Below are 144,179 nucleotides of genomic sequence, written 5' to 3'. Positions count from 1 at the left end.
TTTGACGATCCGTTCTTGCCACCGCCGTATTACCGAAACACCTTGCGATTACCGTAATGTACATAGAATTAGTGGGGACTAGTGCACGCATTGGCCACCAATGTCACATCGGCATTGCTTTCCTGTGTTTGCAGATGATGTTTTAAGCTCTATAAATGCTCTGACGACGGTGCATAGATGTTGGTTCTGCCCAACTTTTTTAACTACATGCACAATAAAGTTATTCATGACTCCAGCTTCACTCGGGAGAAAAAAAGTTTTGTTTACAGCTATGTGAATTGTTCTCAATTCACTGCTGTATCTTTGTCCACCCCATTACCACGTGTAGTAAGTTTGTTTAGATCTGGTTGAAATGAAAAAAAAGATAGGCGCAAATTGCATGCTTGTGTATGCACGTGATGTGCAGGCGAGTCTTGGGTTCATCCTCCCCTTTGTTTCGTGCTTTTAAATCGAGCATGAATAGTGAACGGTTAGTTGGATGGATGACTTTGTAGCTACCTACGGGGACCAAAATCGTAGCCGAACATGGGTAAGCGTTTGGAACAGGGTTTTCAGTAGTAAATGTCCGGGGGTCGGAACAATACACACATTTCTTATGCGAGACCTCCTAAACTCTTCATCTGATGGGGCAGTATTCAGGGTGAGTGTTGTGGTTACTATGCATGTCGTGTCTTTACCTGTGGCGGTTTAATCAGGTTCATAGTGGTGTTAGCTAGTACTCTTTTTCCCCGTTCCTGTGGGTCTCCGGTACACAGAACCAACCATTGTGCCACTGGGTTTATGGGCGGGGCTTTAAGTGGGCCAGGTATCACCGGGTCTGAGCACCTGAAGTTTTTTCAAGGGAGGCCTTGAAAGGGTTCTCTATCGGGCTTTGTTTTGTGCCCTGTCACAGGCGGTACGTTTTTTCCCCGCACAGCAGTCACAGTAGGCACATCGATGTGCGTGTGCTCACACTGCTCACTTTTCACTAGTGGAGAAGTTATGGCATGACTTCATGCCAGGTGAGTGGTGTAGGGGAAAGGAAATCCTTTCAACAGTCATTTTCTCTGTGGATTTACCTTCTCTTTTTGGAACTCAGGAGCCGCAACATTGTTGTGGTGTCACCAGAATTGTAAGTGGAAGATTTCTCAATATTATATACAAGCCATAGTCATTGCTTATTTATTATATGCAACTAACAACCATTGACAAAGCGAATAGTCTTGGCATTTTAAGGCGTAGTGTTGCTTGTATCCTATATCTGAATGCCATGGCAGAAACAGAAAAATGCAAGTCGTGCGGCACACTATGCTACGCACAGATTTATAACTTACGTGTTTTAAGACACGCCCTTAATAACATTGGCCACACTCCTTTGAGAGACCCCATAGTTTTTTCATCCCACTTTAAGCCCTGGTTATGGGACTTGTATTCCTCCCAGCAGTCTTCAGGGTACGAAGGTTTCATTAAACGGGTAAATAACAAGGCTTTGCTGCATAGGTTGACTTCTGTTAATATGCTATTTTTAACCATTGGAAAAGTGAAATATACATAGTGCATTAATTTTGTGAAGAACCTTGGATATCATTGCTTCATAGCGCACCCAAGCCACAGTTTGTGTTTCCCATTTGCGGGGAAGTAGTGGGTGCACCTGGCTTGAGTTACCAAGCCACACTTTGATTCCCATCTGTGGGGGAGTTGTGCTCTCGTCAGCTTTTAGTCACCAGACCACCTTTCGGCTGGGATGTACTCTGAGGGGCATATTCTCAAGGATTTATCGCCAAGTTAAAGGCACTTTATCGCAGCAAAAGTGGTGATAAAATTATCGCCCCATTCACAAGCTGGTGATAACAGCCCATATCACCAGTTTACCTGTGATAGCAGCTGCAAAATACATCGCCCCAGATGACCCCTGCAACCATCGCTAATGAAATGCAGAGTGTGCCTTCCTGTGCCACAATCTGCGACAATACAACACTGCAACATTCTCACGACCAGCCAGATTGGCGATGAGAACCCAAAACTGGTGATAAGGCATGTTAGCAACAGGAAATTAACACCTGCTTTGACCTGGTGTAAAGTCAGCCTGCACCAGCCAGAAAAGGGAGCCCAGCCCAGAGCCACACCTGAAGACACACAGAAGCCATTGGAGCTACTGATCATGCAGCTCGGAACCCCAACAGGGCCACAACACCCACCCCCAGTGCTCACCATCCATCCCCCCCAGACCACCGCTGCACCCCCCGGACTACCACAGAGGCAGTGCAGCCACAGACAGCGGACCTTTAGAAAACGCACCAGCCTCACAGACTTAACACCAGAGTATGTCATTGCCCACTACAGGCTCAAAAGGACAACCATCCTCCGCATCGTGAACATCATTGCCCAAAGGCTGATGGTACCAACACAGTGGACAACCAACATCCCACCTAAGACAATGCTTCCGGCTGTGCTGCACCTGTTGGGCTCTGGTACCTAGTCTCACAGTCAGCCCTATCAAAATTCCTCAAACCTGTCCTGGATGCCATCATCACCTTGGTAGCCCAGTACCTATACTTCAACCCACACTGCGCAGGAACAGCTGGAGACCAAGCAAGGCTTCAACGCCATAGCTGGCTTTCCTCACGTATTGGGGGCAATTGACTGCACACATGTCCTACTTGTGCCCCCTGCCGACACTGCACACAATTACCGCAACAGAATGTGCAGGCAATAGTGGACCACCGGGGACTCTTCACCAACGTTGTCGCAAACTACCCAGGCAGTATGCATGATTACTACATCTTCCAACAGCCCATCATCAACCAGCGCCTCCAGGCTGGCACCTACGGAAATGCACTGCTCGTTGGTAAGTACCAAATGAACACACCACACACCTCAAATCCACAATCATGCAATTCACAACTCTGGGAATGCACATGTCACAAAGTCACATACAACATGCCCACCTACCAGACCTAACAGCACAACTTACTGTGGGAACCCGGGGCGTGGCTACGGTGCGTAGTGGAATGGCTGCCTGCTGAGGGAGCTCCGCGCGCCGGAACCTACACTGGGCTAATACCATCCTTTTCGGACCCCACTGCAAGCCTGAAGACCCCCTGGAACCGTGCATAAGTACCTGTGGGTCATGTTGACGGAGTGGCGAATCCTCTACCTCGAGCGCTGCTACAGATTTGAGCAGGACGGCGGCAACAGGTTGGAAGACTATGGCGCCGATATAGAAAGTGGCTAGGGAGACCTGCGTCGGAGGTGGCGGAGGCGCGCCTACTGCAAGGGGTCGAGGTGCTATGGACTGTGGCTGCTGTGCACTCCTGGTTGACACTGGCAGCGTGTGCAGGTTGGAAGTAGTGCAGACTGGTAGTTGCGGTGGGCCCTCGAACGACGGACGGCCTTTGTGGATCTGGACAGCGCTCCGCCCTACAGACGTCGGCCGGCTGGGACTAACAACAGCGAGCTGCCTGGTGACGGCCCGTTCTGACCTCCTATGTGGAACTGCCCTGCGGGCAAAACGGCTGATAGGGGACGGACGGTGGCGAGAGGGAGACGAGCAGAGCCGACCTGGTGAGGTGAGTGGAGCGCGGTGGCGAACTGGGTCTGGCTGACTGGGCGGCGCTGCTCTTGCAGGGTGCAGAGACCCAGTGTGTGGTGGTGCCCTGTGGGGGGTGGGCTGTAGGGTCGCCAGAGGCTGCGGATTGCGCTACGCTCCTTGATCCTTTAGCGGGCTACTGGGCTTTCCCCTTGACACCTGGGAGGCGCAGTCCGTTGATTGTCTCGGTCCCTCCCTTGTTCAAATATAGGGCAAGGAGGATTGGGAGATTGCCGCGGAGGTGCGTCAAGCCTGTCCTATATACTGGCGGCTGGTCTTCTCACAGGCACACTTTATGACATGGGCCCCGCTGGGTGGAGAAATGACGTGGCAGCCAGGAGTAGTGGTTTGTGCTCTGGAGGAGGTTACTAGGCAGTGCACCTGAGAGAAGGAGACATCTACGAGTTGGGAGCAGAGGTGGTGCACGAGCGCTGATGACTGGCACAACAGAGGAGCTTTTTTCTGTGGGATAAACAAAACTGCGCTACGCAATTGGTGTTGGTGACTGCACAAATATCTTGGTCCGCCTGGGGACGGAATATTTCAGTATGGGCAAGTCAGAGCCTAAGCAGGCCAAACTTCAATTTGAAAATAAGAGGGCAACTCATGCCACTGACGGTATGGGAGAACAGAGTGATGTGCGCAGTGCTTCCGGACTCGCAGAGGGCGCGGACGATGACACCAGGTCCATCTTGCTAGAGCTATGTCCGGGGATGAAGACAATAGACTGCAAGATAGATGCCTTGGCCACAGGACTTGATATGGTCAAAAAGAAAGTCGACACGCACGAGCGCAGATTGGATGTCTTGGAAAATCGTGTATCTGATGAACATGACGCGCAAGCTGAAGTGCGCACGCAACTCCTTCAGATGGAAAAGGTACTAGAGGTAACAAGGTCAAAGAACAAAGATTTAGAAGCACGCTCGAGGCGCAATAATGTTCGCATTATTGGTCTATCGGACACTACGCCCATATCCAAGATGGAGCCCTTCATAGATGGAATGCTACGCAACCTTTTTGGACCCGCCCTCTCCGCTATGATGATTGTGGAACGAGCACACCGTTCACTGGGGCCGAGGCCTAAGCCAGAGCACCGCCGCGTCCGATAAATTGCGCGACTCCTCAAATATGCGTACAGAGATGTCCTCTTGTGAGAGGCTCGAGCCAAAGATCCGGTGGTTTACAAAGGGGATAAACTCTCATTTTTCCCGGACTATACGCCTGCAGTACAATCGGCGAGGCGGGAATTTGTGCCAGTGAAGAAGTTGTTGCGAGAAGCGTCAGTGCCGTATGCCATGCTGTACCCGGCAAAGTTAAAGACCACCCATGAGGAGCAATCACATTTTTTTACTGACGCAAAGTCTGCCCTGAAATTCACCAAACACATTTGTAAGATGGTACCTCAACAGAAACTGGTGGAAGATCCGAGGATGGATTTGGGGTTAGACAATGCAGATTAATGATGGGCAAGCTGATACATGATTGTAATACATTGCGATGGGACTACATTATGGCTCTAGATCTTGAATACTGCGCAACGAGATAGGCAAACTGCTCGGAGTGGCGTTGGGGTGGAGGATGAACCTGTTCGAAATTGTGCACTATTGGTTCTGAACGGGGCTAATGAGTAATACATTGTGATGCGAATTGCAGGGGAAATGCAAGGGGGGCTGAAAACAAACAGGGGGGAAATTCCGGCAACCGTACTGCGGTGCGAGTACACGCTGCCGAGCCTAGTTCCCAAGAGGGTGTTCCTCACATGGTGAGATGGGCAGTTGGGTATGTTGTATTGAGGGCGGGGGGGGGACTGGTCTCGACCTGATTGGGAGGTTGGAGTGGGAGGTGGGAGGAGGGAAGGGTGTCAGAAAGGGATGTTTTCACTTATTTTGTTTTCTGTTCGGTTTATTATATTTAGTGTGTCAACATGTTCCATATCAGACAGGACTAAACTGTATTGTAATGACATAACTGATGCCCCTCTGAGACTAGACAGAGTGCTAAGGATTGTAGGAGTGGTAGTAAGTAATGGTAGATAAATGCAAGATGTTAACCTGGAATGTTCAAGGCCTCAATTCCCCCCAAAAAATGCGGCAGGTGTTGGCATATTTAAACCGACATGAGATACAAGTGGCTCTGCTACAGGAAACACACTTGACTAAACACACTGAGCACAATGTAGCGAGCAGATGGGCAGGTTTTCAACTGGCCGCCTCATATTCTTCCTATGCGAGAGGGGTGTTGATACTAGTTAAGAAGGGGGTTGAGTCCCAATCAGTGCACACATACACGGATGAGAATGGGAGATATGCGATGGTGTGTGGGAAATTGTATAATGCTCTGGTCACCATTGTTAACATGTATGGCCTGATTGCGGACGATCCAACTTGTGTAGATCGTATAGGTGGGAAATTGAGGGAGTGGCCTGCGGCTCCTGTAATTTGGGGTGGAGACCTTAATACATATTTGGATGTGACACTAGATAAGTCTATTCCCATGACTCACCGTACCCCTAAAGTTGCCAAAAGTGTTTTGCGGACCATGGAGGAATTTGGTTTTATGATGTCTGGAGAGTGCGACACCCACAGGTGTGAGAGGGTACGTATGCGACACCACTGCACGGAAGCTGGTCACGACTGGATTATTGGTTGCTTGGAGGCGAGATGATGGAGTGGGTGGTAGATGTCACAACTCTGGCAAGAACATTATCGGATCATAACGTGGTGCGATTAGATATTGTGTCCCCAAATGCCGTGAGACGTCCCTTTACGTGGAGATTGCGATCTGAGGCGCTTCTTGATCCCATATATGATACGACGGTACATGAGGCTATAATACGATACTTTGCATTAAACAAAGGCACGGTAGATGAGGCTTCCACATTGTGGGAAGCGTTTAAGGTTACTATTAGAAGAGTATGTATTGGAACGGCAGCAGGTATATTGAAAGACATCAGAACTCAACTTCAAAACATAGAAAACACGCTTCGTGATTTGGAAAGAGAATATGCGATTAGGCCGGAGGCAGAAACGCTAGCTCGTATACAAGAACTAATCAGGGAATATGATGAGCTGGCTGACACGGCATTAAAAATTAGGGAGCGGATTGACCAACCTCAGGTAGATAGAATAGTGGATGACAAAGGAGGTGAGCACCATGCCCCTGAGGATATAGCAAGACAGTTTTGTGTTTTTATAAGGATTTATATAGAACTCGCGGTACTGCATCGGAACTAGAATTTGAGGAATACCTAGAGGATATAGCTTGTGCTTGGCTCTCAGATGTGCTGAGACAGTACCTCTGTTTACCTGTAGATGAACAAGATATCAAGTTGGCAACTGCGGCAATGTCTAATGCTAAGGCACCTGGCCCTGATGGGCTTACAGTACAGTTTTATAAGAAATATGCCGATCTTCTTGCACTCACCTACTGGAAATGTATGCGGAAGCGTATGACGCAGGGATGCTGCCTCCATCATTAAGAGAAGCATTGATTATTACTTTGCTTAAAAAAGACAAATCACCAGACAGATGTGACTCGTATCGCCAACTAACGCTAATTAATATAGACGCCAAGATCTTGGCGAAAATATTGGCAACTAGATTGCAGCCATTATTACAGGGCCTGTTGCTACCGGATCAATCGGGGTTCATCCCTGAGAGGTCTACCTCTCATAACCTCCGCACAATTTTCTCCATGTTTCATATATTCGAGCCAAGTCTAGAGGCAGCGGCAGTACTATCGGATGCTGCTAAAGCATTTGATTCGGTGGAATGGCACTATTAGGTTCGGGTCCTGACACGCATGGGCTTTCCACCCCTGTTTATACAATGGATAACAGTACTCTATACAGCACCAACGGCGAGAATTCGTGTAGGGGGTCTAACGTCTGAGGCACTGCGCATTGAGAGGGGCACTCGGCAGGGATGCCCTTTATCGCCACTGTTGTTTGCGATGGTCTTGGAACCTCTGGCCTGCGTCATCCGTAAACGACACAGGGAGGCTGCCCTTCATTCTAACTATAGGCGGTAGCGATATCATTATATGCGGATGATATGGTGCTTTTCGTTCGTGAGCCGAATAGGTACTTGGCTCAGTTACGTCAAGAATATGTTTGTTTTGGTTATTTGTCAGGCCTTCACATAAACTGGGACAAGTCGTACATAATTCCATTAACGACGGCTACTGCTCAACCCTGTCTGGAGTTTCTGTTGATGTGGACAACGGACCCAGTTAAATACTTGGGTGTATGGGTACACCGTGATCCAACTGTGGTAATCAGGGAGAATTACGGGAGGGCATATTCGAAACTGGAAAATTTGGTTGACATATGGATTTCATTGCCACTTTCACTGGCGGACTGCATCGCTCTCATCAAGATGGTAGCTTTACCTAGATTCCTTAATTTTTTTATGAATATACCGATAGTGCTTACGAGGGAGTTTTTTAAGCGCCTTCGTAGTCAATTGGTTTGATTGGTGTGGGGAGGCAAAACAGCTTGGATACAATGGTCGATCCTGACTAAAGGATATTAGAAAGGAGGATTTGCGGCTCCAGACTTTTATGTGTACTACCTAAGTGCGCAGGCGCAGTATTTATATTATTGGTACAGACCGCATGCGTTCACTCCACACGTTGCAGGGAATCAGGAGATGCGGCTCCAATCCCACTTCATAGTGGGATTACTCACCACTCTCGCGGAACTCCAAGGTCAGAAATAAATGCAGTTGATACCACTGTCTCCGCTTGGCAGAAAATTGGGAAGTTAGCTCAGAAATTACCAATATACGTGCCAAGCATGTATCTAGACCATCATGTCGCAATGTCAGTCACACGGGAGGGCCCCTCCATGAGACTGTTGCGAGAGGCTGGTCTTTCACATCTGCAAGATGTTTATCCCAATGGTTCATTTATCACACAAGAGGCCTTGCAATATGTTAGCAACCAATCGCTTCTCTTCCGATTCGCTTTACACAGATTACAACACGCGGCCAAGATACACTACACTACGTATCCGCAGGAACCTCCAACACTGTTATCCCTGCAGTTCGTATTCACTACTCCTACTAATAAAAGATTGATATCAAAACTCTATAAGTTGATTAAGGATGAAACTGCGGCGGTAGTAGACAAGAGTTGGGATAGATGGAATGAATGCTTGCAAGGTCTCATCTCAGAAGAGAATTGGACATATATTTGTGGCTTGACGGGGAAACTTAGTATGAGTGGCAATCTTCGGATTATACATTTTAAATATGTACACCAGGTGTACTATACTCCAGCACGTTTGTATAGATACGGATTGCGTGAGACTGCATGTTGCGAGAGATGTGGGCACGCAGATGCAGACTTCATGCATCTTGCGTGGAATTGTCAGAAAGTGGCTGAATTCTGGGACGCAGTGGTGCGTAGTCTGAAAGAGATGGTAACTGTGGACTTCCATGCACTCCACTTATATATCTACTCTGCTGTGTACCCCATATTAAAGGGGTGAATGGTACTTTTGTACGACTAGCATTGCTATTGGCAGCACGGAGAGTGGCAATTACATGGGGTGGTAGACATCGGCCTGCATTTAAAGCATGGATAACAGACATGGTATATTGCAGAGACAATCTTAATACATATGCAGAGGAACTGCCGGTAACTTCAAGGCCAAGAGACACCTTGGAGCCGTTACGATTATATCTACTTCATAACTCTGGAGCAAATTAGATTACAAGGGAAGTTCAGAGGGGCAGGTCGAATAACAGGAGTTGCTGATGGGAACATTTAGATATGGTTACTCAACCTAATGCTGCACAGAGATTACAACATGTGTTCTTCGATGTTATTTGTTTTGTTTTTTCCTGTTTTTTTGGGGGGGACTTTGGTTGCCCTATTATTATTTCAAGACTATTATGTGATGTGCTAGCTTATTGGTACATGATGAAGAACATTCTGAAAATTGGTTACCTAGGTATAGGTTTAAGAATATGCAGTATATGATATTATTATGGATGTCATATGTATACTTTCTATTTCTTTTATTTTTTTATTCATCCTGTATTTTGGTTAGTTTTATTATGCATGGTATTTTTGTTGCATTTAGAACCTAATTAAAAAAAAAAACTTACTGTGGGAACCTGGGCCAGCCATGTACACAAGCCATGGCACCTCAGCCACACATTAGCAGAATCTGGGGAGAGGTGGGAACCAGGCATGTGCAAAGGAGACCAATGACTGAGAATGTACACAATGCCAAGAGTGGCGTGGATGTGCTGGACAGACAGCAGTATGCAGACCACACACATATCCATGTCGACAGACACCACTGGTGTATGAAGTGCAGTGGATAGTGGACGCAACCAGATCACTCCAGCCAGTGGGAGAGACCATGGAAATGTAGTTTTTTACGTTCCCCCTGTAAGTGTGTGCATAGTGGGCTGGCCCGGCGTATGCCAGGCTAGCGTAGAGGTGTGAATAAAAAGCACATAGCTCTGGGTGTGGTCCTCTTTCAGAATGGCCAACGTCCCTGCCAGGGCGGCGTCTCTCACCCCGCCACGAGGCTGACGCGGTGAGCGGTGGTGTCTGCGATCCTGTGCGCCTGCTGCACCCCAGGCCGCTTGTCTCCGAAGCCGTCTTGCCTCCCCCTGCACATCCAGGCATCACTGCTCACCTGATAACACCGGTGTGTGTCACAAAGGGCCCATCACGCACCTCAGCAAGCTCCAATCCCCAGGCCCACGACCTTGGCAGCCTCCCCAGACCATCACGGCCTCTGCGACACAGGCCTGCAGTACTCCTTTCTCGTTGACATACTCCACCGGCTGACACAGCGGACTAGCAGGTCACACATTTGTAACTGAGTCTTGATTACACAATGGCAGAGTCCATATTTATGGCAGATTTGATGTCACTATACTCCCTTCGACGTGGTGTCACCAACTCTGTGCACAGCATTCCAACCACACTTTTGTGTGGGCCCTTGCTGACTTCGGTCTACACTGCGTTCCTGCAGGCCACATACCAATCCAATGCAGTCCATATCGGGCAGGACACGGCATCGTCGCAGGCTGCAAACCCGCTCAGCTTTGGTGCCACTACCTCAGTCAGCCACAAATCTTCTCCACATGCCATTCCAACGTCGTGTGTTAGAGATCCAGGAGGAGATGGCTGGACAGCGGTTGACGCGTGTTGACCGCAGCCTCTGGCAACTCTACGGTCAACTAGGTCACACATTTGGAACGGAGTCTTGATTAGTTCTTGATTAGTTCATGGCAGTGTTCATGTCACAGTATGCAAGGAGCGGAGTAAGAGGAAAACGCGCTTCAGTCCGAGGAGAAAAGGCTCTCCGTTACGGAGGTGATGGGATACTACCAACAACTGCACTGGTGCCACTAACTCTGTGCATCGCAGGCCTGTGACACATGGCTGTGGGCGACTGCTGACCACTGCCTCCAGCACACAGTGCGGTGGAGTAGGTCACGCAATTGTAACTGAGTCTTGCTCTCTCCATGGCAGAGTTGATGTCCTTCTACAGGCCCCACCGCAGACTGCATCCCCTTTCAGCTCTGGTGCCCTGAAAGTCATGGGCACTCTCTGGTTGAACTTTGGTGGCGCCTGAGTCCCTGGGCTGGGGTTGTTTTCATCATCATGTAGCTGATACTGACATGGTGATAAAGAGGAGTCTGTAGCATTCAACTCTGCCATATGCCCGTTTCTGCTTGCTTCTGCCCTCTGCATCATGCCCTGGATGGACACCTTCCACTGTCCCCCACAACCCTCTGTGACATTTACCTTGGACATCAACGAGGACCCGCTCAGCTCGCGTGGCCCTACCTCAGTGCAGCGCAATTCACCGTCCAATGGTGGTGGACCTGTGCCGGCCGCAGTGCATCCGGGGTCACTAACTCTGTGCAGCTCAAGTCATGGACCGTTGCTGTTTGAACCTTTTACTGCTGATTGTCTGATCACTGTTGTGGTTGTTGCCAGCACCAACAAACACCTGAGGGGTGGCTTACACTGCTTAACACCCATCCAGCAAAGGCGTCTCTTGTAGCCAGTTCCACAAACTCACTCAGTGTGTCCGTGTGGTCATTATATATGCATACGGGCCCCGGGCCATACCACATGACAAATTTGCTGTCAACAGCGGACGCAACCATGTCACCGTAGGCAGTGGGGTAGACCTGGGACATGTAGCAGTTCTGTACCTCCCTGTGTAAGAAGAAAGGCCAGCAAGGGATTTTATTCAGAACCTATTTGTCAGCGTTATTAGGACCTGTTGTAAAAATCAGGGTTCCTAGAATTGTTCTCAATCAATCGCTGTAATAAATCAATAACTTCAGTCAAACAAATTATATTAGAACAATAAATACAGTGTTACCACACTAACACAGTAAATAAATACAAAAAAACAGGATTTTATATTGTCTGAAGATTATTATTTGTTTTCAAGACAAGAGAAAATTTATAAAAAAGAAGAAAACATTTTCATAAAAAAGGGTACATAAACAGATATCGGTTAGATAATCAAGGTATAGGTTCTCATCCTTTGGTATATCTAAACAAAAAGAGTCCAGACTGCTAATACAAAATAACACAATGATTTCAACTAAAATCAGCAGAAAATCAAAGATGGTACAATGGATCACGTGCAGAGTTGGACAAAGTAGTCGACGTTTTGGTCTTTTCGGGAATTTATCATAAGACCATCATCAGGACAAAAGAGATTCTACATACAGTAGATGACCCTCTGTAAAAAGAACAACATTGTGTTACCATATATTTGAACCTGGTTAAGAAACTATACAAAGTTAAAATTCAAACAGTCAATCTATTTTCTGCTTGGATCGAATTAGAGTTTGTTTAAAAAGTCGGTGTGGCGACTGAAAAACAATTTATTTATCTTTATTTAATCACGAAAAAGTGTCATTGAATTAGGAAAAATCAAAACTCACTTTTACTTAAGTAGAGGTAGGTCCTCTCTTTATTCAAATGAAACACAGCAATTCCAGTAAATTTTGGTGTTGAACGGCAAAAGTAATTAATCATTTTATGCCAAAGTTACTGTAAAAAGAGAGGGACCAGTAAGGTATCCGTCCATTATGATCCTCAAAAAGAGTCGGGAAAGGGGAGTTTATTTATTTACCTCGTGTCTTTAGCTGAGGTGATTTCGAGTATTCAAAAATATCCACAAGATAGTTGATCAATAACAGGACGACCGTCAGATTCTGGTCAAGTAAAGAAATAAACATTAAGCTTACAATGTATTGTGCTTTTTCACATTGTAGCTTCTTATGATTAAAACGTATTAAATGGAGTTGTTTAATCGCATATAAAACGATTTATATATACATTTTTGACAAGATAATTTTCAAGCATGAGCGTCTGTGGGTTTATTTTCAATAGTTTGTTTAGATGTGCTAATGAGGCTAAGTTATTATAACCGGTTGCCTCTACAGCTAAACAACATAAACGCTAGTTAGTATTGCAATTCATGCATCGGTTTCTAAGCAGATATAACATGCCACTGTTTGTTGTTTGTTAAGGGGCGTGTTTGTTACCACCTCCCCGAAGCGAAGATTAAGATTGCTTAAGTTGTAGAGCCCGATAATTATTCACGATATTTACAATTTGTGGGCACCATTTTAACCTAGTCAGTAAAATGCATGATAGTATAGGCGTGTTAAAGATAGCAACAATAGCCCGTTAACGTACTATCGTGGCATTAGTTCAATATATATCTTTTTATCCCAGACATTTGGGCTTCAATGAAAAGCAGCCTCGGACGGGCAGGTAAGACCCAAAAAGTCCTAGGGCGAGCGTAACAGTTTTTATTAGTAGGTTACTTACTTAGCGGCAGTGAAAGAGGAAAACATCCGTCAAAGATGCGTCGGACCACAAACAAATTGGGTTTAGGGCTTGCAACAATGTTGCCATAATGAGGCTCGTTTTTTAAGGCGTCAGTGCACACCAAATTACTGTGCATTCTCACGAGATTACGTAATGACGCAGGTTACCATCGAGTTAAAGGGAAATGAAGCGGCCATCTTAGCCTGTGTAGATAGTATCGCATCTTTATATAAGGTAACACAGTAAAAAATTGAATTTCAGCAATAGTAAAGGATCGAAAAGACCTACTGATTTAGTTTGGAAATGTTACTAAACCAGTTGTGTTTCAATTTGAGAAAATCTGTCGCATATGAAAGCGCTCACAGTCTAAATATTTCCTATACATAGGCGAGTCATAATTTACATAAGATCTTCTGGTCGGGCATAGTTTGTTCAAACATTATTATACCTGATATGTAATATCTGTTTCGATGTGTATATACATTTGGCGATTTCAAATATATTCACATTATGACTACATTAGGAATTAGCAAACGATCAGCAGAGGTATTTGAAAAACAGAATAAATCAATGACAATCTAAACAGCTTTCAGGTCAAACATGCTAAGGTGTGCCATTCTGTACATGAGTTCATTCCACATTTGACACTGTTTGCAGTTTCAATCCAGCGATTTTCTTTGATAGTCAGAATATTATCACAATTTTTCTGTCTGATGGATGATTTGGCTACATCAATAACCCACCTTATCATTTCTTTTTCAGAGTGTTTAGCAAAAGAGTAGTGTTCTACTAGTGGGGCATTCTCAACTGTTCGACGAATGCGAGATTGATGTTGGAGGATTCTTTGCTTTATCATCTGGGTAGTTTTGCCGATGTAAAGCTGTCCACATGGACACTGAATGCAGTAAATTACATTGCTGGTTCTGCAGTTGGAAAAATGCCTAATGGTGAATTTTCGACCATTAATTTCAAAGGTTTTAATGTTCATGGTAGTATTACAGGCCATGCAATGGTTACATTTGTAATGGCCTTGTATTGGGGACAGCTGTTTCATGTTATCCACAGTATTTAAGTCATGACAGTCATAGGCATGTACCAGGCGGTCCCTCAAATTAGGACCACGTTTGAAAGCGAACATTGGTTTCTCTCTTAGTTCGGGTAATTCTTTTAACAGAGGCCAGTTTTTCCTTATGATTTTTTTCACTTGTTGGCTAAATGTGCCAAATGTCGTAACACATACTAGTGGTGCCTGGTTGTTTTTAGGTTTACTGAAAAACCAAATATGAGGAGGGTCAAAGGGGAAATAATTTAACGACCTGTCAACTCATGCCCCTAAAGTTAAGATCAATACACAAAAAGAGAAGACCAGGTCTGTGGTGGTGTGTTGCCCTGAGTGGTGAACGAGGATCGCAGGTACATGTGTGGAGGGGTGTGTTGAGTCACACTGGGCTGAAAATTCCCATCAGACCACCCATGTGGCGGAATATCATCATATGGGGATAAGCGGTCGCTCCGAGCACCGCCCATATCTTAACGTGACGGTGCGGCAGTGGAGAGCGGTACGCTGAGCCACAGTCATGCTCAAGGAGAGGGAATAGTAAAGTGAGTGCAGTGCTCTAGGAAAAGTGCTTACTAAAATTGACTACCCAAGCTAAGGGGAGTACCTGTAAAGGTTAGCGTGGGTGTCAAGGTTAAAAACACGCCTAGTAGTAGATGAATGAGACTACATTATGGCGCTGTGCAGAATGGTCAACTAGTTTCAGCTTGACGGAGTATTGCTCCAGCTTTCATCAGGACCTAATAGGGAATAAGCTACTGCAACAGAGTATGTGAAGTGTAGAAATACACAAGAAATTATAGAAAAAATGGAAAAAATACATGCAGTTTACTGAAGGAAGTCATGTATCTCCCCACAACTTGGAACCTCTATGTCCACAGGAGACAGAAAGGAAATCTTCTTCCTGTCAGAAAAGTACAAAATATACCATGTCACCCATTACACACATGAAACCAACTAACCCTACAAACACCATCAAAACAAAACACACCTGCGGAAACAATTTGCGTTCCGCATAATACTCAAGCATACTAGTTTCATCACACGGAGGCATTTCCTCTTAGTGATACTCACCCAGCTTTGTGTGGGTGCCGTCACCCACACAAAGCTGGGTGAGTAGAAATGCCTCCGTGTGATGAAGCTAGTATGCTTGAGTATTATGCGGATATGACACATAGAGATTTCAATACACTTCACTATGAATTCACTTGGGACAGTGTGTGGTCTTTCACGACTGTCTAAGAGATCTTTAATGAGCAAAAGAACTTCATCTTGGGGGATATTAGTATATAGACTGGTAATGTCCATAGTTACTAAATATTCCTGCTCTGGATTGTATTCATGATTTTCTAGTTTAGTTATTACGGAGGTAGTATCCCTGATGTATGTATCTGCCTCAATTACAAACGGTCTTATAAAAAATTCAGAGTATTGTGCGAGAGGCTTCAAAATTGAATTGCAGCCAGCAACAATCGGTCTCCCCGGTGGTTCAGTGGCATGTTTATGCATTTTTGGGAGGATATATATGGCTGGCACAGTTGGAGATTTATTTATGAGGAAAGCAGCCTCTTTGGTGCTCAGCCAGCCTCCTTCACGTCCTTGATCACTTAGGGTCTTTATTTCCTTTTCTAGTTTTGGGGTGGGATCTGATCTTAGTAGTTTATAGTTATCTGTAACAGATAGTTGTTTCAACATTTCTTGTCTATAGGCTTCGCGGTCCCAAAGTACTAGACCACCACCCTTATCGGCAGGTTTAATTACCGTATCTTTCCATGATTCCAGGTTTTTTATTGCAAGGTGTTCTTCTTTGTTAAGATTATTTCTACAGAAAATCTGTTGTTTAAACAGTGTTTCAGTTTCAATAAGAACTGCATTTTCAAAGGTTAGGATATTTTTTTGTGGAAAGAAGGTTGAGGGTGGATGGAGACCAGTTAAATTTCTTTCTTGTGTGTCAACTTTAGAGGCAAAGAAATTTTTAAGCCTTATTGATCTGAAAAATTTGTATAGTTCACATTTAGTTTGGAATTGGTTATTTCTATAAGTTGGAACAAAAGATAGACCAGAAGTTAAAACAGAAATTTCTGCTTGGGTCAAACTATGCTTTGATAAGTTGAAAATTGGAATGGTAGACATATTGTTTACCATTGGTAGAATTGATTGCGGGTTTGCCGTTGGCCAGGGGTATACTGGTTTCTGTACCACCGTCGTCTCCCTCCCTTGGGTTTCTGCGGAGGGCCTCCTCCCCTCCTGTTGTCCTGGCCTAAAAAAGCCTGACGTGAGGTTGACGGCTGTTGGTCAAAGGATGGTCTAAAATGACCAGTAGGTATTTGTTCACCGTCAGATTCAGAACCTGTTTCAGAGAATGTTGTACTTTTATATTGTTGGTAATTGGGATTAGGACCTCTAGGGTTGTTTTGAGCTTGATAAAAGTCTTTCTGTAAGTATGGATATGTTATCTCTTTATTGTACTTACGGATATCTTTCTGAAGTTTGTCAGTCTTTTTTGAAGAGTTAAATTCTTCAAATTCTTTTATTGTTTGTGCTATTTTGTCTAAAAGTGTTTTTGCATTGGTAATACTTGAGTCACTGTTGATTTTATTTTCTAGTGTCTCAATTTCTTTCAATAACAATTTAATTTGTTTTTTTTTGTTAAAGATATTTTTATTGAGAGTACAGGAAGGAAGAAATAACAGAAGAGAGAAAGGATGGAAACATATGAACTGCAATAAGAGCCCTCGCAGGAGCTAACTCCACACGGCCAAGAAGCAGTAACATTTATGAAGATTCGTACAGCGTGACAGCCATAGGCAGGATAAGTCTCAAAGTCCACCAGCCAACAGCGTCGCGCCCCACGAGAAACCCTGGAGGGGCATCAACCCACATTGGCACCAGGCAAAAGCTGTCCGAGTCAGAGGCGTATTCGACCAGTTCAAGTTGCGCCTCCATGTGTCTTGGCCATGAGAAAGACGTTGCAGCGAGGTATAACGGAAACCCTCCCCCCCCCCCCTTGAACAAACAAACCAAATCCCTCCCCCCTCCTTGAACAAACAAACCAAATCCCCCCCCCCCCCCCCCTCAAAGGCTCCAGCCACCTACCAACCCCCCTCCCCCCAGTGGTGGCAGTCCAGCAGCAGGCATTCACTCAAACAGTCTTCACACCTGAAACAAATGTAGTGCACGTAAGGTGGGTGGACAGACCGCCGATGGTAAACCTCGAGAAAGAAAGCGGACTAGCGGGCCCCACCTGAATGTGAAATTCTTAAAGTCACCTCTGAAAACATCAGCCATACGTTCCACACTCAACAGCTTCCACAATTTAGCAAACCAGAGGGAAATTTAATTTGTTTTGCAGCAGTGTCTATACTCCGCACCATCCAGGTACGTGAGCACTTGTTGGCTGCGTGGCTAAATCCAACTTTAAAATCGCTGTCTTCAGTGAAGATAATTGGGATGTTACGAATTTGTAGGCCAGTAGGGATGATGTTGGCACTGAGACAATCTGTCAAGAACTTTGCGTGGAGTTCAGTTCTGACAAGTTTTTTTCTAAGGCGTTCCAATTGGTTTAGATCAGATTCTACTGGCAAGTTAACTGCTGCGCTCCTATTTCCTAACAGAGATGGTCCAGATGCTATTTTGAGAATATAGTCATCAGTGTAGGACAGAGTCTCTGTTTCAGACATACGAACAGCACTTAAGGAAAAGGTCAAATTAACAAAAACGAACTGTTGACTAACAGTTTTACCACTTAAAAATGGCTCACAGCAGAGGTTATCTGCGCAAAGTAGACAAGATATGTAGGTGAGCAACCCAATATACCCTTGCGGGCTCGGGCAATACTTATTGTAAGAAGAAAGGCCAGCAAGGGATTTTATCCAGAACCTATTTGTCAGCGGTATTAGGACCTGTTGTAAAAATCAGGGTTCCTAGAATTGTTCTCAATCAATCGCTGTAATAAATCAATAACTTCAGTCAAACAAATTATATTAGAACAATAAATACAGTGTTACCACACTAACACAGTAAATAAATACAAAAAAAAACAGGATTTTATATTGTCTGAAGATTATTATTTGTTTTCAAGACAGAGAAAATTTATAAAAAAAGAAGAAAACATTTTCATAAAAAAGGGTACATAAACAGATATCGGTTAGATAACCAAGGTATAGGTTATCTCATCCTTTGGTATATCTAAACAAAAAGAGTCCAGACTGCTAATACAAAATAACACAATGATTTCAACTAAAATCAACAGAAAATCAAAGATGGTACAATGGATCACGTGCAGAGTTGGACAAAGTAGTCGACGTTTCGGTCTTTTCGGGAATTTATAATAAGACCATCATCAGGACAAAAGAGATTCTACATACAGTAGATGACCCTCTGTAAAAAGAACAACATTGTGTTACCATATATTTGAACCTGGTTAAGAAACTATACAAAGTTAAAATTCAAACAGTCTATCTATTTTCTGCTTGGATCGAATTAGAGTTTATTACTACTTTGTCCAACTCTGCACGTGATCCATTGTACCATGGCCGTCATCAGCATGGAAGGGGTTAACATGATGTTACCATTACTTTTTGTAAAGCCTTCTAGGTAAAAAGAATAATGTAATTACATCCTATAACAACCTATAGGTTAATTCACATAATACATCCCAGATTCACCTTTCATCAAACTAATCAAACATATCCCTATTCACACACTGATACATAAACCCAACCAGTGATTAACACTCTCAGACATATTGGCTCTGTCAAAGTTCATTTAAGCATGTTTTACCTTTAGGCACTAAGCATTCCCTTTAATAATTATATTAATAGGCACTAAAGGGGATGTTAAACCATCATATGTTTATTGTGCACAGGGGTCTAAAGAGTCTAATAAATGTACATTCAGGCATAACTCACAATAAACTTCCAACACCAATTCATAAAAATACAACATATTTTTATACGTAAAATGATACTAAAACAACAAAGCTCCAATGTGGGGAACCGGAGATATGAATTAGTAGAAAAGTAAAACTAGAATTTAGAACCAAATATCGCTCAAAGGGTTTAAAAAAAAGTCACACTTGACCAGAACAAAGTCAAGAGTTCATGCCACCTGCGATGTAACACCCCAACACTTACTTACAGAAGTGTCTATTGATGCAGGAAAGTGGTCCACAGCACCAGACAAGTATTCAGAAGCTCCGGTTTGCTCTTGGGATGTGAGACTACAACTCCCACAATGCACCTGGTCAATCCAAGTAAAATCCAGGTGAAGCTTGTCAACTGACGCTGTCCTTGTTGATGTTGAAGTTAGCCCTTCGAGCACTTTTCTACCCGTTGCTGATAAGAAGTCCACTCCTTATCCTTTAAGACAGACAAAGTCATTTTGTTGTGAAGCCTTGTGAGTGCCGCAGGTGCAGTCCTTATGAGTGCAATCCTCTCTTGTGCATCCAAGGGTCCAGCAGGGCAGTCTGTCTTCTCCAGATGTTTCTGTTGGGTCTTTGAGGGTCCACGCCACCAGCCAAGGGTCCAGAAGCTCTAAATTGACTCTTGGATGTTTAGGACTACAATTCCCACAAAGCACCTTGTCAAATCTTTTAAAGTACAGGTGCCGATGGTCAACTGGGTTTGTTTTGATGTAGTTGATGAAGGTGACGTCTTGAAGCTCTTTTGTACCTGTTGCTTTCAGGGAGTGCACGCCTTAATCCTTTTCAAACCAGGCAAAGTCCTCTTTTGTAAAGCCGAAAGTGTGCCGCAGGTGCAATCCTTATGAGTGCTGTACTCCTGTGGTACAGACCAGAGATTCAACCAGGCAGTCCCTCTTCTTCTTGACGTTTCCAGCGAGACGGTTGATATAGGAGACTGCGGATACGTTGTCCATTTTCAGGAGAACCGATCTGCCCTGAAGAGAGTGTCTGAAACTCATCAAAGCATAGATAGCGGCTGTCATTTCTAGGAAATGTATATGAGTTGCTGGGCCTCTCTCTCATATTTATCCGGGCTTCTGGGCTGGCAAGCAGGGGGGCACCCCTGACCAATGGGGCGTACAGTGCCAGCCTCAATGATGTCCACTTCTCCTGAAGTGTGGCAAATTCTTGTTCCAGAGAACACTGTTCCATAAAATCCAAACTGGAGAAAATCTCTCCTGGAGGTTAAGGTCTGACTACCCCAACCTACAGGTGTAGCTAACTTTTCCTATGACTACCCTTCTAGCCCCTCAGCAAATTCAATTACAGGGGCTCACATCTGGATGGTAGTGCAAGACGTGGGCATAGGCCTGGTGCCTGTCCTCACTGTCTTTCTCCCTGTGAGGACCAGTTTGGCTACCCAGCCCCCTCTCAGCATTTTTCTTTCAGCAACAGATCTCCTCCCACCAGATGTCTCCTTTGTTTTAGCTCAGGCCACTTCACACCTAATCAAGAGTGCTTAGCTCAGCCTGTCAAAGGGTGGCCAATTAGAAGAAGCTGCTACAGGGCTGAATTCAGGCACAACAGAAAAGCAAGTTTTCTAGTTTATTTTCTCTAACAGTTATAATAAATGTAACTTTGGCAAGTTGCTTGATTTCCTGCAACTATCATTTTCATACTTTGAAGTGTTACTTTAGCTCACTCCTGTCAATAGTTAGACTTTATTAAAGTTTAATAAAGCCATCCCATGTTAGCTTATGGCGCTAATGCACTACAATGGGGAAAACCAAAATTGGCAGTTTTCACCTTAACTAGGGTTTAATAAAAAAATATTGTATAATGTCCCTGCTTATTTTAACATAGCATCCTACCCTTGGGGTACATTGGGTAGACCTTACAGGTGACTTCTGTGTAAAAATAAGATAGGTTAAGACTTTGGAAGTACATTTAATTCCAGAGCCAAATTTGGATACCGTTTTATTTTAAAAGCAGCCTGAAGGGCTGGCTTTAAAAATGACAGCAGGCAACACAGCAGCACACACTTTAGTGTAATAAATCTACTAGGCCTCTAAACATACTTACCCTACCATATAGTAAGGAATTACAGGTAGGTTGACAGTACTAATTGTAATTATGAGTCCCTTAAAACCTTTCTTTTCTCGTAAACTACTTTCACCCCCGTACCTTCATCCATCAGGACCACGAGGTTTAGCGCTGGGATACTCTTGGGTGACTACGCGCTCTATAAAAACCTAAAATAAAATAAATAAAATTATACCCAATTACTAGGCCACTACATACACTACGCAGAATTTTGGAAAGAAAATCGTGGAAAATGGGGGCGCGTCCTGAGGGTCCGTGTGCCCGGGCCAGGGGTCCCTCATGCCTGGGCAGACTCCCTGATCTCCCCGGCCTGGTTGGAGCCCAGGAGCCCTGCAGCCCTGGAGCCGGGGAGCCCTGCAGCCCCCGTAGCCCTGCGGCCCTCGAGCCATGCAGCCCCCGGAGCCTCGGAGCCCAATGGGGCGACCAGATGGCCGGGCTTCCCTGGAAGTCCCAATGAGGTGCCATTCGCCTCCCGGATCCCAGCCAGGGCTCCAGGAGGCCGGGCACGTTGGCGCCCTGGGTCCGCTCGGTCACTCGGCATGCACGGGTTCCCAGAAAGAGGGGTAGCCTTCCTCCGGATTACTAGGGGCAAGGGTATGCCCGGACACCCTTCCGGGGCTGGTGGTTCCCTGCCGGGGACCAGATGGGCGATGACCGAGCAACACCTCCCAGGCGTCCGGGGCTCCCTCCTCCAGCCCGCGGCGTGGCAAAGTTCCCGGGACGGGCTCCATGGGTCCCAGGCAGTCCTCTCCGTGCCTGAGGCCCAGTGTGGGGTTTCAGAGCCCCCCTGAGCCCTGCAGCCCGGGAGCCCGGCAGCCCGGGAGCCCGGCAGCCCGGGAGCCCTGCAGCCCCTGAGCCCTGGAGCCCTGCAGCCCCTGGAGCCCTGCAGCCCCTGGAGCCCTGCAGCCCCGAGCCCTGCAGCCCCGGAGCCCTGCAGCCCCGGAGCCCTGCAGCCCCGGAGCCCTGGAGTCCCGGAATCCGCAGCCCGGGAGCCCGGCAGCCCGGGAGCCCTGCAGCCCCTGAGCCCTGCAGCCCCTGGAGCCCTGCAGCCCCGAGCCCTGCAGCCCCTGAGCCCTGCAGCCCCGGAGCCCTGCAGCCCCGGAGCCCTGCAGCCCCGGAGCCCTGCAGCCCCGGAGCCCTGGAGTCCCGGAATCCGCAGCCTCGGAGCCCTGCAGCCCCGGATCCCTGGAGCCTTGGAGCCCTGCGGCCCGAGCCCTGAAGCCCCGGAAGGGCAGGCGGGAGCCCTCCCGTGGAGGTTCGGGGCAGGCAGATTGGCTTCATGTCGGTCCCGGCCATCTGGTCGCACCTTTTCACTCGGCTATCTGGTCGCACCCAATGCTTCCCAATGGGGCGACCAGATGGCCGGGCTTCCCTGGAAGTCCCGACGAGGTGCCATTCGCCTCCCGGATCCCAGCCAGGGCTCCAGGAGGTCGGGCACGTTGGCGCCCTGGGTCCCCTCCGTCACTCGGCACGTACGGGTTCCCAGAAAGAGGGGTAGCCTTCCTCCGGATTACTAGGGGCAAGGGTATGCCCGGACACCCTTCCCGGGCTGGCGGATCCCTGCTGGGGACCAGATGGGCGATGACCGGGCAACACCTCCCAGGCGTCCGGGGATCCCTCCTCCAGCCCACGGAATGGCAAAGTATCCGGGATGGGCTCCATGGGTCCCGGGCAGTCCTCCCCGTTCCTAAGGTCCAGTCTGGGGTTTCAGAGCCCCCCCTGAGCCCTGCAGCCCGGGAGCCCTTGAGCCCTGGAGTCGCAGAGCCCTGCAGCCCCAGAGCCCTGGAGCCTCGAAGCCCTGGAGCCTCGAAGCCCTGCAGCCCCCGAGCCCTGGAGTCCCGGAGCCCTGGAGCCTCGGAGCCCTGCAGCCCTGCAGCCCGGAGCCCTGCAGCCCTGGAGCCCTGCAGCCCCGGATCCCTGGAAGGGCTCGAGGGAGCCCTCCCGTAGAGGCTCTAGGCAGGCAGATTGGCGTCATGTCGGTCCCGGCCATCTGGTCGCACCTTTCCACTCGGCCATCTGGTCACCAATGCTTCCCAATGGGGCGACCAGATGGCCAGGCATCCCTGGAAGTCCAGATGAGGTGCCATTCGCCTCCCGGATCCCAGCCAGGGCTCCAGGAGGTCGGGGCACATTCGCACCTAGGGTCCCCTGAGCCGTGCGGTGCGCACTTGTTCCACTTAGAGATGCGGGGGCCTCTGAAGCGCGTTACTGGCTCCCGCGCTGCAAATTTCACCAAGACTCCTCCAAAGAAGAAGAAGAGGCTACAACAGGGGTGTGCAGGGAGGCTTCTTTATTCAGCAAAGTGCACGATGTGGTGAATGCATTTCGGCATTTAGTATGCCTTCTTCAGCGCCAAGAATATTTAAGTAGTTACAGGCACCATCGTGGCTTTAAATATTTTGCCCCAAAACAATTGGTTCTGGTCCTCTCCGCCCCCAAGAACAAAGTCCTTTTTCCACCTTCTGTAGTGCACTCTGTACATGTGCACTACAGTTCCCAGAATGCTGTGTAAATCCAGGTCGGTACCGCGAAGGTAAACTGATGTTTTTGCGGCTTATCTGGCACCACAATTTCATTGGGCCCTAACCCCTGCGTGTTGCTTGAACTCCGGCACCCCCCCTGAGTTCCAGACCGCATCAACTACCAGGCAACATGTCTCCAAATCAGCGGGGGCAAGTCTGGCAGTCCATCTCGCCCAGCGCGGAGTTAGTAACTCCATCACCGCCCCATCTCCTCCTGAGCCCGGGGGTGGGCCTCGGTAAATCCAGTACCCTGGAAGCGCAAACAATGTTCGCCGCAGCAGATGCCAGCAAAACCAAGGCCACTTAGAGATGCTGGGGCCTCTGAAGCGCGTTACTGGCTCCTGCGCTGCAAATATCACCAAGACTCCTCCAAAGAAGAAGAGGCCACAACAGGGGTGTGCAGGGAGGCTTCTTTATTCAGCAAAGTGCACGATGTGGCGAATGCATTTCGGCATTTAGTATGCCTTCTTCAGTGCCAAGAATATTTTAGGAGTTACAGGCACCATCGTGGGTTTCAAGATTCTGCCCCAAAACAATTGGTTCTGGTCCGCTCCGCCCCCAAGAACAAAGTCCTTTTTCCACCTTCTGTAGTGCACTCGGTAAATGTGCACTACAGTTCCCAGAATGCTGTGTAAATCCAGGTAGGTATCGCGGGGGTAAACTGATGTTTTTGCGGCTTATCTTGCACCACAATGTCATCTGGCCATAACCCCTACGTGTTGCTTGAACTCCGGTGCCCCCCTGGGACGCCGGAGTTCCCACTATATATGTATATATATATTTTGTAATGATGTGTTAAGTTTTGTCGTTTCAGGGAAAACGACATTAAGAAGGAGGTGGACAATCCATAAAAGCATGTAAACTGAAGAATGCAATTCGTTCCAAAAGGTCATCCCAATCATTAGAAAAAAAAAAAGGGATGCCATCCAATTAAATATGTTGAATGAACAGACATGCTCTTCGTGTTGTAATGCATAGAGAGCACAAGAGCATATCCGGACAACTTGTGTGACATTCGATGAAACTTCTTTGGAGGAGGCTCTGCATAGCCATGCAGACATCCCACTCAGCCAAAATTCCAAGTGCAGCACACAAGCCATGTGGCCATTCCCAGAACAGGCCCGTGCATGGGCCTCTAAGGGACCCATTAACTGGTAAAAATCCGGGACTGTACATGACGTATTGGAGAGACATAAATCCAAAGCCAAATAGAAAGGGGCACCGCAGACAGTAGAACACAGGTTGCACGCAAGCAAAGTAGGCAAAGCGAAATATCCATCTACAATATCCATCTACAACAATGGGACTATTCTAATTCAGGCCTCTGATCTTAATCTTAAAATCTTTGATGACAGATTTGCCCTACTTAAAGGTTCACTGGTCACTAATGTTACCCCTACGCAACCTAGCAGCCGGCATCCCCTTTCTCTTTCCCCGTCTCAAGACGATACTCATCCCTCCCCATTGGGTCTCAACTTGAGGACTGCCCATCATACCGCTACCACCACACTCTGGGCCTTACCCCCCCTACTGTATGCGCCATAACTTCACCCAACTTGCACCGACCAAACCTCCCACCTGCTACCAACTCAGGAACACTGTGTACTCCCTGCTCCACCCTCCTCTCTGACACCTCTCCATCACCCACCATTTCCCCCTGTCTCCACCCCCTCAGACAACAGCAGGCTCACCCGAGCTACACCAGAATCTCGTGTAACCTCCCTTCCCCTAACCACCCCTCCCCAGCTCACCCGCGCCACTTCAGAAACTCGTCTAACCTCCCCTCCCCTAACCGCCCTTCCCCCAACCCCCGTTTCTTCGAACCTCACTCCCAGTACCCACTCTCCTGGCATTCCCTTACATGCATTGTGAATTCTCCCAACCCCCCCCCCCCCCATCTCCTAACCTCCTTACCATTGCCCTCTCTTCTGGCACTCCCCTACTTCACAGTGGGAACTTGCACAACCCCTCTACCCCCAACCGCCATCCCGGTGCCCGCTCCTCGTGCACTCCTAGGCATCAGAATGATACCTCCCCTCTTGCTGAATCCTCCCCTCAACCAGCCCGGGTCTCCCCCCACCCCACCCACTGTCCCATCCTCCTCCTCCACGTGACACTTAATCCTCATTCAGAGCCTGCTACAAAACTCAAGGAAATAAACCACATACTTCTATCCCTCCAATTGGTCATTCAAAAACTTATTGAGTCAACCGAAGAGCTGGCACTTGATCTCTCCTCCAAAAAGATCTCTCAGGTGACCCCGCATAGGACTCAGCTGACACCTCCAGTCCAGAACTGGAATGCCAACCCTTATCCTAATGCACCAGCTAGAACCTCCAGGAACATAATTCCTCTCTCAGTACCAGATACTCTCTCAGTCCAGAATTGGAATACCACCCCCTACCCGAATGCCCCATCTAGACCCTCCAGGTCCCTGAATCCTTTGTCTGAACCAGATATCATCTCCCTGCTCAATTCGTACACCTCTACGAACCCACTCACCTCAGTCCCTGCTAGAGCAGCACATACTGTCCCACTATCTGTCCCCACCTTGATCGACCCCAAGCACTGTTCCTCGAAACCCATCCAAAGCATTACACCTAACCCTTTCAGAGCACCCAGACTGAATACCAATGCCCTAAACATCAATAATCTCACGCAGATCCCCCTCACACTCCCACCACTCTCTGATAGCCTGCACAAACCGCACCTGAACTGCATGTTACTTAACTGCAGATCCGCGGTTAAACATACTGCAGACCTTGCAGATCTCATCCTTGCCCAAGAACTCAACCTCCTTGTCCTCACAGAAACCTGGCTCAATGACTCCTCTGGCCCTATCCTCGACCTACTAGTCCCTCCCAGCCACATCATTATCGCGTCAAGAAAATAGGAGGGGGCATAGCCTGCATCTTCCGCAACTCTCACAGCATAACAATCCTCCCCCGCTAATCTCTCTTCCTGTGAATACTTAGGAATAGACATCACTAGTTCACACAGACCCTTATGCTCCCTTCACATCTTCAACCACCCCCCTGGGAATAACCTCCCTCTTATTGAACAATCTATGGAAACCATCTCTTCCAATCTGGGCTGTCTCTACCCACAGATCTTCCTGGGCGACTTCAACCTCCACTGGAATGACTCGCAGAACTTCCTAACAGACCTCTCTCTCTCTCAATTCTGTGACAACCCCACACACAACTTAGGCTCGACACTTGATCTAATCATTTCCAACCCCAACTCCATTCATCTTGAATCTATTCTTCCTTGCGACTGGTCGGACCATCACTATATCAAATTCCTTATCCTTCAAGGCTGGATCCCTAATAGATCACAACCACTAAAATTAAAACACTGGAAAAGATCACTTCTCAAAACTGGCACAAATGATCTAATAACACACTGCAATGACTCCCTTCCACCGCCTGCACACATGAGCTCACCGACCACTATAACAATGCCATACTCTCTGCGCTGAATGCTACTGCCCCACTACAACTAAAGAGAATACCCGTCAAGGATTCCAAACCTTGGTTCAATGACAACCTAAACGCGGACAGGTGCAGTCTTAGACTAGCTGAACGCACTTGGAGATCCGCTCCCTCCACGGAACTTCTAAAAATCCTTAGACTCAAAAGAAGTAGATACAACAAACTCATCAGATCCACTAAACTTTCCTTCTTCAAATCCCAACTGGACAAAGCAAGAAATCACCCGAAATGACTTTTTGAACGGATTAAAACTCAATCCAACAACGCACCCACCCAATCTCAGCAATTAGCGCGCCCGCAGCCAAATTGCGGAGCAGTTGCTGACTTATTCCTGGAAAAGTCAAACAAGATCGAATCAGATCTAAGGTCTGCTGCACTCTTACTCTCAACCCTTCCTGTCTCCTCCCTCTCCACGCCCCTCCTCAGCCTGTCTGTCTGCTCTCCCAAAAACAATGCCTCTTGGAGTCAATTCACACCCCTCGATGACATTACCATCCTTAACATGCTCTCGACCATTAAACCCTCAAACCACTTCAATGACCCCTTCCCCCCCAATTTCTATAAAGAAATGATAGGCTACTTAGCCCCACTCCCGGTCAAGGCGAGGTCCCGGACTGCCTGAAGGAGGGCCTAGTGCTCCCCATCCATAAAAAACCCTCGGCTGACCCTGAAGACCTGAATAATTACAGACCAATCACAAACATTCCTACCCTGGCTAAACTTCTGGAGAAATGTGTTCATGAACAACTGCGCAGACACATTGAACAATTCCAGCTTCTTGACCAATTCCAATCGGGTTTCCGCACTGGCCACAGTACCGAAACGGCCATTACTCACATAGTGAATGACGCTCTCACTTTACTGGACCAGAATGAACCCTGCCTACTAATTCTTCTAGATCTCTCATCTGCATTTGACACTGTCAAGCATGACAATCTTCTCCAACTCCTTGATGCAGAATGGGTCTTTCAGGTACGGTCCTTAAATAGTTGGCCTCTTTCCTCAGCAATAGAACTCAAAGAGTCAAATCCAATCAGTCTCTATCCAACACCAATCCCTGCATGCTGGGCGTTCCGCAAGGGTCCTCGCTCTCTCCCACGCTTTTTAACCTTTTCCTGGAACCACTGACGGTAATTCTTAAAGCATCCAACATCCAATATCACCTGTACGCGGACCCAACTATACATGAAAATTTCCTCCCCTGAAGACATCAATGCTCTCAACGATACCCTGCTCAAAACCCTAAACTGGTTTACCTCCAATCACCTCAAACTAAAAGCCCTCAAGACGGAATTTCTCCTCATTGAACCGACTAGACAAACCCCCACTGTTGTGAAATATCTCTCTAATTTCACTGCGTTCAACTGCACTCCTCACCTCATTGACTCCACGAAATCACTGGGAATTCTTCTTGATAAAAACCTAAACATGCAAGATCACATCAGAGCTTTCACCAAAGGTGCGAACTTCCAGCTGTCCATCCTAAGAAATCTCAAACCCTACCTGCCCCACGAGGACTTCAAATCGGCAGTGCAAGTACTAGTCATCTCCAGACTTTATGCGGATTACCGAAACTCAGCCTAGCCCCCATCAGAGCTTCGCTGAATGCAGCTACGAGACTCATCATGGGCTCCAAGAAAAACAACCACATCTCACCGGACCTGAAATCTCCCAACTGGCTTCTTTTTGAGGCAAGGATCCAATTAAAGATTGCCTGTATGACCCATAGAGCTCTTCACTTCAATACCCCACTCTACCTGGCAAATAAGCTGGAAATTTCTGGGGGCTCCCGCCCACAAGGAGCACCGGCACCCTGCTACTCAAACCAAAGAAATTCAATAAGCTTAAAACCTACAATCGTACATTCTCGGGCACTGCCCTGAGAACCTGGAACGCCCTGCCAGTGGAGACAAGGCTTATTCCATCCACTTTTACCTTCAAAAGGGAAGTTAAAGCACTACTAATGAACAATGCACTGATCTAGCAACTTTGCTCCACTTTACGCAATACTTTTAATATCCCTTCTATTACAGGTCACCTGTTGCAACCCATTGTTGCCTACCATAATGTCCCTTTTGTTCTTGATGCTTCTTGTCCTTATCAACTGCCACTTAGCCATCTCCTTATTTATCTTTGTTATGTATCTCTGTGTGCTTCTTTCTTCTACGACTTTTGTAAAGCGCTCTGATACCCACTTGGGTCATGTTCGCGCTATACAAAACGTATAAATAAATGAATAACCAACGCTAAGCGTTGCTAATGGCAAGCCTCCAAAAAGTAGTTGTGTTCGACCACAGTACAGTTGCAATTGGTCTGGTCTGTCCATTAGCACACCATGAGCAGCCATTGTGTAGTAGAAGTAGAAGCAGAAGGATCAGTATTCCACCTGCAAGCATCGAAGTCGCTAGAAAAGATCGAATGAATAAAAGCCGGCATTACTCCAAATATCGTCTGAAAAGAAGTTACAAGGCCGGATCCCACAAGTTTGAAAAAATGAGCAAGGCCTTTGGTATCAGACGCATTAAATATTTGATGTATAAGCTCCCCAAAGTGAAGTGGGAGGTTAGTGTTCAGAAGTGACTGAATCTAGCTAGATGTTCTAGCCACCTGCAACTCAAAGGTCTCTCGAGCTGAAGTGAGGGATATCTCCTGTTGAAACAATAGCACTTTGAGCCTGCTTAATTTGTTGAAATCTGTTTTCAAAGTAGGAAGGGAAGGCCAAATGGAACCATCTACTTTCCCATGCGGGGGTGGAAAAAGCACGTTGCTACAACTAGTAAGACATTGTGAAACTGTTACTATACTATATATGGGATCCCTGCCCGTAAACCACAGCAGTCGTGGTTGTTCAAAATAAGATAACTGCCTTTAGTAAGCAATGTTAAAGCAGGAATTATTGATGGGAGTTCCTTTAAAAAAACTAGCAAGATTAGGCGCAGATACATTACAAGCGCTGTGAAACTTAACGAGTTTACAAACCAGATAATGTCATGCAATCCTTCCCCGTTAGAAAAACTTCCTTATCCTCCCGTTGACATCTGTAAGTGAAAGGAAGGGACCATAATTCATGGAGAAATGCACTACCCGGGGGTTCAAAGCAGCCTATGAGAAAATATTTCATACATGATTTAAATTGAAACAGTGAGAATGGTAGAGATATTACCCCAATAATTAACTAAACAGCTGAGCCTGTCTCCGCCACAGAGAATGGCAAGGGCTCTAACTGTTCAATGTTTAATAGCGTGTATGTAGCATCTTTCATGGACATAAATCTCTGCTTATCAGTCAAATTAAAGGGTGAAAACAAAGCAGAAGCATTTAAATAATCCCATGGGACTTTTTCCCATTTTGAGAGTCTGGAGCGTCCATGCAAACTGCATTACTGATCTCAATTTATTTTGACTATGATACAACACAGATACATTTATTCTGAACAATATCAATAACAGATGAAACAATATTATCCAAAGTATAAATGTGTGAAGACAGTGTATTGATGCTATTGTCGACTAAAGCAAGGACCTTTTCCATATTCACATGATCAATTTGGCGCAGACGAAAAGCTGCTTCCATCTGTGAAAGTTTCCAAATTTCATTGTGAGCTGCATAGATAAACCCTTTATTTCTAGGGGTTCTAGGACCTAAGATAAAATCAGCCAAATTGATGTCACTCGACAAGAATGATAAGTGTCGACAAGTTGAATGTTCCAACCATTGTTGGCACAATTTACCCACTGAATATGTGGTGACTGTATGTGAATTTGGAAATCGAGGATCCAATTTAGTCTGTGTGAAACCTGGTGTTACATTATAAAAATGCAGTTGACATGCATTTGCACTTGTTTGCCAGAGCATCCAACTGGATTGGTCAATCTCAGAAATATTAAAAGTGTAATTTCAATATAAATCTTGTAATGCATCGATCGTATAATTAGTATGTGTTTGCCAATTAGCATATTCTGGTAAGGAAGGAATGAATGGGATATTCAAATTTTTAGCATTTGCCAAGCCAAAACAAGTGGTTTGGTGCACCGCATCATTTTAAAATAAAACTTGATTCAGAATCAGGCAGGCACGATGCAGTGTTCAGTACCGTAAACCTGCCAAGTTTAAGTACCCAAATTGATTTTAAATCGATTGTATCTTTCCAGTAATCATAACCTTGTTTGGCCAATTCAGTTTTAAAGGAATTGAAATCGATCAATTTAGTATGGGTAAGAATAAATTTGGGCTGCCATGAGAAATGCAATTAAAAGAAATAGGATTCTGGATTAGAAGAGTTATAAATCGGTAAAATAAGCAAATTTATCCCGAAGTGTTTTAGAACTCCCCTGAATGGGAGTTGGACAATGTTCCCATTGAGTGTAATTAAAAACAGGTCGTAATGTGTTCGTTTTGTGTAAGTAATGAAGGCCTTAATGTTGATAACAGAATAAATCAGGATAATTGGCAGAATTTACATATAAATGTTCAGCGTCAAAAGCAGCATAGTTTCAAATCAGAAAACAATGAATGTACAGCTTGCACATCCCAATCATCGGAATGTATGTCCTGTGTTACCACATCTCCGAAGGAGACACGAAACACGGACGTATCTTATGGACTCCCGTCGGGCCGTGGATTTCAAAAGCTACTTTATGCACATATGATGCTAATCTGCAACCTGGAACGCCGAAATGTTCACTAGAGTTTGATCATGTTTCATGATATTGGACGATGTATGAGGTGCCAGAACTCCATCGACCAAGTTCACAGCAGAGCGTTGTCACAAATCCAATCGACATGAAGAGGAAAATCAGGATAAGTATCAACCAGATATAGGTCCAGGGTGGGACCAAGTAAGTATTTTTGAACCAAGAGTGAAAATACACAATATTGTCGGTGGAAGCGCAAAAGTGGAAGACGAGGAGGATGAGTCAGAAGAGAAGCTGGCATGATTTCCAAAATAACAGCTTGCAGTCATGTTAATTAGAGGTGGTAGGGTCGGATCAGCATGATGTTGTCGAGAACTGTTCGGCACCTCACTAATGGACTCATCTGTTGTGTAAGTAGACTCAATGCCTGTATTGGAAGAGGATGGAGGCAGAACAGCTAAAAGGTCAATAATACTGTCCATCACTCCCTCGACCACACGGGCACTAGTGGAAGAGGATGAAGTCCGCAGATTCAATGAAATTGCGTTGCACGAAACAGCAGGCGTGACGCTATTCAGAATCGGCCAGACGGTGTAACTTGACATTGTCCACTGAGCTGTATCGGTTGTCTTTGCGGCCAGGTAAAGATGGTAAAATGACTGTAAAAGTACCCTTCAATCCAAGTACTGGAACTGGTGCATAATAAGAGGGACCAAATCATTTTTTCCTCTCCAGCTTTTCCCGTACCAGATCTCCAACCTTAGAAAGCCAGCCGGCTACCGTAATAAGCAGTGCTGCATCATTGGAAGAGGGTAAATGTTCAGTTGCGTAGCTGTCACAGGTCTTTTGTAGGGCCTGTAACAAGTAGAATGATTATCAACGTCAAAGGTTGCGGCAGCTGCCACAACGTCTAGACTATCAAGGTCATGCACCAACATTTTAATGCAAAAGAGCATTTCGTATGGGGTCCGCCCACCCAGAGATCTTCTAGGGAGATTATTTAGTGCACGTTGAACCCCATACAGGTGGGTCAGCCAGTTCCTGCCAGTACATAAGACTCTAGCTGTCAAAGATTGCTTTAAGTCACGGTTAATTCGCTCCACTATGGAATTGCAGTCAGGCCTATATGGAGACGAAAACTGCACCTGCACCCCCAATGACACCATTGTGTCCTTGTACGCCTTAGAGACGAACTCTGGAGCTTGGTCAGAATGGAGGGTGCCACAGGCAAACATCCAGACAAAGATACGCAAATCTCCAACGACATTTCAAGCATCAGCAGTGTTGTGGCAAAACCCAAAGGAATCTAGTGCATGAATCAACTGTAACCAATATATATTTATATGCAGTATCAGAAGAGAACGGACCACATTGATAAACACAGCCAAAAGGCTGATTGGAAAAACATACCTGTGTCTGTGGTGGCCGCGAGACTATAGATGGCTTAATTTGCTGACAAATGTCACATGAAAGCACATAATTACAGGTCTGTTTATATAAACCACGCCACCAGTAACATTGCTGTACAATAGAGACTGCCGCAGACACTCCAGCATGTGTAGAAGCCATGCCTTTGTGTGCAGCAACGATCAAAGCAGGTCTGCGGTCCATTTTGGGGATCGGCTGATCCCCAACAGATGGAATTTTAGCATAAAGAACTTGTTCGGGAGATAAATGATCAGAATACTTTGAATGGAAGCCCTGCGGAGGAGCAGTTCCATCCTTCGTAGCAGCAATAGCTGCAAAAATGTCATTATCAATCTTAGTCATGGACCTTGTAACTGCTGCTACTGAACACGTGGCTACTGCAGATTTGGCCGCTTTATCAGCCAAAGAATTACCAACAGCATGAGCCCCCACACGCTGATACCAAGAGTGTGGATAACCTTTGTGAGTGGGAGACAGTTTTTAAGTTCTGCTACTCGAACCCAAAGCATTTTATGCTTTTTTTTGCGCTGCCTTTAGAGTCTCTATAATCATTTTGTGACCAAAAGAATAAGTTGTCATTAAAAGGCTGGACACAGTAGTAAGAATCCCATACAGTAGAGAATTCACACTATGATCAGCAAACTCAAGAACGAGCACGCAGCTCCGCCAATTGTGCTGTACAGTCCCTAAGTGCCTGCGAATGCCATATGGAAGACTTAAATTCTCCATTGACAATTGTACCAGCCACATTGCCGCAAGCCGCTGAATAAGGGTGTTTAGAACCGACAGCCGGTTGAGCCGAGCCATCGGTGTAGATGATACATGTGTACTCATCCAAAGGTAAGCAACAACAGAGGAGGAGGATGAGCATGTTCATACTGTAAAAACTCCTGTGTCTGAAGAGCAGGATCAAAGATAATTGTGAAAGCAGCCAATGTCAAAGATGTAGCACATTGAATCCAACGGGGATGTAATGCTTTAGAGTTTGGTACAATTGCCTTAGTCACTGCTTCTAAAGCCGGGAGAAGTGTGACAATAAGAATGCGTTTTCCCTGCGCCAGCGAGCGTTCTTTCAGAATCGACATTTTGATAGATGGCAAAACGTTCTCAATATTCGAAAATTGCATTTCAGCCAACATGTATAAATGTGATTTGTATGCAATAGGTACTGTGTCTTCCTCACTGAACGTCAAGTAAGTGAAACCCACTGTCCCCGGTACAATACGTATCACCAGGTTTGTGGTATTGTCCCGCGTCCACAAGTAGTTAATAGCAAGCAAATCTGATTGCAAAGATTGTAGAATTGAGGTGTGTTCCAGAAGCCAGCTAGCCGAAGGAAATGTAGGTTGTATCAATGCATGTAGCGGTTTGATTCGTTGGGTGAAATCGGGAATGTATGTCCTCCCGAAATTAAAAAATCCCAGCAAAGACTGAAGGTTTTTTGAGTGTAGAAGGAGGCCACAATTGTGCACATTTCTCCAGAAAGTGGGGCGCCAACCCCCTACCTTCATTATTGAGCTCATAGCCCAAAATAAGCAACGCAAAATGTGAGATGTGTGATTTTGCAAAATGGAATTTGTATCCATAGACAGCAAACAACAAAATTATGCGGTCGACTCGGACAAGACGAGGCATCAGTTCATCGTGCGTCAAATAAATATCAATGTACGAGAAAGCATCAGGGTCTATGCTATGTAGCAAAGACAACACGTGCAGCAAAAGCCCTGCGGCTATTCTTATACACCATAGGCACACGCGTACATTTTTTCTGATTTCCAACAGCGGTGAATGCTGTCGAGTCACTGTTCTCCTGAGCCAAATTGTGAATATAGAAACCATTGGATATATCCAGTGTCTAATTAGACTGTTCACTAACGCAGAGCTGTGTATGTTTTGTAACGCAAATATACGACAATGACTATTCAAATTTTGATAATCTAAGACAATGCGATACGAGACGTCAGGTTTTGATACCAGAAAAAGAGAATTATTCATCAGTGATACACAGGATTCAATCATTCCTTGATACTCCAACTGAGTCAGAATATCACAAACAGGAGCCGTAGCTTCTCGTTTGACCAGATATTGCAGCTGTGGCATAGACTGCAACGTATTCTCATATGCTGCAGAATCTCTATCTCAGCCCACTTGATTACGGTACACTTCTGGGGCAAGGGCCAAAGCCCACTCAGCTGCAAAAGCCTTTGCATGTCCCTCGGGGACATAATACGAAAAACCCGGAAGTATCACATCTTCCCCTTTGGGAGCACTAGCACAAATGGTGGTGGCCAATCTGGCTCTGCTAACAAAATGACACACGAAGAGCTGAGATTTTCCCAGAAAACCGCTGTGATTGTATGCTGTATATCACCTTCAATATGGAAGACTATCCATCAGGTTTTGATGCCAGAAAAAGAGGATTATTTATTGGTGATACACAGGATTCAATCACTCCTTGATACTCCAACTGAGCCAGAATATCACAAACGGGAGCCTTAGCTTCTTGTTTGACCGGATATTGAGGCTGTGGCATAGACCATAACAGGATCTCATGTGCTGGGGAATCGCTATCCCAACCCACTTGATTTCGGTACACTTCTGGGGCAAGGGCCAAAGGCCACTCGGCTGCATAAGCCTTTGCATCTTCTTCAGGGACATAAACCGAAAAACTCGGTAGTATCACTTCTTCCCCTTTGGGAGTGGCTAGCACAAATGGTGGTGGCCAATCTGCCTTTGCTAACAAAATGTAATATTTGAAGAGGTGAGATTTTCACAGAAAACTGCGTGATTGTATGCTGTATCACACCTTCAATTTGGAAGACTATTTCATAGAGCCTATCCGGGGGGAATTTGGGGGGGCAACTCGGGTATCAGCTGTTTCTACTGTAATAAATATATATGTTGCTCTCGCCTCCAGACAGGGACGTAGTGTCTCCCGCACTATGGTAACCTCAGCCGCGCTGCACATACACAGAACTATGTGCAGGAAAACAGGACCTCAATGTATAGGGGTTGTACCTTCCTACCAAACTTAGTACCCAAAATCCCAAAATCGACGAGCTATAGTGTCTCATTCATTCTCCTACATAATCACAAAGATACAAATGATTAGACAACCCAGAACACACTCCTGACCCTCTCAGGAATCGCAGTAGCAACACATTCCCTTTCGCTCACTCACTCACTCGTACTTGTCCACGATAAGAATTGTCAGAGTCACGGTTATAGTTAAAAATGTTTGTTTGAACTATCGTGCTCTATAATACAGTAGACAAGCCACTTCCAGCAGCAAAATGAATACACCTAAAATAGTTAGTGTTGTTACAATACCATAGAATATAAAGAGGGATGTCATCATATACAGACAGCGGAAAAAGGACTACAAGGCCTAACCACCCTACCCTTGGTAAGTTGAAGTTTATTATATAAAGGAAGATCTCTGAGCTTTGTCAGCAGACCCCATACCTTTGAGCCTAGATGGAAAGTTTACATCATAGGAACAGCATAGCTCTTCGTCACGGAAAGTCTCCCTCCAAGTGTGTGTGAACAACATGCATCCCCGCAATATCAAAGCACAAGTTTTCAGCAGTGCAGTTGTGTTTAGCATGTTTTGTCTAGGTGCTAGGGACGAACCAAAACAGAATAACAAGGGGTGTGTTTATCGACCTTGCACATCGTGTTCAGACTAAACTCCAGGAATAAGCAGAGAACGCAGAAAGCAGACAGTTCTCATGTGAAAGGCACAAACAGAGGCTAGCAAAATAAAGTCATGTAGTAACATGCGCAAAACAGCATCCTTGCAGCAGAGCTCATGCTAACTTAGCAATGTCGACAATGACCCTAACGGCCATATAACAGTATAAGATATGACCAGGTCGATGGCTCACAGACCCCCTTTGACAATCCTTCAGCAATTACCAACCACTTGCCCAGACAGTGACTAGAACAAATGCAAAGAGGAGCTATGGTGGTTTCAGGGTAATTACAACAGACGATTATAGAGTCAATGTAAATCCCAGTTACTTGTGAGGTGGAAGCACAGAGCATAGTCTACAAATCAGGCAAGTAAACCATCAGACAGCTAAAACAGTACAAACCCCTCCCCCTGGGCATCTAAGCCTGGACATTAAGGGAAATGGAAGAGAGAGCAAGGGCAAATTCCCAGTTTGGGCAAGTACGCCATGACCCATTTACCCACCCCTCTACTGCATATACCATTTAGGATGCCAGCCCACCTCCCTAAGTTGAGCCTACGACCCCCTGAGACACACCTTCAGGTAAGTGGAGCACATTTTACTCCTTCTCCTAATCTGGCCTTAATCCAAGTCTGTTTGCAAAATATATCAGAGTAATGCTACTTTGTGATTTCTGGTAACACTCGCTGGTCTATTTGAACTCTAATTCTGTTATCTCTGCTTTCATTGCTCAGAAAGGACTTTTTGCTTGCTGAAATATGCAAAACCCCCTTCCTTTCCCTCTATGCTGTTCTTCCTCTCAACTCACCCCATGTACTCCTGCACCCCCCACCCCAACCAATGTCTGGCTCTGTTCTACTTTGTTTGCACTACTTTCTATCTTTCTAGCGTCCGTTTCTATCCTTCTGCTCTGCCCTCTCCTCCCCACTCACTCCATGTGATCCCTCACTTAACCACCTAACCACCATTACTCACTGACAGTTTCCCTCTTTGCAGTCTGTTGTTTATGCCTCACACTCTGTCCCCCCTCTCCTATTACACTTCACTCTTCCAGTGTGAACCTGCACTCCCCGGTATGCCCTCCTCCAACCAATTACTGACTCTGATATCCTTTGTCTGCCCTGCCTTTCTTCTTTGCAGCCTCTTTGTTTCAGCCTTCTACTCTCCTCTCTTCCTCTAAATTCATCCAATCACCACCTAATGGCTCTGCTCCCCTTTGTTTACTTTGCTCTTCCCTCTTTGAAGCCTGTTTTTTTCTGCCTTCCACTCTGCCCTCTCCATCTCCTCTCCCTCTCCACTCACCCACCCCAGTGTGATTCTAAGCCCCTTGACTTCCCCTGCTGACTCTGCCCCCTGATTTTCCTCTTCTCTCATAGGCCCTGCTGCCCATCAGTGTCTGTTGATCATCCCAATAGCTGTGTAATTCCCAGAGTACAATCAAAGGACCCCTAAAGCATCTGCTGAGTAACTGCAGAAGGGACGTCAGCTTTAGATCAGCTTTTTTTGACAAAATGTGGTTCTATTAACTGTAAACATTAGTGATTTTTGTGTAAACCTGCCTGTTCTGTGTTAACAAATGTTTACTGCTGCAAGACTCACGCTTCCTCCCTCCCGCCTTCCCCCTCCTCGTCACTTTCCCTAAATGTTCTTCCAGACACAGGTATGGGTTAGAAATAGGAACACAACCCTCCTTCAGGTTCACACATTTGGCGATTGCTGGAAACCACTACGTTGGGCCTGCAGGAGAGCCTAAGGCACTGAGAGAGGATCACGTGACTTCACTACCAGCCCATACAACCCATCTTCCCAGGGTGTTTCAACTCCTGCGTTGAGGTAAAGGGCAGAGAATACAAGGGCGACTTCACTGTTTGGCTTGGCATTCAGGCCCAACAACTAATGTGCACACACACTCTCAAAAAACTAACACCTACCAATCCCAGGAAACAAGGCCACTCCAACCTATCTTCACCCACAAAACAATATCCTCCTCTACAAAACATTTCTACATACCCTTATACCCCTGCATCCAGACAAGGCCCCCTTCACTTCTACGCACCCCACATTTCTGGGCTAAACCCAAACCCAGTAAATTTATCATCACTACACCACTGCCCTAAACCGCACATATCCATACTCACCCCAATCTCACAACCCACTCCCTCCTCTCACTAAATCCTTCACTTCCCCCTGCCTACTCCAAATATTGTTCATGCCAACCCTCACATCCCCTATCATACCACAGTTCCCTACACAACTCACCCTCTTTTTTCCACTCAAATCCCAAGACAAGACTCTTACAATGCTCCTCCCCACCAATAAGCCTACTGATTCTCCCTTCTCCCCTACAACTAACCCTTCTGATCCATGTAGCCTCTTTCACTCATCAGAGGCTCTCCTTTAACACTCAACCCTACCCCCTCACCTTCAACCTCCACACCACCCAGATTCATCACATTTTCTGTAACTGGCCTCATGGCCTACAACCATCATCAAAAATATCCTGGAATGTAAGAAACCTTTGAATACCATGGACTCCACCCTGTCCATGAATGCCCTAGTGAAAAATGCTATCCACTTCGAGCTTTATTACAATGAAAACGCTGCAACACATCTTCTCACACCTTGGATTCCCCTGCAAGGTACAAGCAACAATCGTTATTGGACTATCAACACTATCTTCTCTATGCTGACGACGCCGTCCTCATCTCTAGAACTGCACTTGGCCTCCAAAATTTTACTGGATTCCTTTTTTCATTTTATGAACTCTCGAGGCCTGTGTATTAACAACGCCAAATCATTCATCATGAAGGTAGGATATGGGTCCAAGAAGATTTACCCTTTATCCGTTAATGGGGAAAAAATACCCTACACAACATCTTTTTCCTACATTGGCGTACTGTTCGACAGTAAACTCACATGGGGACCAGCATTAAAGAAAAAGAGAGGAGACTTGATAAGGACCAACGCGGCAATAACTGACTTTGCTCGCAAAATGGGCAACACACCCGTGGCTGCGTTAATGAAATTATATCAAGCCAAGAGCATATCAGTTGCCTGCTATGGGAGTGACCTCTGGGGGTTTTTACCAGTGCCTGACCTAATAATCACAGAAAATAACTTTTTAAAACAAGTCTAATGTTAACTGAAAAGTACGGCCAACTTCTCCATCCACGAGGAACTGGGCATGTCATACTTAGAGTATTAAATTGCAGTAAACCCCCTCTTGTGCTGGCTAAATAGTTGGCTGAACAACGAAATACCTTTCACTCAGAACATTTTATCTGAAGCACTCACATGGGATGGGAAACTAAAGATACCCTGGATAAAGTACATTCGAGACTGTCTTCAAAATCTGGGCAGGTTGGACCTCTTCTCAGCACCAGAGTCAGTAACAAAGTATGATGTAACATCTGTAAAGACTTCTTTTCTAATGAACCGTCAGTTGGCGAGGGAAGAGACTGAATTGAAGAAGGGCAGTGTGTTGAACCACACTTTATCCAAAACATGCATTCAAATAGAACCATATTTATCCTGGGCCATATCCAGATATGAGCGCTTTTTAATGACTAGATAACGTTTTGACCTTTTTCACCTGTTGCTAGCCGTGCCCAGTGGAGCCCATAGGGGGCAAGTGCTGCCAGCTTGCGGCTGCGACAATAAGTCTCCGCAAGATCTGGCGCACTTTTTATTTATATGCCCATACTATACCGTACCTCGAGAAATGTTTTTAAAACCCCTTCTTAAAAAACTGAATTTCGTGCAAATAAGGCCCACACTAATTTATCTTAAAATGCTGCACTGTGAAAGCACTTTATATGTAATCAATTTTTTAAAAACAGCCCTGAGATTTAGGAAAAGTATGGAAGGTTAATAAGCATCTTAATGAACTGTACTGCCGCTTCTGTATGAGCTGTGATAGGGTATATCGCAATTCACTGTTTTTTATCTAACTGTTTTTAAATGATGAACTGTTCACATATGTGTTATTTTTCTTTCTCTATGTACTTTTATGACTGATTTTACTTTCAGTCGAATAAAGAAATTTTGAATTGAATTGACTATCAACACTAGATTACGCAAATAGTCTAGATCATGGCTCACCTTTACCTACCCCGAGAAGATTAGAGAGAATTCAGACATCTGCTGCAAGACTACCAATATATGTAAAGCCACAAGCCAATATCACACATGCCTTAAGGGTGCTCCACTGGTTACCCGGTATCACAAAATCCTCCTTCAAGCGGATTTATATCACCCACAGGGCAACTCATGGCAAGGGCCAACTTTTCACTGGGAAGAAAAATCATTAACCACCCAATAAAGGAACGTACTCTAAACTGGCATCTGGTCCAAAAAACCAAGCAAAAACACATTTATGATTGGAAGAACCCATGCATGTTTATACTAACATGACAAAATAACTGTCTGGTCACGTAGATTAAGTTGCTTATATAAATGTATACATGTAAACTTCAGCCTATATGGATATCTTTCTCTACATGTGTGTAGAGAGAGAGATCCATATAAACTGAAGTAACTATTTACTTTATATATATATATATATGTATTATATATATACACACACACACATACACACACACACACACATATAGAGAAAAAACAACCTATGCATATTTATGTGCAACATGCATGTGAATGTCTGGCCCTGTAAATATTACATATATGTACATATGGAAATCGCTTCAGTGTCTTATCGGGGTCGTTAGTAGTATATAAATACACTTTACATTGGCTCTAAACAGAAAAAAATGCTTTGCTGTCGTTTTACCGGGTTTACCAGCATAACTTGCTGGCCTTTTAGAGCTGATTCACTTGATACTCACCTCAATAAAAAATGGTAGTGCATAATGAAGGTACAGCATAGGGCCTTACAGAAGCCAATCAGGAAGGCGCATAGCCTATGTGCCAAATCCCCAGCACGGCTCAATGCAGTGGCTTGACACGACTCCACGGCCGAGCACTCTGCTGTCACACCCTGCAACCACCTCCACTGCACGCTCACAACTCTACACCCCCCCCCCCCCCTAAACACCGCCCATCCCTCTGAACTGCTGATGATGGTGGTGGTGGTGGTGGTGGGGGGGGGGGGGGGGGGGGGGTAAGAGGGGGGGATCAGCTGTGCAGAGAACCGGAGGCACACAGGAGTATCAGTTGTAAATGTAAGACCTGGCCCCAAGCAGTGGGCTACTGCGGCAGCAAGCAACAGGCAGGTGGCGGAGTGAGGATGACCGCAGCATAGCACAGCCACAATATTTGGAAAGCCAAGTTACAATCTCCGATAGTGGCAGGGTGTAGCAAATAGGTGCAAAAGCTCAGGCTGCAGTTTGTTGGAGCAGAAGCAAGAAGGGTGAGAACAGGTGTCGGTGTCAGGATAGGACTGTGGGTGGGGTCCAAACTGCAGGCGCGAGCATGCCCAGCTGCTTCTGTGCTCACATCATGTCACAAGCAGCTAGCATAGGAGGACGAGCTACAACTGCCTGGTTAGTGGTGCATCTTAAAACATATTTACCTATGAGGATTCCTTGTTCACCTATATAATGCTATGTAGAACGATGCTCCCTAACTGAAGATTCTTGTGAGGGTTACCCCCGACTTGCTGAAGCTGGGACTATTGATGTACTAGCCTGTACAGTTTCGGATGTTGACACATTTTCATCTGCTTTTACTTTGTTGATGTTCAAAATCAACTTAAACAGAAACCAAACCTTTGAAGAAACTAATAAATCAAGGCTAGTAGAGTTACAACAGTATAAACCATATGAACATTAATATATGCATTCAATGGTTTACAGAATAAGCAACACAATAAGTGATCCAGTATAAATTATATTTTAATCGCAATTCCATAATTTACATTTATATTCAAATAGATTTTATATGTCATGGGTGATTTAGATGCATAAAAGAACACTAGAATGAAAGGTGTTCCAATAGACCATTCAAAATAATTTAAACACTTGCAAAAATATATCTTCAAGATACACCAGATTATAAAATTAAAATGTCTCCAATGTATGTAAATATTTACAAGAACAAACCCAGCCAAGAGAGTAATGCAGTATCATCGAGTTAAAGAGACAGCCATTTTCCAAAATATTTACACCCTGAAAACGGGCAAATGTGAAGACAAATCTCTGCAGACAGTTCATAGCCATTCAGGGAACAGCAGATAGTAGACTATCGAAGGGAGCAATTGCTGCTTGAGCGTCGCAGTGAGATGTCACGATGCAAGGGCATACTTCGTTTTAAATGAGTGCAAGGAATGTAGAATACATACCTTTGTTGTACTGCACGCACCTGCCAAATGATCACAAGGCATCTGTCTGCCTGTCCGAGGGGTCATTCCACAGGAATAGAGTAGGGGCATGCTCGATCAATGAATATTCTCCAAAATCTTAAAGTCTGTCGAACATAATGGGTGCAAACCTTCAACAGTATAAAAAGGGAACAGTAGCTAGGAGGTATTCGTCATGAATATTCAAGTCTGTCCGCAGGTGCAGTGGACCTCTCGTAAAATTGTTATGATTAATTTAATACTGATGGGCCCTAATGTGTCTTCTTCTTGACAGTGTGAGCAACCTTCATCCATTAGAGAGGACTGAGGGAGGCTAGGGCAAAAGGACTAAGGGAAGCTAGGGCTAGAGGGCCAGGGCAAGAGGGCCAAGGGAGGCCAGGGCAAGAGGGCCGAGGGAGGCCAGGGGCAAGAGGGCCAGGGCAAGAGGGCCAAGGGAGACCAGGGCAAGAGGGCCGAGGGAGGCCAGGGGCAAGAGGGGCGAGGGAGGCCAGGGGCAAGAGGGGCGAGGGAGGCCAGGGGCAAGAGGGGCGAGGGAGGCCAGGGGCAAGAGGGCCGAGGGAGGCCAGGGGCAAGCGGTCCGAGGGAGGCCATGGGCTAGAGGGCCGAGGGAGGCCAGGGGCTAGAGGGCCGAGGGAGGCCAGGGGCTAGAGGGCCGAGGGAGGCCAGGGGCTAGAGAGCCGAGGGAGGCCAGGGGTAAGAGAGCCGTTGGAGGCCAGGGGAAAGAGCCGTGGGAGGCCTGGACAAGAGGGCCGAGGGAGGCCAGGGCAAGCGGGCCGAGGGAGGCCAGGGCAAGCGGGCCGAGGGAGGCCAGGGCAAGCGGGCCGAGGGAGGCCAGGGCAAGCGGGCCGAGGGAGGCCAGGGCAAGCGGGCCAAGGGAGGCCAGGGCAAGCGGGCCAAGGGAGGCCAGGGCAAGCGGGCCAAGGGAGGCCAGGGCAAGAGGGCCAAGGGAGGCCAGAGCAAGAGGGCCAAGGGAGGCCAGAGCAAGAGGGCCAAGGGAGGCCAGAGCAAGAGGGCCAAGGGAGGCCAGAGCAAGAGGGCCAAGGGAGGCCAGAGCAAGAGGGCCAAGGGAGGCCAGAGCAAGAGGGCCAAGGGAGGCCAGAGCAAGAGGGCCAAGGGAGGCCAGGGCAAGAGGGCCAAGGGAGGCCAGGGCAAGAGGGCCAAGGGAGGCCAGGGCAAGAGGGCCAAGGGAGGCCAGGACAAGAGGGCCGAGGGAGACCAGGACAAGAGCGCTGAGGGAGACCAGGGCGAGAGGGCCGAGGGAGGCCAGGGCAAGAGGGCCGAGGGAGGCCGTGGCAAGAGGGCCGAGGGAGGCCAGGTCAAGAGGACCAAGGGAGGCCAGGGCAAGAGGACCGAGGGAGGCCAGGGCGAGAGGGCCGAGGGAGGCCAGGGCAAGAGGGCCGAGGGAGGCCATGGCAAGAGGGCTGAGGGAGGCCAGGTCAAGAGGACCAAGGGAGGCCAGGACAAGAGGGCTAAGGGAAGCCAGGACAAGAGGGCCAAGGGAGGCCAGGGCAAGTTGGCCACGGGAGGCCTGGGCAAGAGGGCTAAGGGAGGCCAGGGCAAACTGCCGTCTCACGTGACTTATGTCTGGAATAATATTCTTCAAGAGAAGTCAGAGGCACAGAGCGTTGTTTACCACTGACAAATACTGGTACATTTCGGTACTCATTACACTATGGTGTCTGAAGCCACAGTGTAGATGTCAAGTGGACTGGTATAGACCATCTCTCATTCAGAAACACAAGTCCATAGCTCGCTAACAATACAAGCTTGATGCTAACTCATTCCATAGGACAAGGTAAACAGAGCCATGGCGGGCCCACTTTCAAGAAGAAACAGAATGCGCTGATTCACTTGCGAGTAGTAAAATGCATTGGGTCTGACTCACATAGCTATTTGCAAGTATAGGTTTAGATTACATGATCAAATAGCCAAAAATCACATCTGAAATTCATAAAACTTGATTTTGCTCTCGTAAAAATATTTAATAACACAAAAGTTTTTATGGGTGCAAATCTACTCCAAGGATTGGGGTTGTAGGCATTCTAGGACTGGATTTCCATTAAAGTTTATGTACACCCACAAATGTGGGCATAGGTACAAATTCAGAAACGTTTCCCATAAGTTCACTTGTAAACTTGGACGTGTCACCGTCTGGGAACTTGTGACAGATGCAGATTTCTAGGAATCATTTTAGGAAATCGTGGTTTATTTCCAAAAAGAGAATGTACCCCATGCCCAGCCATAACACTTGAGGTGTATATTTGTTTTTTGCTTTTACAAATTGCGTTCATTTTTGGCGAATTACTGGTTTATTTAGCTTGTCAACAGGTATATCGATCAGCAATGTTAAAAGATCAAAATACCACATTTTAGTTTTTAGATCTATAACGTGTGTGAGAATGATGAACCAGCAAGTTGGAATCTTAGTAAAAAGGATGTGTTGGCCAAAACACACATATATCAATATCAGTACATATTACCTCACTGAATTTCCTCAGAAGCTCCTTTTCTAAGTATGTTTATAGCATTCATGACAAAAAAAACCCACAATGCAGCCTAAAAAGGACCTACTATTTTCGGTGTGTGCAAAAAATACTACTGGTTGGTGTCTGCTGCCTTTTTTCTGCGATCCTATTACGTTCAGACGAATGGTGTATGCGTGCACTTTTCTCTCTTAACAGGCAGCACTAACCCGCAGAATCCGTACAAGGCAAAGAATAATCTTTATGTAACCTTGCAGACTTAATACCTTCTGCAGCAATTTCTGAGCACTGCTGTGTTTAGCTGCAATATCTGGATGGATAGGATGTCCCGAATCAGCCCACTTTTCAACCAAGCAAAATCAAGGTAAGTGGGCTACTGTCACCTTTCAGTGATCTGGAATCAGCCTCCTTACATTGCTAGTAATATCCACACATATGTGGGGTCCTATACAAGAAATAACCAACAGTACAATCCAAGCAAACAATGCAGCTCACAGACGCACTGCTGAAGGCTTCCCCAGAGGAGATTGAATATACAAATATATTAATATTAAAAGACAGATGCCAGAAATTCTTGCCCAATAACTTTGCTGAACCTTCAGTTCTTTGCGTGGTGTATCAGAGATGCAGAACGGAACAAGAAACGTCAGAAAAGGCAGTTAAAAGAAGACCAGAATGTACACATAAAATAGATGATGCATTATACCGCTGCTTAAGAAGATTCAACTTCAATGATGAACCCAAAACATTTATCGTACACTAGACCACAAGACATTCTTTCATATATGTTAGACTTCTTCGCCCTCTTGAACATTCCAGAATTCCATGAGTCACATATGCAAGCACATTTATTATTGCATTTGTTTTTTTATAATTTCTCAAATAACGTCAAGGTCTTTCATAAAGGATTCAGAAATTAAATTAACATGACTCCGTAGCTATGTTTGAAAAGTGGGCTTTGGAGAGTGATGTTCTTGACTACTGGTGTTAAGAGACTTTGTAAACTGGCATGGATTTTTTTTACAAGCCACTGCTCCCTTCACACAAATCTCATTGTTGTATCTTATAGAAGCCGATTGGTTGATTGTAGCCTATTCAGTGACTGATCATTAATTAATTTAGCGATCTGAAATGAAGAATGCAACCAGACAGTTTTCGTTTAAATAAAAAACAGAAGATCCTATGGGAATTTGAACCAGCAGTGCACTAAAAGTAGACTTTTGTTGTGAGGATACAATTGAGGAGATAAATTTACAAAGAAAGGACGCACCAGAACATTTGGTCACAAGTTGCTCCAATGCAATGCCCTACAGGTTGAACCTTGGAGGATGGTTCAGCTGCACATGCTACACAGGGCCACCTCTCATTTCAAAGAAAATGCTTCTCTGTCAAGTACGAAGATTTAAAAAAATACCAACCCAGTATTCCCTTTGGTAAGCAGGTGATGTTGCATAACAACAGGCTTAACGACCACTTGGTGGTATATACACTATTAATTTCTAATGCCGAACATCCCCTGTGTCAGACAATGTTGCAAATTCAGCATTTTACCTTTAGTGACTAAATTAAACTGAACCAAATGTATTTATAGAGGTCATTAAAAGAGTGTACCAATATCCATGGATGTAACCATTAAGAAATATACTTTTGGAATGGATCTTTCAGAGTTTAGACTACCAGAAATAAATACTTAGTGATTAAAAATGAGAACGGGCACCTCTGAGCCTATCGTACTGTTCATTCCCTTAACCTAGAAAGGCATCTCCATATATCAACCATGATTCCGTTTATTCAGCAGCACTCCTAATCTACACTGGATTCAGCCTTCAGTGCCTGGCATGTTCTCTGGGGAGGCACATTTGCACATGTGCAGCTTTTCTCCCAAGGATTAACTTGCATCAATATGTCCTGTTAAAAAGAAACAATATTTGTAGTCATTATTAATACAGGCCAATGTGCGTTGGCAATATAACTCAATATTACAGTTGCTGCATGGATTCCTTTTGTAGTGATAGCCAAATGTAAAGGGCAAACCAAAAATTAAATAAAAAAAAATAACATGAGTTTTAAATACAAACTTTCACCACCGTTTTCTGTGACTAATTTGTTGAGCAACTGAACCTTCCCCCCCCCCCCCCTTTCCAGCTACTCTTAATCATTGTCTGAGCCATTGGGTGGCAAAAAAAACAATGCGTCATTGAAAGTATGCCCATAAGCTCGGAGCCGGTAAACACCGTACATCATGACGTGCATGTAGTTTGGGGATATTCCAGTAAAAGAGACAGCCATGTCCGAGCAGCATCCTTCCACCACTTCCTGCGGACTTTTCTCCATTGCCTCTCTAATAAGAGTTCCAACAGATTTCGTGTTGAAGATGTCCTTGCCTTCAGAATCCTCTGCATTTTCTGCAAATATTCCACCATACTTCAAACACACTGCTAGCTGCTTATCTTCCGGCAGCTTCCATATCATCCCTGGCTCTTCAGGGCACTTATCGGAGTCTTTCAAGACACTATAAAGCCGGCTTAAAGATTCTATACTCAAAACAATGCCTCCTTTCATGTCGACATACTCAAGTTCTCCAGATTTGATAGTATGGCCTATATAGAAAGGTTGTGCGGGATCCTTTTTTAATAAAAAATACTTCAAATTTTCAATAACAGCAAAAGTTGTGGGGTATGCCAAAAAAAACCAGTTGTAGCTATCTTTGTAATTTTCATACGCATATTGGTAGGCTTTCCTCATCATTTTCCAATCGTCGGCGGTCCCCAGGGAAACAGAGTTGAACACCTTCATGGTTTCGGAACTGAAGAACTCTGCCTTGTCACAGTGTCTGCTCCACGTTTCCCTGACTGCTGCCCAATGACTGAGATCCTTAGGTTTTACTAGTATGAGGCAATAAACGCGTATGCTGTGACTGAGGTCAAGGCGCTCTGCTTCAGACAGCTTCAGAACTTCTTCCTTGTTGGGTGCTTGAATGTGGTGGTGCTCATGGTGTGTTCTGGTTTCCTGACCGGTCTTTATATGCCCCAGCATTGTCACCACAGCACAAAAGATGCCTCCAAGCATGAGACCTTTCACAAAAGAGCTGCTTTCGGAAAGCATTTTTTTCCTAAAAAGATACAAACAGGATACAGATTAGTTAACTCTGTAAGCATTTAGACTGCAAAAGAACACAATTTTGTACAAAGACTAATGAGCCATTAGATTTTTATTATTGAAGGCTGTTGAAGGGAAGATTACTGGTGTAGTAGACCACATTCTAAAAGTACTCTTACCCAACATTGACTGCACAGCGGTTTATTTTTAATTGTTTTACTCAAGTCAGAGAGCTGTAAACAAGAAAACAAATTTACAAATACATTCATTGGAATGATCAGATGTACTGGTCACTCAGCTATACAACGTTCAATGACTTGAGAATGTGCTGGCTGAGAGCCACAGGGTTTCAAACATATCTAGCATTTTATATCAAGGCACCTAAGCTGACAAACTCTTGTTATTTCCTACTAGATCCAAAGATGAGCAAAGCAGAAAATAATCTGCGTGACTTGTGAAGAGCTATTATATACCATGAGCGAGAAGTGTGGAAACGAGATCTGCCAATTAAAACCCGCTCTATAAGGGAGTTGATAAGCTAACACAGTGTGGAGTCTTCTCAGTGGGGTGGAATGTAAGGCTTTTTGCGAGGATGGAATGTTGCTATTTGAAGTAAGAAGGAGTTGAAGCTGTGAAGCTGGCAGAGAGAGCTGGAGGTACCTGTAACTGCATCTTTCCAATAAAGATAACCATCTTCACTTACTGAGTCGGAGTGGATCTTTACACTGTCACTGCTTGCTTCACTGAGACTGAACTGTCACCCGTTTGATTCACGTTACATTTGGCAGCTAATTTGGAGTACTGCACCTGATCCTCGAATTTTGTCAATGCTTGCGCTGTGCTTGGGAAGTTATACATATCTTCCCTGTATCCCACTGATCTGCGCAGTACTTTAACCTTGTGCCACAACACCACATTTCCTTTCAATGTCTTGTGTGCCCTACCATTATTATCATCATCTGGTTTTGCAAGTTATTGCCTCCCCCGTTTGCATCAACAATTTGTGCTAAAACTGCTACTGGTGGGGCCGAAGCGCATGAATCCTGCGTCGCCACCTATTCGCGTTGTGTTTTGTACACGCACTAATTAAATAATAACATTCACCGGCCTCACCTTCCATTACTGGAGTTCTTCCACGGACGTTCTTCCTGCAATATTCTTTCTGTGTCCAATTTCCTTCAAAGAAAAGACGCACAGAGGCATGCTCGACGGCGGCCATTTAAGAAGTTGGGAAATTCTCCACATAGAAACTGTGCCCAATTTCCTCTGGATATCGACGTACGACACGCACGGTGGCCATCTTAAGAGATTGGGAAAGCATCCAACAAGAGACTTCTTCACAAGAACATAGTCTTTAACTCATTTTCTTGAAATTAAACCACCGTTTCGTAAGATGCTATTTAGATTGACTGAACTTCAACTATACTTCATTAACACAGCACATTTTGAGGTTTTTATTTTAATTTATTATGATGATTTGTTGTTTGCATTAACATTCATTTTTTTTTTAGGTGGGACTTCAAGTAACTAACAATTCTTCTTGTTACAGGTGGGACTCGAATTAACAAGATAATTGTTCAATTAAGATTTGGCTTAATTAGTTTGTACTTGTTATGGCTGACCAGGATTTAGCTGCTCCTCCGTCCTTTCTTCCTACACCTTATGAGCCTGCCATACCTTGGAAGGAATGGAAAACATTGTTCTTAACGTATATATTGGCAACTGCTGCAGATAAATATGGTCGGTATGCAGGCAAGCCATATTGCTCCACCACTTGGGTGTTGAGGGACGTCGTCTGTATGAGAATCTTCCTGACATTTCTCTAGGTATGGGTGATGGTCAGCCAAGTAATGTTTATGACATGAGCATGCAAATGTTGGACATGAGGTTTGTTAATGTTCTACTAGAGACATACATTTTTTGGTTGTGTACAAAAGCTAGTTGAAGACATTGTAACTTACGTTGCCGCTCTCAGGGGACTTTCTTTAACTTGTTTTGAAAGGTCAGTGGACTCACTTATACGTGATCAGATTGTGAGGTGTACCAACAACAAGAGGGTGCGTGAAAAATTACTTATTAAGCATTCTACATTAGTGTGTGGTGCTCCTGGTCACATTGCTTCTAGCAATAATAGTATGGCTAGGAATGTAACTTGTAGAGCATGTGGCACGAGGAGACATCTTGCCAAAGTGTGTAGACCTAAAACCCAATATGTACAAGAGGTGGATGACATCTGTGAGAATGTTCATGAATTAAAGTTGTGTGTGGATGGCTCTAGTGTTTCTGAAGAAGTATGCAGCAACAATGTTGTGGATGGTGGTATTGCCACAGCAATCACTGAAACACGACAAACCTCACTGCACCATAAGTTTAGATATGAATAATGTGAGGATGTTAGTCGATTCGGGCAGTTCGTACACATTGCTATCCAAGGAATTGTATTACAAGGTGTGGGGTGATATGAGTAATATGGAGTCTTGGGACAAGTCTGATATTAAGGCTGTAGGTTATGGTGAAAAGACCATTGATATCCTGGGCCTTAAATAAATGGTAATTTCCTTCAGTGGGAAGAAGGTGCGTGGTCATGTGTATTTAACAAGACAAGGCTCCAATTAGTTGGGGTGGCGCCATCAAAAGGTCCTGGGTATTGTGCTATTCCCTAATGCTACTGAGCCAGTCAAGTCTACTGTTGTGAGGAATGTTGATGCTTATGAAACAATTGTGATGGAGAAGTTCCCCAAGGTTTTCTCTGATTGGGGAATCTTAAAAAAATGTTTTCATAAAATTATTCTTAAGAAGAATGCAGTACCAGTTGTACATAACGTGAGAAATGTACCCCATCTAATGAAGGGTCCTCTCCAATTGTAAATTGTAAATTGTTGTGTCTTGTAAAGCGCACTGCTACCCGGAGGCCTCGTAGCGCTATAGACCGCTGGGGAACCCGTCCTGGCTTTCCCTGTGAGATAGTCCCTCCTGGGGGTCTCCAAGGTGAAACCAGGCATCCCCGGCGTTTGTGTGGGGCCGTTGTGGAGATGAGGCAAGCTAATGCCCAGAGTTGCCGAGTGTGCTCCCTGGTCGGAGTAGGCACCGATGCGAGAATTATCAGTCCGCTGATCCTGGTCCAAGACCCTGCCGCGTCGGGAATCGAACCCTGGTCCCGGGCCGTTCTCTGCACTCGGGTCTGCCGCCTCTAACCAGTGAGCCACACCTCTCCACCTAACCAGTGAGCCACACCTCTCCAAGAATAACTTAAGAACTTAACTTAAGAAATTATTAGAGCAAAATATTATTGAGCCTATCGAGGCCTCAGAATGGTTGGTGCCCATTGTGGTCGTGCCCAAGGATAGGGGCAAGATTAGTTTGTGTGTCAATTTGCACAATTTGAATAAAAATATATGGGTCGATAGGCAACCTCTGCCCAATATTTCTGAAAGGCTGACTGCTATAGGCAGGGGAGTGATGTTCAGTGTGATCAATATGTCAGCAGCATATCACCAGGTTGATTTTAGTGAAGAATCAAGGCATCTAACCTCATTTGTTACACCGCTGGGTGCATTTCGTTACCACAGAATGCCATTTATTTTGGTTTCTGCCTCAGCGGTGTTTCAGAGGGTCATGCAACAGATTTTTGTTGGCATAAATGATGTTCTGTGCTTTCAAGATGATGCGTTGGTTGTGGGAAAAGACAATGCACCCCATGATGAAGTGATGAACGAGACCCTGAAGCGAATGGAGAGTCACAGGTTGACTATAAAAAAGGAAAAACGTCAATTATGGAAGCATTGTGTGACTTATTTAGGGGACGAGATATCCAAGACAGGGATTAAGCCTAAGAAGAATATTGTGTCTGCTGTTAAAGATGCCCCATCTCCCTTCAATAAGAAACAGCTTAAATCTTTCTTAGGGCTGGTGGAATACTGTTCCAGGTTTGTGAATGGGTTTACGGAGATTGTGGAACTGCTGAGGTTATTAATGAAGAATGGCGTTGCATTTAAACGGGATGACATATATGACAAGGCGTTCAACAGGGTGAAGACTTGTTTCCTCCATGCCACTCTTGGGGATTTCAATGTCAAAGCGAAGACTTTCATTACTACTGATGCCAGTGCTGTTCTGACAAGTATATGACAGAGAAGAAAAGATTATTGGCTTTGCATCTAGGGGACTTAAAGGAGCAGAAATATCATATTCTGTAATAAACAAGGAGGCTCTGGAGTGTTGTTGGGGCATTAAGCATTTCAGATACGTTGTCTGGGGGTTAACTTTTAAAGTTCGCACAGACCACAAGCCCCTTGTATATTTGTTTAAGGGGGTAGAGGTCTGGAGGGGAGTGTGACTCCCAGGATTTCTAGATGGATGTTATCGGTGCTTGAGTACAACTTTAAAGTGGAGTATCTGAGAGGTCTAAAAAAATGTGGTAGCGGACTATTTATTAGGATGCCAGTGGATGTGGTTGAAGAGGATATGGAAGTGGGTGTTGAGGTGATCAGGTGTAGTGAGGAACAAGCCTTCGACAAGGAGGAGTGGGACACTGCTATGTCGAATGATGAGGTTCTGCAACAGGTCACTGTTGGACTTGGCTCTTTTCGCAGGGTCATCCCTGAACTTTTTGCCTTCCTCCTGTATTTTGTCTAACCTGTTTTTGTTGGTTTTATGACTCTGGGCACTTTACCACTGATGATCAGTGCTAAAGTGCATACGCTCTCCCTATTGTAAATTGATGTATGGATTAGTGACTCCATGATTGGCGGATTTAGTTTACTTGTCAGACCCTAGTACAGTGCAGTGCATGTGCTCAGGGCTTGTAAATCAAAGGCTGCTAGTGGGCTTGCAGCACTGGTTGTGCCACCCACAGAAGCAGCCTGTAAAAGTGTGTTTTGGGTCTACCACTGCACAGCCTGTGTGCAGTCTGGTACTGACTGGGAAAGTGCACCAACTTGCCAGTCCCTAAACCTTCCCTTTTTTCATATCAGACACCCCTACGGTAGGCCCAAGGGCAGGGTGCATTTTAGGTCTAAGGTAGGACAAGCCCTGATGTGTGTGGCATGTCCCAATACTGAATTACAGCCATTTTCGTTTTTCACTAATACAAGGCTACCTATTCCACATAGGCCAGAATGGGCAGTTAGATTATTACATCTTATAATCCTAACTGACTCAGGGAACTAAGTAGAATTTAGTGTTTAGTATGCCTGAACTCAGAATGATAAAATACATCTTTTAGTGGAGTTGGTTTCTGTGTTTGAAAATACCCCTTTTAGAAACTAAGTATTTTCTTGTCTAACTATCCAAGCCTGCTCAGCTAGGTTGTATATTCCTTGTCTTGAGTTTGAGTGACAGGGACTGGGGGATTCCAGGAGACAGGGTGAGTCAGCCCAGTAGTGAATAGAGAGATCTACATCAAGATGGGAGGGAGGAGTTGCACCTGGGACCTGAATAGGGCTTCCCTCCATAATTCTGGCTCCACCTCCTGTGGTCCTGCACTGTGAAAGGAGAGAAGGAGTCATGTTAACAGAGTGCTTCAGGGCTATGCCTTCCCTCCACAGTGCTGGCTCCACCTCCTGTGGGGCGTCCGATGTTTCTGCCCTGCACTGTGCAAGGAAGGAAGGAAGGAAGGAGTCATGTAAACAGAGTGCTCCATGACTGACCAGAACTGGTTTTGACTAGGCAAATGACCCTCTGCCTTCAGAGGGCAAAGGATTTTGTGGTATAAATATTGGGACCCTGATCCCAAGAATTTAGATCACTTTTGGACAACAAGAAGAAACCTTTGCTGAGGAGTGGGAGCAGAAGAAACTGAGGAGAGACTATCCCTAAGCTGAAGTGCTGCTTGGGGGATTGGCCTGCAGTGGTTACCTGACTGCCAAAGAAAGGAAAAAGGGACTTTGTGTACTTTCATCAACTTGTAAGGATCTCCAAGGGCTGGAGAGAAGAGCTTGCCTCCTTTTGAAGTCTGAGGGACAACATACTTCAACCCCCAGCTCCCCAAGAGTTCTTTGGAAGTGCCTGCTGCTGCTTTGGGCCTTCTGAGGGACTGTGTGTCGCAAGGAGCTGGAAGCATCTTGCAACATCGAAGAAGCGTGTCGCCATCGCAGCCGTCGCATCACTGAACAAGGGTGTCGCAGCTGTAGCTGTCGCATTGCACCGCAGAAGCGCCTCGCATCCACGGAGAAGCGTGCCGCCATTGGAGCAGCTGTTATTGCATCACGGAACAAGTGTGTCGCAGCAGCAGCTGTCGCATCGAGCAGAAGCGCCTCGCATCGTCAGAGAAGAGTGTTGCCGCCAAAGCCGATGTCGTCTCATCACGGAACAAGGGTGTCGCCGCTGCAGCAGCGCATCGAGTCGAGACTTCTCGCAACATCGGAGAAGCATGCCGCATCAAGAAGAAAACAACGTCTTTATTTCTTTGCACCAAAATTTTATTGCATCGCGGCATTGCTTGCCGCATCGCCCCAGAAACGCAGTAAGGAATCAACGCATCACCATATTTGCAACACTTTCGTTGCAAATATATGTCGCATCTTAAAGTACATTGACTCAAAATGTCGCATTTTAAGATCTAAAGAGAAGTAAGCCAATTCTACTATTTTAAGCACAGTATTGTGGATTTTTGTCGTTTGTGATCTTGTGTTAATCTATATAAAGAATACTTATTTTTAATCTACAACTGTTTGGTGTCCATCTGTAGTGTTCTCACTGGATTACTGTATGTGTTCACAAATGCTTTACACACTGCCTCTGAGATAAGCCTGTCTGCTCGTGCCAAGCTACAAAGGGGGTGAGCAGGGGTTATTTTAGGAGTGTACCCCTTACCCTGACTAGAGGCAAGGGTCCCTATTAGTCACAAGTACCTACCTGTGCCAACTAGAGACCCCCAAATCTAACAGTCATGAGTAGTGTGATGGATGGATGGCGAGGAAAGCAAGTTCAAGATACTTGCTTCAAAAGTTATTGCCACGTTGAGACAGAGTTGAGTGTGAGCGAAGGGAAGTTGTAGAGAAGGAATCAATTGGTGCCGCACCCAGGCCTTAGCAGTAATATAATGAACATAGCGCATGAGGGGCACTTAGGCAGTAATATGACAAAGAGTATGGGGAGAGGATGTAGCCTTGCAGCTAAAGCGGTTGACCTCAAAGCTGAGGAACCAGGTTCAAGTCTCTGCAACGACGCTCAACATCCTGTGATTCTGGGTAAATCAATTAATATCCCTGTGCCAAACAAAAATGAACGTGTCCTTCTGTAACAAATCTGGTGCTCATGTAAAGCGCTCTGATACCCAATTTCTCGGGTCTAGTTCACGCTATATTAAACTAAAAAAAACAAACAAAAAAAAAAGAGACTTGTGCGTCAGTCATTTTGGTGGCCTGGCATGGACAATGATATTGAGGAGGTTGTTAAGGAGTGTTAAGCGTGTGCCAATAGTGACAAGATGAAATTTGTGAGGCAACCGTCCCTTGCATGTGTGGCTTTTCCCAGGCGTCCATGGGAAAGGGTGGCAATTGATTTTCTCGGTCCCATCTCCAAACTCGGTTCGCGTAGTAAGGTGTTGATGGTTTTAGTGGACTACCATTCTAAGTGGTTTGTCGGTGAGACTGCTGATTGCAGTGAGACAGAGAGTGATCGGGTTCATGGAAAGGGTTGTCATGAATGAAGGAATACCTAAGACCCTTGTATCCGACAATTGGGTTCAACTAGTATCCAAAAGGATGCAAGAGTTTCTGTGTACGTTGGGAGTCAAACATGAAAAGGTCGCTATGTTCAGACTTCAAGCAAATGGCTTGGGTGAAAGAATTAACCCCTTGATAATGGACAACATTCAGCTTTCGATCTCTAATTGTTAGAGTGACGCCTCATTAACTAACTGGGGTGTCCACATTTGTCTCTCTTAAGGGGCGTGAACCTGGCGTGATTAAAGTCCCTGGATGGCTTAAAAGTAAGGATTGTTGATGGGTTGATCTTGCTGCTGTAAAGAGTGATGTTGCGCAACAGCAATTGAGTGCTACAAATTACTACAATATCAGGAAAGGTGTTTGAGTTCCTGACAAAGTATGGTGACTGGGTTGTAGTAAGGCGAGGAGGAATCGTCACCAGAGGTGACAGTACATTTTCTAAACCTATGCAGGTCAGAACTGTAAATACGAATATTCTCATCTTAACCAAAGGTTTTGCTTGGAGTATTGGAAATGTTTCTAAATGTCGTGCTCCCCAGCCAATTCTTTGTGATTAATGTTTTGTGATTACCTGTATTTTCTTTTCTTGCATTGTTTAGTAGGATATTTTGTAGGATGCTTTTGTTACTATATGTAAGGGGGAAGATGTGTGGAGTCTTCTCAGTGGGGTGGAATGTAAGGCTTGTGGCCAGGATGGAATGTTGCTCTTTGAAGTAAAATGGAGTTGGAGCTGTGAAGCTGACAGAGAGAGCTGGAGGTATCTGTAACTGCATCTTACCAATAAACATAACCATCTTCACTTACTGTGTTGGAGTGGATCCTTACACGCAGTCTGTATGCTGCACTCCGTGTGGGAATACACATAAATTGGGTAATAGTGACAACTGTGTTGGCATCTCTCAGAATCCACATCAGCATGGTGAAAAGCTGTCAGACCCCATTGGGGAACAACAGAACAGGCAGGGGCTACTGAGTACCAACCCTGGTGCTAAGGTAGTTTGCCACGGGGTCCATCCTGCTTATGACTCTGCAAACTGAGTGAAGTAGAATGATTTCCACACTTGACTCTAAGGGTAGCGAGGAGGAGAAGTCCTAGGCTTATTAAGGAGGTAGTGTGGGGACACAAACTCAACATCCATATAGATAAAATACCATAATATCCAGCCCACTGCTTACCTTTCATTGAAAAAGAAAGTACTTTAATCGCACTGCAGAACCAAATAATACACAATCCGAAAAGTCAGTTATACAGGGTTGTCATAAATTGTGTTCCAACTGTGATGCACTTCACCCACACGATTTCCTGGTAACTGTTCTTCCTCCTGTTATGGTTGAGACCTTGCTTTTGCTGCCCCCAATACAATGACATTGTTTCCCAAACTGTGGACGCGAAATGATTTTTGGTGGGTTGCGAAAGACAACGTAAAAAATAAAGATGCCTTTGAATTTCTTTGTTAAATGGTCTAATTTGCCATGATTCAAAGAGAGGAAATGCCGGTTTATTCTTTTAACACAGGGATTGGTGTTTACTTTTCTTTCTCTGGCTGCAAAGTGAGAGGAGTTTTTAAAGAGAATTATGTGAACATATAGTATGTTGTTTTTAGTAATACACAACAAAATGCAAATATCTGTAAATAAACTGTATGCATCCAGCAGTTAGAAAAGCGAAAAGGAAGCACTTGTTTTTGTAATTCCGAAGTGTGCTGAAAACAGATTTTAATAGGATCAAAACACAAAGACACTTGGTGATGCACAAAAGTACATTTTCACAGAAACCCGATTTCCACACAGTATCATTTGTGTGCTATATAGTTTTATCAGCAAAACTGTCTCTGTAAATTTAGTGCCCATTTCAATGGAAAATGCGCTGTCTGTAAATGACAATGCACGACCAAACAATGCTTTAGTTACATTAAAAAACTGGGCCAGCGTCAGGTCCATTAAAAATTCAGTATGTCGCTAATGTTTGTTGTTCTTAAAGAGGGTCGTACTTCTAGAATGTTTGGGAACCACTGAACTATTGTATTAGGCAGTATTTAGCCTCAGGTAAGGAAATATAGCTTCTGAAGCAACCCTCTTCAATGCTTTTTGCATTCCCTTTTAGCACACTGTCTCAAGCGGGTGTGGCAGACTTGCATGCCTCAGTCTCTGATCCCTAGGTGCAGGCTAAGCCCTGCGGTTTACCTGCTGGCCGTTTGTGGCATTCCGATCTGGATTTTCTACTGTCCTCACTTTTGTGGGGACACAAGCCGTAGCCTTAATCGGTAAATGGTTTGCAGGACAACCACGATGAGGTGGAAATCTGTGTTAGTACTGGTCTCTGGCAGTGGCAGCTACAGGCAAGCACTCAGAAGGTAGTTGTGGCCCACTGACTAGTGGTGTCTTTGAGGCGGTTGCAGCCTGCAGTTCGATAAATGCTCTTGGCAGCGGCTTGGCTCTCCTATCCTCGTTGACAGCAGCAAGCTGCTCAGCAACATGAGAATACCAGCTCGAATACAATCTTGATACAGATCATTCATAAACTCTGCAGAGAGACCAGAGAAACCACTTCACAGCACAGGTCACTCATGGATCACGCTCTTGCCAGTCAGCTTCCTCCATGTGCTCCTAATGCCAGAAAGAAGCTGAGCTTCTCCTTCTGGGCAGTGTCTCCTTTAGCAAGGCCACCCATGCTTCTTCCCTGCCTCAGTAGACCAGCTTCTAGACTCGTTAGAGAGACACTCAGCTCCTCCAGCATAACTTATTACCTTCAGGTAATATCCCTCATCTCTGGGAGGCTGATCGTCTGGCAGACTCCAGCCATTAATGCACAGCAGTTCTTACTTGGTGGAGCACTCTCGTCCTTGGTCCAGATAACTTGGGACTGCAACAAAGTGCCACTTCTCTACACATTTTCCAGACCGGATGTGGATTACTTGTGTAAGGCTTCAAAACTGTTTAAATAGGTTTTCTTTCCGATGTCACTTCTAGACTGTGCTCCAGACAGCTTCTAAGAAAAGGGATGGCTCAAAGAGCAAGTGGCAAAGGGATTGTCTCTAAGCTGGACCATACAAAAGATGCGCACAATGATGTGTGAGTTCTGTGCACCTGGCTGTTACCAGTCTTCTTGAAGCAGTAATTGGAGACAGACTCACTTTGACCAACAGAAACCACAGTCCCACCTCTTGCCTCTAGCCGGGTCTGGTGGCTCAGTGGACTAATGCGTCCACTGCAGGGGCCTGTGTTCGACCTCATGGTCACAGGTTCAAATCCCGGCGGGTCCACTCAGCCTTTCATCCATCTGAGGTCGATAAAATGAGTACCATTGAGTTGGGTAACAATAAACATCTGTTATTCAGCGCCAAGAAACCGCTGGGTGAACGTGCGCTTTACAAATACACATGTTATGTTATGTTATGTTATCAACTACTAAACAACAATGATTTAATAATCAGCAGTACTTAGCTAACAAGGACCTCATGGAATTTCAAAAAGATATCTCTTTCTCCATCCTCCGCACTGCAGCGTCTGTGTCTCAACTCACCTGCCACAGGAATAAGGCAATATGCTTCTACTGTCCGTGGGTAGCTTCCTTATCCTCTATGTTGCATCATGGTAACTCATGGGTATCTAAAAATTTACCCCATTGGTCCCAATACTCAGCCTCACACTGCACACAGTGTTACTACCATATATGTGACACATGCCCTTTACACATATAATATGCACACAGGGTGTGAATGCAAGGTTTAAGGTTTCACATCTCAGCTGAGCTTTACATGAGGGGGGTCAGTGGAACACCTTCTTACTGACATAGAAAAAAGGCCTAGTCACAATACGGATAAAAAAAAAACCAGTAGATTGCCGTTGCTACTTTATGCGATACACCAATTGTATAGACAAGAGTCTGTGGCCTACTAGGAGCGCATGCTTGGTGTATCCCTTGAGGTCAAAGAATAGGGCTGGGCCATCACTCTGTCAGGTCCAGACTTATGTCTCTGCACACACGATACACAAGTGTGATGCCATGGACAAAATAAAGTCTGCATGCCATTTTCACTTGCTGTCGGACACTTAAGGAGGAGTACACACCCGATTGGTATATTCAGGTCACAACATAAGTAATTATTTTATCATGCATCTTCATGAGATAATTGGCTGCTACCTAAGTGGCATGAAGCCAAGGATAATAAAAGCAAGCAGCACACTAGTGAATGCCATTTCGACATGCTTGTTCAGAGCAACGTGGGGTTTGAAAACTAATTTAGAGGCTTTACTCAGAAACTATCTGCTGCGGCTTTACTCAGAAACTATCTGCTGTTGACTAAAGCATGTGTCAACAAAAGCCCGTTTTACAGCACAATGGGGACACAAACATCCAAAAGAGTAAAAGCAGAGTCTTGAATTGATTATCCGGTGCGGGATTACTCTACAAAAAATTTAGAGGTGCCTTCTTTCTTAGTGGGGAAGAAAAAATGACTGCTATTACCCATGTATTTTTTAACTCTTTAGCAGAAAGCAGACACCTGCACACCCTACTCAGTAAGTCTGTCTCTATTGGCTAACGTTGGGGAGGGCGTATATTTGTTGTTTTTTTTTTTTAACCAGGTGGGGGCGCAGCAGAATCCCTTCAGCTTTAACCCCTCGCCAATCTGTGATGTCAGCACGGTACAAGGTGCACTGACGTTACAAATTCACCACCGGAAGGAGGAATCTGGAGGTGAGTGTTCTCTCCCACTCCGGTGTGTTTTTTTTATAGCCCCTGATGCCTCCTTACGTCTCAGGGAGGCATCGTTGGAAAGGGGAGGGCTCTCACTTTTCCAAAGATGGCTCCCTAAAATTGTTTTCTGCTTCTGGGTAGCAGTTGTGACGTGACCGAAAAACAGGAAAAACATTATGCCATAGGGACTGCTGTTTTGGGGTCATCCCTTTTGGTGTGCATGCTAACTCCCCCGGAAACATACTTATTATTATTTTTAAAGGTGTTTGACCCTCCGTCCCCCCAGGTGAAATAACTTTTTTTAACTGCATTTTAATTACTTTATTCAAAATAAAATGAATACAGAAAATAAAGTGAGTTGATGGTGTCATACATATTCTTACTGCAATAATTGGATAGAGGCAGCGACAACAGGCCACACACGATCATCAAGAAAACACATCTACATGCCCAGCCAAAACTGAGGTCCACCTCATAAAACCAAGGAGACATAACAGACATTATGTAAGGAAGCACTTTTACATACCTGGTCATCAGAAATGTAACGTATTAGTCCTACACACAATTAGCCTTCTGCATCAGAACCACTCTTGATGCTCAGATCACTATTCTCCTGGAAGGTAGCCAGCAATTGAGCTCACAACATGATGGCATCCGCTGCCCGAGACATTCTCATGTGGTTTTCTTCTGCCAGTCTCCACTCCAAAGTATCGCACAACCAAGAGGGGTTACCCTTGTACCCATCTACCCAATGACCACCCATCATGTTACCAACAAGAGGGCCAGCTGGGCAAGTCAGTAAGGAATTTTACGATCTTTAGGGCGTACCACCACTCCCAACAAGCAAGCCAGTGGCCTCAATCGTATACTAAACCCAGTGACCACCTCAGTGCGTGGCACTACTTGGCCCCAAAAATCCAGAACTTTTTCGCATTCCCATGCAAGATGAATGAAATTGACCCCAATTACACCACATCGACCTCACTTAGCGCATCCAGCTAATCATTTCATTAAGACGATTCAAAGTGACACAAGTATGGTATACAAAATACAAATGCAGCAGCTTAAATCTGTTGTTACAAGATATGGTACGCACAACACACACTCCCAATCCGAATCAGAGATCGACGCGCCCAGATTTTTTTCCCAGGCCACTCGTGCTGGGAATTGTTGGGGTTGAATATCACCCCTAAGAGCCTTATAAAAGAGGGTAATAAGAGGACATCCCTCTACCCAGCCAAAAAGACTATCTAGCATCCCCGAGGGCCCAGGCACAGCTCGGAAGTCTCTCCAGCGCTCCCTCGACACACTCTTCAATTTAGCATAGTGCAATAAGTGGGCTGGTCCAACCCCAAAAGAATCCTGAACTTCTGGGAATGTAATAAAGATGTCTACGGGGTATAGATCATCCACCACCAGGCATCTAGCCTCCCTACATTGCTGCATGGACCGGTCTACATCTATAGTTCCAGCTCAAATCCGCGCAATGAATGACCTTTTATCCTTTCGCAAAGCCATAAAAACCCACCTTTTTAACTAGTTATGTTATGTACACTTCTGGACCTCCTACAATTCCATCTTGCTGTCCTCTGGACATAGGCAGCTAGCGCCGGGACGCCCATTGGCTGGGGCAGCCGTGCGCTATACAAGCACATCTAACATAGTCCGAAATTTAGCCAGGTCCAACAGTCGTAGCTTCCTACTGAAGGGGGCTTGACGGAGAATCTTCTGGACTACCTTGTCCTAAAGTTCCGCCATGTGCCAAATTAAATACGGAACCCTATGATCCGATCTGCCCCTTCGCATCAACAACTAAGGCTAAGTGTTGCCACCAAACTCGGTTCCCAGGAGCCATTTTCCAAATTCTCAGACTCTGTGAGACACCTAGCAACATGCTGCAAATGTGCAGCATAATAGTAAAGCTGCACATCCAGACTGCTAATCCCCCATCCTCCAAATCCTTAGAGAGTTGCCAGCTCCACCCTGCTACATTTATCGGGCCGTATGAGGTCCACCAAGAGGCTATCCTGCTTGAGGAAAAAAAATGATTCAGCAGGGGAAACAGAGAATTCTTTATGAGGTACAGGCAGCACAGAAGAAATATTATTTTGGCCATAGCTGCCCGCCCCATCACTGAGAGGGGAAGGTTATTCCAGAACTTAATGGCATGCTCTAGTCCACTCAGCAAACTGTCCACATTTTTAAAGTTCAGTGTCTCCACCCCCATAAGTTGTTTCTCCTGTAGACAAACAATTTGAATCATATTACACCTAAGGAATGAGTGGTCCATTAAACGGACCCTCGCAGCCCTCTTACATTCCATGTGACAATATTAAATTAATCAGCCATCACCATAATAGAGCCTTAGGCGAGACATCCCCCGCCCCTGCCACCTCAAATATCCATCCAGAGAAGAAATTGGCTGCACCATCGAAAGATCCACACTGTCACAACAACCAACCCCAAACAGGGTGTTCCAAAAATAACCCCCTCACCCCGGATGGATATGTAGTGCATCACAATGCAAATCCAACTGTGTTCTTGCTGTCAGGACCCACAGCCTAACCCTACCCCACCCAACCGTGGCCTACCACAAATGCAGAGATTCTACCCACTAAGACACAACCCAGTCACAGAATATCATTCCTTCAGGAAACACTGTAAACAATCACATGCATAATATCATGTCCTTAAAAGAAACTAAGCACAGTACATGCCAATTAAAAAAAAACAGTCAATCCAACAGCCCAAAATGATGTAGGCCCCGAACCCCAACACTCTACATTCAATGCAAAAACAAAATCTGCCAAGAGTTCTGTGTACTGTTAGAGGAAACCAGTAGACAGCAAAGCAGAGGATAAGACCACATTAAGGAGCTCATTAGGATTGAGGAAAGACCGCCACCGCCAGCCCTGCAGTGAAGGTCCTTCCGTCCTCCGACTGCGATTTTCCCCCTCCCAAATTTGTATGGCGGGGGGAATCTCAACGCGACCGTGGCAGTCAAAAAGACCGTCTGCCACAGGCAATCCTTAGGATTGCCTGGCGGAGCGGTCTTCATCAGTAATATTGCGGCAGTGCCTAGCAGTCCCTTTGCAAGCACAATCTGTGAAGCAGAGAGACAGAACCAGGGTAGACCAGTCCAGAGAGCAGACACGTGCAGCGGCAAGCACTGACGGAATGCTCTCGGATCCGGGTTCCGAGAGGCAGAGCAAGCCCAAAATGTGCATCTCCCGCACACGAGCAGGAACCAACATCTCCGGACGCCCGATGATGCTTTAACAAACACGGACAAGGTACTACCAGACCTTATCATAGTCAGGCTAATATAATTAGACCCATCCGGACCCTAAAAATACAGGTTCACGTCCCTTTTCACTATTTTCTCTAGCTCCTGAAGAAAGCCTACTTGACCCCTCCTGGGCAAATCAAGGCTGAAACATGTCGACCTTTTTATGGACATTAACCCCTTCCATGCTCATGACGAACCCCAGCCGTCATGCACTATGGTGCTTGTGTGCTGATGACGGCTGGGGTTCGTCACGGCCCGCCCCTGTTCGTGCTGTTTACAGCACACCAGGGGAATCGCGGCCGCATCGAAGGGGTTAAATAGTGTGCAAGCCTCTTAATTCCCCTTCCTACGCACGCCTAAATTTTTCAATAAGCCTGAATCCAGGCCTAACAAAATTTTCTTCTGTCTGGCCACCCAAGCTTTTTATCAAAGAGTTTTTTCATTCACACCATCACTACTGTACCAACCAGGTCAAGATATACCGCCATCCGAGCCGCGGTACGTGGATGACGTTTTTTTTTATCGGTACTCGAAACGAAAAACTAACAAACCCTGGTTACTCAGGACAAGTGATCCGTTTCCCCCATTGATTTTTTGACGATACAAATAAAGAAGCTGAATGGATCACAAACTCTTCCTTCTCCCCCTTTTGATTTAACATACTTCCATGCTATGAGTCATAGCAAAGACTGTATGGGAGCTTGTCCAACCACTCCTTCATAAAGGGTATATCTTTTATGTGGACAACTTCTATACAGGAGTACAGCTGTTCAGCGTGTTGTACAAAGCTGGCACTGTGGTATGCGGTCCAATTTGTTGTCTCTGCAAAGGACTCTTGCAGGAGCTTGTTTGTAAGTAGCGCCAAAAATCCTAGAGTACTGTAATGCATGCCAACAAACTACTCGTAGTCAAATTCTCCAAACCATGATGAGAGCACTTCCCCCAGTCACGGTGTAGGGTCAGTTGGCCGAAGTTCACAAGCCCACCTTTATTACAACAAGTACATGGAAGGAGTGGATAAGACTGAGCAGGTACAACACAAGTCGTAATACTCGCACATGGTATCAGCAGAAGCCGTTTACTAAAGCATACAAATAGAGATGGATTGAATGTGTGAATTAATCTCAGCCACTGGTAATTACTCAGGGCAGCATCCCAGTCCATCGTTATTATGCACACTACGCACCTCAGTTTGGACCCTGCTAAATACAAGTCAGTCTTGACCCCCCTCCAATGGGAACAGTCCAGCCATAACTGCCAAGCCAGGTATTTCCTAAACCGAAACAGAAGCAACCCAGGACTGGTTTTGAACTGATTATTGGCTCATCAGTCAGGTATAGCTTGGTTCCAGTGACACAGTGTGTACGGGACCCACATCTGGGCATACCCGTGCCACTTGGGGTGACTTAATAAAGCATAATGGTGATGGATGGAATGCTTGTATTAACTCCAGTCACTGGTAATTACTCTGGGCCATATCAATGGATTGGGATGTGTCCCAAACGATTGCCAGTGGCCGAGATTAATTTAAGAATTCCATTGATCACCTTGTTGTTTATGCATAGGAAGCTGTTTACCAACCTGATCAATTGACAATATACAAACCATATGTTGTTTACCGCAAGACCACCACAAAAAGACAGATGCATTTCCTTGACTTTCAGTTGACCATCATTGAAAGTCTTACTGTTGAAGAAGCAGTAGCCGCATGTTGTCATTGCAGTCTACGCTAAGCAAGGAAAGAGGCTGGAGACTCGCTGTTACTGTCCATCTCAGCAATCCCTATGTTTTTCAACTTGCTTACATAGTACCATACAAAAGTGAAGTATTGGGAAATTGACCTAAGTATCCTAGTATAAACCTTTTAGTGGCTGTGCATGGATTTATACCTTCCATGGCCAACTATTTCACCAGACAAGCAGATTTTTAAATTGTGTTCTCTAGCTGACAAATCTTTGACTTGCTTATGGGCTGCTTGCCACCTTTATCCGCCATCAGATTGAGGTAGATATTCTGTTTGCATATGACAAGTGCATTACAGTCACTCCACTGCACATAATGGTGAACGGAAAATAGGCCACAATGTCACAGAATACCATAAGCAGCAAAACCTGAAGCTTTTAGTAGTTTTTGAAGTGCACTTTAGGGGACTTAGGAAAGTCTTCCCCAGCATGTTTACCTTAGTTTCACAGGTAGATATGCTCACTCCATTTAGGGAGTCAAAGCCTTAAGGCAACCTTGGACAACCCCCCAAAAGAGTTGGATTTAGCACAGTGAGTGCTCTAAAGGCGTAGAAAATAATCATCTTCTTGAGATTCCAGTAGATGCCACGGAAGGCGTTAGTAATGGTTTATTTGGCAAGTATTTGGGATTAATCAGGATTTTGAAGACGAGAGAAACATGAACAGGTAAAAAGAGCTTAGGCTGATTGTGTTTTCCCAGGGGGGGGATAAAATAGGTAGAAAGTAGATAGTCAAGGTAGTAGAGGTACATATGCTGAACCTTATCTTTACCAAAGCACTCAACCCCATCAGCACCTCACTCACCCTGAAACTCAACTACTCCCTCACTCAACTAAGCCGATAACTCCAACACATACAAAATGCAGCAGCCAGGCTCCCACTCCCACCACAACACACACCCTGCACCTCAAAGAGCTTCACTGGCTCCCCATTCACAGCTCTCTTCAAACTCTTGACACACACATACAAAGTCTTACACAACACTGGCCCAGCAAACCTCAAAGCCGCCTCAGATTTCAGAAACCTCCCAGACACCTATGTTACGCTGCACTACTACTTGCACACATTCCACACATAAGCAGCACAACAACAGGTAGTAATGACTTATCCTACCTTGCTCTGAAAGCATGGAATGACCTGCTCTTACTCATCTGCGCTGTATCTAAAATTCTTGCATTCCTCACGAAGCTGAAGACATGGCTCTTCAACTAGGTGAGTCCATGGATCAGCCCGGACTGCTCCAGGGTTTGCTTCGGGATACCCTTCTGGGTGAAAGCATGCTTTACAGATACAAATAAAATTACAGAGAACTCTGCATCCAACAGTACACATGTCATATTTGTGTCCTGCTTGCCATGTTCAGCCGCCATTGTTGTGTACAGGTTTGCTTGAGGTGCGTTTGTGTGCTAGTTGGTTAATGACTGGGTGAGTTGGGTTGACTGGGATTGTCGTGCTGTGGCATATGAAAGCACAGGGCTCTTGAATGGCAGCTGTGAGCAATTAGGCTGTTGGCTGAGTGGTGTGTGAGCCCTGGTCAAGCAGCAAAAAGGGTAAGGCACAAGCCAACTCTAAATTAACCTGTGATCAACCCTCTGGTAGCTTGGCGCAAAGCAGTCAGGCTTAACTCAGAGGCAAGGTGTGGAGTATTTGTGAAACATTTCAAACAGTAATCAAGTGAAAACACCACAAAAAGGATGCCAAACCAAGTTAGAAAAATAGAACTGTCGTTAATAAATTGAGCAAGACCAAAATTACAAAAATCTAATTGGTAGAAATGGAGACATTCAATTTGAAAGATTTTAGTGTAAATAGCACCAAAGAGCAAAAGGGTACCAACTGTGGATATCTGATCGTGCCAGACTGAGACAAAGTCACAAGTCCAGACCGAATGCGATAAAGCTGGCCAGCTACAGGGACCCAGTTCGGCCCACTAAACACAGAACATCAAATCTAGGGGTGGGCAGAACTGCCGGAGTTAGATTCAGTTGAATGTCATGGAATTACATTAAAATTCTGAGACAGGGCCGAGTGGGCATTTGGTGCCATTTTCTCAGTGCAAAATGCACCCTCACATCCAAAAATGGATGCAAAGATGTATTTTTAGCTAAGAAATAGCGCAGCCAAATACTTAATGCACTGCAGTGCATACCCCTCGGCACCCTTACATGCGCTGAAGTGACTACTGCAGTGCATGTAAGGGTGCTGAGAGTTATGCACCCCTGTGCAGTGGTTTCTAAACAGGGCAGGAAGAGGGAGCAGTCCCTCTATGACTAAAAACCACTGAAGCTTAAACTTTAATCTGCAGTGGTTTTTAAACAGAGGACTGCTCACTCTTTCTGCCCTGTTTGGAAATCACAGCAGTGCATTTCCATTGGCGCCCTTACTAACATTACTCTGCAGTAATAACTGCAGAGTAAAGACACCGTGGGATATGCACTGCAGTGCATGCATTCCCCTCAGCGCCCTGACATACTCTATAGTAATCAATACAGGGGGCGCTGAGGGGTATGCTATGCACTGCAGTGCAATCAGTGGTATCTAAACAGTACTGGCAGTGGGAGTAGAACAACCTATATTTAAACACTTCAGATTAAACTTTAATCTGCAGTAATTTTTAAACATAGAGGGACTGCTCCCTATTCCAGCCCAGTTTAGAAACCAACCACTTCAAAATTATTCCACTGGGGAATGGCTGAGTTGATCAATAAAGCCGCAGAACAAAAGTAAAGCGGAATTACAAAATTCCTCCAATGCCACAAGCGGAATAAAAAAAATTCAGCCAAGACTTCTTAAATACTGGTTTTCGGCGCATTTGATAATCCGAGTCAAAGATGTGTGGCGCAGCCAAAGCAATGCATTGGTCAGCGGTGAGGTGAGGCAGTGATCCGAGAGCCTGCGTTGTAGTTGAGGAACCCGCTGACAGGGCTCGCAATGCAAAGTCTGGCGTAAAGTACGTGGCACGAAGCCGATGTGATGGATTCAGGGAGCTGCAAGACTGCTATGTGAAGTCAGGTGTTGTGGTCAAGGCTGCCGTCTTAGGGATGCAAGGGCCTGTCCCAAAGATGCATTGGGCAGCGGAGGTTCCAAGCACAAAGTGGGTATTTGAAGGGAGTCCTTCCACGCAGCAGCAGAGATGCATTGGTTCGGACAGAGGTTGCACCACATAGCCTACGAGATGCGTCGGTTCCGCAGGATCCACAGAGGCCAGCAGAGCACCTTAAGCACACTTCCAAGGGTCCAGGAGTGGGGTGGCGCCACTTGGCAGGGTAGACTCACAGACAGGTGCAAGGAAGACTGTTTATCTCCCTGGGGCTTCAGATCAAGAGGCTATCTAACTAGCGCTTGGAGTCATTATGGTTTAAGAGTTGCAGGTCCAGTCCTTCTCACCCAGGCAGCAGTTCCTTGAGAGCAGCAGTGCAACCGAGTGACAGCCCTTTCAGCAGCACTTGAAGTCCTTTTTCCTGGAAGAGTATCCACAGGTCCAGAAGTATACTGAAGCGGTGGTGTCCGAGGTCCAGTATATATACCAAGTTGTGCCTTTGAAGTGTAATAGGCTTCTAGAGTCATGCCTTTGAAATGCACAGGTTTTCTTCCTTCCAGGCCCTGGCTCCAGACTAACTGCAGGGGCTATGCATCCCTTTGTGTGGAGAAGGACACAGCCTATTCAAGTGTAAGTGGGGCTTGGCCCAGCTCTTCCTTTCCATCCTGCCAGTGATGGCCCTTCCAGTCACACACAAGCTCCCATTGTGTGTGGCTGTCTAGGAGGAATACACAAAGCCCAAGTGTGACCCAGAACAAGTCATGTGACCCGGAGACAGGCTGCAGGCAATAAATGGCTAAGGCAAGAAAATACCAACTTTCTAAAAGTGGCATTTTCAGAATAGTATTTTAAAATCGGACTTCACCATAAGATCTTAAATTGCAATTCCAGCGACACCAAACATGAAGGTCTTCCCTCTTGCCATTCGGAAATTTAGTGTATACAATGTAATAAGGTAATTTTAATGTTATCCTATGCGACAGGTAGTCCTTGCAGTAGTTTTTCCCAACAAGGACATGTAAAACAAAGAAGTACATGACCAACTTTTTAAATACACTGCACCCTACCTTCGGGGTGTTATGTTCCATATAGGTACCCTAATATAGGCCCAGGTAATATCATACACCTTCACCTACATTACCTCCCTTACACTACACAGTAACAAGCCTTTTAGGATTGAACCTTTACTTAGGTCTAGTCCTGGGCGCAGAAAGAGGGTTTTTCCCTGAACAATAGTGTCCTATAACTTCATCAATAGACTCACAGTATATGAATGAATATTCATAAGGGTTCTTGGAAACCAGGCAGAGGCTACACCACCTGCATAATATCTATGTACAAGATTCATCCCATACGTCATCCTCAACTCCAACAACGGCTAATACAAGAAACAAGGGACAAAGGAACTCTAAATACTTTCTGTATAAATACAGCACATCTTACTAGGGTTGGCTAGAGGAAACATCCCATCCGACACACTGACCAGAGACACTGAGGCTCCTGCTTGCAGACACTCTAGCTGACCGTGGTCTGACACATCTCTCGCGGGGTGTCCAACTCGAGACCAGGACGGGGTTCCACATTCTCTCACTTCAGGTAATGGGGTTAGACTAAATCCTAGAGGGATCCTTGGCTTTCCACCTACTCACATCCTAGGTACACTTAGGTACATCTAGACAGGCATCGTAGGAGTATGCGTGCTCTTTTTATCATGCATTTTATATTAATGTATGTATTGAGGATTATTGCAAGATGGTAGAACTGTACTATCCTTTTATTTTCACAGTACTGCTAATCATATATATATATATATATATATATCTGCTACTGTCTAACGGTTGTTGCAGCACATCTATTATACACTAGAACAACTGGGCAATACATTCTTTTTGTAACACGCCCAACTGTTTCTTCTGTGTAAACTTTCTGAGACCGAATACGTGTTCACGAGTGACTGAGCGAAAGGTAGTACATTGTTTCCATGTTTGAGGGATCAGGGTTGTCATGTTCTGAGGTTGAAAGAAACTATTTTCTCCCCGATAAGAGGAGATTCTAGTGGCACTGTGAGCTAGCTAAAATTAACAGGTGAACATTCTCGGTGGGGGTGCTCAGAGTTAGTCTGCCACCATTCCTACAGTTTATGTTATCCAAATGCGCAGATTCTGTATGGGTAATATAGGAACTACACAACAGGGGCCGTCTATGGCCTACCTTAAGGGTGAAGTATATGTATTAGAGAAAAAAGGTTGCAGCATGGCAAAAAAAAAAAATCCTGGTCAAAATGGCACACGGCAGGGCTGAAACATGTTTAGAGTGCTACTTAAGTAGGTGGCAAAATAAGCTGGAGGTTCACTAGCAGCATTTAATTATAGGCCCTAGGCTAGGGTACTACCACTTTACTAGGGACTTACAAGTAAATTAAAAGATGCCACTTGGGTATAAGCCAATGTTACCATGTTTTGGGGAAGGAGCACATGCACTTTAGCACTGGCTAGCAGTGGCAGAGTGTGAGTCCTATATCCAGCAAAAACAAAGTCAGCAAAAACAGAAGGTCTGAAGGAAAAAGTAAGGGGAAACCACGGCGAGGATGCCCGATCTAACAGCGCTAGTATGTTTATGTGAGTACACGGATGTGTTGGATTGGGCCCTTTGCTAGCAGTATGAAAGTCTTGTGTGTAATACATAAATGGTGTGTGAATGACCCATAAAGCAGTTGGTGCCTTTACATGGCTTTATGGCTCACCTTAAGTAGTCTTTGTTTCAACAGTCCAATACTGTGGTTAGTATTTTTTCTTTGGAGCTAGCAAATCTGGAGAAGCCAAAACCAACCATTGTAGGTGGTGGGTTAACTTCAAAAGTTTAGTAAGAACTGCTCAATTTTTCAGAAACTAAACACAGATGTCCAGGGTGATGTAACCTGCATTGATCCCAATCACTTTCCCATAACAACCAGCAAAACTTGAAAGTGCATAAATGGCAGATATTGCACATTTATTTATATTTTGTTTTGGAAAATTCTGAATTCAGTCGAGATCCATAAACTGATACCCACCCAGAATTCCCAAGTATCTTCACATTATTGTTTTATTATTAAATATTATTTATTAAATGTATAAGGCGCAACAGCTACGCAAGAAGGGTTTCCCGGGGCCGGAGCTGATCAGAAGATTGTATATCAGCTTGTTGGTTACTGGTTGAAAAGCCAAGTTTTAAGGGATTTGCGGAAAAGTGTGTAGACCGTTTGGTTCTGGATGACTGTGGGAAGTGCATGCCATAGTAAGGGACCGAGATGTGCAAACGATCTGCCTCCCATCAGAGATCATTTAATTCACGGCACAGAAAATTTCTCTTGAGTGGAAGGGATGGTACGTAGGGGCTGACCAGAGATTGCAGATATTGAGGGGCAATTCTATTTTTGAAATTTGAACATGTAGCCTAGGGCTTTGAACTTGATTCTGTTCTCCACCCTGAGCCAATGAAGGTCCAGCAGAAGACTTGAGACAGAGGTAGCTCTAGGGACCCTGTAGAGTAGTCTTGTGGCAGAGTTCTGCACCATCTGCAGTCTACGAGTCACTTCCTTGTTAGATACGAGATAGAGAACGTTTCCGTAATCCAGTCTCGAGGTGATAAGAGCCTAGACTACTGTTCTTTGAGTACTCGGGCAACATCCAGATGATCTTTTTCAGCCACTTCAGGATGGTAAAACAAGTGGAGGTTACTTTGACTGCCTGATGGTGCATAGTAAGCGAGTCGTCAATGATGACTCCTAGGTTGCGGACTTGACTGGAGGGTCGAGGAAGTCTCCCCATTTCATTCATTCATTCCATAAACTTTATTTTGGTCAATAGGACCTTAAACGTGCAATGACAATACATAACAGGCATTTGCAATGCAATAGATCTCGCATTATGAAAGTTTGAGCTATTGGTCTTGTAAATGACAAATTTTTTATTTATGTGTTGGTTTTGAAAATAGCGAAATTAATAGCTTTGTCATTTACAATGCCAATACTTTTATCTTTTGCAAATGTGACACCTATAGCATTTGTAATGCAACATGTTTTGTATTTACGTGACTTGGATGTATTGATATTACAAATAACAATGGCTTTTAATTTTTTTAAATACATAATACTTAAATAAAAGTTATTGTAATTTATAATGGCAATAGCTTGAACTTTTGTAAATAACTTTTGTGAGGATTACGTTCAGTGTATTTTATTGTGATGAAAATCCAAGAACAGAAGTGAAATATTAACATCTTTGTGACATTTGTAATAAATCTTGAAACATTGAGAGAACGTATTTGAACCAGTTGATGTTGAATGGTTGCACAGATTGATACTGTGGTGGCGACGAGTGATGCTGTGGCGTTCAGTGATGCTGTGGTAGCGCATATTGATGTTGTGGTGCCCCCGAGTGATGCTGTGGGGCCCCCGAGTGATGCTGTGGGACCCCCGAGTGATGCTGTGGGACCCCCGAGTGATGCTGTGGGGCCCCCGAGTGATGCTGTGGGGCCCCCGAGTGATGCTGTGGGGCCCCGAGTGATGCTCTGGGGCCACCGAGTGATGCTCTGGGGCCACCGAGTGATGCTGTGGGGCCACCGAGTGATGCTCTGGGGCCACCGAGTGATGCTGTGGGGCCCCCGAGTGATGCTGTGGGACCCCCGAGTGATGTTGTGGGGCCCCCGAGTGATGCTGTGGTGGTGCGCTAAATAGAGTGAGTGAGGGCGGTAGAGTGAGTGAGGGCGGTAGAGTGAGGGAGGGCGGTAGAGTGAGGGAGGGCGGTAGAGTGAGGGAGGGCGGTAGAGTGAGGGAGGGCGGTAGAGTGAGGGAGGGCGGTAGAGTGAGGGAGGGCGGTAGAGTGAGGGAGGGCGGTAGAGTGAGGGAGGGCGGTAGAGTGAGTGAGGGCGGTAGAGTGAGTGAGGACGGTAGAGTGAGGGCGGTAGAGTGGTAGAGTGAGGGCGGTAGAGTGGTAGAGGTATGTGAGAGGGTGAGGGTGTGTGAGAGGGTGAGAGTGTGTGAGAGGGTGAGGGTGTGTGAGAGGGTGAGGGTGTGTGAGGGTGAGGGTGTGTGAGGGTGAGGGTGTGTGAGGGCGAGGGTGTGTGAGAGCGAGGGTGTGTGAGAGCGAGGGTGTGTGAGAGCGAGGGTGTGCGAGAGCGAGGGTGTGCGAGAGCGAGGGTGTGCGAGAGCGAGGGTGTGCGAGAGCGAGGGTGTGCGAGAGCGAGGGTGTGCGAGAGCGAGGGTGTGCGAGAGCGAGGGTGTGCGAGAGCGAGGGTGTGCGAGAGCGAGGGTGTGCGAGAGCGAGGGTGTGTGAGAGCGAGGGTGTGTGAGAGCGAGGGTGTGTGAGAGCGAGGGTGTGTGAGAGCGAGGGTGTGTGAGAGCGAGGGTGTGTGAGAGCGAGGGTGTGTGAGAGCGAGGGTGTGTGAGAGCGAGGGTGTGTGAGAGCGAGGGTGTGCGAGAACGAGGGTGTGTGAGAGCGAGGGTGTGTGAGAGCGAGGGTGTGTGAGAGCGAGGGTGTGTGAGAGCGAGGGTGTGTGAGAGCGAGGGTGTGTGAGAGCGAGGGTGTTTGAGAGTGCGAGTGAGGGCGTGCAAGGGTAAGGGTGAGGGGGTGTGAGTTGGTAAGGGTGAGAGGGTGTGAGAGGGTGAGGGTGAGTGAGGGTGAGGGAGGGTGAGGGGGGGTGAGGGGGTGTGAGGGTAAGGGTGTGTGTGAGAGTGAGGGTGTGTGTGAGGGTGAAGGGGTGGGTGAGAGGGTGAGTGAGGGTGAAAGGGTGGGTGAGAGGGTGAGTAAGGGTGAGGGGGTGTGTGAGGGTGAGGGGGTCTGAGGGTGTGAGGGAGGATGAGGGGTGTGAGGGAGGATGAGGGGTGTGAGGGTGAGGGGGTGTGAGGGGGCGTGAGGTTGAGGGTGTGTGGGTTGTGGGGATGATTGAGGGTGAGTGAGGGAGAGGGAGGTGAGGTGGTATGTGAGGGTGCATGAGGGTGTGAGGGGTACAAGGGGGTGTGGGGGTGTGTGAGGGTGTGGTGGGTGAGGAGGTGTGAGGGTGAGGGGGTGTGAGGATGAGGGGGTGTGAGGGTGAGGGGGTGTGAGGGTGAGGGGGTGTGATGGTGAGGGGGTGTGAGGGTAGGTGAGGGGATGTGAGGCTGAGGGGGGGTGAGGATGAGGGGGGGTGAGAGGGTGTGTGAGGGTGAGGGTGTGTGTGCGCGGGTGAGGGTGTGTGTGAGGGTAAGAGGGTGTGTGAGGGTAAGAGGGGGTGAGTGAGGGTGAGAGGGTAAGTGAGGGTGAGAGGGTAAGTGAGGGTGAGAGGGTAAGTGAGGGTGAGAGGGTAAGTGAGGGTGAGGGGGTGAGAGGGTGTGTGAGGGGGTGTGTGAGGGTGAGGGGGTGTGAGGGTGAGAGGGGGTGGGAGTGTGTGTGAGGGTGAGAGAGGGCGAGTGTGAGGGTGAGGGTATGGGTGAGGGGGTGTGAGGGGGTATGAGGGGGTTTGAGGATGAGGGCAGGTGAGGGGGTGTGAGGTTGAGGGGTGTGAGGTTGAGGGGGGGTGAGGTTGAGGGGGTATGAGGTTGAGGGGGTGTGAGATTGAGGGGGTGTGAGGTTGAGGGGGTGTGAGGCTGAGGGGGTGAGAGGGATGAGGGATGCCTCTCTGGTGTGTGAGGGTGAGGATGAGGGGGTGTGAGGGTGAGGATGAGGGTGTGTGAGGGTGAGGGTGTGAGAGGGTGTGTGAGGGTGACCCAGATTGAAGAGTCAAAGATGAAGTTGTGGGTGCTTAAATTTGGCAATAAATCAAAATTCGTGTTCATATGTGGTAATCTGGATACTAACACTGTATGCGTCACCTTGATTCTGAGGTCAAAACAGCTACAATGTTGCCCAATTTCACATACGAGGTCTCAGCCAGGTCTAGCTTTACAGCCAAAAGCACACTGCATGCTGGGACTTGTAGTTTCACTGTGAACAGCACAAGTATAGGTTAATTAATCGCAACATGCAAAGAGCTGTTGTATAAAAAAAAGCATTTGCAATGCATCGGTCTCGCCTCTGGGACCTTATATGTATTTAACAATGCAGCATATTAGCCTGGGTGCTGAAACATCTACTATTCTTAAATATGGAGGGAAAATAAGCACCAAACTGCTTGACACGCCTGGAATGGGAACACATGTAGAGAAATATTGCCTTTCATCAGGCAATGGTATAGTCCAAAGCTCGGTTTTTAATATAAAAGCAGGGCCTTCTGTGGTCATATCTCTGAAAATACAAGATTTGAAAAAATATTATTGTCTATTTGTGCTTTGGGGATAAGCCTGTCTGCTCATGCCAAGCTACCTAGGGGGCGAGCAGGGGTTATCTAAAGTGTGTATCCCCCTTAACCTAACTAGAAGCAAGGTCCCTACTTGGACAAAGGTACCTACCTCGGCCAACTATAGATCCCCAGTTCTAACAGTGAGTGCTTAAACATGAACTGAGAAACACTCCTGCCTTGATGACAATGCTATCAGTAAACTAACATGCAAGTCAGTGATCACGTGAACCCTATATGTGGGCTCAATTCTTATTACACATGCCGCAAACGTTTAGTCTATATAATCAAACGAAAACGAAAATATTTTGTAAAGCAAAAATGATGTATTCACATATTTGGAGGTGCACTTATGTGAGAATGAAGAACAAAGTAAAAATAAAATATTTGCCAATGACCACACAATTTGAGATTGGTTCAAAGGTCAAGTAAATGACAGGTTGAGTATGATAGATGTCCCCTCGCTTCACCCTTGTAACCTAATCCAGGTTCATTGTTTGCTGCAGACATTTTTAATCTGACAAAATGTATGCCTTGTAACCATTTGGAACCTGATTCCCGCTAGATTCCCTGCCTGTATGGCGTCCATTTCGTTGCACACTTTATTGATTTGTGTTGTGTTATTGATGTGCAGAGGCTGCTGTGAGAGCGGCCTTTGTGTTTACGATTTGTGTTCCGGCTGCACAGGGTTCGGATGAGGGCTGTCGTGTGATTCCTTCCTGCTCTTTGCTGTCGGTTACATTCTCTGTATGCATGGGGGGTTTTGCGTTACACATTGTGTGGTGTTGTTCTTTGCATGTGCCAGGGGCCTGCAGTGTGTGCGTTAGCAGGTGTGATTGGGCTGGCAGTGTCTGGGTTGGGTGTGTGTTTAAAGCCTGCTCTTCCTGCCTGCTCCCTCCCACCTTGTACAGATTATTGTACCCTGTTGTTATATTCCAGGATCACAGGCTGTGGGGAAGTTGCCCCTCGGCACCTCAGCTCGCTCTGCAGTAGCCCAGAAGAGTCAGAACGGTAGTGACCAATGAAAGCCGACCATCCAGGCAGCGGGCCAATCAGCTCCTCCAACTCATGAATGTTCACAGCGCCAGTGTAAAACGTTTTTGTCGAGATTGTGCCGCTGAACAGCAACATGCTGCGACTTTCAAAGAGACAAACTCCATTTTCTTATGAATGGAAAGTGTAAAATTCGGATCCGCTTAAATTGTGTTCGCCGGTGTCCCCGAAGCACGCGCGAGGGAGGCGATAATGACGAAGACTACCATGCCGGAGAGCCTGAGCAGCCCGGTGTCCAGGAATGCGGTCTTCATGGAGTTCGGGCCCCCCAGCCAGCAAATGTCCCCCTCGGCCATGGCGCACAGCAACTAATCCATGCACTGCTTGCACTCGCAGCATGAGAGCTCGTCTCCATGCACTGCCTGCACTCGCAGCACGAGAGCTCATGTCCATTCACTGTATGCTCCCGCAGCACGAGAGCTCGTACAGCGACTCCACCTCCTTCTCCAGACCCCTGGGCTACCCCTACATCAACCCGGTGAGCAGCCACCCCGCCTCCAACCTCTACATCTGCAGCAGCGGCTCCAGGAAGCCCTCCTACCCCGGCAGCAGCAGCCTGGGCCCGGGGTGGCTGGTGGACGCAGGTACGGTGCCACTCTGGCGGTGTGTGACCCTGCGCTTGCGCTGCTCTATGACCCTTCCTTCGCACCCTCAATTCTTCCCTCTCACTCTGGGCACTATAAACTCCCCACTTTGGGCGCTATAACTGCTTTGCCCACAGCCTGAGATCCTACAATAAGTCCATCCATCGCATGGAACAACAAGCATTGGCCGCGCAGCAGTAAAGCTGCACGGCCGTGAAAGGATCATCTGCATTTAAAAAAAAAGGCATCCTGCAACAAACATAAGCAGCACCACCTATCCCATACCTCCTCCACCGCCCAGGAACTCACAGGAACGACGGCACAAACGAAACAAAACAAAAAAAAAAACGGGGCAGGAACAGAATACTGAATCCCGCCCCTCCAGGACTCCCTGACCTGCCTCACGGTTGCCAAGGCAATATTTCTGAAAATATTGTCGTGCTACCGTAAGGCAGGTCATGGAGTCCTCGAGAGGTGGGATCCAGAGCAGACAAATCTGCTAAACAGGAGCTTTTTCCAATGGCAGGCCTCCGTTTCGAGAGGCCTGCCAATGGAAAAAAGGGGCGTGGCTTCATGCCATACTGAATTCCCCTGCTCACAATATCTCTTTGCCTGCAGCAGGGCCATGCCCTGCAATCCAGGCTTCGACCTAAAAATTGATTTAAAACTGCATAGAAAATTAATTGCATGTAATGAAAAACAAATAAAAAAACAATAATGGACATTGCTGGCACACATATGAAGTAAATAGGTTCCACACTCAATTTTAAAATGCCCACTATTCTAGTTGCTTAGCCAAAGGAAAACAAGGGCAACAAATATAACAGAGGGTTGTTCAAAGCAGGGGACAAGGATTCACTTTTTAAAAGTGCATAGTGGGAATAAATAAATAATTTAAATAAAAACAAGTTTCATAAAAAGATGACCACTATTCTTGCCATGCAGCAGTTGGTAAGACCTAGCACTGGGAGCCCCACGATGCAGGCTACTTCTACAAGAGGTTTTCACAACAATTGTGGTAGTAGACAAGTGAACTACACAAAAACAGGGAACAATAGTACCATTTTAAAGACATTAGGAATATATAAGAAATATCCGTACTTTAAAAACATATGAAATGAAATGAAATTGGATTTATAAAGCGCATGGCTGCCCGTAAGCGTCCCAGCGCTACCATGCGAAATTAAGAGGCTCTGAGGAGGGGCAGGGGAATTTTAAGAGGCTTTGGGAAAAAGAAAGAATTTAAGACATTTGCGGAATTTGCTAAGGGATGGTTCAGTGCGAATGTGTCTAGGGAGGGCGTTCCAGGTCTTTGCTGCATTTACCGAGAAGCGACGGCCTCCCGAGCGAGCTATTCTGACTCTGGGGACTATGACCAGGTTTTCAAGGTCCGATCTCAAGGCTCGTGAGGGTCTGTACGGGCGTATCAGGCTGCTTAGGGCTTGGGGACCTTTACCTTGAAGAGCTTTGTGGACGATGCATGATGATTTGAAGGAGATGCGTTCACGCACTGGGAGCCAGTGCAAGGTTTTCAGCAATGGTTTTGCTGATGCTCTTCTTGGGGCACCCAGGAGCATCCTGGCAGCAGCGTTTTGTACTCGTTGTAGGGTGTTGATAGTGGCTTCCGGGGCTGCCAGGAGCAAAGCATTACTATAATCCAGTCTGGACAAGATCAGTCCCTGAATTAATAGTTTTCTAGATTGGAAGGGTAGCAGTGGCAGGACTTTCCGCACAGTTCGGAGCAGGCCGAAACATGTGCCTGCCACTTTCTGGGCATGTGCCCTGAAGGTTAGTTCGGGCTCGAACCCTACCCCCAGGCTCTTGATTTTGTCTTTTGGTGAGGCCACCTCTCCCATGCACGGGAGCCAAGATGTGGTGGGTAGAGAGGAGAGTTGGTGACCCAGCATTAAAATCTCAGGTTTTTGCTCCGTTTAATTTGAGCTTGGAGTTGGTCATCCAGGAGAAAATTTCCAAGAGGCAGGCTGAGAGGTTGTCTGAGCATCCCGAATTTTGCGTCAGCGAAACGACTAGTTGGGTGTCATCAGCGTAGGTGACGCATTTAATCCCGAACGGGGCTACTACCTCCTCCAGTGGGGCCATATAAACATTGAATAGGGTAGGGCTCAAGGATGAGCCCTGGGGGACTCCGCACTGGAGGGGAGTAGATTTGGACATAATGCCATTTTCCCAGATCTTAAATGCTCGTTCATCCAAAAAGGATTCCAACCATTTCAGGGCCATTCCCGTGATCCCGAGTCTTGCAAGGCGGTGGACTAGTATTTTATGGTCCACCGTATCAAATGCAGCGCTTAGATCCAGGAGGATCAGAACTCCAGACCCCCCTGAATCCAAGATGCATCTTATAAGATAAAAAAAACTAAAAACAATTTCCCTGTGACATGATTGAGGGGCCAACATACATGCTCAGTTAAAACTAATCATATAAAAACAGGACCTAGTTTTAAAACTGGCAGAGGTGACCATGAATAGATGTATTTTCCGGATAATTGATGATAAGATTATAATTTTGGAGGAAACTAAACCATCTTAACAATTGTTAGGATGCTTTTAAGAATATCCTGCAGGTACACCACATAGAAAATAAAAAACCTGCAACTGAGTAAACAATCGGGATACTACAATCATGTTTCAGTATCCTGAAAGCCTCAGAGCAGCACCTAGTTCCGAGGTTTCTACAAATATGCACCAGCCATCCTTTTTTTGCCTTATGGTAGCCAGGACAGCTAAAAAACACATGGATAACTGACTCTTCAGGGCAGTAACATGCCGGGCACTTCAGAACTTGCAAACCCTCCCACTTGTGTGTAAACCCCATGCCTAAACTGAAGACAAAGCTTTCTAGCAGCTTCCGGCTTGATATCATCTAGGGCCGGCTCAAAGCTGAACCTATCTTTAATTTCTAAAAAGGTTGAGGTTACCTTGCCTACTCGGGGCTATTATAAAGCTGTGCCATTTTATATTCATCATAGTGGGCCTTTAGCAATTTCCTTGGGAGTGAGGTGCAGGCGAGCTCGGGGTCAACCCAGAGTTCCCCCAACCCCATGCTGGTTAACATGTGCTTGATATACGCAAGCCATGGCAATTTCGCTGCCCCCGCAGGTTCATCACTTCTTTTAATTCCTCCCTGTAAGTTAGAAGTTCTGGAGTAACCCACAGACGTCGCCAATACAATAAAGGTCTAAGGTTAGATTCATTGGCGAATGCCCTAACACCCAGATCTAATCGGAGTGGAGTTAGCGGGGTGGTCCGTGGGAGATTAAACAACTGTCTAAGAAAGTTGTTCTCTGCCTGCGTTAGGTTCTCAGAACTAGAGTGACCCCATAGTTCTGCGCCATATAGCGCCCCTTCCCGGGCTTGAACCTTATAAATTTCAATGGCTTGACTCACTGGTTTTTGGCTGGACTTACAGAAAACCTTCATGATACCACCTGACGATTGTGACAATTTTAATGATGATTTTTTAATTTGTGCCCCCCAATTCATGTTCTCTGTGATTGTAATGCAGAGGTAATCAAAAGAGGAAACGCTCTTGAGGGGTTTACCACTTAATGAAGGGTTTGCTTGTGTATTTTTGGGGCTATTAAACGCCATATATTTGTTTTTCTGTATATTAATTTCTAATCCTCTTTCACTACAGAATGCTTCAAATCTATTGAGTACCCTCTGGATCCCCATGGGTGATTTAGATACTCATAAACATCATTGCTGGGATTATACGGGAGGCTAGTTTAGGTGCATCAAGGTCTTTCTCTACAAGTAAATAATCTATCAAGCCATTTATGTATAGACTAAAGAGTGTAGGGGCAAGCACACAGCCGTGGCGAACACCGCATTTAATCGGGATGGGTGCAGTTAGCTTTCCATCCTTGCCAACCCTGATTTGGGCAAAGTTTTCCTCGTGCAGCCACTTAATGAGTTGGGATAGATATGCTGGAACCCCCATCTCGTGGAGGACTGCACACAGTTTTTCCCTTGGGACTAAATCAAAAGCGGACCTCAGGTCTACAAATATTAAATAGAGGCTACCACCCTCTAAACACACGATCTTCCAGTAGAACAGTTGTAGCCTGAGTATTTGGTCCAAAGTAGACAGTTTTTCCCTGAACCCTGCCTGTAAGGGGGTAAGTATCTTCCGTTCCTCCAGCTTATCTTTAATCTTTCTTCCTCTCCTCATTCTATTTCTAATTTTCAGTCAGTTATGGTTTTCATCAGGGACTGGATGAACCACAACCACCTAAAGTTGAACCCGGACAAGACCGAGTTGGTCCTCACGGGTGGTTGCTCCAGTCCCTGGAACTCTCTATTTTGGCCTTCTTCTTTTGGGCCCCCTCCTTCTCCTTCTGCTTCAGTCAAGACATTAGGTGTTAAACTCAATAATCAACTCACTCTTCACTCACAAGTTAGTCATGTTGTTTCTTCTTGCTTTCTTACTCTTCGCACAATTCGCACTGTTTCTCGTTTTTTTTCTCCTTTGGCACTTAAGTTGATTATGTCCGCTCTTGTCGTCTCCCGGCTGGACTACGCAAATGCCCTGTATAATGGCATTCCAGCGTATAGTCTACGGAAACTTCAGTTGGTTCAAAACCAGGCAGCCCGACTTATTCATGGCCTTTCTCGTTCGCATCACTGCACTCCTATTCTTAAGGCACTCTATTGGTTGCCTGTTAAAGAGAGGGCCTTGTTTAAGTTGGGTTGCATGGTTTTTCACTCACGGCGGGGCTCGGCTCCCGCCTTCATTTCTTCCATGATCAGGGAGTATACCCCCACCCGAGAGCTTCGCTCTTCTTCCCAGTCTTTGTTGGTGGTCCCCCGATTTAAGCGCAAGAAGTGGGGTGGGGCGAACTTTTCTACGTTGGCACCCACCTTTTGGAACTCTTTACCGGACCACCTAAGACTGGCAACACATTATCTTCCTTTTCGGAAAGACCTCAAAACCTTTCTTTTTAAACAGGCCTTTCCTTTGTGATATGCTCTCACTACTCCCTAGGTCCACCAGTCCTTGGTACGGTGGTCACTCTCCCCCATTGGTACCCTGCCCTCCATAGCGCCAAGAAACCGCTGGTGAATGCTGCGCTTAATAAATATTTTAAATTCAAATTCAATTCCTCCATCCAAGTTTGTAACCTAAGCAGCAATACATGCTGATCGGCCTGTAATTGGTTGGTAAAAGCGGTGAACCTTTTTTGTAAATGGGGATTATTTCCGCTCCAGCCCAGCTAGGGGGAATCTTCGTGCCCTGAAGTATGGCATTAAATAATAGCCAGAGGTATGGAACCCATACAGATTGTTCACAACGAAAAAGATCCCCGGGAATTTTATCTAGGCCAGGTGCTTTCCCTGGAGCCATTTTAGCTAGAGCTCCCTTAATTTTGTTTAAACTTATACTCGTACTGAAACTATTGTCATAGTGTTCATTGGCTTCCCCTGTATTGGGAGAATAGTCAGTCCTCAGAGCATCCTTCAATTACCTCACCGTTCAGCGTATCTCCCTTAGAGTAGAGAGATTCGAAATATTCCCGCCAGAACTCTTCTTCCAAATTCGGCTCTACCAGTGATTTGGCACCAGAGCTACCTGTGTTGACAACTTTCCAGAACGTCCTTATAGCCCTGGCTCCCAAGGCGCTTCTCAAAGCAGCCCACTTGTACGTTTCCCACCCTTTTTTGGCTTCAGTGATGGCCACTTTATAAGCCATCCTAGCAGTTTTAATTAACTGGCGATCATTAGCCTTGATGGACGATGCCAGCGATCTTTTGGCATTACGGCAATGATCATTCTACCAAGGAGGGGGGGGGGGGGGGTTCCTGCTTGGCCGGTTTGTTTTTTTAGGATAGAAGAAGTCTAATGTGACTTCTCCTAGTCTAACGTGGTTCATTGTAACCATCTCAGAATCTATACTAACCCCATAATGAGTTATTGATTTGGATGCTGTCAGAAGCACCGGGATCAGGGCTTCGTATAAAGTGCGGAGTTTATCTTGTGATTGACTGATATCAGACCATCGCACTAAGCATGAGCGAATTTTGCGGATCTCGCGTTCGCGAATTTTGCGGATTTGCAATCCGCAAAATCCGCGAATTCCCGCAAATTTTTTTTTTTGTGTTCGCCCGTGTTTCTGCCAGTTCGCGAGGGTTTTGTACACTTTCGCAAATTGCGAACTTACCTGTCGGGTCGCAAGTTTCGCGAACTTGTTGTTTCTACGTGTCCAGCCTGTTTGGGACACTCTTCTTCATCACTGCCACTCTCTGTCACCACTGCCACTCTCTGACTACTCATGCCACCCTCTGGCCCACCCATGCCACCCTCTGTTTCATCACCACACCCTCTGGTTGTCCAGTGTACATTATTTTCGGCAAAGCAAAGCACACCTTCCCTGCCTCAAGTGACCTGAATTAATTTGGGGCTGATTAATGTGTCACAGAATATTTTTTTAGCTGGCACCTGCTTCCTTAGTGCGCCCTGATTAGTGATCTTTTGCACTTGCTAAGTGCTTTCATTGTTGCAAAATTAGTTACAACACCTGCCCTGCCCCAACTGACAATAATGAATTAGGGGCTGATTAATGGATTTTAACTTCCAGCCTGGCTCCTGCTTGTCTCCCTTAGCTGTAATTCAGGACCTTTGTGGCATATGTGTAACTATTCTGAGGTTCAGAGCAGGGTCACATAATAGTTTCAACTGGCAACTGAACTCTGGAGGGGCCCCTCAGGAAGCACTACAGGAAATGGCTACTAATGATGAGCCTGAACTTTTGAACCTGGTAAGTAGTTACTTTCAGTTTTGCTAAAATCGTATTTCTGCAATTTTGCACTTATTCCCAGGGCGCGAACTCACGCGAACTCACGCGAACAGTGCGAGCAGTGCGAGCAAAATCCGCTGCTCGCGGATTTGCGGATTTTGCGGGAGATTCGCAAATCTCGCGGATTGCGGATTTCCCGAAAATCCGCAAAATCCGCGAGCGGAACGGATTTTCCGCCCATGCCTACATCGCACTCTCCTCCTACAATTTGAAAGTGTCATTTTAGCATCAATAGGATTATCCAGATTGAGGACACTCCCAGGATTATGCTCTTTTAATTTGAGTACTAACGCATAATGATCACTGTCTAGCCGTGGAACAACCTTAAAACAATTAGCCAATCCCAGGATTTGGAATCAATTAAAATATAGTCTAATAAAGGACCACGCTCATTTCTACGGAAGGTATAACTACTCGATGTATCAGACAAAGTTCTACCATTGCAAGCTCTTAGGGAGTGTTTCAAAGCAAGGCAGTTCATCTGAATCACCAGAGGGCACCATTTTTTAACTGGTGGAGATCTGGTCTCCGGGATGGCTCAAATTGAAATCCCCTCCTAGAATCATCATATGATTGTCAGCAATGGTACCTAAAAACGCAGTTAGCTCTTCCAGCGTTCTAGACTCCTTTCCCTGGGCAGTTGGTCTGGAGTACACATTTAAAAGAGCTAAGGAAATCTTTAATGGAAACTGCAGTATAACACATAAAATATCGTTAGATCCTGTGTCAATCTGCTTGGCCGTACAACCTAGGTGAACTCCCACCCATGTGCTAAGGCCTCCTGATGGTCTCCCTTTACCCCCTGATGTTGTGGGGTACTAAAAGTGTCAAAACCCAATTTAGTAACCTCCCTTCTGGCCCATGTTCCCTGGAATATGCAGATCTCAAATTGGCTAATAAAGAGACCCCAATTCGGGTTATGTTAGGCTAGTATGAATTTGTAGAGCGCACGTTCACCCTGGGGTTTCTTGGCGCTGTGTACCGCTGGGGAACCCGTCCTGGCTTTCCCTGTGAGATGGTCCCTATTGGGCATCCCCAAGGTGAAGCCAGGCATCCCCGGCAGCGAGGGGGCCGTTGTGGAGATTAAGCAAGCTATTGCCCAGAGTTGCAGCGTGGGACCCATGGTTAGAGAGGCACCGAGGCGAGATTTATCAAGCCCGCTGACATTGGTTCCGTACCCTGCCGGGTCGGGATTTGAACCCTGGTCCCGGGCTGACCTCTGCTTCTGGGTATGCTGCCTCTAACCGGTGAGCCACACTTCTCCACTTCGGGTCATCTAACTTGTTATTCAGACCCACAATGTTCCATGATAGAACCTTTATCTTAGGGTAATTTTGGAGGATCGGTTTGTAAGCCACTAGAGTGGATAGTTGCGATGGGGCCTCTCTTCATACTATCGTCCTTCTCATCGGACCCCCTGGTTAGTCGAAGTTTTTAATTGTCCCTCAGAACCTAGTCACAGCCATCGTGGGTACAGCCAGGGGAGCCGTTCATACTCCCACAGGTTTTATCCTCCCCACGTGGCGTGCAAGGTCCTGTATCACTAGTCTGGGTCTCAATTTCTATTAGGGGCGGGCGTAATTTGTCTTTAATGTTGGGGGGATGATCCTTCAGTCAGTCTACTCCATCTAGGCAGCTAAACCTTTTTGCGGTGGGAATATTACAAATAAATTGCCTTTGCCAGTGCTGGTTTGGGGGAGGTAACTCACAATTATTGGGGTCATTTCTCCAGCCCCGCTCAAAATGCCTAATGTCATGATGAGGCCTGTTGGGGGGTAGAAATAACCCAATGGGAGCACTTGGATGCCACCCGTTTTTCTCCCATCCAACTAGGTAACCAAGGGAGTCCAGAGGTGCATGCCCTGCATGGCTCTCAGTAGGTACTTTTACCAAGAAGCCCTTGCAGACCTCAAACTTTGGCTAAAAACAAGACTTTTCCTCACATTTCCGTGATAGAAAGTTCTGGAATCAGCGGTAAGCCACACATTTTATACCACCGAGTGTTCCCACATTTCTTTCGATAAGAACCGTACCCTTCTTCTGTAGGCGAGCCAAGAGACCGTGCCATAAAAGGCCTGAGAGCACTACTTGGAGAGATCAGCAATCAGGTAGCTGCGGTATTTGGGACCAAACACAGATATTTGTTTAACAGCAGCTATGCTTGGGAAGGCTGCCCAAGAACCAACCATACAAGTGCCTGGCAATGTACAAGCTTCTACTCATTTCACATGTGTGGGACTCTCACCCACTCATCTTTTTCATATTCTCAGTACCCATTAGCTTCGGTCTGGCATGAAGAGAGCAAAGGTCCATCACCCACCTAAGAGCCAAAGGAAGCATCTGAATCACACTTGGGGGCACCCTAAGTCTATCAGACTGTGCAGAACTTCAGCAACTAACTAACTGACTGGCTAGCTTGATAGTCTGACTCGGTGCTTGAGAAGGCTCCAAAGTTGCCTTTAAGTACTCATTTGCCCTGGTGAGCCTACAGCCCAGTATGCCAGTTAGAGATTAAAGCCCCCTCCAAAATCACCACCACCCCTTTGGCAAGAACTGTCATTCCTAGACTATGAACCATTCTCCTGGGGCCAGCATCTTGAAATCATGAACTATCCATCTTACACACTCTAGAGACACCCTGGGACAAGTGTATCTCTCCCTTATCACATTTCTATTGTAAAAATGAAACATTAATGAATCCAAGGATAAAACAATGTTTTATGAAGATTTTCCACAGGTTTCATGGACTGTATTGCATCTGTTGTAACATAGTAGTGATTTTGACGATCAATTTGGTCATCCCGATAAAGACAATAACAGATACAGTTTGGTGGGCAGAGTGGATAGTCATATTCCCTCTCAAAAGATATTAGTGTATTGTTTTCCAAGTGACGACCACAATCCACAGATTTTCATCGGAGATGGTCTAACCTCTAACCGCGCAGGAGGCATAATTATTAGTGTGAGGATCGTTAAACTCCCACTGTACCTAGGAGAGAAGATTGCGAGCTCTATAGTTTGTGTGAGCACAGGATTACGAACAGCACAATAATTCCAATTACTGTAATGATTGCAAATTGTATAAAGTGGGGTGTGACTGTTTATATTTTGTGTTTGTCTCATTACATTTCTTACAGTTCAGTTTACTTTACTGTGCATTGAACCCTTTAAGTGCTAAGGCTGTTTGGCACCCCACTCCCCCACAAACTTCTCCCACCCACTACATAGCGCTTAGCCCTCCGGCTTAAGCCTTCATAACTTTTTCCCAAAAAGATATCGAGGTAATTGCGTGTTATCACCCGCCCCCTTCCCTCCCCCACCCCCCCCCACACACACACACATATTACGGAGACTAAATGGTACCTGGGGCATGTGGATTACCCAAGAGGGAACTGAGAAAGTAGCCAAAATGCAGTAAAACATTTTTAATGTTCTGGATAAGAAAATATGTGTTTTTCTATTAATGGCATCAACAAACTGTCTGCTGGGCTAAGATTGCCTTCTTCATCGCTTTAAAGACTGCTGAGTTCGAAAAAAAAGTAAGTTCTTTTAATGACCGTTTTTACAATAGTGCAACAGGGGTAGTCAATAGTTCCTGTTTTTGTGGTTTCTATTGACTTGTAGTTTTTGGGAGACAGAGATGAGATTCTATGTCAGGACCGGAGGCTTCAGATTATGCTATATCTTCCTTCGCTTTATTAACATAAAGAAACCACAGCAGCTCAGGAAAAGATATAATAAGAACACAAGATGCTTTAAACATAAAGCATTGACGTAATGTTCAACAAAAAATCAACAACAACTCCCAAGAGTCTCTTTGCTTATAATAATAGTCCATAGTCCTTTGTCTCTGTCCATCGTCCCTATATAACCGGACTTCCCATCATCTTCCTCCTCTTTCTTCGCTGCTCCCGCAGCCAGATAAGTGCTTTTCTATTTTGTCTTCTTTTATTGTGATTGACTGTCTTGCGGTCTTTGGGGACTCCTTGCATGGTTTATTCCCTTTCAGAGTCCCTGGTTGCGGGAACGTTCTGTCGTTCCTACGCGACTTTATTCCCACTTGTGTGCGGTGTGTTCATAGACCGCAAGGGGGCGGCCTGTCGCCTCGCCGACCCTCCGGCGCGCCTCCGCAGTACGAGGAGCCGCGCCGTGGGGTCTGCTTGCGCAGGGGCCGACCCTCGCGTACCCCTCTGACACCTGGTGATCCGGGTCTGTACTTTTACAATTTTGACGCCCTCTGGGGTCTGTATAGCGGTTTTGACCGCGTGAATCGCCTTCGGGCGAGATCTGTGCACCTCTTTGACAGTGTGTGGCCTAGCGCTCTTGAGGGGTACGTAGACCCGGTCCCGGCGAGGAGGGTCTCCGCGCTTGGGGGTTGGTGCAGCCCACCTGCCACGTCAGCTGGCCCAAAACGTGATCGCAGCCGCTGGGCCTGCCCACATTCGAGAACTTTCTCGGTTGCCGCCCTCTTGGGTGCCCCGCATTTGCCCCTTGGTTCCGAGATGGAAGGGGAGTACGAGGAGGAGGCCTGCCCCTATCTGCAGGATGATGAGTTTTACCAAGCGGTGGACAACTCCATCTATCGTTGTGTGACGGAGGTGGTAGGGCCCATGGAGGACCGCCTTTCGGCCCGCATCGTGGAGGAGTGTGCGAAGCTGGCAGCGGCGCAGGTGCCGCCGTCCCCCGAACTCCCGGGGACGTCCGGCGGGTTGCCGCCCGCTCCGAAGAGACCCCAGGGTGAAGGGCCTTCATCGGAGGCCCAAGGCGTGGATAAGGGCGCTTTCGAGCGTCTTCGTGACGCCTTCCTGGCCAAGGCGACGGCGGTGCCTCCGACGCCCTTGGTGGAACCTGGCACTTCGGGCGGCCTGTCGACGGCGCCCGCCTCCCCGATCTACGACTCTCCGGACATGGATGACGACGGGGAGTCGACCCGTTCTTGGCTCCCGGCGCCTTCAGGGAAGGAGATGCCCCGAGATGAGTCGGGCATGCTGGACCCGGACGAGATCGTCCACCCCCGATCCGCGGCCTGGGCCCCGGGGGAGACGGTGGCGAAGTTTGTCGCGGGCAGGTTGCGCAAGCCCCTGGAGAAGGAGGCGCGGGGTTGCCTGCGCGGGGAATGCCCTCGGCCTACTTTGGAGGGGAAAGTGGCCATGACACCAGAATTGGACCCCAAGATGGCCACCTTCCTGGCGAAATTCATGAAGGACCCCAGGAAGGGGATCGACCGGTCCTGGCGGGCCTGCCAGGACAAGCTCTTGGATGCGGTCGGGCCCGCCACGAAGATCCTCGATATGGCGGAGGAGGCTCGAGCGAATGGCACCGCCATTTCACCGGAGGTGCTCTCCAACTGGGCCCAGAGGGTGATCGTATTCTTGGGCAACGCCAACTGTGCTCTGTCCACGGAGCGGCGGCGGTCGCTCCTTATCAAGCTGGACCCGAAGCTGGGGGACCTGGCCTCGTCGGAGGCAGGTGCCGTGGCCCAGGGTGGCCTCTTCGGTGAGCCTTTCATCCGCAAGCTTGGAAAGTTCGTGAACACGTTCACGTCGCTGGACAAGGCCCAGTCCAGCATCAAGAGGGTGTTCCACCAGCGTTTTTCTGGAGGGGCCGGTCGCGGCAGGGGCCGCGCGATCGGCCGTGGTCAGCAGACCAACAACCGTGGACAAGGCTCCGGAAGAGGTCAGTACCAGACCTCGGCCAACTACACCAATTTCTACCCCACGAGGGGACAGCGCTATGGTGGCAGAGGATTCAAGAAGAACTCCGGACAAGGAAATGCCCCCGGTGAGTGTACTTTGCTTGGATCAAGTTCCGATTGGGGGGCGGCTGGCAAGCTTTTACGGGGAGTGGGAATTGCTCACTGCCGATGCTTGGGTTTTGCAAACTGTGAGAGGTTTCCATATAGAGTTTCACGACCAACCAACTCAGGTGAGGCCCCCGCGCCCGATGGTTTTCTCAGAATCCGACGCGCGATTGATAGACGGGGAGGTCTCAGACTTGCTGCGCAAGGGAGCCATCCGTCTATCAACGCGCCACCCACATGGGTTCCTCAGCAACGTCTTCCTGGTAGACAAGACGGATGGGGGCAAGAGGCCTGTGATCAATCTCAAGGAATTCAATGGGTGGTTGGTCTACCGTCACTTCAAGATGGAGGGGATCCACCTCCTTCGGGACGTGCTCCTCCCTCGGGATTGGATGGTGCGACTGGATCTCAAGGATGCCTACTTGGTCGTTCCCATCCACCCCCCTCATCGTCGTTTCCTACAATTCCTGTGGGACGGCAAGGTGTTCGAATTCACCGCCCTGCCGTTCGGTCTTTCTTCGGCCCCGTGGTGCTTCACGAAGGTCCTTCACCCGGTGGTGGAGTTTCTCAGAAGCCAGGGGGTCCGTATGATAGTATACCTAGACGACATCCTCCTCATGGGACAGTGCCCAGAGGTACTGGCAGGACAGCTGCGTCAAGCTGTCGGCCTGCTTCAGAGACTGGGGTTCGTTGTCAACGGCTCCAAGTCGGTCTTGGTTCCCACTCAGCAGATCACCTTTTTAGGTTTCGTGGTGGACTCGGTACAGGCGGTCTTGAGCCTACCGGGTCGGAAGGTCGCAAAGATACGACACCTGCTTCGGCAGACGATCGCGAGGGATCGTACGTCACTGCGCCATGTCGCCAAGGTGGTGGGTCTTCTATCGTCCTCCATCCAGGCGATTTTCCCAGGCCCGCTGCACTACAGGGCTCTTCAGCGCCTGAAGGCGCAGCATTTGCGCCGTGGGATGTGTTACGACCAGTGGGTTCCCCTCACAGACGAAGTGAAGGAGGAGATGTCATGGTGGCTGTCTCACATGGAGGCATGGAATGGGCGAGCGATCTTCGGGTCGGCTCCGGACTTGATCATAGAGTCCGACGCAAGCAGGTCGGGCTGGGGCGCCCGGTGCGGGGATTTTTCCACCGGCGGCGCCTGGTCGTCAGAAGAACAACAATTGCATATCAATTGTTTGGAGCTCCTTGCGGGCTCCTTCGCGGTTCGCTGTTGGACCAAGGATTCGGTCAAGGCTTGTGTCCTGCTACGGATGGACAATATTTCGGCGGTCCGATATGTGAACCACCTGGGAGGTCCTCGGTCCCGCGCTTTGGCGGATCTAGCGAAGGACTTCTGGGATTATTGCCTGTCTCGTCACATTGCGGTGTCGGCAGAGTATCTGCCAGGCCAGTCCAATCAAGTAGCGGATTGGCACTCTCGACATCTCAGGGATGCCAGCCAGTGGAAACTGGATCCGGGAGTCTTCCGGTGGCTACTTTCCCTTTGGGGCCCCTTCTCGGTGGACCTCTTCGCGTCCCGTCTCGACCACCAGCTGCTGCGGTTCTACAGCTGGAGGCCGGACCCTCTGGCGGAGGCCACGGACGCGTTCTTACAGGATTGGAGTCGGGAACAACCGTTTGCGTTTCCCCCGTTCTCCATGATCATGCGAACGGCGGCTCAAATACGCCGCCAGGGTGCGGACCTGGTGTTGGTTACACCACTGTGGAGGTCTCAAGTATGGTTTCCGGTTCTTCTGGAACTTTCCTGGGATTTTCCAATCCTACTCCCCCTGTTTCCTCTGCTCCTGACGAGCCCGGATCAGGAACCTCACCCTCTCGTCGTGCAGAACACTCTCCGCCTCTTGGCGTGGAGGCTCTCAGGAGACGCTGGACGCTCCCGGGCCTTTCGGGGTCAGCTGAGCACTTGCTCTCCAAAGCATGGGCCGATAGTACGACGAAGCGTTACAGATCCGCTTGGCTTAAGTGGATGCGTTGGTGTTTACGAAGGGATCTGGATCCCGTGGTCGCAGGCCTCGTTCCCGTGCTGAATTTCCTAGCGCATTTGGCCGACAAGGGTCTAGCGTATAGGACGATCAATGCTATTCGATCGGCGATTTCTGCTGGCCATGATAACATCGATGGCCATCCGGTAGGGGAACATCCTTTTGTGTGCCGGCTTCTGCGAGCTGTTCGCCTCGCGCTGCCGCCAGAACCCAGGTACTCCGTCCTTTGGGACGTCAATTTGGTTCTGAATTTGTTCCTGTCGTGGCCGGCCAATTCCTATCTGTCTCTTAAGGAGCTGTCGGCGAAGTTAGCCATGTTGTTATGTCTGGTCTCTTGTAGGCGCGTCTCGGACGTGCGCGCGCTGGATGTTTCTGCACGCATTTTTTCCCCGGATGGGGTTACTTTTACGGTGGGCCGACGCACTAAGACGTCGTCGCGTTCCATTTCTTATCCAGCCTTTACTGACACTCCTAAGTTGTGTGTCGTGCAATGCCTCAAAGCTTATGAGGACCCGACCTTGGATCTGCGCCCTCCGGGCGAGCGTCAGTTGTTGATTGCCCTGCGGAAGCCACACAAAGCCGTCTCTTCCCCCACTATTGCTCGGTGGGTGCGTTGGGTCATGCAGGAAGCGGGCATCAATACTTCTCTCTTTGGAGCACACTCCGCCAGGGGAGCCATGGCCTCTAAGGCATTCTCGGTGGGTGCTCGTCTGGAGGACCTTATGCGAGCTGCGGACTGGTCCTCGGATTCCACCTTCAAGAGGTTTTATTTTAAGCCGGTGGTGGATTTGGCTCAGTTGGTGGTAAGTAAGCTTTAAACTAGCATAATCTGAAGCCTCCGGTCCTGACATAGAATCGAAATTTGCCTAGCTTACGTAACGGTAAGTTTCAATTCTATTAAGGACACGGAGGCGAGGATTATCCCACCCGGACTACGTTGGTGTCTCTACCCACCCGTATGGCAGTAAGTAAAGCGTTTTCCTTTACGTTGTCAGTACTGTGTTGTTCTCTGCATGCTCCTCGCCTTGTTGTCGCATTTCCTGGGCCACCTCGCTGATGCTGTTCCTTTTTTGGCAGGCAACGACGGTGCTAAACAGGACCAATGAGGCTTAAGCGTGATCTGCGCGAAGAAAGAGGAGGAAGATGATGGGAAGTCCGGTTATATAGGGACGATGGACAGAGACAAAGGACTATGGACTATTATTATAAGCAAAGAGACTCTTGGGAGTTGTTGTTGATTTTTTGTTGAACATTACGTCAATGCTTTATGTTTAAAGCATCTTGTGTTCTTATTATATCTTTTCCTGAGCTGCTGTGGTTTCTTTATGTTAATAAAGCGAAGGAAGATATAGCATAATCCTCGCCTCCGTGTCCTTAATAGAATTGAAACTTACCGTTACGTAAGCTAGGCAAATTTCGATTCTAATAGATGAACCAGGAAGCTGAATACTTCTGACAAGTAGATCAAATTCTGAAGGAGTCATCTGGTTAAATAGACCATGGTTTTCCTAAATAAACTAATTGTTGAAATAAAAAAAGAATTAAGGCAAGACAAACCAGAAATCGGCGCCAATTTTATTAGCTGAATTTTTCTATACTGAAGGCCGAGCAACATAGTTAATGTACCTTTACCTCCACAAGACTCTGTTCACAGACATATATATGTGTTAATTGTTTAAAAACATGTGAAATCCATAACTAACAACCAAGCATCAGTTTAGAATTATTGATTTTTCTATTGTGTACCGACCATGCATCAATTCATAAGTTAAAAACTTATGAACGAAAAGCAGGTATGAAGGAAACCTATGCATTTTTTTTCCAAAATATATTTGATTAATATTTGTAGCCACATTTGACACATAGGGCCCGTTATAGATGAGTATGTAGTTAGAATACACAAACATGGCATATTTTCTGTAGCGGATGCATCAATGACTAAACAGTTAATGCTAACATAGGACATAGCCCCATCTCATCCCCCTGCAAGTTCCCAGTGACATCTGATTATCGTCATGTATACACAGTTTAATTAATATTGGATAGTTCTATCTCTGTTAGGGGGGTGTCATGTGTGTCTAGTGGTAGGGGATAGCAGAATACCTCAGTAATATCTTGCCATGTTTTTGTGGACACCCTCGAGCAATGAATACTGGGCTTTTTAGGCCCATGCAGAAATCTAGTCCTTGCTTCCATACTCGTATTGGCGATGAGGTAGGTTCTTTCCAGTGGCAGGCTATCACTCTCTTAGCTATGGTGAGGCCCAGGAAAAGAAGGTTGCGTTAATATTTATTGCCCCTGATTTCATTGGTAATATGTAGGAGATCTCATTTGGGGAATGTGGGGAGCTCCCAACATAGAACCTAGAATAAGCATAAAAGTACTCCCTGCCAAAATGCCACATGACGAAACTGTGTGTAGGAATGTACCATCCGTAACATTGCAGCGCACTTAGGTAGGAGAGGGCACCAGGTCAGACAGACATAGTTTATATTGTGTGAAATATGCCCCGTGTAAGTATTTAAATTGGATAAGGCGTAGGCGGGATGAAATGGCCACGCTGCGGGGTGACTCTAGAGCCTCATTCCAGTCATTGTCTGCAAGTGGGCCAATTTCCATATGCCATGTCTCCCAGAGACCAGTCAATGAGTTGTGACTGTTTGTGACGAGGGTTTAATAAATCTTGGTGATCTCCCTGCTCGCTTAGGAGTTGTTTGCCTTCGAGGGGATTGAATTCAGGGAGTATCTTCAGATCTTAGATATATGGGGACAGGGGGTGTCTGAACTGCATGTATTTGTAGAATTGTGTATGTGGCATATGGAATTCAGTTTGCAGTTCTTGAAAGGATTTAAGTGACGTTAAGTGCATGACTGTCCCTTAAGTGGATATACCTATATCGTCCCGGTTCCGAAATCATTGTAATGTGGCCATCCGAGTAAGAAGGTTACTCTACCCCACCATCCCATCAGTTTTAGTGATTGTTTCAATACCCGGAAAACCACTACCATTGCGGGTGGCAATGCCCGGATCCCCGACTCTCTATATAGGTATGTGTGGACAGGGGTGTGCCCCATTAGCCGGCGTTCAACTGCATATGCTGGATTGCCTCTATCGACGTACCACCAGTCATTTAGTATTTGCAGGTGCGCAGCCACATGATACGACTGTATGTCTGCTGCTGCGATGCCGTTGTAATATGTAAACTGATGACACTTGCCTAATATCACTCGGCTGGTGCCTCCGTCCCATATGAACTGACTTAATATGGCGCTTATTTGCCAAAACCATGTAGCTGAAATCGGGTATGGGGGATTTTGCAGCTGACATAGCAGACGAGGCAAAGGCACCATCTTAAAGATGGCCGATCGGCAGAAAAGGTTAGGAGGTACATGGGACCATGATTTCACATCTGCCTGCATTTGTTCAATCAATGGAGCCAAATTGTGCTGCCATGCCGTTCTCTGTGAGGCAGTCAGAAAGACACCCCGATATTGCATGCCATTGGTGGCTATTGTAAGTCCCTTCCCCCATGCACCCAGTACCTGTGTGCCCAACAGCAGACAAAGGACTGACTTGGTCGGGTTCACATGAAGTCCAGAAGTCTCTCCAAACACCTTCATTATGCAGAGGAGCCAAGGGCCGGATTTGTGGGAATTGGCTATAAAGAATAAAACATCTAAAAGTCTTTGAGCAGCACAGAGGGAAGCAGACCACAAGTCCCAGGAAGGAAAGCGGCCACCGCCCGAACTGAACCCGGAGGTGCCAGTTCAAATGTGGGCAGGGCTCCTGCAGGGTGAGAAGTGCCCAGGCAAAAATCGGGCCAAGAGGGGCCCGCCTGTGCCTGGAGGAGGCTGGGCCCTCCCTATTTGAGGACTGGATTGATTTATCCTGTACATCTACGCGGACCTCATTCACCGGATTAAAGGTACTTATTTGAAATTACATTCTTAGACAAACGGGCAAACGAAAGGGACCAGGACTGGCATTTCAACCGATACTATCACTGCAATTGACACTATGCTGGCTAAAGCAGTCGGGGTGATCTCAGACGATATAGTACTGGTGGAGCACAGACTCTTCATGGACCTAGGCCACCATCACAAGCATTTTGCAAATGAGGTAGATCCCATTTCTCTTGCTGTAGCTCGCCCAGCTTCACCCTCCCCACTCTTACATGATACACCAGTGTTAAACACAGGGCCTTTTGACGCCACATCCTCTACTGCCCCGCATGGGTACATTCCTGTACAAATCAGCCTGTGAAGAAAAAAAAGGAGACCCGAAATGGTCACTAGAGGGGTTACTGCAGTGGGTGTGTCCAAGAAAACAGTCACTGAGAAGCCTAGAGCAGAGTTGGCCCTCACATTGGCTCAATCCACATTCTGTTCTCTGTACTGAACAACAGGATATTATGATCTCCTTACTTAGCTCAATACTCGACCAAAAACTCCATCCAATTATTAAACGGCTGGAATCAATTGAGAGATCACTAGGCTGTGATCATGATTCAAATAAAACATCCAACAGTGGGTCAATCAATCAATACATTTATAGAGTGTGCTACTCACCCGCGAGGGTCTCAAGGTGCTGAGGAGGGGGAGGGGGGTGGGAGGGGGGGGGGCTACTGCTCGAATAGCCAGGTCTTGAGGGGTTTTCTGAAGGTGAGATGGTCCTGGGTCAGTCGTAGGTGAGCGGGGAGGGAGTTCCATGTCTTGGCGATAAGGTAGAAGAATGATCATCCTCCGGCGGTCCACACTGCATTCAATTGTCTAGTATGCAATTAGGTGAAAATTCCCTATCTTGAGTTAAAACCTTCCCTTACCAGGGTGTCACGCTCTCTGCCTTGGGAGATTGGTCACCTAATATTTCACACAGTAGAACACAATTTTCAAAGGCAATTGGTTAATTACTCTCCCCTCCTCCCAACCTCGAGGTGGGGGGCAACTGAAAGCCATGTTGCAACTTTGCAAATCTTAATATGCTCCTATTGCTACCTACGGTTCTGAAATATGGGGGGCGGCTAACTGTGAAACTTAACAAAATGAACAAAATAGGTTCTGCAGGCGACTCCACGGAGTACAAATTTCATCTCCCAATATTATCTGTCACAACAAGCTAAACCTATTGTACATAATTGATTTTATTAGAGTGAGGCCTCTACTATTTTGGTTATCTCTCTGGAGCAATGAGAAGGCCGTACTCACAAGAGATATAATAAATGACCGCCTCTCTAGTGATAACTGCTTCCGAATCCCATGGTAGCCAAATATTAAATCGGAATTAGAAAAAAATTGGTATGCAGAAGGCTTTTACAGAGAAAGACCTATGCCCTGCTTTTAATAACAAGCCTTGGCATAGCCAATAGGTCTCGCCTTTGGGACCTTGTAAGTGTTTAGCCATGCAACAGTTAATGTTGTAGCAGTAAGGATATAGTGCTGCATAACTAAATACCTATAAGGTCCCAAAGGTGAGACCCATTGGCTATGCCAATGCTTGTTTTCAATCTGAATACATGAGTGTGGGAGTCCAGTGCAGTGGTCTACCGGATGTTCTGTAGATAAATGGCGGATAGTAGCATCTGCATTCAGTGCATTCTTGGTCTGCAGTGAACACATAGCAATCAAAAGGCTACCTCCAAAGAATCTTGCTTTTATTTACTTTCAATTAAAAAAAGAACAAATATCTGAACCATCTCTCAACCGCAGTGGAGGTTCCCAGCAAGTAATATGTGAGCCTGTAGCTCAGACATGAAGAAGAACAGGCTAAAATTGTATATCGGATAATTAAATACTAATTATTTAACAGCTTTATACAGTGACGAACATCGTAAGGTATGAGAGCACTTAAAGAACTGCAGAGACAACGGTCATGTGGATACCACACTAACGCAAATTAGACGGTCAATGGATCAATCATAGAGCTGATAATAGCTACAACATAGAGAGTAAGGGAGAAGGAGGAAGACAGCAATGAGAACTCGAAAGAAGAGCAGAATGGGAGATAATGCTGAAGAGGGCGAAGAAAGAGGAGTGTGATAGAAGAGGATGAGAATAAAGTGAGGACTAGAGATCAGAACAACAAGATAGAGGGAATGAATGGCTAGTAGAGGGAGAGAGGGAAGGAATTGAGCTAGAATAGAACAACCAAGAGGGAAGGATGGTGGCTGGGGGAAACGAGAGTGGAAAAAGGAATTAAAGGAGAGAGTGAGTTGTGGACTAAATAGGAAGCATAGCGGGGTGCCAAGACACATTAGTGTGAGATGTTGAAAAGAGGAAGAGGAGGTAGTGCTGTAACACATATGTATAGTGGGGGCATGCGCCTCCCATATCTCATGGATATTTATAGGCATTAATGGGTGTTGAGCATCCTGCGCCACCGGGGCTGCAGGGGTCTATGTTATGTCCCTGGGAGGGGCAGGAGTAGAAGAAGAATTGGAGGGGGGTAAGAGCAGAGGAGAAAGTGAAAAGGGGGACAGGGAGAGAGAACGGAGAGGACGCGGGGTGAGGAGTAAGTGGTAAGTTAAGAAAGAAGGCAAGGAATATTTTGAGGTAGAAGGGAGGGAGCGTGCCCAGAGGAGGGAAAGGTTGATAGAGGAAGAGAGTGAGTGCCGAGGAGCGAGAACAAAAAGCTGGAGAGAAAACAGAGGGAAAGAGCGGGAAGTAGATAAAAGGATGAGAAAAGTGTGGTGGAAGGAAGGTTATAACAGTAGTAGGGGAGAAAAAGGGGAATCAGAAAGAGTGTAAAAAAAGAGCCAACTATAAAATGGCTGAAAAAAAGAAATGGAAGGAAAGAGGAGCCATGCAGGGGTGGAAGTGGAAAGAAAACGATTGTCTGTAGAAGCAGGAGGACTACAAAATGACAGTGAGCTATCAAATTGGAAAAGCAGTCACCAAGCCCGGGAGTCTAGCGTGCTCGCTAAAAGGAATTTTAAACAAGCATTGGGCGCGAAGCCGTGAAAGTGACACAGCTGCAAAAGTGAAAGTAATCGAGAGCGATGAAAGCCGCTGCGAGGGTAAGGGTGGAAAGCCAGATGGCGACTGATCGCGAGCATAACCGCAAGCTCTAGGCTATGGCAGCATTTTCAAAAGCGCCCTTACTAAAAGTCTCGCCAGGGCAGCATATGAGCTGGCTCAGGGGAGACCTAAAAAGGAAGTAGCCACAGCTTTTTATGAATTAGCGCAGGAAAACCACCTAAAAAAACGTGGAAGGGAAGCAGTCAATTACTGCCTATTTGTCTTTGTGTGACTCGGCGACATCTCCCGTCTATTTAGAGCATCCTTGTGGGAGATGGAAGCGCTTGCTGGTATTTAGGTTCCAAGCCGACACTGTCAAATATTTTCCACTTGTGATTAAATCACTGTACTATTCCGCGCAGATTAATGAAGCAATTGACTCATACCTTTTGACGCCCCCACGCAGCTCCTCCACACAGCGGTGGAGTCTACCACCCCTATTTCGGTTGTCTCAAGCGCTATTCACGCTTTTTTCTTTGTCTAATTGTCACATTTTTAGGTCGAGTTTACTCGAACCTATTGTTGTCAACCCAAAAGCTGACTTTTTACGATGCGGATTTTCGAAAGTTCACGTGAAATCACGTGACCACAAGCTCCTTCGTGCACGAGCTTGCATTTCCACACAGGCTTCCCCCTGCCAGCAGCATTTGCCACATCAAAGGCTTCCGCTGCCCCGCCCCCCGCCATCACTTATTCACGGCCACAGGCCGTGACTTCAAAGGGTTCAATTTCAGCACGCCCACGCTTTAATTCCCTCCCCCTCCCTCACCACAGAGCAACCCCCCTCCCTCACCGCAAGATCGTGTGCATTTTCAATTCCCGGTCCGGCCGCAGGCCGTGACTTCAAAGGGCTCAATTTCAGCACGCCCACGCTTTAATTCCCTCCCCATCCCTCACGACAGAGCATCCCCCCTCCCTCACCGCAAGATCGTGTGCATTTTCACTTCCCGGTCTCAACCAGCCCTCAGATTACAGCGCACCCTCTAGTGTTAACCTTCCCTTGTTTAAATCATAAGTCCCAGCCAGTTGACGTTAAGCGTCCAGAGTCTGTCTGTCCCATTTTCTCTGTGCCACCTCCCCACCCTCCCATTGCCTCGCTCTGTACCCTGCACCCACACGCGGGCACAGCTTTTCATTCAGATGCACGGTTTGACCCTGGCCTCTTGGGCTCCCCCGCACTTGTGCTCCAATGTTGCAGAATGAGGAATACGTTCCCTTTGAGGAATTACTAAATTAATAAACTGTATCTACGTCCCGTGCCCCACTGTCCATCTCTGCTCCCATCTCCTCCCGCCCCGGGTTTCCTGCCTATGCCCTACACTCTCTCAGCCTTATCTTCTTCCCTCCCACGCTTGTTTGTTTCTTGGCCATGGACGGAGAAAATTCCACTCAATCCCAGCAGAGCACGCAAACCGGTTCTCATCCGCCTTTTGAGGGGTCTAAACTTGTTTTTTTATCGCGGCCACTTGAAGCACTTTCACTGTGCGTGGTTGTGGCAGATCAGAAGACTTTGGAGTTCCTTGTCTTTTTATGGAACACTGCACGATTTCTCGGTGAAGCTGATAAAAAAAAAAAACCACACTGTGTTGCTTGCTCTATGCATTGGTTCTGTAAAATATACTGAAAACACTGCTTATTTAAGCAAATAAATATAACCTAAAACAATTGAGAAAGGGAGAGACGACTCTGCACGCGCACTGGCGGTGTATGTTGTTAACTAATTACCGTATACATTTCCTGCTTTGTAGGCCTTGCCCTGTGGAGTTTCTGTGGTAATTAGCTAGCGTTGCTACAAGTGGGCAAAGATGTGGCAGTGTTTAAACGAACTGTGGGCGGCAATTCAAAACAAATCACTGAGGTTAGAACATTTCCCGGATTCTAATTACACGTTTGCAGCTTTACATCCTACACAGGTTAACCTCACGACCAACAAGCACACATAAATGCGATCTCTGCAACATATAGTGCAGCAGGAAACTGTGCAAGTCATTTTGTCGTGAAAACATTTGAGACAGCGGACTGATGCCATCAGTTATCCAACAGGGGCTTGTTTAACTTTTGCACATGCACTCTTGTAGAGTGCATGTGTCTGTAGTGCCTCTTCCTCACCCCGCCCTTCTCCCGATGTTCGTTCTGTTTCCCCAACCCCCTTCACTTCTCTGACTATCTGTTCTGTTATGCCATCCCGCCATTCTCTGACCATTTGTCTGTTTAACCTACCACCCTCCTTTTGCAGTCTGTTCGGTTTAAACCAACCCCCACCCTACTCAAGCTGTCCATTCGGTTTAACCCACCCCCGGTGTCCTCCTGCTGTCCGTTCTTTATAATTCACCTCGAACCCCCTACCACTGTCCACTCTCTTTAGCCCCCCTGCACTTCTTCTGCTGTGTTTGTTGCGAGGGGACATTGTGTAGGTAAAGCCTTTTTTCCCCAGATATCGCTCCATGTTTGATCTTTAATACAGTGCCTGCTTTTCCATTAACACATGTGTGTACAACAATAACGCCCGTGTTTTGCAGCAGTCATCCCCCTCCCGCCCCTGGGTGCTGCACTACATGTTTAGTGCCTGTTTTTACTTAAACAACACGGGCGCACACAATCACCAATGGTGCATATAGCTCACAGCGCCTCGCAACCGTCCCGCCCCGAGCGCTGCAGTTCATATTTTAGCATTGCACCCGCTTTTACTTGAGAAACCCCATCAGCTTCATTCAGTGAGCTGCGCACGTAAGAGTAAAGTTAAATGTAACTTGAGTGTAACTTTCTATTATATTATACATTTGCTGAAACCTGCGCAGATGTCTACAATGAATGAATATCAACATCTGAGTTTGCTAATCCCGCTCTGTGATAGCAAAATTAAACATTAACTGCCCAGCTCTTCAACAACCAATAGCAATTACAAAGCGCCCGAGTAAGCGCAAACCCAGGATAAAAACTTAAAGGTCTTGCTGTGTCCCAAACAACTATGCGTTAGTCTGGCATTATGGAGTTTCGGCTGTGCACTGTCTTATGTAGCGACTCTGCTAGTATACTGATTTTTGGGCTTTATCAGAGCGCTTTGAAGCTGTCGTGTGGAGCCTGTGACGCAAATACGTAGTATTAGTAATCGTATAAATAGGCGATATCCTTACAGAAACGCGGTACCCTGTTGAATGAAACTATCTGGCCAAAAATAGGACGACAAAACGGACACATTTTGTAAATATATATTTCCATAACAAGGTAGGACCCAATATTACTGTGATGCACAAATCACACAAAAAAGGAAAGTGCTGCTAAATCTATGGCCTAACATATATTGATATGGATGTTAAAATCAAAATCAAATAAAGATGGCATTTTTCTAATCTATGTAAGTCTAGTGCTTTAAACTGAAATAAATGCTTACAATTGTTATCGGTAAGAAAACTAAACACAGGGAAAGAAAGTAATTTGCCCAGGGTCACACAGTTGAGTAAGTGGTGATGCTCAAATTGCAAGACTGGAGGTCTGGTACTGCAGACATCAAAACAAGAGACAAACCAGCCTGTGGCTTTGGTGCTTCGAGCTACAGCCACAGTTGAGTGAATCTGATATCTCACATGAGTGCACCAAGTCTATTTGCAAATGGGCAGCAGTAAAGAAATGTGTTAATGTGAGTACTAACACATGCAACAACCAACCTTCTTAAAATAAACACTTCTTTAGCTTGCCCAATGCAAGTCTTTTATTCAACATAAGTGAGGTTTGGGGCTGTTGAATTTCTACTTGCAGTAAATGTTCATGCTTTATGTGTTCCTGCATTCACCCTTTCCCTTGCAGCGGCCCGTGAGCCACCTTTGCGGGGAGTTCTGAAGAACTGCTCAGCTTCAGGCCACCCTGATCTCCCTTCCCCCCACACACACACTTGTTTTGGAGGGAGCTAAACACACGCGCTAATTACATGCAAACCCCGTGCTTGTATAAACGCCCAAAGGAAGCAGCTGGTACGTCATTAAAATAACAGCCATGTTGAAGTCGTGCAGATACTGACGTCTTGGGACAAGCACATAAACACTCATCGCCAGCGTGTATTGCGATAACCTTTGAACTCTCACTTCAACATGACGGTCACGCAAAGAATTGGGAGCTTTGGGGACTCGAGGTGCACTTCACAGAAAATCACATTGGAAAACAGACTACATTTCCACAGTCTTAGCAAAGGGGCCAGTGACTGAAGGAGCACAGAGCGCAGCAAACCCCCGCCCAACCCCCGCCTCACCCCCACCCCCCATTATTACCATAAGGCAGGTCCTTCAAGAGCCGGCATCATGGCCTGGGGCGCTCCTACTAACATAAATTAAGAAGTTGTTGTCGCCAAGCTTCACAGGAACCAGACCAGCGACACCATATGAACAGCAGGCAGCCACAACACATCTCCTAGTCTTTTCCTACCATTTGTAGATCGAGCCCCCATGCTGTTGCTTTGATCAGAGTTTGGAAATTGTGGTGCAGAGAACAATGCCTTTGAAACGATTTGCAATCTTACCGCCCCATCTCGCTCCTCCCGTTTCCTGCCAAAGTCATCGAGAAGACCGTCAACAAGCAGCTGGCCGCCTTCCTTGAGACGAATGGATCCCTCGACCCCTCACAGTCTGGCTTCCGAGCCAACCACAGCACCGAGACCGCCCTCATCGCCGCCACCGATGACATCCGGGCCCTGATGGACAACGGAGAAACAGCGGCCCTCATCCTCCTAGACCTCTCCGCGGCATTCGACACGGTCTGCCACCGCACCCTAGTACAGCGCCTCAGCAACGTCGGAATCCAGGAGAAGGCTCTGGAATGGATCATCTCCTTCCTCGACGGAAGAACACAGAGAGTCCGCCTACCACCGTACAAGTCAGAGGCCACCAAAGTCATCTGCGGCGTCCCTCAAGGTTCCTCGCTGAGCCCCACCCTCTTCAACGTCAACATGAGCCCCCTCGCGGCCATCGCACGCCAACACAACCTTAACATAATCTCCTACGCCGACGACACCCAGCTGATCCTCTCCCTGACCAACGACCCCGCCGCCGCCAGAGCCAATCTGCACGAAGGGATGAAAGAGGTAGCCGAGTGGATGACGACCAGCCGCCTGAAACTGAACTCAGACAAGACGGAGGTCCTCATCCTAGGCTCTTTGCCCTCCGCCTGGGACGACTCCTGGTGGCCTCCCGCCCTGGGCACCGCACCCAAACCGACAGACCACGCACGTAACCTGGGCTTCATCCTGGACTCCTCCCTCTCCATGACCAGGCAAGTCAACACCGTCTCCTCGGCGTGCTTCAACATCCTACGCATGCTACGGAAGGTCTTCTGGTGGATCCCCACCGAGACCAGGAAGACCGTCACCCAGGCCCTCGTCACCAGTCGACTGGACTACGGCAACGCCCTCTACGCCGGTACCACCGCCAAGCTCCAGAAGAGACTCCAGCGGATCCAGAACGCCTCAGCCAGACTCATCCTCGACATCCCACGAACCAGCCACATCTCCGGACATCTCAGAGACCTGCATTGGCTCCCCGTCAACAAAAGAATCACCTTCCGCCTCCTCACCCACGCACACAAAGCCCTACACGACCAAGGCCGAGCTACCTCAACAACCGAATCAACTTCTACGCTCCCAAACGCCACCTCCGCTCAGCCATCCACGCCCTCGCCACCGTCCCCCGCATCCGAAGAGCGACAACAGGAGGACGGTCCTTCTCCTACCTGGCCGCCAAAACCTGGAACTCCCTCCCGACCGACCTGCGCCTGACCCAAGACCACCTCTCCTTCAGGAAGAAGCTGAAGACCTGGCTGTTCGAGCAGTAACGGCACCCCCCCAACCCCCAGCGCCTTGAGACCCTACGGGTAGGTAGTGCGCTCTATAAATGTCTTTGATTGATTGACAGTGCATGGTAGAATGAAAACACAGATCTTTCCACTGGGCCCCTTCTGTCGAAATTAAAGCCCAGACCACAAAAGCTAATTGGCTTTGAAATATTTCTCGGGCATTGGTGAAGTAAAACACACTTACTGCTTCCTGCTATGAAGAGCATCACCGTTATTTGGCGTGCCTTGGCTTAGGAATTATGCTAATACCAGTCGCTGTAAACAAATGGCAACACAAGCGTCAGACATCCACAAGTGTCAGGCATCCACAAGCGTCAGGCATCCACAAGCGTCAGGCATCCACAAGCGTCAGGCATCCACAAGCGTCAGGCATCCACAAGCGTCAGGCATCCACAAGCGTCAGGCATCAGACTTTTATTTAAGTATTAATTATTTAAAAAAAATAAAAACCATTGTTATTTGTAATATCAATACATGTAAGTCACGTAAATACAACACATATTGCATTACAAATGCTATAGGTGTCACATTTGCGAAAGTTATAACTATTGGCATGGTAAATGACAAAGCTATTAATTTCGCTATTTTCAAAAACAAAACCTAAATAAAAAATGTGTCATTTACAATACCAATATCTCAAACTTTCCTAATACGAGACCTATTGCATTGCAAATGCTTGTTGTATGTTTATCTGTAGTACTGGAAAACGTTCCCACATACTGATGTACCTACAGGATTGATTATTCATTTATCCGAAGCCAATCCAGGATTGATTATTCATTAACCAGAGGCCAAACCTTTGGTTACCCCCCAGACTTATCACATTGGTGTGCCCTACTTTAATTTATTTATGGTATATGTTGCGGCACATTGTTTAATTTGTCTAGGCACTTATACCAATAGAGTTGCCCCACTTAGCCCGGCCACTTTATCTGAAATATCCTGAGAAAGCAGCTGAGGATTACACCCACCCTTAGGCAACAGGGTCGAAACGTCGACAACCCCGAATAGGCCCACACTCTACATATGACCCCCTACACCTGAAACACAGATGAGGTTACACTGTGAAGAGAAAAGTTTAACAAATGTACTGTATCTAACTGTGTTTATATGGGTAGGCCTGAATATCAAAAGGGAGACCATTTCAACTTGTACTGGATCCCATATGCCATAAGTCATTTGAATTTCTTAATGCAACGACAATTGTTTCTTTTTTTCCTTTCTACTTTTTCACATGAGCACTAAAGTTTTAACACATCCCCTTATTCCTGATGATAACCGTGTGGATATAACATTGTACATCATGTTTTGAATCATTATGTTTTTTTAAAAAAAATAACTCTAATATGACTGAATACATTTAAGTTATCAGTCGTTCTGCAGTGGCCTCAAAATTTTCTTTTGCCTATAACCTTATGTGCCTAAATGGATATCCTTACACTCATTTATTGCTACTGTTATGATTTTATGCCACGATAGTTTAGGACTAGGGCAAAAAGCAGCGGCGACAGAGGACAGCCCTGTCGCGTGCCGCGTGCCGCGTGCCAGGGGGAAGTCGTCAGAGATGTGTCCATTAGCTGCAACGTGAGCCATTGGCTTAGTGTAAAGGAGACGGACCCATGCACAAAAGTTAGGCTCGAAGCCCAGGTGACGGAGTACAGCGAACAGGAAGGGCCACTCGACCATGTCACACGCCATTCGCGCGTCTAGAGATAGTAAGCCGGCTCCTAGAGATATGTAGTATGGGCCGCCACCAGCTCATATAGGCGCCTAAAGTTTAGAGAAGTGTTCCTGCCGGGCATGAAACCAGATTTGTCTGGATGTATCAGGGTCGCAAGGTGGGGCGTCAGTCTAATTGCCAATAGTTTGCCAAGGATTTTAGCCTCGCGTTAATCAGTGATATAGGGCGATAAGAGGTACATTCTTCAGCAGGCTTTCCCAGTTTCGGTATAGCGATTATGGTGGCCATTCGCTGATCTAGTTCCAGTTCTAGATCTAGTTCACCTGCCTTTACGCTGTCGGAGAACATGCGAAACAGGTGTGGGGCAATGGTCCCTGCCGTCTTTTTGTATAGTGCAATAGGTATCCCGTTTGGTCCTACTTCTTTGCCCGATTGCAGTGACCCGATTGCCTCTTGTAATTCCTCCACCGAGAGATCTGCCTCAAGTGTAAGCGCCGCTTTCGGGGTGAGCTTGGGCATAGCAATGTCTTTTATATAATTCAACGCCTCTTCCTGTGTCATCACCGAGGCTGACGTGTATACCGTATGAAAGTGTCGCGCTAGTGTGTGCACTATCGTCTGTGGGTCGGTAGTCATCAGTCCCCCCTCCGTACAAAGCCGCGCTATCCATCTAGTACCCCGCTCCCTTTGGTCGAGCCATGCCAGGAGTTTTTCTGCCTTATCACCAGTTTCATAAATCCTGTGTTGCGTGGCCATTAACTGCTGCTTGGTCAGTTCCCCAAGATACTCTCTGTGCTGTTGCTGTCTAAGACGCAGAGTCCGGGACGTTTCAGGTGTTGGGTTGTCTGTGTGTTGGGTCCCTGCGTCATGTAACTAGCTCTAAATTCTGCAACTCTTGCTGCTTCTCCCGCTTGTGCCCCATAATTGAAGCAATGGCCTGCCCTCTAAGTACAGTTTTGTACGCCTCCCATAGGGTGTTGGAGAGCTAACCGATGTGGTATTATCTTGGAAATAGTGGTCTGTTGCCTTAAGGACTGCCTTCTTGATCTTGGGGACTTGTAAGTAGCCAGGATATATTGGATAGGTACGCCTCCGTGTTTTATGGTAGTATGTGTATTTTAATAACAATGGGGATTGGTCGGAGACTCCTCTGGGTCTAATCTCTATGCTTTCAATATTTGCAAGACTACCCGCTGAGGCTAAGAAATAATCTATTCTTGTCGGGCTATTGTGTACCCCAAAGTGGAATGTGAATTGTCGTGCCGTTGGGTAGTGCCATCTCCTCTCCACATGTCAGTAAGCCCAAGTGCCTCCAAAAAACTCCTAAGGCGAGACAAGCCTGAGACGCCCGTCTTCACAGGGTATCGGTCAGTAGCGCCGTCTATAATGGCGTTTAAGTCCCTGCCAATCAATAGCACCCCTACCGGAAAGGTCAAGTAAAAATTCACCAAGAGCCGAGAGTGTCACTGCATGTAGTGCAGGGGCAATGTAAACTAAGACAATATTTATAGATCGTCCCATTCACTGACCTATTATGGCAGCAAAACGCCAATGATCAGCAGTCTCGGTTTTGTGTACCATCAGTGGGGATTGTTTCTTAACCAATATGCCTACTCCCCAGGAGCCAGAAGAGAATTCTGAGTACGCTATCATCTTGTACCCCCATCTGTCCATCGCTTTGCATGTGGTGCCAATAAGATGCGTTTCCTGTAGCAGTACTACTGCCGGAGAGGCAAGTTTGATACATTGCAGAACCAAGCCCCGCTTTATTTTGTCTCCTTGGCCACGTACTTTCCAAGTGAGCAGGGAGAGGGGTGCCACCTGAGTTAAGAGGGACATTCCTTGTGTACTATCCGTTGGGTCATGTAGTGCCATCACTGACAGAGACTCCTGAGGCGGAAGCCGGGAGAGCGAAAGACATCTTTTTAAAATTATTGTAATACCATGTACCTTTTAATTACTGCTTGACCCTTGCTTCTCCTGAACAGCGCGCCTCGCGCTGCAACGCTTATTTACATCTTGGTCGCCATTCCTGACGGCGAGGCGAGCCACGAGACACGCCCACCTCGGTTGGCCGCGCCCCCTCACCAAACCTATAAAAAGTGCGCGCAGCTCTCTAAGCGCGACACTGACAGAGACTCCTGAGGCGGAAGCCGGGAGAGCGAAAGACATCTTTTTAAAATTATTGTAATACCATGTACCTTTTAATTACTGCTTGACCCTTGCTTCTCCTGAACAGCGCGCCTCGCGCTGCAACGCTTATTTACATCTTGGTCGCCATTCCTGACGGCGAGGCGAGCCACGAGCCACGCCCACCTCGGTTGGCCGCGCCCCCTCACCAAACCTATAAAAAGTGCGCGCAGCTCTCTAAGCGCGACACTGACAGAGACTCCTGAGGCGGAAGCCGGGAGAGCGAAAGACATCTTTTTAAAATTATTGTAATACCATGTACCTTTTAATTACTGCTTGACCCTTGCTTCTCCTGAACAGCGCGCCTCGCGCTGCAACGCTTATTTACATCTTGGTCGCCATTCCTGACGGCGAGGCGAGCCACGAGACACGCCCACCTCGGTTGGCCGCGCCCCCTCACCAAACCTATAAAAAGTGCGCGCAGCTCTCTAAGCGCGACACTGACAGAGACTCCTGAGGCGGAAGCCGGGAGAGCGAAAGACATCTTTTTAAAATTATTGTAATACCATGTACCTTTTAATTACTGCTTGACCCTTGCTTCTCCTGAACAGCGCGCCTCGCGCTGCAACGCTTATTTACATCTTGGTCGCCATTCCTGACGGCGAGGCGAGCCACGAGACACGCCCACCTCGGTTGGCCGCGCCCCCTCACCAAACCTATAAAAAGTGCGCGCAGCTCTCTAAGCGCGACACTGACAGAGACTCCTGAGGCGGAAGCCGGGAGAGCGAAAGACATCTTTTTAAAATTATTGTAATACCATGTACCTTTTAATTACTGCTTGACCCTTGCTTCTCCTGAACAGCGCGCCTCGCGCTGCAACGCTTATTTACATCTTGGTCGCCATTCCTGACGGCGAGGCGAGCCACGAGACACGCCCACCTCGGTTGGCCACACCCCCTCCAACGCCCCGACCAATTAACAGAAATTATGTGCCTTGGCAGGAAGCGCAGCGGACGAGCGCAGCGGGCGCGACGATTGCGCGCCGAAGGCGCGCTTAAGGCAAGCTCGTCTGCGCTCGTCCGCGACCGTACGGGGCAAGGGGCATGTCACTCTGCTCGCGTTACCACCTACTCGCCTGCCCAACTGCGCTGCCTCCGGGGCCCATGGCCGCTATCTGCCTCCACCTGCTCCCACATTTCGTCTCTTGGCTTAGCTCCTCCTGCCCCTTTGATAATACCTTGGCCTCAACCTGTGCCCCCGACTCCCTCCAGCGGTAGCACTTCTCCAGCGGCTCCTAGATCTCTTACGGCTTTCTATCTAAACACTAGGTCTGCAGTTGCCCACGCCCATGAACTGTCGGTCTTGCTGGATCTCCATGCCCCCGACCTTCTTTTTTTAACAGAAACTTGGTTCCGTGACGACTCCCTCCCCACCTTATTGGCTACTCTACCTGCTCCATACTACGCTATCCGTGCCGACCGGCCTAATGGTAAAGCTGGAGGTGGGGTGGCGGTCATCGCTCGAACCGACCTCCCCTTTCAGCTCCTGTCCCTTCCTGATATCGCTAATACTGAGTTTTTAGCCATCCGTACCACCTCCACCACGCCCCCTCTTACCTGTATTCTCATCTATCGTCCCCCCCAATCTCCCTTATTGTTCCTTCCGGATTTCTTGGATGTTCTGGCTACTATCACAGTTAACAACTCTTCCATTTTACTTTTGGGTGATTTTAATTTTTGGCCTTCTGACCAAGCCGAATGCCCATCTTCCAAGGAGTTCTCAGATACCCTTTCCTCTCTTAACTTTACTTCCCACATTCACTCTCCCACCCACGTCAAAGGTCATACTCTCGACCAGATTTGGTCCTCCAATTGCCCCGTTGAATCCCTTTCAATCTCACCCTGCACCTGGTCCGATCATCACCTGATTTCCTTTTCTCTTCCCATTCACCCCCCGATCAAGCCCCCGCTCCCCAAAAACACCTGGGTCCGAGCATGGGGCCGAGTAGACCTTGACAGTCTATCCTCCATACTCACTTCCTCCGCTCCCCTCCTCCAAGATCTATCTACCTGCTCTCAGGTCACGGCCATTGATCAATGGCTCTCTGCAGGCTGTGATACCATTGCTCCTCTGAAGCGGGTCTCAACCAAACGAGAGAAAGACGCCAACCAGTGGTTTAATCAAGATCTCATAGCCACTAAACTGGCGGTGCGGCGTGCTGAGCGGGCCTGGAGGAAAAACTACTGCCCCTCCTTACGCTTAGAGTTTATAAACATCCTGACCCTATATAAGAAAAACATCCTTGAGGCAAAAACCATCTACTTTTCCTCCAAAATCCTCGCAGCCGAAAGCAAATCGAAGGAAATCTTTTCGATTGTTCACAATCTAGCGTTCTCGGACCGAACCTCTCTCAAACCCACCCCTTCTCTGGAACTTTGTCACTCCCTAAATAATTTCTTCATTCAAAAAATCGAAACTATTAAAACCAATATTCCCTCTCCTTCCCCTACCTTTGTGGACCCTCAGTGTCCTCCTCCCAAGGACCATCTCACCACCCTCCCACCTCTAACTAAGGAATCAATAAATGCCATAATCCCACTTGTTAAATCAGGGTCCCCGCTAGATCCCTGCCCGGCTCATATCCTCCGTCATATCTTCTCTAATTGCCCAGATCCCCCCCTCCACCTTCTCAACAGTTCCTTATCCCAGGGTGTGGTACCCAACTCACTTAAATCTGCTGTAATAGTCCCTATCCTGAAAAAGCCTGGTGCCGATCCCTCTATCCCAGCCAATTTCCGCCCCATCTCTCTCCTACCTTTCCTGGCGAAAGTACTCGAGCGTCACGTCACCTACGCCCTGAGTTCTTTCGTGGAGAAGAACGGGGCCCTTGCCCCCCGCCAGGCCGGGTTTCGCCCCGCACACTCCACGGAGTCTGTAGTGCTTTCGGTCCTTGATAACCTCAGGGAGGGAATGGATACCAACCAACCTCAAGCCCTGGTTCTCCTCGACCTCTCAGCCGCCTTTGACACGGTGGACCACTCCATCTTACTTTCCCGTGTCAGGGCGGCGGGGATCGGGGGTACCGCGTTGGTTTGGTTATCCTCCTTCCTGAGGGACCGCACCCAGGCTGTTCGCCTGGGTGACTTCACTGCAGACTTCCGTGACGTTCAGTGCGGGGTTCCCCAAGGTTCCTCCCTTTCCCCCCTCTTATTCAATCTCTACATCTCCCCTCTTATCTTTTCATTGCAACAAATGGAGGTCACCGTATTTAATTATGCGGATGACCTCCAGCTTGTGTTCAACCTCTCCTCTTCCCCCGATTCTGTCTCCAACTTTCAAACTATCATGATGCATATCCGAGACTGGATGAACCACAACCATCTTAAGCTCAACCCAGATAAGACCGAGCTGGTGTTGACGGGTGGTTCATCCAGCCCCTGGTCCCCCATTTTCTGGCCCCCTTCCCTTGGTGCCCCACCTGTTCCCTCCACCTCGGTTAAAACCCTTGGCATCAAGCTCAACTCACTACTTACCCTTCACTCCCAGGTGAGTTCTGTGGTTTCTTCTTCCTTCCTGGCTCTTCGCACCATTCGCAAGGTGTCCCGTTTCTTTTCTTTTGATGCACTAAAACTTATCACCCTTGCCATGGTCGTATCCCGCCTGGATTATGGCAACGCCCTATATGCAGGTATCCCTGCATATAGCCTTCGGCGTTTGCAGCAGATCCAGAACCAGGCGGCACGCCTGGTGTTCAAACTCCCTAAATCCTCCCATACCACTCCCCTTTTGAAAGCTTTACATTGGCTTCCCGTCTGGGCCCGTGTCCAGTTTAAGCTTGCATCTATCACCTTCCAAGCACGACTGGGCACGGCGCCAGCTTTCATCTCTTCAGAGATCATCCCCTACGTTCCATCTAGGGAACTAAGGTTATCTTCCCAATCCTTTCTTACTGTCCCACGGTTTCGAAGAAAGAAATGGGGAGGCTCGAAGTTTGCGACCCTCGCCCCGACTTTTTGGAACTCTCTGCCTGCAGAACTCAGAGCTTCAACCTCATATCTGTTATTTCGAAAACAACTCAAGGCATACCTTTTTGCCAAATCCTTTAATTAATTCCTTAGTCTCTCTTTTTTCGCCTACCCCGGGACTTCTTCTCTGACCTCTTTCAGTTATTAGCGCCAAGAAACCGCTGGTGTACGTGCGCTGTACAAATAATTTTAAATAGAAATAGAAATAGAAATAGAAATATCTGGTGAAATGTGCAAGGTGTAATGCGGAGTCATAAGTGCAATGCGTGTGCTGTGTACTGTGCATGAGTGATACATATCAGAGTGCTGTACTTGAAACTAAAACAAAGGACAAACATGAACATTGGAACTGTCCCAACCCCCCACCCTGCCTCCCTGCCAGACGGACCCAGAACTGCCCGCCACCCCAACTCAGCAGAGTGCTCAGTCCCTAACCCCATGAACGTTACTTGCGTGTAGGGGGTGAGAAGTCTGAAGCGGGTCACAGTCATTCTCCTCCCCAAAGACAATCTGTACTTAAAGTTCTGTTACCGTCTCTCAGCGATAGTGAGTCCATTTGGGCGCCTCAGCATAGTGTAAAATGCCATAAATTATCTCACTCTTCAGTCCCTTTCCAGCTGCAGGTGGTCCCCCTCAACCTCCTGGTCTCGGTCCCTGTAGGCTTCCTCAGCCTTGTGATGTCGCTGGCGTCGGTCTGTCCGTCTGGATCCTTCCACTCGCGCCATCCCTCGAGCCAGTCGTCGGCCTCCTCGGGTGTCTCAAAAAACCATGTTTTTCCGTCCGCCACCACACGCAGTTTTGCAGGGAGCAGCATCGAGTAGGGCAATTCTCGGGCTCTCAGTTCTTTTTTAACCTCCATGAAGCTCCTGCGACGGGAAGAAGGACACTGTCGAGTTTTGGATGCGCACCCGCTCCGGCTGTAATATAGCATCCCTGTCACGGAAATTGAAAATGCAGGCCAGAACCAGCCGGGGGGGCCTGGCGGTGGTAGGGGGCTCCAGGTTTGGACTTACCTCCCGGTACCCTGTGCTCTCACTCCAGAGAAAAAAGTAAAAAGCCTTCTTGGTTGTAATCTAGTTTTTATGAGGTCTTCCACATACAGGTCCATGGCAGGGCCCCCTTCGCTCTCCGGAATGCCCGTAATTCTGAAGTTGTTTCAACGGGAGCGCCCTTCCTGGTCGTTCAGTTTTGCCTCCATGCGTTTGTTTTCGGCCTCTAACTGCGTTACCTTCTTGATCTGAGTCCTGAGCGTTGCAGGTCGTCGCCAACGCCTCCGCACCGCTCTCAATGTGCCGACCGCAACCTCTTGCGAACGGGCTTGCACCTTAATTTAGTCCCCGGCGCGAGCCGTTGCAATAGGCTGCTTCCGTTTCGGCTCTCTCCACGGCGTCCCCAACGTCGGAGCGATGCCGAAGTCGGATTGATGTGTTCCTCTCACCTTCCGCTGTGAGCGTGTGTCTTTGGGAAACAATCAGTATGCGGATTATTGAGCAGATCAACAGGGGAGTCTGTTTCTCCCTCGGAACTCCTCTAGCCTGCGGCCATCTTGCTCGGCAGCTAGCCACGCCCCCGGTAGGTTCATTTTTAAAACATGCTGTTAGGGCATATAGCACCTTATTATTTTAAACTATTGCTGCTATCCATAATCCCATTTCTGACAAATGGTGTTGAGCTACACATATTTTTGTCACTCAGCAGTCTAAAAATGAAACATGTTGATCCTGTAGGTTCAGTAGATATGCTGCCAAGCCACACAGCACTTTATCTTTTTATAACTTGCTCTTATTTGTAATTTATTTGATAATATTTAAATTGTGTTTTTAAACGAATGAAATGTTACATGTGATATGTATGTTACTTTTATGGGTTGAAAACCTTTTGAATAAAGTGCCAAAAAAATAATAAAACATTGTCTGCATATAGTGCTATTCAGTCTGACACCTCTAGTGACCATTTGAAGCCACGCAACTGCGCGTCCATCCTCACACATGTCACCAGCGGCTCCATTGCCAATGCAAAGAGATATGGCAGGCAGGCAGACATGGCGGGATGCCTCTATGGATAGGGAATTGTGAAGAGACTGTGCCCGCTACTAGCACCTCGCCTGTGTGTTCGGTATTTAGTAGGCTTATGTACATTAGGAACTTCAGTTAAAAATGTTGCCGTCTCAGAAGCGCGAAAGATATGCACAGCTGATGGGGTCAAAAGCTTTATCTATATCTGCCAGGAGTAAGGCAACTGGGACTCCCAAGCGATCAGTAGAAGCTACGGCATTATGGGCCTGTCTGATGTTGTGGTGTATAGTGCCATCGAGGCATAAAGCCAGCTTGGTCTGCATAAACCAATTCTGTTATGTACGGCAGGAACCTATTGGTTTGCACTTTGGCAAGCAACTTAGCTTCTACGTTAAGGAGGGAGATCGGGCAGTATGTGGAGTGCAGCTCAGGGACCCGGCTTCAGGAACACCACGACCTCAGTGTTCCTCCAGTCCGGCAGGAGTCTACCCTCCTGCACCACGACCAGCAATACTGCCAAATAGGGGGTCTCCAATTGTGGCATGTATATTTTAAAGATTTAACAAGAGAATCTATTAGGGCTGGGGGTTTTACCCGGTCCCAGCTTGGATGCGGCCGCTGTAAGTTTGTCGAGGCAAGTGGTGCGTCGAGCTGTCTTGAAGGTGTCTGTGAAGGCTTTCAGGAGGAGATCATCAATACATATTTGGATAGTGGCTGCTGGCAGAGTATATTGTTAGCGGCTGGTAATAGTCAGCAAAACGGTCTGCGATCTGTGCTTCTTCCAATAACTCTCCCTGGTTTAATTGATGTATTTGGACCATATATAAGCTCAAATACATTTGCTGTCACGCTAGTGCCCATCCTGCCCTCAGCTCTCTAGGATCAACAGCTGGGCTTCGATATGTATGAGTTTTTCTTGCTGTTGTTTGCATTTGTGTGCACATAGGTAGATGTCAACTCCACGAAGGGTCAGTTTCATGGCTCCCATATAGTCACAGCTAAGGCTACCGCCCCTGTATTTGAGTCAATGTAATCTTGTATGGCATGATATATGCGTGTTCGATATTGTTGGTCACGGAGATGCCACGAGGACATACACCAGCGAAGGGGAGGGAGCGCTGACATGGTCCTATCCAAAGGCTGAGTGATATCAGAGCACGTTCCGAGAGTCCCCTGGGCAGTAACCCGTGCTCGATACCCTATTTGTATAGCTGGTGGGAACAAATAAATAATCGATGCTGGAAAATGTCTGGTGAACCTGAGAGTAATATGTGTAGCTCTGTTCCATTGGATGAAGCATACGCCCCGAGTCTGTCCATCCCAGGCCTTCGGATAAGCACAATAAGTGCGATTCTCTTATGTTCCCTGGTCCCCTAGGGGGTGGAGGAGGGGGACGCGGTTGCCATCTGTCTAGCTGTGTGTACATTATTTTAGCCCCCCCCCCCCCCCCCTCATGGCCATTACTCCTTCTGGTATAGCTAGCCAAATAGTCTTTAGTCGTTGGATGAGGGTCTGGGCCAGGGACGGGAGAGTATATACTACCCAGGACCATTCTCTCACTGTATATTGTGCCCGCTACAATAGCATATCTGAACAACCTATTTAGGTACCAAATCAAACTGCACAACCACTGTAGAATGAATCCAATCAATCAAAGCTCCATATTTTCCTCATTGTTTTACTCTACGATTCTTCAAAAACGTTTTGCTTGTCTTGCTCAACAATTTTCAATTCATTTTATCCATCCAGATGCCATAAACGGATGTAATCAAACGCAGGAAACATGAAATCAGTCTATATACCAAGATTTTATGAAAAAAATGTCCCAATGCATTTTGGGATATTTCCCTTCGTCAGGGGACTCTAAAAAATCAAAGATACACACCACTATCAACAAAAATAACAATAACATATGTCTCACTGTTGTGAGCAAATAATGTTTAAACAGTGATATTATTTTAAGCCCATATACGATGCCCAACATCCACGTTTAGTCATGAGTCACTATGCTTCTTGCCCTTAGATACTCAAATGCTCGCACTCTTACTTCCCACCCGAACCATGGTGAACACACGCAAATTTAATGGTAAAAGTCTTCCAAACTTCAATGACGCCTACCTCCGATATGTTCTAAGTACTCATACTTTAGTCCCTTCGGCATTTATATTAACCACAAACTTACATTGGTATATGCTAAGTTGTTTCTTTTTCAAGGGACATGTCCCTTGAAAAAGAAACAACTTAGCATACACCACTGTAAGTTTGTCCCTTGAAAAATAAATGTTTCTGTCTGTATTAATGTGTAAAAATCAGTAAAAAACGGAAAACAGGGAGCCCTAATCATAACCTGTGAGAGAAGGAAGCAAAACAAAAATACTTGACCAGGATATCACGGTCCATCCCCCATGGAGCCACAGCCATGCGAACAATTTGTAGAATTAGTTCCGCTTGTTCAAGGAGGTATAGTCCGACCTTCTCTGTGTGCTCCTGACCGCCAAGAGGATCCAGACCTGTGGCGCTGTTTTCCTTTGTGTTTGGGTTGTCGGCGTACACTGTCACTGGTGGAGGAATCAGATTCGAGCGGTGGCATCTGACCCCACAGCGCCTATCTTGGCACCCAGCATATCCCTGGATTGAGTGATGGCAGCCAATAAAGTTGCGTTGTCTGTTGTGGTGACAGGTGTATTCTGCGCCACTGCAGCTGGGGCCCCCCGACTCCGTATACTGATCAATGGCGCTCTGCTTTGAGGCCCTTCCTGCAGGTTTGTCTCAAGTCTTGATGGGTGTGACTGAACTCCCCCATCTGTATCCTGTGCATTGGGGGTAGGTGGGGTGGGGGGGTGGAGTTAAGGGTGGGAATCGTATTGGTTCCTGGGTGACAGTCTGTGTGTTGGCCAGCAGATAGATCTTCCCCCTTCTATAGGATCAATGTCCAGTAGAGCCCAGTTGTGTTCCAGGCAGACCAGCCGCCAGGGCCATCTATAGAGAGTAAGGTTGCGGGGAGACCCACTACCCACAAGCAGCATCAGGACCTAGACCGACCGCCTCTACAGGCAGTGATATCCACCCTCCCCCACCCCCTCCAATGGGTTCTTCACCCGTGGGTCGATGGTGTTGAGGTTTTAAGTGGCCGATTTCTGTTGTGTACTGTCTGTTCCTTGGCGAAAAATGGGGCTGGTCGTCGTGCCGTCGGCACAAGGGCATCACAGAGGGGCCCCAGCATGCTCTACTTTCCCTTTGAGCCCCGCGCACAGCGATGGGCAGCCAGGTCCACAGATGTGCCCCTGTGTATGGAGAGACTTCTATGGGTGAGGGCTCACATTGTTCGTACCTCAGCGGGCCACGTCCTCTCAGCTGTCTACTATTCACCACTGCGGCCCGGGGTAGCCTTTAAGTATGTCTTTTTGTAGGTGTGGCTGTTTTACTTGGCTTGAAATGATCAATTATGAGCCTGGGAGATTGTGTAATTGCCAGGTAAGGCTGCAGAGTCACGTTCCCCCAGGCTCCACTGCTGCTGCGTATCCTGCTGAGAAGGCAAGCCAAAGCGTCTTCAGCGCTGCCACGCCCCATCGCAGAGGAGGACAGCCCTACGCCTCCCAGGGGGTCGTTGAAGGCTGATCTCAATGTTGGTGAGCCACAGCCGAGCCTAGGTCGGCCAACCAGACCCAGCTCAGCAACCCCACTGGGGGAGTCCACAAGTCTGGTGGGGCGCTTCAGGGAATCCCACTAAGGCATGAGGGGTCATTGCAGAGTCAGCCACACACGAGTTCCACCAGCACCGCCGCAATCCGCTAGGCTGCGGGCCGGCTCTCACCTCAGGCCCACCATCTCTCAGCCACCACCGGCCTCGGCGGTCGGATCTCGGGCAGAGTCTTTAAGTTCGCCTTCCTGCCACGCATATACAATGTTCCATAGGTGAGATGGTCGGTGTTGTATCTGCAGATAAGGATTAGGTAGGACAGTGTTAGGATAGAAGTCGGGGCAATTGGAGCTCGCATAGCACACGTCCGCCATGTCGGATCGCCAGACCACGCCCCATTCAAAAAATCTATGCATTTTTTAAACGTGCCCAGGAATCTGGTTGGTTTAGTAATAGTGGTTATTCGTACAACTCTGAATTTGTGGGCTGCTAGGTCAGGCCCTTGATGCAGGGTCACCCCCAGCTTTTTGCCTTCTGATGCTGACCCAGCTTTGTTAGCATTAGGGCTCACAGCCCTTTTTCCCCTACTTAGGTGCTTCTGATCTCACCCTAAAACATGGTACAATTGTCAAATACCTAATTGGTTTCCTTTAATTCATGCAAGTACCTAGTAAATGTTACTAAATATACCTAGGGCCTGTATATTAAACGCTACTAGTGGGCTGAAGCAATCGTGCTATCCATTAACACAGTCTTTCAAATTATGTCTTGGATCTGCCACTTATTTATGTAGAGCAGTTTTAAACTTTAATTTTGACCTGGCAAAGTAAACCTTATACAAGGCATTAACCTTCCTTTTTAATACTTCTAAGCCACCCGAAAGAAAGGCCATAAAAGCTCTTTGGGCAGGGTGCACTGTATTTAAAGTAGGACATTAACTTAAGTTTTACATATACTGTCAGTGGAAAACTACTAAAGTCATTTTTCACTGTTATAAGGTCTATTTCGCCCATTGACTAGTACTGGGCTACATTATTACATTTAATAAGTGCTAACTTTTGACTGGGAGCAGATATGCTGTTTACACTCAAATGAACTGTAATTTAAAACACTCTTGAATGTGTGAAGTTGGATGTTAAGTTAAAATTCTCAAAATGCCACTTTTAGAAACTTGCTATTTTCTTGTCCTAACCATTTGTGCTTTCTACCTATGTCCTGGGTCACATGACTGAAAGGCTCTGCTCTTGTGGCTTAGGTATTCCTTCCAGGCAGTGACACAAAAGGGGCTTAGGTGCAGACGGGATGGGCCATACTGACAGGATGACTGGGGAGTGCCTGTGACTACAGCACATACAAAGAAACCCGACACTACCAAGCCTGCCCTACCAACTGTCACCTCAGTTTGGAGTCTTGACCACAGGAAGGTGAGGAACATTCCAGAACCAGTTGTGGGGGTAGGGCAGTGATTACCCAAACAAAGGCTGACACCAGGTATCAATATTGGACTTCCAGAGCTACTTATCAGAACGATGCTGGACACGTAGAAGTTACAGAAGACTGCTCTGCTGCTACAGGACTGCCATGCTTTCAGAGACGATAGACTGGACCTACTTGCCTTCATCCCAGGGTCAGTTGGCTAACCTCCAGTGTGAACTACATGGACAACAAACTGCAGGGGCTTCGCTGCAACTGCCTGGCTGACACGCTGCAACTTGACCTACCATACCAAAACATTTATAGTGCGCTTGGCTACTACCAACGGCAGTGTCCCGGTGCTAAATGGTCAGACCAGGGGAGGAGGGATGGGCTAGGGAAAGTCAAACAGCCATGTTTTTCAATGCCTTCCCAAAAATGGATTTCGATTCTGCTTTACGCAGGTGATTAGGCATAGCATTCCAAAGAGCGGCCGTTCTTACTGCGAAGGCTCGCCCGCCAATCCTGGCTTTAGAAAAGCAAGGGGTGTGAAGAAACATCTGAGAGTTAGATCACAGGGTCCTATTCTGATGGTATTTTTTCAGTCTCGGTTTCAAGTATCCTGGACCTCTATCTCTTGTGGCAAGAGACAGTGCCTTAAATTCAATTCTCCTTTTCACTAGGAGCCAGTGAAGGCTGTGCAAATGAGGGAAATTGTGGTGTCGGAGGGGCACATTTCTGATGAACATTGATGTGGCGTTCTGGACTTTATGCAGCCTATAGGTAAGATAGGCAAGGAGACCCAGGTACAAGCTGTTCGCATAGTCCAGCTGAGATGTAATAAGGGAATGGACTATTGTGGCCCGACAGTCCATCGGCAGCAGATGTAGAAATCTTCTCAGGGTTTTAAGTTTCCAAAAACATGCTCTGGAAACTTGACCGGTCTGGGCCTTGGCAGAGAAGGAAGAACATACAGATTGAACCTTCCCCTGGAAAACATTCGACAGATCTCTACATAGGTCAGCTGATGGCGTATTCGTGCTCATGGTAGCTTGAGGTTTCATGAAATCTTGCATGATCTTAAATACTTACTTGGATGAATTGTCCGATTCTTTAATTTGGTTGGCTAGGAAATTCCTAATAGCCAGACGTTTGAGGGCATGAATTTTTTTAGTGCAGTTTTGTACATACTCTTTGCATCCAGATTCTATGTTTTTCGCCAGATGCGCTCCAACTTTTTACAGGCGCTTTTCTCTAAGCGGAGCTCTGAAGAGAACCAGGGAGCGGAAGGCTTTTTCCTAACCAGTTTTACCATTTTCATGGGAGCAATGAAATCAAGAGAGGATGTAACCCACTCATTAAAGGTGGTTTCTTCCATGGCGCGCCCGCTGCGCGTCTGCAAAGCATTGGCCATAAGTAGGGGAGAGACCCAGGTCAGTTGCGCAACTAGAGCGCCCACCAAAATGGCGCCCGAGAAAGGCAATGCCCCAAGAGAAAAAAATGTCCGCCAGGTAGGCTGAAAGTGAAGAAGAGAAGGAGGTTACAGCATCCTGCTCAGCACCGATACCGCAACAAAGGAACACAAGAGAAATGCAATTCTATTTTTGGCAGCAAAATGGTAAGTTAAAACACGATTATCCTCAAATTAAAAGCAGTTAAGAATGCACATTCGCACTGTTTGAGGCAAGGACAGAATCGAAAAGGCTGTCAGCACTAGCGTTAGCTCCCGGCCCTACTGATTACATACCTGGACCTTCAACTGAGCCTGTCTGAGCCCTGTGAGCCTGTTTTAGAGATTCCCTGATCCCCCAAGAGGTGCCTCCCCAAGTCCTGGATCTTTAAATGGCATCAAATTGCACTTCTCCTACAGAAAAGGTGAAAATCCTGAAGTTTGGGCACTTCGTGACTGGAAACGACCCCTTTCGGCCCAAAATTATGCTTCCCGGGACGACTGCCAAAGTGAAGAACTAGAGAGGCCTGCTCTTTCCATTGCCAGCGACCATCAGCAAAGCGAGAGCTGGACTTCGCACCGCAGCAATGACAGTCAGTGACGACCGCCTTTGCAAAGATACAGCCCTGGGCAATGCCCAACTTGGTCCTCGCGGTCTCCTCCTACGGAAATGGAACTCTTCGCACCAGCCTTAGAAAGTAACTTTTCAGTGGGACTTACCTGGTTTCTGTATCTGGTCCGCACTCCATTGGGTTCAGCTTGAACTTGTGACTTTCCCCCGTTCTAGTGTGACCAGATGACAGCGAGTGGCGCTTTATGCTTCTAGGTGCTATTTTTACAAAAACACTTTAAAGTTTAATATCTCCGTTTCTAAAGATTGGATTTTTCCCTTTCGGATATCTTATTAATTACAATTGACTATTTTTTTTAAACTGGTTTGGGATTTTCCTAGTGTTTTCACTGTATTACTGTTTGTATGCCGCATACATATTTAACACACTGCCTCCAAGTTAAGCCTTTCTGCTTTAGTGCCAAGCAGAGGTTTAAGCACAGGTTAATTTAGTGACTTTTGTGGTTCGCCCTGACAAGAATTGTAGCTGTTGCCTTATTGGGGCTTCCACCCCCTCAATGAATAACCCAATTTCTTACACTACGACAGAGACTGTCCATAATTCTTCGGTTAAAAAAAAAAAGGTACCTCATTTGTGTGGGTTGGCCTATAGCCAGCAGCAGGAACTGGTCAAAACTTGGACCTGTGAAATCAGTGTTGTGTCAATGTGGTCTTCACATGGGTACAGTTGTGCTGCGTTCCTATGACATATGTCTGGTCAACCATTTGCATAACAAAAGCCCCTGCAGCCCCCATGGTGCGGGACCCCCTAAGCACCAGGGCCCCCTCTGGCAATGGCAACCCTGACCTGAGAGCTCAGGACTGAGTCCGGTGCTTGTGTGGGGGGGGGGGCTGCATGTGCTTTGCAGAGGGCCCCTTCAGGTTTCATTACGCCACTGTGGTCAATCTACACATAGGGCCAGTGTTTTTTTATCAGGAGAAGTGTGTGAAAGTAGGGGAGGAAGTCCTTGGTCACTGGTTGGGAGTATCTGAGATTTCCACTTCATGAATATGGGACAATAGAGCTTTTAGATGCATACTTAGATGTTTGTGGTGCATTCTGGGTATGGAAACCTGCTGGCATCCAGGCAAACCACACCACCCTAGATTCCTGTGAGTCTCCTGTATCAGAAATGCTCAGAGTTGGTAGGGTTCCCCGAGTAATGGCTGACCCAGAGCCTCAGTACCGCATCCATTCCCCATGACAAGTGAGAGTCAAGTGGGATATTATTGAGGGAAATATTGACACGAGTTGGCAGAGAGGGGTTTAACTGTCTGGTGCCTAGGGCCCAATGTCAAGGCGATCCAGCGCTTCAGGCCAGGCCTTTTCTTATTTTTTTCCATGATAGTCTGCTGGGCTTCATGCCACTATTGGTGGGCATACTGGGGTATTTACTCCTTATTCTCCATCCCGGGATGTAGTGTTCCAGAAGGCCCACCATATTTGGGGAAAAAGGTGAAAAACAGAATGGGGTACAAGGTTTACTAATTCTGGAACTGGATTTAAGCTCCCAGGCAGTCTTTCTGCCCCCTTAGGGGGAAGATTAGTGGGTTATTCTCCTATCGTCATGTCATAGTGGTAGAAAGCCCAGCAGGCACCACAGATTGGTGTCCCAAAAACTAATTGTGTGGGGCGTCAGCAAATCTTGGCATCGAGTCCTACTTCTGCGTCCGTATAGTCTTTATACCACCCATATGGGGAAACTATTCCCAAATGAATCTAAAATGTCGTCTTTTTTGTCACAGGAATAGCTACAATATTGGGATAGAAAGAATGTGCTCCAGGGGTGGGTTGGGGTGGCAAAAAACAATCCTGGGTCCGAATTTCACTTCAGATACACTTTGGCTATTTGCACCATAGTACGACCTTATTTAGGTGCACCAGCACAGACTGGACAGTGCGACAAATTACCAAACAAACTACTGACCTAAAAGCAGATGCTAACTTTCACACTTCACGACAGACCCGAGGAGAGGAAATTGGTGTACTACATAGTCGCAGGTTGAAACCGTGGCTCTTTTTTCACAGCAGGTAAACAGGCCTCTGTTTGAAGAGGGGAATATTTAGGGGTCCATTTGACCCTTGTGGTAACAAAAATGAGTTCCTGCGATAAACTTGTGGTACCTTAAGGTGATGGAGCACATCAGTAGACGCCTACTCAGAGATAAAGATGACTTTACAGCCATCTGTGGCAACTGGTATTGGGCTACATGACCAGAGACTGCAGAGAAATTACATTTCCTCCATGACTGACAGCACTAGGTTTATTTGACTGCTGATATGGATTGACTGTTAGTTACAACGATAACAGGGATGTTACCTACACAGAGTGGGGAGGAAATAAAATAAAATAAGAAGTTGAGAAGCATACGTTTTGAAATTAACATGTAATATACTTAACTATTTCGGTTTTTGTTGTACTGTGTAACCTTTCAATAAAATGAATAAAAAATATATATATATTATTTGTACATGTCTAGGATTTATGTACTGTGTAGATTTTGAACTGAATAGCAGCAATGTGCTCTCAAATGTGGTTGGTAAGGCAAAATGATAAATAAGGATGTAGCAGGATTTGCCTAGATTCACACATGGTTTGAATCAAGGTTTCCTAGTTAAACATTATGCATTTGGCCAACTGTATGGTTACATCCTTCTCTCTTCGTTTAGCACCAAAGGGCAATGCTTTGTGTTCAGGTATTTCTTGAAAATTAGTACATAGTTCTATAAATACATTCATCACACCTTAAATCAAATCAACACTACACACATACATAACTCACAAAAGCGGATGCATCAAGTGGGTCTTAATGCCCCCAACAACTAATAAATTACTTATGACATTCTGCACATCTACATATATGGTATATGCCATGCCTACTTTCATGATTTTTTTTTTTTATTTAAGAAAAATAACACCACACAAGGGATACTTAACCGAAACCAGGATGTAAGGGGTTAAACGTGTGCAGTATGATAAAATCATATTAAAGAGGCCTTGTGACCATTTGGAGAATTGTTGAGAATTGTTTCCATGTGCAAGGCGATTGTAATATGCAACGTGTGAAACAGTAAACCGTCTTTTTAACGGGTCAAGTTAGCTATGCTGTGAAACTAAACTGCAATTAAGACTTACATCATGTATGGTGTGTGGTTGGAAGGGGGTTGTTTTTGTTTGGAGCTTATGTGGAAAGTGAGTTCATATTGTGCAAGATGACCACGAGGTGTGGTTACCTTGTTATGAGACACAGTGCCTGCTGGTGTGGTGGGTGAAGGAATGTAAAAGAAGTGCACATTAGAATTGTAGGGTGGACTCAAACATATAGGCAGCTACATGGAAAATGCCTAGCCACAAAGGCAGCCAGATTCTTAGAGTGTGCACATCAAAAAAGAAGGGGCACTCTAATCCAACTACTAAAATGCATGAGGAAGAAATGGAGTCGAATAATAAAAGGATGCCAAAAGGGCAAGAATTGTTGAGTAGTCATACGAACAGTAATCATGAACATTTTTTTTAAAAACAAGCATAATGCCTACAGAACAAATGCACCTCTTGAATGAGGAAAGAAGTACAATGCCAATCTAGGCTGGAAACTTCAGCAGAAACTACACTATCTTTCAAAGGCCCAGAACCCACCTGCTCCTGCTAGGCCAAAGGAAACAAGTTTTGAGCAGCAGTTTGCACCCCACACCACTCTCAGGCTAACAAAGGCAGATGACCACCAGCCAGGCAAGCCCTAGCCAAGTCATGGCTCAGACCTAATCTAGGCTGGCACCATGCACATAAGAGTGTGCTCCCATGACAGTGCAATGGCAGGGTGTTCTACCTCATGTTACCCTCGTGCACTCACCACTTCATGCAAAACAAATATTGTTCTTAGAGGTGTAGCCTGGTCAGTAAGATTTAAGGGATTGGTGGGTGAGATTCATTTTTCCCAACAATCATGCTGGCTTAAAATGTTAAATACATTATTGAATTGAAAATTGCTTCATTTCGTGATTTGTTAAAAACCCTTGCAACAATATACAATAAACAGAGGACACTGTTGTGAACTGACCTTTACCAGGAGGAGCAGTTCTCTGCTTTCATTTTCGGGGACCTGTCTGCTGGTCGCCGGACCCGCTGCGCGGGTCCCGCTTCGCGAATAGAAGGAGTCTGCACTGCAATTGGGGGTGAGCACTGAGGGCACTAGAGGCGAGGGCAGGACTTGTTGCAGGGCTGCGAGCAGTGCCGCAGGGACTCCATCTCCCAGGAGTCCCTGCATGATCTAATCTACTGCACCTGCTCTCCCTGCTTGCCCCGCCCTCCCGTCCACTTCCGCATCCTTATAGTAGACATAACCATCCGCTGCGCGTGAGCGTCCCGGGAGAAGCCCGGGACAAGGGAAGGACCGTCTGTGGCTGTCAGGGGCTGCAGGAGGCTGGGATGGGCCCCCTCTCTAACATTTGGCTCTGGACCTTTTTCGGCTCAGTGACTGCGACACAGTGAGGCCTCATTAACTATTGGTGCTAAAGGTCTATTATACTTTTTGTTTTTTTCTACTTAGCGGTACACATTGTTTAGTCTTGTTAGGATTGACTGTTGCCCATAGAATGACTTTGTGCTCTCCTAACCCTTTACCACCTTCTGTAGGGGTCTCAATATTAGGTCCTCTAGATAAATATTTCCCAGGGCTACTCGAGAGATTGACAGAGAGATTGCCCTGGCTGAGAGACGTGCCGAGCGTCGCTTATCCATCGAACTTCTTAAAAATCTCCCCGAGAAGCTTCTGTCATTGGGCTCTTTGGCGCAAACCCTTACTCCAGCAGGCGTAACTGACCCTGCGGAGATTGCTTCGCCTTCCCTAGACCACACAAGGGTTGTAGATCCAAGGGACAGTCCTGCCAGGCAGGAGAGTATGGTAGTCTCAGCCCCACTTATTGAGGTTGATGCATCGAACTTACCACCTGGCAATGCCCCTAATCCCGTGCTCCCATCCAACACTACTCCTAGCCATGGGGACACATTACATTTACCAGTATTGGCTCCGTTAGTAGCAAAACAATCAACGCATAGTAAAAGGAAGAGAACCACTAGCCCTCGTAGAGGTTGTCACCCCAAAGTCTGTAAGAAAATCAGAAGACTTGGTACCAGAGTGGGTGTGCCCCAAAAGGGAGTACGGGTGGGTGCAAGCTGTCCTCAAGAGGTTATGGAGGGTGAATCACCAGACAATATAGTCATAGAGCCACCTGTCGACCAGATCGTAGTACCTGTTGAGCTCCCTCCCAATGAGATCCCTTCAATCGTCATAATAGAAAAAATACAGAAATCCTTGTTGCTCCCGGTTTTAGAGAGAGTTAAAGGGATGGCTGAGCGGATGGACAGGTTTGAACAGGCAACCCTGGATAATTTTTACTCCATAAAATCCCTTATCAAGCTTCACTCTAGAATTAGAGAGGATGAACCAGGGGGGGATGCAATCGGTCGGGCGACCTCCATTTCCCTACAGGATGTCTCTATTGTATCTGGACCAGTCAAAGGGGTGTCAACTGTAAAAGCCCACGCAGCACTTGATGTAACCATTAATGAGGGTGTACAGCTCCCTGGGCCGCCTACAATGAAGGCTACAGAACATCCAAATAAGATAATGTCTAGTAGTGTCCCTGCTACGAAGCGCATGCGATCTGAGGCTCCTGGCATCTACGGCCCTGTCAATCCCAGATTCCCTGATACCACTAAAGGACCTGAGCAAGTAAACCTTAGAAGAACTATCTCTATTCCATTACCTAGTACCCAGCCTAATGTGCCCCCATCCAAAGAGGTTCGCAGAAGACCTCCTATGGATCTACCACCAGACTGTCAGCCCTATGTTGCCATTCTGACGAATGTACCACCCCTGAAGGCTGACCAATTAGAATCCTACCAAATGCTGAAAAATAAAACCATGCATTGGCTAAGGATAAATAGACCCCTGCCAAGGGAAGTTGATGGTTTGATCCTAGGTGTTAGAAGGGTAGGATGGGTAGGCTATGGCCACAAGCAGTTTGAGGGCGCCTGTGTGGTGGTTAATTTTAAAGATGTCAGGGTTGCCCAAACAATCTGTAACTAAAATTCGGGAACCGGTGGTGCTGGTATCGGGGTAGTCGATTTGACCTACTTCTACCTGAGATCTGTAGGCAATCCATGTGGCATCCAAATAGGAGGAAGTCGGATGCACAACTTTATCTTCCCCGAGAATCACTTTATCCCCTTACCCCCTCAGTCAGTAGCATGGTCAGGGCCATATGGGAGGATGCCAGGATACTGAAATGATACTTTCCCTGGGGAGGTTCCATCTCGATTGAGTCCGGGTTTTGTGTCTGAGCCACATGTTCTTGGCTTTGCCGATGATAACCCGCCACCTACACCTGCTTTATGTAGCCCTCCAACTAACGATTTTACCCCGTTGTAGGGAGCCGACATGGAGGAAGAGCACCCTGGGCACTTGATGAGAGGGAGGAGTTATCTAGCCTCGAATCCTGCAGCAAGTCAGCTGTGGCGGATCCAAAATTAAGGATTCTCAGCTGGAATGTCGCGGCCATTCTAAGGAAGCTGGCTCTTACTGACTGGAACACCTTTGTGGAGGGCTACTCCATTTGTATTTTTCAAGAAACTTGGAGTAGGGAGCCTTGCCACAAGGTAGGTTATTCATTTTTTTTGTACCTGCAGAGTCCCCCGCCTCAGGGAGGGGCCGCCCCTCGGGAGGCCTCCTTATATGGGTAGCTATCTCCCTTGGGTGCCAAGTTACTCAGCAAGTGTCTAATTCCCTTGATCTATAGGGCATATCAATCAAAGGACCATGGGGGGTTGATTTTGGACATTTACAATATTTATGCTAGGGGCACGAAGGGAGGCACACACTCACCTATAGTATTAGGGCTGGAGTCCCTGCTTAGGCAGCGCCCCGCTTGTTCTCATGTCTTGGTCGCAGGAGACCTAAACTGTACTTTTGAGCCCCTTGGCCTGGAGGACACCCTGGGAATTACCGAGGATGACACACGGAGAGGGATACCCCCTTTGACTATACCCCCCATTAGGAGGTGGTCAAAGGTGGTGATCCAAATTAACTCCTTAAATATGGAATTCGGGCTGAGGGCTGTTAACAGAAGGTCATTGTCAGACCCTTCTGGAGCCCATACCTACAATAGGGCGAACCATACGTCCAGGATAGATTATATCCTCCTTGACGTAAAACTTTGGCCCTTCCTGCAGGATATGGAGGTTCTCCCTTCAGTCGAGAGTGATCACAATCTCCTCTCTCTTACTCTCTGTCCGCTCTGGACTGGGAATCAGGGGGCGCTCATGTCTCTCTCAGTGCCTACCCCACAGGAAGTACATCCTTCCAACTGTGGTAGACGCTTGAAATGGACCAAGCTTATTATGGACAAAAAGAAAGTGAAAGCAATTGGGGCTCTTATAGACACAGCTCTGTCCAAAATTGATTTGTTGACTCCTCCGTCAGGGGAAGCCACAGTGATATTTTGTGACACAAACTTAGCCTTGAGCAACCTTTTTACTCTCCCATACAAGGCCTCACGAACTGGCAATAGCAAAAAGTTGCCGAACCCGCCTGGTTGGTATACTCAAAAATGTAGGGGGAAGAAAAATGCCCTGATTATTGCTGTAAAAAGCAAATCCCAGGCTGCAATTAGACTGGCTAGGAAAGAGTATTCCTGGACTATCGCGGCAGCCAAGAGAGAATGGGAGGATAGGTTCTGGGCTGATCTTATGGACGCAAGCAAGGGCAGGGACGCTAGAAGCTTCTGGAACCTTATAAGATCTAGGGATAGGCCAGATAGCACTCTGTTGACGTGCAACATCCCTGCCCAGAACTGGTTCGACCATTTCTCAACTCTCTATACCCCTACTGGGGTGGCTCCTAATACCATTTTCTCTATAACCAACTGTGCAGGGGGTAGCGAGGATGTTTCTTTTACCGTTAGAGAGGTGGAAGATGTAATTAAATAATTGGTTCCTCTTAAAGCAGCAGGGCCGGATGGCATACCAGGCGATTTGTTACGGGCTAGCCTTAAGGAGTGGGGGAAGTTGGTTTCTTCTTTACTCAATGCCATTAACGGAGGTGCGCCTGTACCAGATTCCTGGAAGGGGGCAGAGGTTGTCCCGATATTCAAAAAGGAGAGTCGGGACAACCCTGCTAATTATAGGCCAATAAGTCTCATTGATTCCTCCCAAAAAGTGGCAGGGAAGGTGATTTTGAGAAGGGTGCTCCAGTGGGTGGACGACAACAATATTCTGTCGGACCTCCAAGCCGGTTTTCGTTCTGGAACCGGGACTATTGAACAGGCCTTTAGATTGGCTCTCTTGTATTGGAAGGTGGTGGTGCTGGGCAAAGGCAGTCTATATTTGGCCTTTATAGACCTTAAGACTGCCTTTGACCTGGTACCTAGAGAGGAGTTGTGGAAGGTCTTATCAGAACTGGGGCTCCCTTCGTATATTCTATCCCTCCTTGTGAGAGTACACGATGGTAATTTTGCACAGGTGCGATGGGGCAAGAACGGTGAAAAAACCAACAGGATTCCTGTAGGAAGGGGTGTCCGTCAGGGATGTGTGCTAGCTCCCACTCTGTTCTCTCTCTATGTGAACGGAGTGGTTGAGCATTTGTTAAAACATCCCTCCGATGCTCCTTCCCTGGCGGGTAAAAGGATTCCTACACTGCTTTTTGCAGATGACACTCTTCTTATTTCAAAGTCACCAATGGGTCTTCAGAGCCTCCTGAATAACTTCAAGGAGTTTTGTTCACTGAGGGGGTTGGTAATCAACACTGACAAAACCAAGTATTTGATTATGAATCCCCCCAAAAACCCGGAGCGCCCGCCAACTTTAAATTCTGCTCCATTGGAGAGGGTACCTGAGTTTGATTACCTGGGTATCCGCCTTAATGATTCTCTAAGTTAGACTTCACATATTAATAAAATGCTCCTTGGTCACAAAAGAGTGGGCGGAACATTACTCAAGGAACAACGCTCCTCCACAAGTAAACCTATAGCCCCGGTGATGGACATTTACAAAGCTAGAGGGGTTAGCGCTGCCCTTTATGGGGCCCGAGTTGTGGGGTACTTGCAATTTGGATGTACTAGTAAAATCGGAGAGCAAATTTTTGAAAGATCTGATGGCTCTCCCGACAAGTACTCCAACCGTCCCAGTGTCTCTTGACTTAGGCTGTAAATCGATCAAGGATCACGCGCAACTTCGCCCCTTGCTTCTCTGGGCTCAGTTGTGGCGGGTGCCGGAATTAGCCTCCTATGCAGAAGCGCTATCAGAGTTAATGGCAATGGTAGGCTGGTCTAGGATTAAATGGTTGAGGGACGTAAAACGGCTGCTAGTGGAGATAGGGATAGGCGAGGCTTGGGTATCGAGATCTGCCCCTCCTAAAGCTGTGATCAAGACATTGTATTGGGATTGGGTCTCTTCCATACTACTCTCAGATCCAAGTCTTATATCTTCAGTCTTTAGAACAAAATTGAGCAGTAATGTGGCTACCCCAATTACATCGGGTATCGCTTTATGGGCTTTAAGGACTTATTAGTTAATTGGAACATAAGAATGTATCCCTTTATCGTTCCAATTTAGTTTCTTTTTAGTGGTTCTGTTATGCCAGTTTAGCAGGGTGTCCTTCTTTCTTGGTGTTTTACTGTGTACATTTAGATTAGAACAGACTATTTACTACCCATACTATTCCTGGCGGCAGGAGCTTTTGCCAGGATTCAAGTTGTTTGCCTTTGAAACATATCACGGCACACTGTATTTTTACTGGTTTCTAAGTAGAGTATGAATTCTCTTAAATAAATATGCGCGCAACCTTTTCTGTTTGGGCTCTGTTTGTATACCGCTAAGCTGTTTCCAGAATTCCCATTACTACCTATGCAAATATATAATGGGGCGCTGCTGTATTATCATAGTTCCTGACCCACATCTATGATGTATGGTTTAAGGATAGTCTATCATTAATCAAAGGGTAGCATTTATCCCATAGTTCTTACCTTTTTCCTGCGTATCGGCCTCCCTGTCACCTGGTCCTCATACAGCTTCCCCATGGAATGCTTTTGCTTGCTACGAGCTCCCTTTTATTGGGAGATTGGGCGCAATGTTTTCCATCATTAAGCGTGTATGCTTGGTTCTTTATGGTCTGTCTCTGTAAAAAGCGTCGGCCATGTGTAAATGTCCGTAATACGGGTCTAAGCTATATCAAATCTGACACCGATTTGAGATACTCCCTTAGTATCGGGATTTTAAGAAATATTACTGGAGTTCCTTTATTTTCTAGTTGCCCATTTGCTGTGTTTCTATTTACTGCAGAAATATTGGCGCGCAGTGTGTATAGTGAAAAACGCGCGATGTAAAATATAATACCGGATTTTGCCTGTTATATAGTATACACTATTTTGGGTTTATTTTTAATATAGGAATATTTGCACTCAATATCTGGTATTTGGGAGCACGATATGGGGATTGCGTAATCGCGTTTCTTCGGGTTTCTCGGCCATCTTGGAGTTTATAAGCTCAAAATGTCTATTATGGTCCGTGATCTATTTCGGCTGCAAGTCTAAGTGTCCATAACACACCCGGTGGCATTTGTATCACGATAGTCTACCATGTGCAGATGTCGAACAAACTAAATGCGTGACTATGGGTGTCCATAGTAACTTTAGACGCGATGGCAAGACCAAATGGTCGCGTGTCTACCGAAGAATGCGTCGGACATCTTTAGATATCGGAGATCATGGTCTCCAATATACATCCCCTGTTGTTCCTTTTTCCCAAGAGGCTATGGGTCTTTGGTGAATTACAAAGCAATTGATGCTTGTGTTTCAGTTGCACATTTTATAGGGTTTACTAATAAGCTCAGTTTGTTGTTTAATAAATGCGTTCACACCACGGCGTCTCATGTCTACTAGACGTCACGTTCTGGAGCACCCATACAGACCCCCCTCTTATGGGCTATAATGGACTTTTGCTATGGGGGTGTCTATAGGACCCTCTCCCAGTCTTCTTTGTTATTGAGTCCCTGTCGTACGGTATTAAATTTAGACATGTAAAATTGTTCACGTTTTTTTCGCTTGGTATTCACATCTCCTCCTCTTGTGTTCATTTTTATGGATTCTAGGACACACCACTTAAGATCTTGGTTGGTGTGTTTGGCCAGTAACCAAAAGTCATTGCAATTCCACTGTAGCCTTCTTGGGGATTAAAGACGTGGTGGCCTATGAACCCTACCTAGACATGATTTCCATCCCTTTTGATCGTACCCTGTACTTTAAGTTCAGAGTGGGAACATTACCAGTAGGTGAATTAATTGCCCGTTGGAAATCCCCTAACCAGATATCTCCCTTTTGTGCACGCTGTCCCACATGTGTGGAGACGGTAGCCCACATTCTTTTCGAATGTCCGGATTATTGTGCCCCTAGGAGGCGATGGCTCAAACCCTTGTGCAGACACTTAGACACCTGTCAACATAAAGTGGCACTATGTATTTTAATGTCTGACACATCAACACTGATTGTCTGCACTGTGTCAAGATTGCTAAAGTGGTGTTGGTTGATTCGCGCAAGAAGGCTTTCATTATCAATTTAATCTTGTTTTAACTGTTTTTAACACTTTTTCCTACAGTTTTTTCCCTTTGTATATCTGGAAATGGACTGTTTTAAATACTGTGTCTTATATTTATTGTACATGCTTTTATGATATTTTTATATCGAAATAAAGCCTATCAATCAATTAACAATAACAGAGATTCATTGCTAAGTACTTAGCTTGGATATAAAATTTAAAAGCGTTGTGGAAGCCTAATCTAAAAAGACACTGAGGTCTAGTTTAAACAGTTAAGAATTAAAAAAAAATAATAGAGTCATAATGACATAAAAGCTCTATTGCTAGATGCACAGTCCCTGGCACACTGTGGATTATGTTCAGTTAAGGAGGAGAGTTTGGCATCTTCCTACTAAAGAGATAGCATAAGAAAACAGTATAGACAAAGACTCCTCTGCTTATTCTATGCATTAATGGTGGGTCTGCAGCATGTCTGTTGGTCAGTGACCAGAGGTGGTAATCTCCGTGAAGCGAGGAGTTAGGTTGCCTGCCCGACCATCGTGTGCACATATCGCCTCTTCTAGATTCTTAATGAAGCAATCCATAAATGTTAAGTTATAGTTAAGCATAGTTAAGGGTAGTGTTCAAGGGGTCAAGGCAAGCCAGAACCGCTCCTCTGCAAGATCTTATGTCCTTTGCAATCCAACCCCTTCGTAATAGGGCCATTCGATCTTCTAGGACATTAGAACACAAGCATATCACGTGTATTATGTCTTCCCTGTGTTGGCCACAGCGCTGACACGTTTCCTGGGCACAGTCTCTTTTCCATTTTGGGAGGTGACCGGGCAGGAATAACCCCCATTCTCAGCCTTAAGAACTGGAGCTTAGTACGTCCATTAAAAGTGATCGTTAAGTAGCTCTGGGGTTTCAGCTGTGGGTAAGTGCGTAGAGTCATCAAACCGTGGTTCCGTATGGAGAGGCTGGCCCTGCCTTCTAACGAGGAAAGTTGTTTAGGCGCTGATTTTTGCTAACTTCTTGAATTAATGTTGGCTGACTTGTAAATCCCAAAGGTTGCTGAGGCCAAGAGAGCTGGCACAGGTAATAATGCCCCGCCGACCATCTACTTGTGTTCAACTGGATCCATGAGTAGTGGGCCAGCCTACCTTCCTTGGATGCCCTAAGCTAATGCCAGCTTATTAGGAAGGCCCTGGCCGCCATACGGGCCAGTGCCTGTCTGCAGATGCTGAATTGTGGAGGTGACGTGCAAGAGGGAAGCTGGAAGATCGTTCTGTACATTTTTGCAATTGCTTTGTTTAATTGCCTGCTGTCCCGCCCTTTTAGAACCTCGCACCCATATGTTAGGGTTGGGATAACTTTTGCCAGGGCCACCTGAAGGATTGGCGTAAGTGTTAAATACATTATATAATAGGCAGGGCGAAAGAGGGGGTTTTAAGGGGTAGTGGAAAGGGAGAGGAATGCAGATTGGTAGATATATTAAGAGAGCGAAAACAAAATATTTTACAAAATACCCAACATTTTTAACGACTTTCAAAACAGAAAGTGTGTGTTTTCTGTGTGTATGTAAAATTCCTAGTGAAATCCCATAGACACCTCACCATACATGACTGAAAGTGCCTGTACCCAACTATTTATAAGAAAATACATTTATTAGGGAGGTGGAACATTAAAAACACCCCCCATTAAGCTTTTCTCTCTCTGTCTCTGTCTCTCTCTCTCTCTCAGGCAACCTTCACTTTCATTTCTAGTAGTGGTTGACATTTCGGTGAAAGACAAAAGAGTGAAAAGAGACGTACACCACGCTCAACTAAGGTAGGAACATGGCACATGGTAATTATGGTTTTGATTGATCTTAGTGCAGTTTGTCACACCTGTGAGCCTTGCTTCATTGTGTATTCAAAGTATTTACCTTATGACCCTTTGTGCAACTGATTCTTGCTCCTGTCTGAAAGCACCTGTTACTCCCGGAACTGACGGTCTTAGCACTCAACTTTCCTTTGAACTACACGTCAGCCATTGTCTGGGGAAATCGGGAGCGCGAGAACCGTGACAGTGTGAAACAAACAGAGCAGAGATCAGCTGATCCTGTGACAGAGGGCAGGAAGTGCAGAGGGAGTGCAGTGGCCTATTACAATAAATCCAGGATAATGTAATTTGGGCTGTAAGGAACTTGGCACAGCCTTCGGCATTCCAGTTAGATGGGATACGATGATGCCATGCTTGGAACTGCTAACACGGTCGCAAGCTCCCGGCGCAGAATGACTCACCAGAGGATTGGCACCGCTCCTTGAGCACCCAGGCTGCTCCCGCCACTCCCGTCCGTCCTCCGAAAGTGGTTGTGAGATGGTCTGGTCTGGCAGGCTCTGCCGCGCGCAGCCTCACTCCTCACACTTCCGTACTGCAAGCAGAACCTAGCTACCTACTGCTTCCGGGTCCGCCTACGTAGTCAGAAGCAGGGGCGAGTGTTCGGTGTGGCAGATGGCACGTGCCACACGTCATATCCAACAGTTGTGACGCTTTAGGTTAACTATCTAAAATGGTGCCACATAACCTTCTGTGGGCGATAACCCAGTGCAATTTCCGCGCATTATAAACTCAGAAAAGTGTCTGCGTCACACAATGGACCATTATCATCAGGACCGCAATTCCAAAACGTATCGTGTATCAGCTGAGGTCTATTGACACCCTCGCCTGCACCTTTGTTTGGTCTCTACGTGAAAGACTGTGTCCCGCCCTCGTTACTCCGTCGACCTCGGCCAATCAGCAGGGTCGCTGCGATGACGCGAGCTTCTGTGCATGTCTCACTCTACTGGAGCATACCTTCCTGGGCTCCAACCCTGCCTCTAGCTCTAGCAACTGTAGGTCACGCCTTCGAGGCGTGTTTTCTCCGCTTGCTGCTAGGATTGCCCCTTTTCCTAGAAATAAATACGCCTTTGTTTACGTTTTGCCGTTTCGTAATAACCGAATGCGCAATTTCCAAGATTTATTTGCTATGCTGGAATGATCGCCCCTGCTTGCTCTTCTGATCACTCTCAAACGATTTAGACAGCTCGCAAATACTTTTTGACTGATTTCTTTGAGTGTTCTATGTTTTAGGTTTATGTTTGCATTTTATATAGCGCTTACTACATCTGAAACAAGCATTGGCATAGCCAATAGGTCTCGCTTTTGGGACCTTCTAAGTAATTAGTTATGCAGCATAATATGCTTGGTGCAACATCAACAGTTGCTTGGTTAAACACTTACAAGGTCCCAAAGGAGAGACCTATTTGTAGTGTTGCTGACAGTGGGGGTGTACCACTGCAGCACCCGCCCCCCTCTCACTGTTCCTGTCTGGTTTGCCCCTCGAGCGTAAGGGGACTTTGGTTGAGTCCAAGCGTAAGTGTGGACACGCACATCAGTTAATAAAAGGCCCAGGGCTCTGGGCGTGGTCAGGTTAGATACCCGCCACCAACAGTACCACAAGTGTCCGGCGTCCCTTAATTCCTAGGCCCAGACTAGGACTCTACGACGAGGTGGCTGTTTGTCCGGCCCACTGCGTGTAGGGTGACCAACTGGCATTGGTGCAAATTCAGGACGGTGAGTGTAAAAATTCAGGACAAAGGGTCAAAAATCAGGACACAAATTCAGGACAGGAGGTCAAAATTCAGGACAAAACTTCAGGACAATTGGATAAGTTTTACAGACACATCAGAGGTCGCGCAATAGTATATAAGTAATCCCAGCCATATCCAAACATATTCAACCATTTGCAAACCTATCCATCATGTATCCTTCCATCTATCCTTTCACTCATCCATCCCTTCATCCATCCTTTATCCATCCATCCACCCTTTCACCCTAGCCATCTGTACACTCATCCATCGACTCTTCTACCCATCCATTCACTCATCCATCCAGCCATTTACCCTTTCACCCATCCAGCCATCCTTTCACTTACTCATCCATCCACCCATTCACCCTTTCATTCATTCATCCTCCTCCCTTTCTCTCTCCATCGTCCCTTTCACTTACCAATCCTTCCTTCCATCCATCCTTCCACCCATCCATCTACTCATCCACTCATGAATCCACCCATTGACCCTATCACTCATCCATTTATCCTTTCACTCCTTCACTCATCTATTCATCCTTTAGTCCATCTACCATCCCTTTCACTCACTCATCCATCCTTACATCCACCCTTTCACTCATCTGTCCATCCATTCACCCTTGCACTTATCAATTCATCAATCCATCCATCATTTCACTCATCCCTCCACCCACCCACTCACTCATCCACCTTTTTACTCATCCATCCTTTCACTCATCCATTCACCCTTTTACCCATCCAGCTACCCTTCCACCCATACATCCAGCTATTTACCCTTTCTCCCTCCCATCCTTCCACCACTCACTCATCAATCCACCCATCCTCTTTTATTATCCATCTATTCAATATTTTATTCATCCATTCACCCTTCCACTAATTAATCCAGCCATCCCCCATCCCTTCACTTACTCACTCGCCCACCTTTTCATATTAATTTTGAGCTGAGCCTTTTTGAGCTGCAGGAGCCATTCCCGGACTGGGACAGAAGCCACCCAGGGCAGAGACAGGATCCACCACAGGTGGGGGGGCGAGGGACAAGAGCCATCACTGGGGGGAGGGTGGGCAGGAGGGGGACCAGGATCCACCAGGGTGGGCACAGGGGAGGGCATGCGCTATTCTAGTATCATCTTGGTCTCTTCCAGGGTGGGGTAGGGCTCCTCACCCCCTCCTGGACAAGACAATGAGAAGTCAGTCTCTCTTTCCAAAGTGTTACTTTTGCCATCCCCCACTGTGATGTACAGTACTTAAAGGAGATACTCCAAGAGAACTGATTTAACCAATTGTTCTCCATACTTTGTTAATCAGTGTGGGTGCGATTGTGCCATTTCTTTATTTTATTACATTAAAGACTTCATGTTTGAAGAATCGAGGATTGTTTACAATTTAGTGACAGTAATTAAGCTGGGTGCTGTGAAGAGAACCACGTCCTGTCTCGGTGTAATCCACGGTTGCAGGATGTTTGGGGCCCTGGGCAGAAAGGAAATGTCTCACACAAATTGCAGAGACATGACACATTCAGGGCTGTTTACATCTGAATAGATGCCCCCCTGCTCCTGGAGCTGCACCCCCTCCCTCTCAGTCACATTCAAGCACCTCTTAACAGCTCATCAAGGGCTGAAGGTGTGAGGGGTGGGGGCTGCAGCTTCAAGAGCAGGGTGCATCTATTTAGATGCAAACAGCTCTGAATGCATCAAGTCAAGTCAAGAAGGGAGTGGGTGGAAGCTGTGCCGGCTTTAGGGAGGTGTGACCGGTGCCAGGTTAAAATTACGGACAAATGGCGTCCGTTAAAGAATCCTTCACGGACAACGGACAGATGGCCGAAATTACGGACTGTCCGTGAAATTTACGGACGGTTGGTCACCCTAACTGCGTGCCCTACCACCACCGCTCACACTGCCCTGGCTGCCAACCTCCAGCCCAGCCTGCGTGGCGCTCTCCCCGGCGCCCCCCCCTGTGTTGCCGACTGCCCGCCTTGGCCCACCACGGCGTCGCCGCCTGCCTACCTGCTGCTGCCTTCGGAGGTGCCTGCCGGTGCCCCAGAGCGCTTTCACCCAGCCTTCCAGCCGGCCAGGGACTTCCGCTGCTGCGTGGCCCCGAGAGCCACTACCAGGTACCCCCAAGACTTCTGCCTGTTGTCCGCGGCCTCCGGCCACAGGCCACATCTCCTTTCCCGGGCCCAGCCCCGGCAGCTCCCTGGTAGGCCCGCGCATGCGCTGTGTGCGCCCCGCGCCACGTGGTTGACGCGCTACGCGGCCTCCCTGCCAATCCTCATGCATTGCGCGTGTCATCCGCCCTTCCAAACCTCACGCATCCCGCGGAACGGGGCCTGCAAGCACTCCATTGTACCAGAACGCCTCCCACTGTGTTTGTTCCTCGCCTGGTGACTGCTGGAGCCTGCCGCACCTGCCTAAAGCCCCCCTGCCGACCTCCCCTGCCGAGTGTCGGCCATCATGGCCATCGTACCGCCTTTAGAGCCATTCGCAGTCACTGGTACCCCCCCTTCCCAGGCTGCCCGGTGGCGGAAGTGGGTTGAGCGGCTTGAAAATTATTTCATCGCAGCGGACATTGCAGCGGAGCGACGGCGCGCAATGCTGTTACACCTAGGGGGTGAAGCCATCCACGACATCTCCAAAGACATCACGGAGGGAGACCCGCCCCACACGTATAACACCCTACGAGACGCCATCACGAGGTATTTTGAGCCATTTGCCAGCGCGGATTACGAACGCTTCCTACTCCGCCAGGCACGCCAACTCCCAGAAGAGTCCGTAGATGTGTTCTATGCTCGGCTCAAGAAGTTAGCCAGCACGTGCACTCTCCCGGATGCGGAGGATGAAATTCGCGCCCAATTCATACAAGGGTGCGCCTCCCTGAAACTGCGAGAGAGGGTGCTAGAAACGGACGCCATGTCTATGCGCGACATCCTAGCCCTGGGGCGGTCTAAAGAACTTTCCAAGGCCCGTGCTGCCCCGTGCTAACACTTGCTGTTTCCCTCTGAGGCGGAAGCCGGAGGTCTATAGTGCTCTCTTGCACCTTTCTACCTTAAAAACGATTGATTGCTAATTGTTTTAAAAATTGTATGATATTTTAATTGGAGCGCTTTTAAAACTTCCCTGACACCCCTACAGCGAGATCACTTCGCTGGGCACCCCCTTTCCACAGCGTCGATCCACTGAGGCGCAGGGAACATTTCAACACAACTTTGGCAGCCATCTTAGATTGGGCAGGCTCGCCGGAGAGCTCGACGCCCCTCCCACCCTCCTACCGCCCCGCCCAAAGTATGTATAAAAACAACAACATCGCCCGTCCGCGCAGCGGGCGGGCGCAGCGGGCGCGCCGGCGGCGCGCCGGAGGCGCGCCAGAGGCAAGGCTGTCTGCGCCCGTCCGCGCCGGACACGCGCCCAGCGCCATACCCCCTGTGTTTTTGGGTACTGAAAGGACTACTTACTCCGGTGATGAAATACGTAAGTTGAATCCCGGACTACTGACGACTTGTAGTCAGCACAATCTAGAGAATCTTTCAGATCAAGCTAAAATTGAGTGTAGGGGCTGCAAATCCATTATTCCCCTAAATAATGACAAAGTTAAACATCTGACTAATGGCTCCGCCAAGCATACTACTATATCCATCTCCCTCATCAATGCTCGCTCCTTGGCTAAGCATAGGCAGGATATCGCTGATCTAATTGTGGACCACGCGATAGACATCCTTTTTTTAACCGAAACTTGGATGGATGACACATCTGAGCCCGACCTTCAGGTAGCGGTACCGGACGGCTTTAAGGTGTATAGGCGGGACAGACAGGGGGGAAAAAGAGGAGGAGGCCTGGCTATTATTACTCGGGATATCTTCCCAGTTAGAATTTCCCTGGTACCATCGCCGGCTTGTGAGGCGCTGCACTTTGTCATTAATCTGAATGTTTCACACAACCTTAAGGGAGTGCTTATCTACAGGCCACCAGGACCTCGCTCAGAATTTCTTTCCACCTTCACCTCCTGGTTGGAACCCCTAGCCATTGAGGATTCCTTTATGGCATTAGGAGACATAAATTTCCATCTGGACAAGACAGATGAGGCGGATACACAAACGCTACTAGCAGAATGTCACACACTGGGCTTAAATCAGCACATAAAAGCTCCAACACATGACGCTGGGCATACTTTGGATGCTATCTTTTCCAACATCAGTGAGTTGGAGGTATCTAAAATTCTGCCTCTCACATGGACAGATCACCATGCTATTCTCTGTCACCTACCGTCTAAACGAACCAAACCTGCTAAACAGGCCCCTTTTCAAAATAAATTCAGAGTATGGAAGGACATCGATTATGAAACTTTTAAGATGTCCTTATCCAAGACTTGCCCGAATATTCAGTCTGACCCTACTGAAGCAGTGGGGCAGTATCTCAACTGGGTAGGCAATGCGGTGGACATGCATGCTCCACTAAAAACCACATCAAAAAACAGAAAGGTGCCTTCAGCACCGTGGTACTCAGAGACCCTTAGAAAGCAAAAACAGATCTGCAGGAACCAGGAAAGAACTTGGCGCAAGACATATGACAACATAAGCAAAGCCAAGTATAAAGATGAACTCACCATCTACAAAAAAATGATTCAGGAGGAAAAAAAGAACTACTTTGAGCAACAAATTAATAAGTCAAAAAATTCGAGTCGACAACTGTTTGAAGTAGTTAAGACTCTGGCAGGGAAAGCGGCAGATCTGAATCCTCCCCACTCTCAGGAATTCTGCAATAATCTAGCAGGTTTCTTCTTCTCAAAAGTAAACGATATATATGCAGAATTTTCGGTTACTACATTTAGCACCAGTATACATCCTAAATTACCCAAAAATGGCCCGCATTGTTCGTTTACTAGATTCAGGGATATGACGAATCAGGAAATAGAAGATCTCATGAGACAGGTAAAAACAGGCTCATCCCTAGATCCCTGCCCCCCTAAATTCTTCATCCCAGTAATTGATGTGGTGAGCAAAGTCATTACTCCCATTTGCAACGCCATGTTCCAATCTGGGATTTTCCCAGATAAGTTAAAAAACACGCTGCTGAAACCTCTACTGAAAAAAACTGGTCTAGATAAAACAACTCTCAAAAACTACAGACCCATTGCCAGCTTGCCTTACCTGGCTAAAATAGTGGAAAAAGCAATGAATATCCAATTAGCTGAATACATTGAACAAAATAACCTCCTGGATGAGTCGCAGTTTGGGTTCCGGAAACTTCATGGAACAGAGACTGCCCTCATTAAAGCTGCCGATGATATCAGAACCATTAGGGACCTAGGAGGAACAGCTATATTGGTCCTGCTGGATCTCTCGGCGGCCTTCGACACGGTCAATCATGCTGTCCTGATTGACCGTGTCGAGGACATGGGCATTTGCTCAAAGGCCAAGGAGCTTTTGGCTTCATTTCTTTCCAACAGAACGCAGGCAGTGACTCTGGGCGCATTTCAATCCACTGAGCTCGCCCTCCCATGTGGCGTCCCGCAAGGCTCATCCCTAAGTCCGACACTTTTCAACATCTATGTGTCGGACTTAGCAAGGGTGATTAAGAACTACCGGATGAGCCTTACCTCATACGCTGACGACACCCAACTGGTGATCGCAATTAAGAATGATGGTGAGGAGGTTGCTGTCAGGTTCCAAGAAGGCATGCTTGCCATCAAGGACTGGATGTCTGAGAACTGCTTGCGCCTCAACTCGGAGAAAACCGAGGTAATGATCTTTGGAAAACTATTGCCGCAATGGTCCACTCTTTGGTGGCCGACCCCTCTCGGAGCCCCCCCAGAACCTGTGCAAAAGGTCAGGAATTTAGGAATCATATTTGACGACAACCTTAATTTTTCCAACCATGCCAACCAGGTTGCGTCGTCTGCCTTCCACAAGCTTAAGATCATTAGAAAAATCCTGCCCTATCTTCCGGAGAGTACTGGGAAAACAGTGGTGAGTTCCTTAGTACTCTCATCACTTGATTACTGTAATGGATTGTTTGTAAATGCCCAGGCACGGGTGGTGGCCAAACTGCAGCTTATACAAAATGCTGCCGCAAGGC

General features: G+C 46.9%; 1 protein-coding gene across 1 annotated transcript; it reads right to left on the bottom strand.

Moving 5' to 3' along the window:
* Nucleotides 1–46,867: 46,867 nt before the first annotated feature.
* Nucleotides 46,868–136,959, bottom strand: C1GALT1C1 (C1GALT1 specific chaperone 1). The gene is made up of 2 exons (XM_086918511.1): nucleotides 136,787–136,959; nucleotides 46,868–49,149 (listed from the first exon to the last, which is right to left on the bottom strand). Exon 2 carries the CDS (start codon nucleotides 49,140–49,142, stop codon nucleotides 48,189–48,191), a length of 954 nt encoding a protein of 317 aa, XP_086774637.1. The 5' UTR covers nucleotides 49,143–49,149; nucleotides 136,787–136,959; the 3' UTR covers nucleotides 46,868–48,188.
* Nucleotides 136,960–144,179: the final 7,220 nt, after the last annotated feature.

Source organism: Lissotriton vulgaris, chromosome 4_1 (assembly GCF_964263255.1).
Source record: "Lissotriton vulgaris chromosome 4_1, aLisVul1.2, whole genome shotgun sequence".
In the NCBI taxonomy this organism is placed as follows: domain Eukaryota; kingdom Metazoa; phylum Chordata; class Amphibia; order Caudata; family Salamandridae; genus Lissotriton; species Lissotriton vulgaris.
This window is presented reverse-complemented; position numbering and strand designations above follow the sequence as displayed.

Coding starts and splice junctions, on each gene's coding strand:
- C1GALT1C1 (XM_086918511.1), bottom strand. CDS start 49,142: ATGCTTTCCGAAAGCAGCTCTTTTGTGAAAGGTCTCATGCTTGGAGGC.